We start from the raw sequence: 143639 nt of genomic DNA, 5'->3' as shown, positions 1-143639 counted from the left end.
GACCCCTATTTTCTTTTCTTTTCTTTTTTTAAAATTTTTTATTTTATTTATTTTGTTTTTTGAGATGGAGTTTCTTTCTTGTTGCCCAGGCTGGAGTGCAATGGCGCGATCTTGGCTCACCGCAACCTCTGCCTCCAGGGTTCAAGCGATACTCCTGTCTCAGCCTCCCCTGTAGCTGCGATTACAGGCATGAGCCACCACGCCTGGCTAATTTTATATTTTTAGCAGAGACGGGGTTTCTCCATATTGGTCAGGCTGGTCTTGAATCCCTGACCTCAGGTGATCCACCCACCTCGGCCTCCCAAAGTGCTGGGATTACAGGCGTGAGCCACCACAGCTGGTCTCTTTTTTTTTTTTTTTTTGAGACAGAGTCTTGCTCTGTCACCGAAGCTGGAGTGCAGTGGTGTGATCTCGGCTCACTGCAACCTTCACCTCCTGGGTTCAATTGATTCTCCTGCCTCAGCCTCCCGAGTAGCTAGGATTACAGGCACATGCCACCACACCCAGCTGATTTTTGTATTTTTAGTAGAGACGGGGTTTCACCATTTTGGCCAGGCTTGTTTCAAACTCCTGACCTCAAGTGATCCACCGGCCATGGCCTCCCCAAGTGCTGGGATTACAGGCGTGAACCACCGCACCCAGCCCAGGGCCCCTGTTTTCTTTCACATCTGGTAGGAACCAGATCTTGTGCTTTTGAAGATCTCCACCGTCAGACTGCAATCTCCTGGTTACTAGAGTCCCCACAAATGCTGGTGGCCCCCACATCCACAAAAGGCTCCTCCATTCATAAACACCACATGCTTGCTCCTACCTTTATGCCTGGAATTTCTTTCCCACTTGCCTCTAAGTGTCCAAATTATGATAAATCATGTTCTTCTGGATTTAGCTTAAGTTTTCCTTCTTAAATTTAACGGAATTTGCCCTTTTCACAAGATGGCGCTGAATGCCAAGAAGGAAGCGCCTGTCCCTCCTAAAGCCGAAGCCAAAGTGAAGGCTTTAAAGGCCAAGATGGCAATGTTGAAAGGTGTTCACATCTACACAGAAAAAGAAGACCCACATCCACGTCACCCACCTTCCAGCAGCCTAAGACACTGTGATTCCCGAGGCAGCCCACATATCCTCAGAAGAGCGCCCCCAGGAGAAACAGGCTTGACCACTATGCCATCATCAAGTTTCTGCAGATGATTGAGTCCACCATAAAGAAGATAGAAGACAACACCACACTTGTGTTCACAGTGGATGTTAAAGCCAACAAGCACCAGATCAAACAGGCTGTGAAGAAGGTCTGTGACATTGATGTGGCCAACGTCAACACCCTGATTGGGCCTGATGGAGAGGGGAAGGCATATGTTCAACTGGCTCCTGATTACAACGTTTTGGATGTTGCCAAAAAAATTGGGATCATCTAAACTGAGTCCAGCTGGCTAATTCTAAATATGTATATCTTTTCACCAAAAAAAAAAAAAAAATTTAATGGAATTTAATGATACTCTGCTCTTCCAAAATGTAGTAACAGTAGCAGTCTGCACCAACAATTTGGCTCATCACTTGATGTTTTTTTTTTTTTTCTGAAACAGAGTCTCGCACTGTTGCCCAGGCTGGAGTGCAGTGGCATGATCTCGGCTCACTGCAAACTCTGCCTCCCGGGTTCAAGCGGTTCTCCTGCCTCAGCCTCCCAAGTAGCTGGGACTACAGGCACTCGCCACCATACCCAGCTAATTTTTGTATTTTTAGTAGAGCTGTGGTTTCACAATGTTGTCCAGGATGGTCTCGATCTCTTGACATCGTGATCCGCCTGCCTCGGCCTCCCAAAGTGTTGGGATTACAGGTGTGAGCCACTGGCGCCTGACCCATCACTTGATTTTTTTCCCCTTTTTTTTTTTTTTTCTTTTTTTGAGACAGAGTCTTGCTCTGTTACCCAGGCTGGAGTACAGTGGTGCAATCTTGGCTCACTGGAACTCTGCCTCCCAGGTTCAAGTGATTCTTGTGCCTTAGCCTCCCCAGAAGCTGGGGTCACAGGCAAGCGCCACCACGCCCAGCTAAATTTTTTTGTGTTTTTAGTAGAGATGGGGTTTCACCATGTTGGCCAGGCTGGTCTTGAACTCCTGGCCTCAAGTGATCTGCCTGCCGCAGCGTCCCAAAGTGCTGGGATTACAGGCATAAACCACCGTGCTCAGCCATTTTTTTTTTTTTTTTTTTTCCTGAGACGGGGTTTCCCTCTTTGTTGCCCAGGCTGGAGTGCAATGGCACGATCTTGGCTCACTGCAACCTCCTCCACCTCCTGGGTTCAAGCGATTCTCCTGCCTCATCCTCCCAAGTGGCTTGGTTAGAGGCGCCCACCACAACGCCCAGCTAATTTTTGTATTTTTAGTAGAGACAGGGTTTCACCATGTTGGCCAGGCTGGTCTTGAATTCTTGAACTTGTGATCCCCCAGCCTCTGCTTCCCAAAGTGTGGGGATTACAGGCATGAGCCATCGCGCCCAGCCCTTTTTTTTTTTTTTTTTTTTTTTTTTCTTTTGAGACAGAGTCTCACTCTGTCCTCTGTCATCCAGGCTGGAGTGGCATGATCTTGCCTCACTGCAACCTCCACCTCCCGGATTCAAGCAATTTTCCTGCCTCACCCTCCCGAGTAGCTGGGACTACAGGCCTACACCACCACGCCCAGCTAATTTTTGTATTTTTAGTAGAGATGGAGTTTCACTTTGTTGGCCAGCCTGGTCTCGAACTCATGAGCTCAAGTGATACGCCCACCTCAGCCCCCCAAAGTGCTGGGACTACAGGTGTCAGCCACCTCACCTGGCGGACGCACCCAACCTTTTCCTTACATTTTGGATAATGCCTTATCTCTGGTCCCTAAGTCCTCAACTAAACCATCCCAATAGCCGTTTCTCTTCCCCACACCCCTGACTCCATGCCAAGTTCCTGCCTTAGTCCCTGTATCCCTTGCCCTTCCAGGCCTTCCAGAGGCAGTTACCCTGGCTTTGAACCCCAGCTCACCCTACCTTCATTTCAGTGCTCCCTGATGGCTACCTATTGCTGGTGCCAGGTGCTAAGAGGTTCTGCCCCCAGGCTGGACACCTTCCCGTAGCCTCCTAATAGTGGCCTCTGGGTTCCAACCCTCTCAGACAAATGGAACGTTAGTTACTATATTTCCAAATCCTCCACAACTTAACCAAAGGAATTACATGTATGTTGGGCCATGGCAGCTCATGGCTGTAATCCCAGCACTTTGGGAAACCAACATGGGAGGATCGCTAGAAGCCAAGAGTTCAATGCCAGCCTGGACAACATAGCAGGACCCCATCTCTACAAAAAAATGTTTAAAATTTAGCCAAGTGTGGGCCAGGCATGGTGGCTCATGCCTGTAATCCCAGCACTTTGGGAGGCTGAGGAGGGCAGATCACCAGAGGTCAGGAGAACGAGGCCAGCCTGCCCAACATGGGGAAATCTTGTCTTTTCTAAAAATACAAAAATTGCCTGGGTGTGGTTGTGGGCACCTGTAATCCCAGCTACCCAGTAGCTAAGGCTGAAGAATCACTTGAACCCAGGAGGCAGAGGTTGAAGTGAGTCAAGATCACGCCACTGCTTTCCACCCTGGGCAACAAGAGCGAGACTCTGTTGCAATAAATAAATTAAATTAAATTAAATTAAATTAAATTAAATTAAATTTAGCCAAGTGTGTTGGCTTACACCTGTGGTCCTAGCTACCAAAGAGGCTTAGGCAGGAGGGTCACTTGAGCCCAAGAATTCAAGGCTGCAGTGAGCTATGAGTACACCACTGCACTCCAGCCTGGGTAGAGTGAGATGCTGTCTCAAAAAAAAAAAAAAAAAAAAAAAAGCTATATCCAAGGAGTTTGATGATGGCAACTCAGAGATGGGCATGAGGGGCCTCCATTAAAAGAATGCACAGGCTAGTAGGGAAAACAGTCCAGAAGAGGCAGGGATTTTTTCTGCCTGGAATGTCTGGGTGTTAGGAAGGCCTGATAGAAGAGATGACATTTAACATGGGCCTCAAAGGGTGTGTAGGATTCCCCAGCCTAAAGTTGGAAATGGGAGGAGGGGGCCATGTGGAGACATTCCAGACAAAGGAAACTGCATGAGCAGGAGACATCCAGGACTCGAAAGGTCCCGGCCTCTTCAGAATGGCAAGCCCATTGGCTAAGTCAAAGGCTGAGTTAACTAAATTTTTCCAGTTAAGAAATGTTTTCCCATTTCCACATGACAGAAGAAAACATTTTTTGAAAAAAGGGACAAAGCATGGGCATTTTCTCTTACTGGGGGCAAACCTTATCCTTCGAAAGTAGGTCCTTTTTTATAAATATCCCAAAGTCAATTAGAGAATACTCTGGTGATTCATGTAGGTTACCAAACTGGTTCATACTCTCTTGAATGCGTAAAAAAGTCATGAAATGTTTTTCATGATAAAGTCATGAAACTGATCTTGGCCCATACAGGAATTCAAAAGGTAATTTCAAAAGTTAGTGACCAAGCCAGAAGTATAGGAATTCTCCTAGACTCCTCCCTCTGCCTCTACCTTCACTTTAGATTACTGACCAAGATATGTAATCATTCCCTAGCCATTGGATGACTCCACTGTCCTGGCCACCTCTCTCCTTTCCTTCCCAGGCCGTATCTTAGGTTAACCACTGGTTCTCACCTGGATGAGCCAAAGGTGCAGCCTGTATTTTGGTTGGGTGCAGGGTGGTGGAAACTAGTTTGTCATTTTCTACCTTGATGAAAAATGTTTAATTGTTAATGCTTTCCAAGAGCACATGGAACTGTGAGTTATATTTCAACATATATATGGTATATATATGTATATTTCACCATGTATATATGGTATACACATGTATATTTCACCATGTATATATATGTATATGGGAACCGTGTGTGTGTGTGTGTGTGTGTGTGTGTGTATATATATATATATATATATATATATATATATATACAGTTCCCATATTGGAGAGTTCTAACACATTTCTTTTTTTTTTTTTTTTTTTTTTTGAGATGGAGTCAACCAGGCTGGATCTCGGCTCACTGCAAACTCTGCCTCCTGGGTTCACACCATTCTCCTGCCTCAGCCTCCCAAGTAGCTGGGACTGCAAGCGCCCACCACCATGCCTGGCTAATTTTTTGTATTTTTAGTAGAAACGGGGTTTTTGCCATGTTAGGCAGGATGGTTTCGATCTCCTGACCTCATGATCTGCCTGCCTCGGCCTCCCAAAGTGCTGGGATTACAGGCGTGAGCCACCGCACCTGGCCCGGATAGTTCTAACACATTTCTGAGAGTTACAACAGCTTTTTTTGTTTGATTGGTTTTTGTTTTTGTTTTGTTTCTTTTTGAGACGCAGTCTTGCTCTGTTGCCCAGGCTGGAGTGCAGTGGCGTGATCTCGGCTCACTGCAACCTCTGCCTCCTGGGTGCAAGCGATTCTTCTGCCTCAGCCTCCCAAGTAGCTGGGATAACATGCATGCACCACCACGCCCAGCTAATTTTTGTATTTTTTGTACAGACGGGGTTTCGCCATATTTGCCAGACTGGTCTCAAACTACTGACCTCAGGTGATCCGCCTGCCTTAGCCTCCCAAAGTGCTAGGATTACAGGCGTGAGCCACCCGCACCTATATTGTTGAAAAACAACAGCTTTTCAACTCCCTCTAGCAATCAGTGGGGAAGGTGTGCCTGTTCCCCTTAGGCACCTCCCACGGAGCCTCCCCACATCCATGTTGTACAATGAGCTGCATTAGTCTCATACCTCATCTTCCTCTCTTGTCCTCTAACCCAATCCTCCTTCACTGCTGCCTGAGCGAATATTCCTAGAACCTTTCTATGATTTTTCATCATCTCAGTAGGATAGGCAAGGTTCTTCATGCTTTTGCTCTGGCCTCTCCCCACCAGGCACACTGAATTATGACTCCTCTCTGTGGAACACGCTCTTTCTCACTTCCCTGTGCTGGGAAGCGCCTGAGTCCTTCTGGTGAATTCCAGCTCATCTGTTAAGGATTAGCTCCACTGTCTCCTTCATGCTGCCTTTGTTAATTCCTTCAGGCCCCAAGCACCCCCTTCTCCCTGAACAAGGACACAGGCCCTAGCACACCCCTGCCCTAGAGCACCTGCTACCAGCATTGTCACAGTCTACCCAGGGGTTGCACCCACCGTTCAGTGAGCTCCTGGATGACAAGCCCTAGACTTTTTTATCTTTATGTCCTGGAACAGTGCCTGGAACAAAAAAGACGCTCAACAAACTCTTGTTGAATAAGAAGGAAGAGTTCATGGCCAGGTGCAGTGGCTCACACCTGTAATCCCAGCACTTTGGGAGGGTGAGGCGGGCAGATCACAAGGTCAGGAGTTCAAGACCAGCCTGGCCAACATGGTGAAACCCCGCCTCTACTAAAAAAAAAAAAAAAATTAGGCAGGCATGGTGGCACGACCCTGTAATCCCAGCTACTTGGCAGGCTGAGGCAGGAGAATTGCCTGAACTCAGGAGGTGGAGGTTGCAGTGAGCTGAGATGAAGCCACTGCACTCCAGCCTGGGCAACAGAGCAAGACTCCATCTCAGAAAAAAAAGAAAGAAAGAAAAAAGAAAAGTTCTAAGAATGTTTTAGCAAGAATAGCATCAGAACAATAAGCATACAGCTTCCCAAAGTAATTAAGAATAAAATTAATTATTCTGACAGTATCAACTATGTTTTTGCTCATAGTAAACACACAATAAAATTCAAGAAACTGAAAAAAATGACATTCATGTTGTGTAGGAAAGAAGAAAAAGGAAACGGAAAAAAATTATTCTGATACACATATTTTTAAAAATAGTGTCATATTATATTTACATTGGATATCACAGGGGAAAAGTCATGGGTTAAAAATATAAAGGTTTCAGCCTAGGCACGGTGGCTCACACCTGTAATTCCAGCATTTTGGGAAGCCAAGGTGGGCAGATCATTTGAGATCAGGAGTTCGAGACCAGCCTGGCTGACACAGTGAAACCCCGTCTCTACTAAAAATTAAAAAATTAGCCTGGTGTTGTGGCAGGCACCTGTAATCTCAGCTATTCAGGAGGCTGAGGCAGGAGAATCACTTGAACCCAGAGGACAGAGACTGCAGTGAGCCTACATTATGCCATTGCACTCCAGCCTGGGCAACAGAGCAAGGCTCCATCTCAAAAAAATAAATAAATAAAAGAAAGGAATTGTAACCAATTTACATCGCTTAGTTGACCCATAATGTTATCACTTGATATCAATTTTTAAAAGAAAGCCTGCACTGCCGGGCATGGTGGCTCACACCTGTAATCCCAGCACTTTGGGAGGCTGAGGCAAGTGGATCCCTTGAGATGAGGAGTTTGAGACCAGCCTGGTCAACATGGCGAAACCCCGTCTGTACTAAAAATACAAAATTTGCTGGGTGTGGTGGCACATGACTGTAATCCTAGCTACCCGGGAGACTGAGGCAGGAGAATCACTTGAACCCAGGAGGCGAAGATTGCAATGAGCCAAGATCATGCCATTGCACTCCAGTCTGGGCAACAAGAGCAAAACTCTGTCTCAAAAAAAAAAGAAAGCCTGTACTATAGTCATATTGAAGGCAGGGTAGAGAAGAGTTCTAGGTTTCTTTCTGACCATAATATAAAGTAAATGTAATTAACTAAAGCAATATGAATCAAGAATCCATAAAATAAACATATTATTTAGATAGAGAAAGTGAATACCAGAAAAAAAAGTGAATTAGAAGTAGATACCCCTGAGCAACAGGATCATGTCTAGGGGAGAGAAATGCTGTTTTGTTGCTTTTTAGTACTATTTTATGTTTATAATTGTTTATATGTTAAAAATTTACAGGCAGGCACGGTGGCTCACACCTGCAATCCCAGCCCTTTGGGAGGCTGAGGTAGGCAGATCACGAGGTCAGGAGATCAAGACCATCCTGGCTAACACGGTGAAACCCCATCTGTACTAAAAACACAAAAAATTAGCCAGGCGTGGTGGTGGGTGCCTGTAGTCCCAGCTACTTGGGAGGCTGAGGCAGGAGAATGCTGTGAACCCAGGAGGCGGAACTTGCAGTGAGCCAAGATTGCGCCACTGCACTCCAGCCTGGGCAACAGAGCAGAGCGAGACTGTCTCAAAAAAAAAAAAAAAAAAAAAATTAAGATAGTTGTGATGGGCCGGGCACAGTGGCTCACACCCGTAGTCCCAGCACTTTGGGAGCCAGAGAGGGACAGATCACTTGAAGTCAGGAGTTCAAGACCAGGCTGGCCAACATGGTGAAACACCATCTCTACTAAAAATACAAAAATTAGCCAGGTGTGGTGGCACAGGCCTGTAATCCCAGCTACTCGGGAGGGTGAGGCAGGAGAATTGCTTGAACCTGGGAGGCAGAGGTTGCAGTGAGCCAAGATCGTGCCACTGCATTCCAGTCTGGGCGACAAAGTGAGACTCTGTCTCAAAAAAAAAAAAAAAAAAAAAGGCTGGGCACGTTGGCTCACGCCTGTAATCCCAGCACTTTGGGAGGCCAAGGCAGGCAGATCACTTGAGGCCAGGAGTTTAAGACAGCCTGGCCAACACGGCAAAACTGCATCTCTACTAAAAATACAAAAATTCGCTGGGCATGGTGGTACATGCCTGTAATCCCAGCTACTTGGGAGGCTGAGGCAGGAGAATTGCTTGAACCCAGGAGGTGAAGGTTGCAGTGAGCTGAGATCACGCTACTATACTCCAGCCTGAGCAACACAGTGAGATTCTGTCTCAAAAAAAAAGATAGCTGTGATGATAAAGGGCAGTTTTTTGTATTACCTAAGGATGAAGATAATTATTTTGTCAACCTAAATAACAAAGGCTCTCTCTTTTTTTTTTTTTTTTTTTTTTTTTGAGACGGAGTCTCGCTCTGTTTCCCTGGCTGGAGTGCAGTGGCGCGATCTCGGCTCACTACAAGCTCCGCCTCCCGGGTTCCCGCCATTCTCCTGCCTCAGCTTCCCGAGTAGCTGGGACTACAGGCGCCCGCAACCGCGCCCAGCTAATTTTTTGTATTTTTAGTAGAGACGGGGTTTCACCGTGGTCTCGATCTTCTGACCTTGTGATCCGCCCGCCTTGGCCTCCCAAAGTGCTGGGATTACAGGCGTGAGCCAGCGCGCCCGGCCTCTCTCTCTTTTTTTAATTGAGACAGGTTTTCACTCTGTTGCCCAGGCTGGAATGCAGTGACTTGATTTCAGCTCACTGCAACCTCCACATCCCGGACTCAAATGGCCCTCTCACCTCAGCCTCCGGAGTAGCTGGGACTATAGGTGTGCACCACCACACAACTCCCCACTACTTTTTTGTATTTTTTGTAGAGACGAAGTTTTACCATGTTGCCCAGGCTCATCTTGAACTCCTGAGCTTAAGTAATCAACCCACTTCGGTGTCCAAAAGTGCTGGGATTACAGACATAAGCCACCTCACCCAGCTGCTGAGGCTCTCTAAAAGAAAACATATTTATTTGGGAATACAGCAAGCTTGTCCAACCCGTGGTCCCTGGGCCACATGCAGCCCAAGATGGCTTTGAATGCGGCCCAACACAAATTAGTAAGCTTTCTTAAAAGATTATGAAGTTTGGCTGGATGCAGTGTCTCACGCCTGTAATCCCAGCATTTTGGGAGGCCAAGGCAGGTGGATCACCTGAGGTCAGGAGTTCAAGACCAACCTGGCCAACATGATGAAACCCCATCTCAACTAAAAATACAAAAATTAGCTGGGGCATGGTGGTGGGTACCTGTAATCCCAGCTACTTGGGAGGCTGAGGCAGGAGAATCACTTGAACCTGGGAGGCAGATGTTGCAGTGAGCCAAGATCAGGTGACTGCACTCCAGCCTGGGCAACAGAGAGAAACTGTCTCAAAAACAAAACAAACAAAAACACAAGAACAAGAGACAGGAAAAGCCACTTCGTTTGAGAGTCTTTAAAGTCATTCATGTTAGCTACTTCCATGTCAACACAGAGGAATTACACACCAAGGTGGTCTAAGATGTTAGGAATTCATTTAAACATGAGACTGCTTCTTTTGGATTCTGTAAGTGCTAATGTTGAGAAATTCATGACAACTGCTTAACTGTTGGCATGTTATTTAAGAATGTTCTGGAAGAGCATCATCACATTTTCCCATCAGAGCCTGTGCAAAGAGGAAGCATTAGTGCCACGCCTCCATCACTAAAGGAGAGGCCTTGCTTTTGAAGGTGGGGCCAGAGATTCTGCAAGTAGCTCATAGCATGGCTTAAGGCTCTGCATGAAGACTCAAGTTAGCTGATTTTGACACATATGCAAATGATTATTTGCTAATCAAGCAACAACCGGAGTCAGTAGCTTTTGCAGTCCTTGGGATTGTGAGGACAAGTTGGTCAGGAGACAGGTGGCACTCACTACCCCCATCTTGGATCTGTTGAGAGTTGCAGATCAGTAAAAACTTGGGAGCAACCCCGATGACTCATTTCTGAGTTGTCTCAAGAGTGTGTGCCAGGAACTGGTAGAACAAATGGAATCTTTCAAAGGCACAGCTCTCAAGAAGCTCACAGCCCAGATACGTAAGCATTACATATGATTCCATTACCCCTGCAAGGCAAGCAGCCCACGCCAGCAACAGAGGCCAACCAGCCACAGGCTTCGCTCAGGTAGCTTTGATTTCATCTACAGATCCTGCTTTATTGTAACATGAGCACTGATGAAAAAGTAAAACTTTGGTAGGACTGAGAGAGTTAAAAATCCACCCTGCCCAGGTTAGGATAATAGACACACATAAAAGCATCTACAAAATTAACAAGACAGCATCTCTCCCAATGACACATTACAGCTATAAAGTATTTTCTTCTTTGAATGACCACTGCTCTCTTACTGAAGGCCTTTGTTCTCTGAAATACAGAGTATCAGAAACTTTGCTGTTTGAAATTCTATCAGTAAGAATGAAACATTCCACTCTTGACCAGGTGACTCTAAGTCACCTTAATACAGAGAAGCAGCCTTTATTGACAACCCAAGTCCAAGGCTTCCAAATGGGGATCTGTGGACACAGCATTCCTCATCTAAACTTTGCAGTTTCCAAAGAAACCACACTCTAAGGGCATTTTGCAGTTCAAGCCTGATATTGATTCTTTTAGACAAGCCCTGTTTTGCTTTGAGGTTGTCAAAACACTGCTTCATTTAAATTTTATCTCCACCCTTCACCCAAATCCTACATAAACTGTCCTTTGGGGCCAGGCGTGGTGACTCACACTGTAATCCCAGCACTTTGGGAGGCTGAGGCAGGAGGATCACTTGAGGTCAGGAGTTCCAGACCAGCCTGGACAACATGGTGAAACCCCATCTCTACTAAAAATACAAAAATTAGCAAAGCATAGTGACAGGCGCCTGCTATCCCAGCTACTAGGGAGGCTGAAGCAGGAGAATCACTTGAACCTGGGAAGCAGAGGTTGCAGTGAGCCAAGATCGTGCCACTGCACTCCAGCCTGGACAAGAGCAAAACTCCCTCTCAACACACACACACACACACAAAGAAAAAAAAAAAAAAAAACTGTCCTTTGGTCCTCTGGTGTATAGTCTACTTCATTACAACGGGTTAATAAACCTGACTTTCTCAGATTCCCTGAATGGGGACAGATAGCATCGCAATCTATGAGAACCCTGCTGGTCTCAAAAAGGCTACATAACAATCTGTTTAGTATAGTATTTGGGATATGACTGTACATGTGTGGCAGGGAAAAACATTTAGCAAATTTATGCCTGAGTTTCAGTTTCCTAATATAGTCATTTGTTAGCTTGAAACTTAATTCTGTCCTTGAATTAAAATTATTAAAATGTGCGAATAGCATTTTAAGAGCCTTAAAGTCTGCTTTTAAAAAACAATGGGCCGGGCACGGTGGCTCACGCCTATAATCCCAGCACTCTGGGAGGCCGAGGCGGGCGGATTACCTGAGGTCAAGAGTTTGAGACCAGCCTGACCAACATGGTGAAACCTCGTCTGTACTAAAAGTACAAAAAAATTAGCCGGGTATGGTGGTGGGCGCCTGTAGTCCCAGCTACTCTGGAGGCTGAGGCAGGAGGATGGCGTGAGCCCGGAAGGCAGAGCTTGCAGTGAGCCAAGATTGCACCACTGCACTCCAGCCCAGGTGACAGAGCGAGATTCCGTCTCAAAAAAATATCTATATATATGGGACCAGGCATGGTGCCTCACGCCTGTAATCCCAGCAGTTTGGGAAGCCAAGGTGGGAGGATTGCTTGAGCCCAGGAATTTGAGACCAGCCTGGGCAACATAGTGAAACCTTTTCCCTAGAAAAAAAAATTGTTTTTTACTTAGCAAGGCATGGTGGAGCACAGCTATAGTCCCAGCTGCTTGGGAAGCTGAGGTGGAGGATTGCCTGAGAGTGGGAGGTAGAGGCAGCAGTGAGCCATGACTATACCACTGCACTCCAGCCTGCTCAACAGAGCAAGACCCTGTCTCAAAAATATATATACAGAAAATTTGCATTCAGAGAAAAAAAAATTATCAGAGTTTGGTCAGAGAAAACCTCACAGGGCTGAATTCCCAGCCAATTCGCACTAATCCTGTAAGACTTGGCTCAAACATTCTCTCTTTTTGAAAGCTGTCCCTAATCGTTCTCTTCTATACTCTGGTGGCACCTGGTGTTATATTTGTGGCATGGCACACGCCAACCACAATATTGGGGTTGTTGGTTTACCTGTTTTCCCTGTTCATCTCAGCTCATTGAGAGCCGGGTCCCATCATTGATCTGTACATTGCACCTGGCACACAGGAGGAACCCAACTGATGATGAATAGATGAAACTGTGAATGAAGGGGAGATTGGGAGCAAGAAAACCAGTTGGCAGATGGTTGTAATGTTCCACAAAGGATGAAAATAACCCAGACTTAGTGTTTGACTAGATGAAAAAGTAGATGAGTATGGAACATTATATTTTATTTTATTTTTATTATTTTTTGAGATGGAGTTTTGCTCTTGTTGCCCAGGCTGGAGTGCAATGGCGCAATCTTGGCTCACTGCAACCTCCGCCTACTGGGTTCAAGCAATTCTGCCTCAGCCTCTGAGTAACTGGGATTATAGGCATGTGTCAGCACACCCAGCTAATTTTTTGTATTTAGTAGAGACGGGGTTTCACCATGTTGGTCAGGCTGGTCTCGAACTCCTGACCTTAAGTGATCCACCCACCTCAGCTTCCCAAAGTGCTGGGTTTACAGGTGTTAGCCGCCATACCCTGCCTGTCTCAAACATTTGATATTCTATAGAGATTTCACACGGCGGCATACGTCTCTGAAACCCCTTCATGATGATTATAAACTGTGCCCTCTTTAAAGACATAGAGCTGGCTGGGCGCGGTGGCTCATGCCTGTAATCCCAGCACTTTGGGAGGCCGAGGAGGGCAGATCACGAGGTCAGGAGATGGAGACCATCCTGGCTAACACAGTGAAACCCTATCTCTACTAAAAATACAAAACATTAGCCAGGCATTGTGGCAGTCGCCTGTAGTCCCAGCTATTCCGGAGGCTGAGGCAGGAGAATGGCGTGAACCTGGGAGGTGGAGCTTGCAGTGAGCCAAGATTGCGCCACTGCACTCCAGCCTGGGCGACAGAAGAAGACTCTGTCTTAAAAAAAAAAAAAAAAAAAAAAGACATACAGCCCACAGATCTACTGCTTGATCCCCTTACGTATTAGACTAAAAGAAAATCCTGTCAAGGACTATTTCTGCACCATGGAACTGAAGAATGCCTTTGTTAAATTTCAACCCACTTAAAAAAACAAAACAGGACTGGGCATGATGGCTCACACCTGTAATCCCAGCACTTTGGGAGGCTGAGGCAGGTGGATCACCTGAGGTCAGGAGTTCGAAACCAGCCTGGCCAGCATGGTGAAACCCCATTTCTACTAAAATACAAAATTAGCCAGGGGTGGTGGCGTGGTAATCCCAGATACTTGGGAGGCTGAGGCAAGAGAATTGCTTGAACCTGGGAGGTGGAGGTTGCAGTGAACTGAGATCCCGCCATTGCACTCCAGCCTGGGTGACAAGAGTGAAACTCCATCTCAACAGAAAAAACAACAAAGGCCGGGCACAGTGGCTCATGTCTGTAATCCCAGCACTTTGGGAAGCGAAGGTGGGCGGATCACGAGGTCAGGAGTTCAAGACCAGCCTGGTCAATATGGTGAAACCCCATCTCTACTAAAAATATGAAAATTAGCTGGGTATGGTACACACGCCTGTAATCCCAGCTACTCAGGAGGCTGTGGCAGGAGAATTGCTTAACCGGGACCTGGGAGGCGGAGGTTACAGTGAGCTGAGATCACACCACCGAACTCCAGCCTGGGCTACAGACCGAGACTCTGTCTCAAAACAAAACAAACAAACAAAAAGATAAATTTCAACCCATTTTTAAATGGTCTAATTATATGAGTTTCTGATGGACTTTGAACATAGGACAAATGGAGGACTCCTCATACAGTGAATAAACATCAGCATATCACATTCCCAAGTTAGGGGATAAGTTAAACCCTTTTAGATAAGGTTCACAAGAGTCATTACAACTTTCCATTCAGATAAGCTGGAAGGTTATTGTGGTAGCCAGTCACCAAATGGCCCCAGTGATCCTTGCTTTCTGGAATTCACTTACTAGTTTACAGACCTTCCCACTTGGAATCATGTTTGTACTCTAGGTCCAACAGAATGAGGCAGAAGTAACAGTGTGTTGTTTCCAAGGCTAGATCATAAAAGATACTGCCGTTTGTACCTTGTCTTGGTCTTAGATCATTTACTCCAGGGGAAGCCAGCAGTGAGGACGCTCAGCAGTCCTATGGGTCAATCAGAATCCGAAAAGGCACAATCCTGAATGCCATCATCCTGAATGTTGAAATCCTAAAAGATCAAAATCCTACAAATACAATTCTGGAAAAAATCATTTAAAAGTCTTTAAGGGGGATTTATTTGAGAAATATATAAAAACACAATAGAAGGCTTCATAAACCACTTTACACAATAAAATAGACAACAATAACATTCACTTTTTTGCAAGTATAAACACTCAGATATACTAACAACAGCTGTATGGGCATAACAGTTATGAGCAGACAAGCCATACTCATAAAGAAATAGGTCGAAATGGGAAACATATAAACACACATCACTACAGCTGGTAATTGTGTGCACCCAGCTTTATAACTGCGGTCATCTGAAATACCATGACGAATAATCTAAGTCTTTGATGAGATCAGTCAAAAACTTTGATGGGTCACCACCACATATTCGGTCACCCAAAGAGCCAAGATCTAGAGACTTTTTTTTTTTTTTTTGAGATGGAGTTTCACTCTTGTCGCCCAGGCTGGAGTGGTGCAATGGCGCTATCTTGGCTCACCGCAACCTCTGCCTCCTAGGTTCAAGTAGTTCTTCTGCCTCAGCCTCCTGAGTAGCTGGGATTACAGGCATGTGCCACCATGTCCGGCTAATTTTGTATTTTTAGTAGAGACAAGGTTTCTCCATGTTGTTCAGGCTAGTCTCGAACTCCCGACCTCAGGTGATTAGCCCGCCTCAGCCTCCCAAAGTGCTGGGACTACAGGCATTAGCCACCGCGCCCGGAGATCGGGAGAAATTTTATCACAAATGCAGATGTATGAAAAGAATATCTCACTGGGCTCAGTGGTTCATGCCTGTAATCCCAGCACTTTGGGAGGCCGAGGCAGGCGGATCACCTGAGGTCAGGAGTTCAAGACCAGCCTGGCCAACATGGCAAAACCCTGTCTCTACTAAAAATACAAAAATTAGCTGGGCTTGGTAGCGGGCACCTGTAAATCCCAGCTACTCGGGAGGCTGAGGCAGGAGAATCGCTTGAACCCAGGAGGCAGAGGTTGCAGTGAGCTAAGATCCTGCCATTGTACTCCAGCCAGGGCAACAAGAACGAAATTCTATCTCAAAAAAAAAAAAAAAAAAAAAAAGAGTAATAAGGAGAAGATCTCTTCTTTTTTCTTTTTCTTTTTTTGTTTTTTTGAGACAGAATCTCGCTCTGTCACAACACAGGCTGAAGTGCAGTGGCGCCATCTCGGCTCACAGCAGCCTCCAGCCCAGGCTGGAGTGCAGTGCAGCAGGCTGGTCTTGAACCCCTGACCTCAGGTGATCTGCCCTCCTCGACCTTCCAAAGTACAAGGATTACAGGCGTGAGCCACCACACCTGACTCTCTCTTCCTTTATTGAGGAAGTTTCAAAAGTTTCAATGTTGTCACATACATGTACACTGCTTATGCACACAAAATCAACGTTGTTGCCGGTCTCAGGGGTTCGAAACTAGCCAACATGGTGAAACGCCATTTCTACTAAAAAAAAAACGAAAATTAGCCGGGCATGGTGGCAGGTGCCTGCAATCCCAGCTACTCAGAAGACTGAGGCATGAGAATCGCTTGAACCCAGCAGGCGGAGATTGCAGTGAGCTGAGATTGCACCACTGCACTCCAGCCTTGGCAACAGACTGAGACTCTGTCTTAAAAAAAAAAAAAAAAGTCAACATTGTGATAACACACATTCATACAGTCAAGTTTCTGATGTCCAAGGCAGCAGAAGAAAAATCTGTGCCAACTCTCAAAGAGACCAAATTGTCTTCTGTATTTGTTCTTTCTGGGCCAATTGGATAGTGCCCACCAATATTGAGGGCAGATCTTCCCAACCTAGTGCACTAGGAATCACACAGTAATCTGCTCTGGAAACATCCTGATAGTCACACTCAAAATAGTGCTTTACAGGTTTCGAGGTATTCCTTACCAGTCAAACTGACACCTAAAATTAAGTCTACCCTTGATCAGCTTGCCACCCATATACACCTATTTAAACCATTTTTAATTTCCAAATAAAGACAATAACAAAGCAATAGTTCCACCTAACATCATGTAACTAACATAATGCAACTATCCTATGGACAACTGAAAATCCACTAATTCCTTCTCCAGAATTTAGCTTTTGGGATTTTCATCTTTCGGGATTGTGATTTTCAGGATCTTTGATGTCAGGGATTTTAGACTTTAGGGATTTTGATTTTTTTGGAGTCTCAACATTCAGAATCAAGGCATTCAAGATTCTGTCTTTTGGCTGGTGTGGTGGCTCACACCTGTAATCCCAACACATTGGGAGGGCAAAGCAGGATCTCTTGAGGCCAGGAGTGAGACCGGCCTGGGCAAAACAGTGAGACCCTGTTTCTATCTAATATATGATTATGTCTTTCAGGATTATGATCCAAACCTGCACAGGTGGTCCATATAGCAAGGAACTAAAGCCTCCTGCCAACAGCCATCATGCCAGCAGATCCTCCAGCCCCAGTGAAGCCTTCAGATAACTACAGTCTTAACCAATATTTAAACTGCACCTTGGCCGGGTGTGGTGGCTCACACATGTAATCCCAGCACTTTGGGAGGCAAGGCAGGCGGATCACCTGAGGTCAGGAGGAGACCACCCTGGCTAATGTGGTGAAACCCCCTCTTTACTAAAAATATAAAAATTAGCCAGGTGTGGTGGTACACAGCTTTAATCCCAGCTACTCGGGAAACTGAGGCACAAGAATCACTTGCAACTGGAAGGCAGAGGTTGCAGTGAGCCAAGATGGCACCACTGCACTAGAGCCTGGGTGACAGAGTGAGACTTTGTCTCAAATAAATAAATTAATTAATTAATTAAAAATAAGCTGAGGCCGGGCGCAGTGGCTTACGCCTGTAATCCCAGCACTTTGGGAGGCCGAGGTGGGCAGATCACGAGATCAGGAGATCGAAACTATCCTGGCTAACACAGTGAAACCCTGTCTCTACTAAAAGTACTAAAATAAATTAGCTGGGCGTGGTGGTGGGTGCTTGTAGTCCTAGCTACTCGGGAGGCTGAGGCAGGAGAATTGCGTGAACCCAGGAGGCGGAGCTTGCAGTGAGCTGAGATTGCACCACTGCACTCCAGCCTGGGCAACAGAGTGAGACTCTGTCTCAATATATATATATATATATATCTGTATCTATATCTATATCTATATCTATATATGCTGCAACCTCTTGAGAGACCTCAGGTTAGAACTGCCAAACTAAGCAATTCCTCAAATTCCTGACCCACAGAAATCACAAGATAACATATGTTATTTTTTTAGTCCCCTAAATTTTGGGGATAATTTGTTATGCAGAAAAATATACAAAGGTAAGAGAGCCATTCAAAGGTCAAGATAAAAGGTTGAAACTTTCATTAATATGGTTTCAGATTCCACACTGCATCTAAACTTAAAGAAAGTAATACATGTTAAGATTTCATGTAGTACCAAAGAAGAATATTAACAATTATCTGGCCAGGTGTGGTGGCTCACACCTGTAATCCCAGCAATTTGAGAAGCCAAGGCAGGTGCATCACCTGAGGTCAGGAGTTCAAGACCAACCTGACCAACATGGTGAAACCCTGTCTCTACTAAAAATACAAGAATTAGCCGGATCTGGTGGTGGGCACCTGTAATCCCAGCTACTTGGGAGGCTAAGGCAGGAGAATCACTTGAACCAGGGAAGCAGAGGTTGCAGTGAGCCAAGATGATACCACTTACACTCCAGCCTGGGTGACAGAACAAGACTCCATCTCAAAAACAAGTAAATAAATAAATTAATTTTTTAATTAAATGGGAGTATTAAAGCAAAAAATTCAGAACTAGATAATAAAGTCTCAAAAAATTTCAAAGAAGTTATAGCATACTAATAATGGTCTCTATTCAAAATAATTCAATATCATATCAACTAGAGCCTCGAACTTCTGGGCTCAAGCAATTCTCCTGCCTCAGCCTTCTAAATACCTGGGACTACAGGCACGTGCCATTGCACCTGGCAAAAGATAGATACATTTTTTTTTTTGAGGCAGAGTCTCGCTCTGTCGCCCAGGCTGGAGTTCAGTGGCCGGATCTCGGCTCACTGCAAACTCCGCCTCCCGGGTTTACGCCATTCTCCTGCCTCAGCCTCCCGAGTAGCTGGGACTACAGGCGCCCGCCACCTCGTCCAGCTAGTTTTTTGTATTTTTTAGTAGAGACGGTGTTTCACCGTGTTAGCCAGGATGGTCTTGATCTCCTGACCTTGTGATCCGCCCGCCTCGGCCTCCCAAAGTGCTGGGATTACAGGCTTGAGCCACCGTGCCCGGCCTAAGATAGATACATTTTTAAAGTCCTATATATGTTTAGAAATTGTAAAAGAATGCCAGGCATGGTGACTCACACCTATAATCCCAGCACTTTGGGAGGCCGAAGCGGGAGGATAACGAGGTTGGGAGTTTAAGACCAGCCTGGCCAACATGGTGAAACCCCGTCTCTATTAAAAATTACAAAAAATTAACTGGGCTTTGTGGCAGGTGCCTGTAATCCCAGCTACTTGGGAGGCTGAGGCAGGAGAATCCCTTGAACCCATGAGGCAGAGGTTGCAGTGAGCTGTGTGCCACTGCACTCCAGCCTGGAGGACAGTGCAAGACTCTGTCTCAAAAAAAAAAAAAAAAGGCCGGGCATGGTGGTTCACGCCTATAATCCCAGCACTTTAGGAGACCGAGGTGGGTGGATCACGATGTCAGGGATTGAGACCATCCTGGCTAATATGGTGAAACCCGTCTCTACTAAAAATACAAACAAAATTAGCCGGGCATGGTGACAGGCGCCTGTAATCCCAGCTACTCGCTTGACCTGGGAGGCAGAGGTTGCTGTGAGCCGAGATCACGCCATTGTGCCACTGTACTCCAGTCTGGGCAACACAACAAGACTGTGTCTCAAAAAAAAGAAAAAGAAAAAAAAGAAATTGTAAAAATACTTCTCAATAACTAATAACTTTTAAAATCATAATTGAAAAATAACAATAGTTGAAACTGAACAAAAAGACTACATATACAACTTGTGCGATGCAATGAAAGGAGAGAAAACCTATAGCCCTAAATGTTTACATTAAAAAAGAGAAAGGCTGAAAATGAGCGAAGCATCTACCTTAAGAAGATAGAAAAAGGCCAGTGGCAGTGGCTCATGCCTATAATCCCAGCACTTTGGGAGGCGAAAGTAGGCGGATCACCTGAGGTCAGGAGTTCGAGACCAGCCTGGCCAACATGATGAAACCTCATCTTTACTAAAAATACAAAAATTAGCCGTGCCTGGTGGCGAGCGCCTGTAATCCCAGCTACTTGGGAGGTTGAGGCCAGAGAATCGCTTGAACCCACGAGGCAGAGGTTGCAGTGAGGTGAGATTGTACCACTGCACTCCACCCTGGGCGACAAGAGCAAGACTCTGTCTCAGGAAAAAAAAAAAAAAGAAAGAAGAAGATCGATAAAAAACAACAGAATAAATGCAAGTTGACTAGAATGAAGGAGATGATACAGATAATATTAAAAATTAATGAAATAAGACCGAAATTCCATCAAGGAAAAAAGGAGGAGAAGTAAATATTAGAAATGGAAAAGGAAGGTGCCACTACATATCCAGCAGACATTAAAGATAATGAGAGAAAGGTATGAACAACTTTATTCAATAAATTTGAAAACACAGAAAAAATGAACAAATTCTTTTAAAATCCCGATAAACTGGCTGGGCACGATGGCTCACGCCTGTAATCCCAGCACTTTGGGGGGCTGAGGCAGGTGGATCACTTGAGGTCAGGAGTTCGAGACCAGCCTGGCCAACATGGTGAAACCCCATCTCTACCAAAAAACACAAAAAAATAGCTGGGCATGGTGGCACATGCCTGTGGTCTCAGCTACATAGGAGGCTGAGGCAGGAGAATTGTTTGAACCTGGGAAGCAGAGGTTACAGTGAGCCAAGATGGCACCACTGTACTCCAGCCTGGGTGAAGGAATGAGATTCTGTCTCAAAAAAAAATTGTTAATAAATTAATTACATAAAATCCTGATAAATCATCCTGATAAATGGTCATTTATCAAAATGAATTCAGAAAGAAAGATAAAAATTTTTTTTTGAGACACGCCTCGCTCTGTCACCCAAGCTGGAGTGCAGTGGCCCAATCTCGGCTCAGTGCAATTTCCGCCTCCTGGATTCAAGTGATTCTCCTACTTCAAGCAATTTCCTCTTGCCTTGGCTTCCTGAAGTGCTGGGATTACAGGTGTGAGCCATCATGCCCAGTGTATGCTTGTTTATTTTTATAACCATTTTATTTTTTAAATTTTCTTACAGAGACAGGGTTTCACCATGTTGGTCAGGCTGGTTCTGAACCCCTGACCTCAAGTGATCCACCCACCTCAACCTCCCAAAGTGCTGGGATTACAGGCGTGAGCCACTGTGCCTGGCCATCATATTAAATTTATAACGAACTAGCTTGAATCAATAACAACTGAACTTAGGCTAGGCGCAGTGGCTCATGCCTGTAATACCAGCACTTTGGGAGGCCGAGGCGGATGGATCACCTGAAGTCAGGAGTTCAAGACCAGCCTGACCAATATGGAGAAACTCCATCTCTACTGAAAATACGAAACCAGCTGGGGTGGTGCATGCCTGTAATCCCAGCTACTCGGGAGGCTGAGTCAGGAGAATCGCTTGAACCCGGGAGGGGAGGTTGTGGCAAGCCAAGATTGTACTCCAGCCTGGGCAACAAGAGTGAAACTCTGTCTCAAAAAAAAAAAAAAAAAAAAATCAACTGAGGTTAAATAGCATATAAAACCCTGTTCCTATATAGCTATCTTCCTCTCCTTTATGTTGTGATGATCACAAATTATAACTTTATACACTGCGATTTGCTGCCTCACTTTTTTTTTTTTTTCTGAGATGGAGTCTTGCTCTGTTGCCCAGGCTGGAGTGCAGTGGTGTGATCTCAGCTCACTGCAACCTCCACCTCCCAGGTTCAAGTGATTCTCCTCCCTCAGCCTCCCTGAGTAGCTGGGATTACAGGCACCTGCCACCACGCCCAACTAATTTTTTTTTTTTTTTTGAGATGGAGTCTTGCTCTGTTGCCCAGGCTAGAGTGTAGTGGTTCGATCTCGGCTCACTGCAACCTCCACTTCCCGGGTTCAAGTGATTCTCTGCCTCAACCTCCTGAGCAGCTGGGATTACAGGCACATGCCACCATGCCCAGCTAATTTTTCTATTTTAGTAGAGACAAGGTTTCCCCATGTTGGTCAGGCTGGTCTTGAACTCCTGATCTCAGGTGATCCACCCACCTCAGCCTTCCAAGTATTGGGATTACAGGCATGAGCCATTGCACATGGTCTGTGGTCTGCTCCAGGTGACTTTTTTTTTTTTTTTTTTTTTTTTTGAGGAGTCTCGCTCTGTCACCCTGGCTGGAGTGCAGTGGTACAATCTTGGCTCACTGCACACTCCACCTCCCAAGTGCACACCATTCTCCTACCTCAGCCTCCCGAGTAGCTGGGACTACAGGCACCTGCTACCATGCCCGGCTAATGTTTTGTATTTTTATTAGAGACGGGATTTCACCGTGTTAGCCAGGATGGTCTTGATCTCCTGACCTCGTGATCTGCCTACCTCAGCCTCCCAAAGTGCTGGGATTACAGGCGTGAGCCACCGTGCCCGGCCCAGGTGATTTTTTTATTTGTGTTTGTATTATATAGAGATAGGGTCTCCCTGTTAACCAGGCTGGCCTCAAACTCCTGGGCTCAAGGGATCCTCCTGCCTCAGCCTCCCAAAGTTCTATGATTATAGGCATGAGCCACTGTTCCAGTCCAAAGTGATGTTTATGTGTAAAACCACTGAGAAATTTCCAGTAGAAGTGGGATGAGGGTGCGATGGTGGGGTGGTTGTTGGGCGGGTACCTGGAAAGAAAGTAAGGTTTGTAATGATGGTAATACAGGAGCTCTTTCAAAGTACTATATGGCAAACACAGATTACAAGGAATAGACTGGAAGTGCTATTCTGCAGTGTATCACCTGGCTATAAATGGAAACATTTAAAGAATGCATAAAAAATAAAAATAGGCTGGGCAAGGTGGCTCATGCCTGTAATCCCAGCATTTTGGGAGGCCAAGGCAGGTGAATCACCTGAGGTCAGGAGTTCCAGACCAATATGGCCAACATGGTGAAACCCCATCTCCACTAAAAATACGAAATAAGCTCAGCGGGGTGGTGCATGCCTGTAATCTCAGCTACTTGAGAGGCTGAGGCAGGAGAATCACTTGAACCCAGGAGGTGGAGGTTGCAGTGAGCTGAGATCACGCCTTTGCACTCCAGCCTGGGCCACAAGAGCAAAACTCTATCTCAAAAAATATAAATAAATAAATAAATAAATAAATAGAGGCCAAGTGCTGTCCCGCCTGTAATCTCAGCACTTTGGGAGGCCGAGGCAGGTGGATCACTTGGGGCCAGGAGTTCAAGACCAGCCTGGCCAACATGGTGAAACCCCATCTCTACTAAAAATACAAAAATTAGCCAGGTGTCCCAGCTACCCAGGAGGTGGAGGTTGCAGTGAGCTGAGAGCTGAGATCACACCACTGCATTCCAGCCTGGGTGACAGATGGAGACTTTGTCTCAAAAAAAAAAAAAAAAAAAAAAAAAAAAAAAAAAAAAAAGGGCCAGGTACAGTGTCTCACACCTTTAATCCCAGCACTTTGGGAGGCCGAAGCAGGTGGATCACGAGATCAGGAGATCGAGACTATCCTGGCTAACATGGTGAAACCCCGCCTCTCCTAAAAATATAAAAAATTAGCCGGACGTGGTGGCACGTGCCTGTAGTACCAGTTATTTGGGAGGATGAGGCAGGATAATCACTTGAACCTGGGAGGCGGAGGTTGCAGTGAGCCGAGATCGCGCCACTGCACTCCAGCCTGGGTGAAAGAGCGAGACTCTGTCTAGAATAAAAAAAGAAAGAAAGAAACAGCCCAAATCATATCATTCTTTCATTTCTAAGAGAGGGCCTCAATCTGTTACCCAGGCTAGAATGCAGTGGCATGATCAAAGCTCAATTCAGCCTTCGTCTCCCAAGTTCAAATGATCCTCCCACCTCAGCCTCCCAAGTAGCTGAGACCAGAGGCAGACATCACCACGTTTAGCTGATCTTTAATTTTTTTTTTTAGAGACAGGGTCTTGCCATGTTGCCCAGGCTGGTCTTGAACTCCTGGGCTCGAGCGATCCTCCCTCCTCAGCCTCCCAAAGTGCTGGACTTATAGTCATGAGCCACTGCATTCAGCCATATCATTTTTTTAAAGACTGAAAATAAAATACACAGATGCCTACAATGCAATTTCCCCTCAAGCTGCCACTGATGGTTTTTATAGTAATACCTAAAAAAATTATACCTTAGTTGTTTGCAACAGAAGTAATAAATAGTAGGCACAAGAGGTGGCAGCAGAATTTTCTCTCTTTTTTTTTTTTTTTGAGACGGAGTCTTCGTCTGTTACCCACGTGGGAGTGGAGTGGCACAATCTCGGCTCACTGTAACCTCCGCCTCCCAGGTTCAAGTGATCGTCCTGCCTCAGTCTCCTAAGTAGCTGGGATTACTGGCGCCCACCACCAGACCTGGATAATTTTTGTATATTTAGTAGAAATGGGGTTTCACCATGTTAGCCAGGCTGCCCTGGAACTCCTGACCTCAAGTGATCAGCCCACCTAGGTCGCCCAAAGTGCTGGGATTACAGTGGTGAGCCACAGTGCCCGGCCAGAATGTTTAAGTCTAGTTAGGAGGGGAGGTAGCTTTCCCTCACCATAAATTTATATTTTAAAATGTGCATTCATTAAGTTTAGAGTACTGGTAAGTGTACTCTTTTTTCAGAGAAGGACCTTTATTTCTTAAAGCATCTGACAGTACCTACTCCATGCAATTGTTTCTTTGTTGTTTGTTTTGAGACAAAGTCTTACTCTGTCACCCAGGCTGGAGTACAGTGGCATGATCTCAGCTCACTGCAACCTCTGGCTGACAGGTTCAAGCAAGAGTTCTCCTGCCTCAGCCTCCTGAGTAGCTGGAATTATAGGTGCGTACCACCATACCCAGTTGATTTTTCTATTTTTAGTAGAGACCAACAGGGTTTCACCGTGTTGGCCAGGCTGGTCTCAAACTCCTAAACTCCTGAACTCCTGATCCACCCCCTTGACCTCCCAAAGTGCTGGGATTACAGGCAGGAGCCATGGCTAGTGGCCTACTCCACACAATTGTAACAGTTACTAAATACTGTCATTCCATCCTGTGGGGTGGGGGTGAATAAAGATACATCTTAGCAAAAACAATACAGACAATTCAGGAAAGAGTTTCCAGTTTAATTACATCAAAGCTACATCGAAAGTAAAAATAATACTCAGAAACAAAGATTGCTTATAATTCCAGAACATTTTAATTCTAAAGAGCCTTAATAAAAAGCCCCCCGTTTCCAAATGTTCATCAAAAACAGAATGAATCAGTCCCATCAATAAGGGGGAAAATCAAAGGAAAAAAAAAAAGGAGAGGGTGAGAGATGTAAGAGATGAATGAAGGCTGACAACTATTCTTCTTTATAAAGAGAAACACTGCTTTCTCAGTGTCACATATGAACAGGCAGGAGGAAAGTAACTGTCCATATTTGCCTTATATACAGTATTGGGTAATTAAATGCCAGTTGGGCTGTTTAGGAATGGCTTGCTAAAACATTGAAAAAATGAAAGACTTCATCCTTGTCATAGACTGCCACTTCAGTGGAACATTCAGTGCACATGACTGGGTGATAGATTTCTTCCACATCTGTCTCTGCCTTCTCGGCAGCATCTTCCTGGTTAGACCTCATCTTCTTATGGCCTCGCCTTTTCTTCCTGTTCTCTGAGGCTTTATATCTTAGAACCTCCTCTTTGTTAACAGAACAATTCATCACAAACATTGCTCTATATTGAGTTTTGTACGATTCATGCCTAAGAGAAAAATGAAATGGAGAATTGAGGTTTATGTTCTATGTTAATAGTTTATCCATTTAGATAAAATTTGAGAACACCAAAAACTTACTGAAATACCAACCAAAGACATAGGAACAAAGAAGCAAGTTTAAAGAAATTTTAAACAGTTGTTTTAAGAATAATTAGGCCGGGCGCGGTGGCTCAAGCCTGTAATCCCAGCATTTTGGGAGGCCGAGACGGGCGGATCACAAGGTCAGGAGATCGAGACCATCCTGGCTAACACGGTGAAACCCCGTCTCTACTAAAAAATACAAAAAACTAGACGGGCGAGGTGGCGGGCGCCTGTAGTCCCAGTTACTCAGGAGGCTGAGGCAGGAGAGTGGCGTAAACCCAGGAGGCGGAGCTTGCAGTGAGCTGAGATCTGGCCACTGCACTCCAGCCTGGGCAACAGAGTGAGACTCCATCTCAAAAAAAAAAAAAAAAAAAAAAAAGGGCCGGGCGCGGTGGCTCAAGCCTGTAATCCCAGCACTTTGGGAGGCCGAGGCGGGCAGATCACAAGGTCAGGAGATCGAGACCATCCTGGCTAACATGGTGAAACCCCGTCTCTACTAAAAAATATAAAAAACTAGCCGGGTGAGGTGGCGGGCGCCTGTAGTCCTAGCTACTCGGGAGGCTGAGGCAGGAGAATGGCGTAAACCCGGGAGGTGGAGCTTGCAGTGAGCTGAGATCTGGCCACTGCACTCCAGCCTGGGCGACAGAGCGAGACTCCATCTCAAAAAAAAAAAAAAAAAAAAAAAAAAGAATAATTAAAACTTGTGAACACAGCTCACTGCAGCCTTGAACTCTTAGCCTCAAGTGATCTTCCTGCCTCAGCCTCCCTAGTAGCTGGTATTACAGGCACAAGCCACTGCACCAGGCAGAAGAAACATTTTAGTATATAACAGTATAAAGAAGAAACGTGTCTCTTTCCTTCTGCTTTTTGAAAATAACTTTCGGCCGGGCGCGGTGGCTCAAGCCTGTAATCCCAGCACTTTGGGAGGCCGAGACGGGCGGATCACGAGGTCAGGAGATCGAGACCATCCTGGCTAACACGGTGAAACCCCGTCTCTACCAAAAAAAAATACAAAAAACTAGCCGGGCGAGATGGCAGGCGCCTGTAGTCCCAGCTACTCGGGAGGCTGAGGCAGGAGAATGGCGTAAACCCGGGAGGCGGAGGTTGCAGTGAGCTGAGATCCGGCCACTGCACTCCAGCCTGGGCGACAGAGCGAGACTCCGTCTCAAAAAAAAAAAAAAAAAAAAAAAAAAGAAAATAACTTTCATCTCAGGGGAAAAAAAATTATTTGCTCTTTAAACTTAGAAAAAAGTTGTTGGAAACATGCCAGGTAATGTGCAATAATCTTTGCCTACTGTCTTTTCACATTGTGGCCTGAGACTCTGCCCTCTTCTCATTTTAGATGGTGCCATTGTGGTCAACATTTTAGTAAAAGCTACAGGTTTAAAAGCTTAAGGAGCTTCTGACTTTATAATGTCTACTCTTAGCTATTATATATTTGATCAGTGTAATGTAGGGGTCCCCAAAGCCCAGGCCACAGACCAGTACCAGCCTGTGGCCTGTTAGGAACTGGGCAGCACAGCAGGAGGTGAGCAGCGGGCAAGCAAGCATTGCCAACTGAGCTCTGCCTCCTGTCAGATCAGCGGCAGCACTGCATTCTTTTAAGTGTGAACCCCATCGTGAACTGCGCATGCAAGGGATCTAGGTTGCGTGCTCCTTATGAGAATCTAACTAATGCTTGATGATCCAAGGTAGAACAATTTCATCCAGAAACCATCCCCCGACTTTGTTCACCTCATATATGTAATATTTTCCTACTTATTTTCCCGCTTAGTAAGTTTTTTTTTTCCCCCTTAGACCTCATGCAACAAAAATATCTACCTGGCTAAAAACAGTGAGCTCAAACTGTGCACTCACTAGTTCCAAATATTAACCTTCACCTTCACTACCATCATAACCACCAGGAAGTAAGAGTGTGCAAGTGGGCACTTCTCAGGGAAAAATAATCTAACCTTTCAAAAAATATCTTCAAACATAAATAGTTCTAGTTTCCTGTGTAACTGTAACTGCTTGCATGACTATATCTGTCTCAGATCTCTAAGAATCCCTTATCACGTTAATATATATTTTTCCCTTTCTCTGTATCCCTTGTGCATCAGAACAAATCATTTTTTCTAAACTTTTTTTCTTTTTTTTTTTGAGACAAGGTCTCACTCTCTTGCCCAGAGCAAGAGTGCTGCAGTGCAGTGGCACAATCATGACTTACTGCAGACTCTGCCTCACGGGGTCAAGTGATCCTCCCACTCCAGCTTCTCAATTAGCTAAGACTACAGGCATACACCACCATGCGTGGCTAATTTTTTTCTTTTTGGTGGCGGGGGGGGCCTCCCTATGTTGCCCAAGCTGGTCTTGAACTCCTGGCCTCAAGTGATCCTCCTACCTCAGCCTCCCAAAGTGCTGGGATTACAGGTGTGAGCCACCATGCCCAACCTAAACTGTTTTCTTAAAGAACACTCACCGGTGAAGGCCGGGTGCAGTGGCTCACGCCTGTAATCCTAGCACTTTGGGAGGCCGAGCGGGCGGATCACGAGGTCAGGAATTCAAGACCAGCCTGACCAACATGGTGAAACCCCGTCGCTACTAAAAATACAAAAAGTAGCCAGGCATGATGTCACATGCCTGTAATCCCAGCTACTCAGGAGGCTGAGGCAGGAGAATCGTTTGAACCTGGGAGGTGGAGGTTGCAGTGAGCCGAGATTGCACCATGGCACTCCAGCCTGGGTGACAGAATGAGACTCTATCTCAAAAAAAAAAAGAACACTCTTAGGAGTCTTAAATCATTTCCCCAAACTTTAAATAAAATTTTCATTAAAAAAAAAAATTACTCCATTGTATTAGAACCTTGCATTAATAGGGAACATAATTTTCACCAGGGCCAATTAGATCATGAAGAAACTTTTGAATATAGGAACCCCGTGTTATGGTTTAATTGGAAGAGAGGCAACTTAAGTACAAAGACCTCATCTCATAAACATAGTCTTTGTTAACTTCTATACAAAATGCTTAAGGCTCATATGTACAGTAAAAAATTGTTACAAATCATCATAAACCTCAAGCCAGGTAATAAGAATAAACTACAAGTGGTTACTCATTAGTTCCTAGAACAAATCGACCACCCGTATCATTATTTATTTTCAGTTAACTTGATTCAGAAGATATACTAAGACAGCCACTTATAAGGCTACTAACAGAAGAAAAAATCATGCCTATAATCCCAGCACTTTGGGAGGCCGAGGTGGACAGATAGCTTGAGACCAGGAGTTTGAAACCAGCCTGGCCAATATGGTAAAACCCCATCTCTACTAAAAATACAAAAATTAACAGAGTATGGTAGCGCACGCCTGTAGTCCCAGCTACCTGAGAAGCTGAGGCATGAGAATCGCTTGAACCTGGGCGACGGAGGTTGCAGTGAGCGGAGACGGTGCCACTGTACTCCAGCCTGGGTGACAGAGTGAGACCCTGTCTCAAAAAAAGAAAAAAAAAGGAACCCCTAATTTACAGGCCAATTGGATAAAAGGCATGGGTAACCTAGGGACCTCCTACTTGCAATGTCATGTGAAGTGGTGGGGGCAGTCTTAATAAGACTGATCTCAACCTGTGGGTTCTGCACTAACTCCAGGTAGTGTCAGAATTATATTGTAGGACACTCCATGTCCACAGAAAATTGAAAATTGCTTGATATGGGGGGGGGGCAGCTCCACACATTTGGTGTCAGAAGTGCTGTATGAGTTGAGATATAGTTTGTCTTTTAAGGTATTACATCATTGCACAACACATATGCAGTTTCACCGAATCCTTATTAGCACTGGCAAGTGCTTTATTAGAAAAGCTACTTTTTAAATAAAAATTTTTATCGATATATCATAGATGCACATATTTTCAGGGGGTACATGTGATAATTTAACATATTCATATAATTTGTAAAGATCAAATCAGTATAATTGAGAGATCCATCACCTTAAATATTTATTTATTTATTTATTTATTATTTTTTAAGACAGAGTCTCACTCTTACCCAGACTGGGGTGCAATGTTGTGATCTTAGCTCACTGCAACCTCCACCTCTCAGGTTCAAGCGATTCTCCTGCCTCAGCCTCCTGAGTAGCTGGGATTACAGGCACGTGCTACTATGCCCAGTTAATTTTTGTATTTTTAGTAGAGACATGGTTTCATCATGTTGGCCAGGCTGGTGTTGAACTCCTGACCTCAGGTAATCCACCTGCCTCAGCCTCCCAAAGTGCTGGGATTACAGGCATGAGCCATCATGCCCAGCCAATATTTATCTTTTCTTTATGCCAGAAACATTTGAATTATCCTCTTTAGCTATTGTGAAATATACAATAATTTTTTCTACAATAGATTATTTTAAACTATAATTCATCCTGCTGATCAATGGGCACTTAGGTAGATATTTTGGCTATTTTAACTAGTGCTACAATAAACATGAGAGTATAGATATTGCTTTGATATATTGATTTCCTTTCTTTTGGATATATACCCAGTAGCAGAATTGCTGGATCATATGGCAGTTCTATTTTTAGTTTTTTGAGGAACTTCCATACAGTTTTCCATAGCGGCTATACTGATCTACATTCCCACCAACAGTGTTCAAGGGTTCCCCTTTCTCTGCATCCTCACCAGCATCCCATATTCCCTGTCTTTTTTATAAAAGCCATTCTAAACAGAGTGAGATAGCTCATTGTGATTTTGATTTCCATTTCCATGATGTCCATTTCCATCTATGATTAGTAATGTTGAACATTTTTTCATATACTTATTGGCCATGTCTATGTCTTCTTTTGAGAAATGTGTATTCCAATATTTTGCTCAATTTTTTTTTTTTTTTTTTTAAGTTTCAGTAAAATTGGTATTAACTCTTTAAGCCATCAGGTACTGGGCTTTTTTTTTTTTTTTTTTTTTTTTTGATAAAGGGCTTTTTACTATGGCTTGATCTCATTACTCATTATTGGTTTGTTGAGTTTTTCTATTTCTTCTTGGTTCAATCTTGGTAGGCTGTATATGTTCAGGAATTTATTCACTTCTAGGTTTTCTAATTTGTTGGCATATAATTGTTTGTAGTGGTGTCTAATGATTCTTTGTATTTCTTTTTTTTTTGAGACAGAGTCTCGCTCTGTCGCCCAGGCTGGAGTGCAGTGGTGCGATCTCGGCTCACTGCAAGCTCCGCCTCCCAGGTTCGCACCATTCTCCTGCCTCAGTCTCCCAAATAGCTGAGACTATAGGCGCCCACCACCATGCCTGGCTAATTTTTTTGTATTTTTATTAGAGATGGGGTTTCACCGTGTTAGCCAGGATGGTCTCAATCTCTTGACCTCGTGATCCGCCCACCTTGGCCTCCCAAAGTGCTGGGATTACAGGCATGTGCCACCACACCTGGCCAATTGTATTTCTTTTTTTTTTTAGATGGAGTTTCACTCTTGTCCAAGCTGGTGTGCAATGGTGTGATCTCAGCTCACCACAACCTCTGCCCCCCAGGTTCAAGTGATTCTCCTGCCTCAGCCTCCCAAGTAACTGGGATTACAGGAATGCACCACCATGCCTGGCTAATTTTGTGTTTTTTAGTAGAGACAGGATTTCACTATGTTGGTCAGTTTGGTCTCGAACTCCTGACCTCAGGTAACCTGTCCACCTTGGCCTCCCAAAGTGCTGGGATTACAGGCATGAGCCACCACGCCTAGCCTGATTCCTTGTATTTCTGTGGTCTCAGTTGTTATGCCTTCTTTTCTGTTTCTAATTTATTTGGGCCTTCTCTCTTTTTTCTTAGTCTAAGAGGTTTGCCAATTGTATCTTTTAAATTTGTCAACTTTTAATTTCATTAATCTTCTGGCTTGTTTGTTTGGGTTTCCTGGGGTCTCAATTTCATTCGTTCTTGCCTTGATCTTTATTATTTCTTTCCTTTTATTTATTGAGATGGAGTCTCGCTCTGTTGCCCAGGCTGGAGTGCAATGGTGCGATCTTGGCTCACTGCAACCTCTGCCTCCTGGGTTCAAGCGATTCTCCTGCCTCAGCCTGCTGAGTAGCTGGGATTACAGGTGCACGCCACCACACCCGGCTCATTTTTGTATTTTTAGTAGAGATGAAGTTTCACCAGGTTGGTCAGGCTGGTCTCAAACTCCTGACCTCGTGATCCACCTGCTTTAGCCTCCCAAAGTGCTGGGATTACAAGCATGAGCCACCATGCCTGGCCCAGTTCTTTCTTTTCTCTATTTTTTTCTTTTTTTTTTTTTGAGACAGGGTCTCACTCTGTCACTCACGCTGGAGTGAAGTGGCATGATCTTGGCTCACTGTGACCTCCACCTCCTTGGTTCAAGCAATTCTCCTGCCTCAGCCTCCCCAGTAGCTGGGATTACAGGCACGTGCCACCACGCCCAGCTAATTTTTGTATTTTTAGTAGAGACAGAGCTTCACCATGTTGGCCAGGCTGGTCTTGAACTCCTGACCTCAGGTGATCCGCCCGCCCCTGTCTCCCAAAGTGCTAGGATTACAGGCGTGAGCCACCATGCCCAGCCCTTTATTTCTGAGACAGAGTCTCACTCTGTCTGCCAGGCTGGAATGCAGTGGTGCAATCTCAGCTCACCGCAACCTGTGCCTCTCAGGTTCAAACAATTCTCGTGCCACAGCCTCCCAAATAGCTGGGATTATAGGCAAATCCCACCACGCTCAGCTAATTTTTTAATATTTTTAGTACAGAGGGGTTTCACTATGTTGGCCAGGCTTGTCTCAAACTCCTGGCCTCAAGTGATGCACTCCGGCCTCCCAAAGCGTTTGGATTACAGGCATGAGCCACCACACCCAGCCTGGCATTTTTTTTTTTTTCATTTCACTCCCTTCTGATCTGTAGGGTTTCCATTGAGAAGTCTGTTGCCAGATGAACTGTAGCTATTTTATGTTATTTGCTTCATTTCTCTTGCTCCTTTCAAGATCCTCTGTTTGTCCATAACCTTTGGACAGTTTTATTGTTTTATTGTTATATGCCTGGGGGTGGTTTTATTTGGGTCAAATGTGTTTGGTGTTCTCTGGCCATAAATATCTTCTTCTCAAGTTTTGGAACATTTTCTGCTATTATTATCATAATTATTATTTTTGAGACCAAGTTTTGCTCTTGTTGCCCAGGCTGTAGTGCAATGGTGTGATCTCAGCTCACTGCAACCTCCGACTCCTGGGTTCAAGTGATTCTCCTGCCTCAGCCTCCCAAGTAGCTTGGATTACAGGCATGCATCACCCCACCCAGCTAATTTGTTTACATTTTTAGTAGAGACAGGGTTTTACCATGTTGGCCAGGCTGGTCTTGAACTGCTGACCTCAGGTGATCCACCTACCTCCGCTTCCCAGAGTGCTGGGATTACAAGTGTCAGCCACCATCCCCAGCTACTGCTATTATTTTTTTGAATAAGCTTTCTACCCCTTGCTTTTGCTCTACTCCCTCTTGAGTACCAATTCTTAGATTTAATCTTTTGAGGTAATATTTTATATCTTGTAGGAGATCTTCATTCCTTTTCTTTCTCCTCTGATTGTGCATTTTCAAACAGTGTATCTTTAAGCTCACTGATTCTTTCTTTTGTTGATCCTTTCTGCTGTTGAGAGCCTCTAATGAATTTTTTAGTTCAGCAAATGTATTTCTCACAGTTCCCAGATTTCTTTTTTTCTTCTTGAGATGGAGTCTCGCTCCATCGCCCAGGCTGGAGTGCAGTGGCATGATCTCAGCTCACTGCAATCTCTGCCTCCCGGGTTCAAGCGATTCTCCTGCCTCAGTCTCCCAAGTAGCTGGGATGATAGGCGCTTGCCACCATGCCCGGCTAATTTTTTTTATTTTTAGCAGAGAGGGGGTTTCATCGTGTTAGCCAGAATGGTCTCGATCTTCTGACCTCGTGATTGGCCCGCCTTGGTCTCCCAAAGTGCTGGGATTACAGGCGTGAGCCCCTGCGCCCGTCCGAGTTCCCAGATTTCTGCTGTATTTTATTTTGTTCTTCTTTTAGAGACAGAGTCTGACTCTGCCACCCATTCTGGAATACAGTGGTACAATGATGACTCACTGCAGCCTCAACTTCCTGGGCTCAAGTGATCTTCCCACCTTAGCCTCCAAAGTAGCTGGGTCTGTAAGCGTATGCCAACACACCAACTAAGTTTTTTCATTTTCTGTAGAGACAGAGTCTTACTATGTTGCCCAGACTGGTCTCAAACTCCTGGCCTCAAGCCATCCTCCCACCTTGGCCTCCCAAAGTACTGGGATTACAGATATGAGCCACTGTGCCCATAATTTTTTTTTAAAATTATTTCGATCTCTTTGTTAAATTTCTCTGATAAATTTCTGAATTGTCTGGGCTGTCTTGGAGAATTTTCTTAAAACTGCTATTTTGAATTCTTGGTCAGAGAGTTCACATATCATAGTATTGTTGGGGTCAGTCACTGATTCCTTGTTTTATCCATTTGAAAAGGTATGGTTCCATTTGCTACTGTGTCTTGTGGATGCAAATGTATGTCTTTGTATTGAAGGATTAGTATTTATTCCAGTCTTCTCTGCTTGGCTTTTTTTGGTTATTAGTTATGTTTACCTAGAGATACTTTGTAATTTGCAATTTGCATGTTGATATTCTTTCTTCTTTCTTCCCACTATGTCACTGCTTCCTTTTTGGCACTAGATGGCACTTTAAGCCACAGTTCTAGTAAACACTGAGAGTGCTGCCTGTTCCAAATGAAGCCGTGGGTGGGTCCCAAAGAGGATAGGGATATCCCAGTAGGATGGGAATGCTGGCTAAGGGTTCACACTTGGGACCTGGCTTTTTCTCTGCCTATCCTTCTTTGTCTCTGGCTATCCTCAGTGATATTTTTTCCTTCAGCCACTCAGTGCTTCCTATGGGTTGAGGCAGGAACAAATCTCTTACCAGAGAACTCAAAAAGGTAAAGCAGCTGGTTGTACACTTCAATCTCACTTTTTCTAATGTAAAAATCATGAGCTCAGGGGAATTTTTCTGCTCACTTGGTGCCAGGCAGATTGTGGAGAAGGATAAGCAGATATGGAAGAACAATTCTCTTACTGTCTGCTTTAAGTTTTTTTTTTTTTTTTTTTTGAGACGGAGTCTCGCTCTGTCGCCCAGGCTGGGGTGCAGTGGCTGGATCTCAGCTCACTGCAAGCTCCGCCTCCCGGGTTCACGCCATTTTCCTGCCTCAGCCTCCCAAGTAGCTGGGACTATAGGCGCCCACCACCTCGCCCGGCTAGTTTTTTGTATTTTTTAGTAGAGACGGGGGTTTCACCGTGTTAGCCAGGATGGTCTCGATCTCCTGACCTCGTGATCCGCCCGCCTCGGCCTCCCAAAGTGCTGGGATTACAGGCTTGAGCCACCGCGCCCGGCCTGCTTTAAGTTTTTTTCACTTCTCCGTGGCCCTAGAAACTATCTCCTCCTTATACTGCGATTTGGGATGCTGGTGGTGATAGCTTCAGTGCTGTATATTTGGTTTTGGTATTCTGCAGGTGGAAGGAAAGCCAGTTTGCTTCTACGCTGCTATTTTGCACTAGAAAAGAATCTTTTTTTTTTTTTTTTTTTTTTTTTTGAGAGATGGGGGTCTCACCTTTGTTTTGTTGCCCAGGCTGGAGTGCAATGGTGGTCATAGCCCACTGCAGTCTTCAATTCCTGAGCTCAAGCCATCCTCTCACCTCAGCCTATCGAGTAGCTGGGTCTACAGGCATACATCACTATACTCAGCTAATTTTTTATATTTTTATTTTTTGTAGAGACGAGGTATCACTATGTTGCCTAGGCTGGTCTCAAACTCCTGGGCTCAAGTGATTGCATCAGCCTCCCATAGTACTGGGAATTACAAGCATGAGTCACTGTGCCCAGCTTTAAAAGTATAAAAGCTACTTTTAATAGAACTATATATAACCAAAATTAATTGTATAAAGACTAATCACACAGCACCAAGAATATAAGTACAGAACCTTATCAGAATTCCTGAGTACCCGTCTATTTCTGGGCTGGGCGCAGTGGCTGACACCTGTAATCCCAACACTTTGGGAGACCAAGGTGGGCAGATCACTTGAAGTCAGGAGTTCGAGACTAACCTGGCCAACACGGTGTGACCCTGTCTCTACTAAAAATACAAAAATAAGGCCGGCTGTGGTAGCTCACACCTAAGTAATCCCAGCACTTTGGGAGGCCAAGGCGGGTGGATCACAAGGTCAGGAGTTCAAGATCAGTCTGGCCAAAATGGTGAAACCCTGTCTGTACTAAAACTACAAAAATTTGCTGGATGTAGTGGCAGGCACCTGTAATCCCAGCTACTTGGGAGGCTGAGGCAGGAGAATCACTTGAACCTGGGTGGCAGAGGTTGCAGTGAGCCAAGATTGCACCACTGCACTCCAGCCTGGGCAACAGAGTGAGACTCCATCTCAAAAAAACAAGACAAAACAAAACAAAACATATATATATATATCTAGATCTAGATCTAGATCTACATATATAGATAGATCTAGATCTAGATATATACACACACAAAAACTAGCCAGGCATGGTGGTGGCCACCTGTAATCCCAGCTACCTGGGAGGCTAAGGCAGGAGACTCGCTTGAACCCACGGGGCAGAGGCTGCAGTGAAGTGAGATTGTGCCACTGCACTCCAGCCTGGGCAACAGAGCGAGACTCTGTCTTCAAAAAAGAAAAGTCTGTTTCTGATTTAAACAAAATGTGTGTATATGTGTCCTTCATCCATTACCTTTGACAATCAAGGCAAAGTGTGGTCATGCAGGCAGGACAATTCAAGACAGCATCACTATTTGGAACAGGCTGTTGTTGACGTGACCTCTGTAGTCCCAAACCATGGTAACTAGAACAGAAGAAGAAAGTGGGGAGAAAAACATATTAAAACCAGATCTTGGTTTCTAGTGTCATTTTCCAATAAAAAGAACCAGTACTCTTCAGAGAAATGGCAAATTCTAGGAATGAGGAAACAAGATGAACCTGGAGCATCTTTTAGTGCCAGAAAAGAAGTTCAAGAAAACAAAAACAAAACAGTGAGGTGGTTATGACAAAGGGAAACAGGAGCCAACTGAACGAGTCACCAATTGCCAAAGCTGAAACAAACTGAGCAACAAAATAAAGCAGTATTGGAATACAACCCAAAGTATAAAATAAATACCCACGAGTCCATGCTAATATAAACACACTGAATAAATAAATGGGGGAAAACAGACAAATCCCCACACAGAATTCTAAATAATCTATAAAGATGCTCTTCCCTCACATTGGTGGAGTATAACTCCCTAGTCCTTAAGTCTGGATTGGACACAATGACTTCCTTCCAAAGAGTACAGTATGGTAAGGTGGGTAAAGACTAACTTTACAGTAGAGAAAGTTAACGCTGGTCAGCAAGGTGATCAAGGTCAACATCAACACACAAAACTCAGGTTGGTAGTATGTACTCTTGATACAATGTGATAAAAACGGCTCTCTACTTCTATGTTCTCACTTATAAAAATCCATAATCCCATCCTAATTATGAGAGAAAACAACAGACAAATTCCAACAGAGGGGCCTCCTACACATACCTGATTAGTGCTCCTCAAAGTAATTAAGGGCACTGAAAACAAGGAAAGTCTAAGAAACTGACATAGTCAAGAAGAGCCTGGGGAGACATGATAACTAAAAGTAATGTACTATCCTACATGGGATCCTCAAACAGAAAAAGAACAGTACATAAAAACTAAGGAAATTTTTTAAAATTATGGACTTTGATTAATAATAATGTATCAAGGCTGGGCGCGGTGGCTCACGCCTGTAATCCCAGCACTTTGGGAGGCCGAGGTGGGTGGATCATGAGGTCAAGAGATTGAGACCATCCTGGCCAACACGGTGAAACCCCTTCTCTACTAAAAATACAAAAATTAACTGGGCGTGGTGGCAGGTGCCTATAATCCCAGCTACTTGGGAGGCTGAGGCAGAGAACTGCTTGAACCCGGGAGGTGGAGGTCACAGTGAGCCGAAATTGTGACGCTGCACTCCAGCCTGGGTGACAGATCGAGACTCCATCCCAAAAAAACAAAAACAAGCATAGAGCCAGGCTGGAATTACACCTGTAATCCCAGGCCATGGTGGGCAGACCACTTGAGCCTATGAATTTGAGACCAGCCTGAGCAACATGGTGAAACCCTGTCTCTATAAGAAAATAAAAAAAATAAAAATAAATAAAAATAAATAAGCATAAACTGGGCATGGTGGCTCACACCTGTAATCTCAGCACTTAAGAGGCCAAGGCAGGAGGGGATTGCTTGAGCCCAGGAGTTTAAGATCAATCACCCTAGGCAATATAGCAAGACCTCGTGTCTATTAAAAATTAAATTAGAAACAAAAAAAACAAACATGCACTCAGGACACTGAGGCAGGGGGATCATTTGAGCCCAGGAGTTCAGGGCTGCATAGAGGTATGATGGCATCACTGCACTATAGTCTGGGCAACAGAGCAAGACCCTGTCTTTAAATTTAAAAAAAGAAGACTGGGTGCAGTGGCTCACACCTGTAATCCCAAAACTTTGGGAGGCCGAGCTGGGCGGATCATCTGAGGTCAGGAGTTCGAGACCAGCCTGACCAACATGGAGAAACCCCATCTCTACTAAAAATACAAAATTACAAAATTAGCCAGGCACAGTGGCACATGCCTGTAATCCCAGCTACTCAGGAGGCTGAGACAGAAGAATCGATTGAACCTGGGAGGAGGAGGTTGCGGTGAGCTGAGATTGCATTTGCACCCCAGCCTGGACAACAAGAGCAAAACTCCATCTCAAAAAAAAAGAAAAATGGCCTGACACAATGGCTCACACATGTAATGCCAGCACAGGAGATGAAGACATCACCTGGGGCCAGGAGTTTAAGATCACGTTGGGCAATATGGCTACACCTCGCCACTAAAAAAAAAATTTTTAATTAGCCAGGCGGTGTGTGCCTATAGTCCCAGCTACTCGGAAGGCTGAGGTGGGAGGAGTGCTTGAACCCGGGAGGCAGTGTGTGCCTACAGTCACAGCTACTCAGGAAGCTGAAGCAGGAGGAGTGCTTGAGCCCAGAAGTTTGAGGATACAGTGAGCTATAACTGCACCACTGCACTCCAGCCCAGGCATCTCTTAAAAAAAGGTGGGGGCGAAGGGTGTGGAAACAACACAAATATCCATCCCTCAGTGAATGAAAGGATAAACAAATTGTGATATAGACATACAATGGGATACTATTCAGTCATAAAAAGTAGAGAAGTACTGACATATGATAAAATGTAGATGAACCTCAAAAGCACTATGCCCAGTGAAAGCAGCCAGATACAAAAGGTCACATACTATGTAATATCCCATTCATATGAAATATCTAAAATAAGCAAATCCACAGAGACAGTGCACATATCAGTGGCTGCCAAGGGGCTGAGGGGAAGGGTAGGGAAACTACCTAACAGTACAGGGTTTCCTTTTAGGATGATGAAAATCATTGAAACCACATAAAAGTGGTGGCTGTACAACACTGTGAATGGTATTAAATGCCACTAAATTGTTCACTTTTAAAGTGGGCAATTTTGTTATGTGAATTTCATCTCAAAAAAATTTTTAACTACTCCTTTCAGAGCAGGGATACCACATAGCAGTGTACCTAGAGTGGCCTCATCTTATTATTATTATTTTTTTTTGAGACAGTCTCACTCAGTCAACCAGGCTGGAGTACAGTGGTACAATATCAGCTCACTGCAACCTCCACCTCCTGGGATCAAGAGATTCTTGTGCCTCCAGAGTAACTGTGATTACAGGCACATGCCACCATGCCCAGGTAATTTTTGTATTTTTAGTAGAGACAGGGTTTTGCCATGTTGGCCAGGCTGGTCTTGAACTCCTGACTTCAAGTGATGCACCCGCCTTGGCCTCCCAAAGTGCTAGGATTAGAGGCTTGAGCCATCATGCCCAGCCTCATCTCAATTTTTAAAAATCAAATTTGTAAGTAGTTAAAAAAAACAATTTGCTAAATCCACTCTTCATCCACAAAAGCTTTTTATTATTTGAAACAGGGTCTCACTCTGTCGTCCAGTCCAGAGTGGAGTGGCGTGATCTCGGCTCACTGCAACCTCCACCTCCCAGGGTCGAGCGATTCTCCCGCCTCAGCCTCCTGAGTAGCTGGAATTACAGGTGTGTGCCACCATGGCCCCACTAATTTTTGTATTTTTAGTAGAGACAGGATTTCACCATGTTCACCAGGCTGGTCTCAAACTCCCGACCTCAGGTGATCCACCTGCCTCAGCCTCCCAAAGTGGCTGGGATTACAGGCATGAGCCACTACCCTGGCTCATCCACATAAACTCTTAATCTCAAAGTAATTTAAAACGGCATCTGATAAAAAAAGGTCAGTTTTTCTTGAAGGAAAGATTGACTAACACAGCCTGAATTCAACGAGTTTTTTAAAAAAATAAACAATTGTCAGGTCAGGTGCTGGGGCTCACGCCTGTAATCCCAGCACTTTGGGAAGCCGAGGTGGGTCAATTACGAGGTCAGGGGTTTGAGACCAGCTTGGCCAACATGGTGAAACCCTGTCTCTACTAAAAATACAATAAATTAGCTAGGCGTGGTGGCAGGCGCCTGTAATCCCAACTACTTGGGAGGCTGAGGCAGGAAAATCTCTTGAACCCGGGAGGCGGAGGTTGCAGTGAGCCGAGATCGCGCCACCACACTCCAGCCCAGGTGACAGTGCAAGACTCCGTCTCAAAATAAAATAAAATTAAATTAAATTAAATTAAATTAAAAATTAAAAATTAAAAAAAACAACTGTCTCACTAAAATTTGCTGGTTATTTTCAAAATAAACTATTGAGCAGTTTTTTCCTCAAATTTTTTTGTTTGTATGTATGTGTTTGTGTAAACATATACACATATATTCAAAATGTGAATGTAGTAAAAATCATCTTTCAATCATTTTTTTCTAAAGATTCTAAACATTAACTTTAAGTTCTTACCCTCTTCTCTGTGCATCAACCCAGGCCTGATCTCTGTTATCTTTTTCAGGATCATACAGTAATTCGTCATTTGTTGGAATCTTGTGTTGTTTCTTCTTTTTTTTCTTGGTCACCTGTACTAATTTTGAAAATGTTAGGATATGGCTAAGAATCACGTGTCAAGTTCACACTTCTTTAAATGAAGAGTCTCATTTCCCAAGCTACACATTTATTTATATTTTCCCTAAAAAGTTTAAAAAGGGACAGGCGCAGTGGCTCACACCTGTAATCCTAGCACTTTGGGAGGCCAAGGTGGGTAGATCACCTGACGTCATGAGTTCAAGACCAGCCTGGACAACATGGCAAAACCCCGTCTCTGCTAAAAGTACAAAATTAGGGCCAGGTGCAGTGGCTCACGCCTGTAATCCCAGCACTTTGGGACACCAAGGCGGGCAGATCACCTGAGGTCAGGAGTCTGAGACCACCCTGGCCAACATGGTGAAACCTGTCTCTACTAAAAAAACAAAAATTAGCTGGGTATGGTAGCGGGCACCTGTAATCCCAGCTACTTGGAGGCCTGAAGCAGAAAAATTGCTTGAACCCAGGAGGCAGAGGTTGCAGTGAGCCGAGATCATGCCACTGCACTTCAGCCTGGGTGACGAGAGCCAGACTCCGTCTCAACGAAAAAGAAAAATATATATATATATATAAAATTAGCCAAGCGTGGTGGCAGGCACCTATAATCCCAGCTACTTGGGAGGCTGATACAGGAGAATCACTTGAACCTGGGTAGTGGGGCAGAGGTTGCAGTGAGCTGAAATCATGCCACTTCACTCCAACCTCTGTAAAAGAGCGAAAACTCCGTCTCCAAAAAAAAAAAAACAAGTTAAAAAAGGCCAGAGGCCAGGCACAGTGCCTCACGCCTGTAATCCCAGTACTATGGGAGGCCAAGGGGGGAAGATCAACTGAGGTCGGGAGTTCGAGACCAGCCTCACCAACATGAAGAAACCCTGTCTCTACTAAAACTACAAAATTAGCCAAGCATGGTGGGGCATGCCTGTAATCCCAGCTACTCAGGAGGCTGAGGCAGGAGAATCACTTGAACCCAGGAGGTAGAGGGTGCGGTGAGCCGAGATTGTGCCATTGCATTCCAGCCTGGGCAACAAAAGCGAAACTCCGTCTCAAAAAAAAAAAAGTTAAAAAAAACCCTTCATCTAAACAAGTGCTTGTCCAGGTGGGGTGCGGTAGTTCACACCTATAATTCTAGAGCTTTGAGGGGCTGAGACAAGAGGATCACTTGAGGCCAGGAGTTCAAAACCAGCCTGGCCAGCATAACGAGACCCCATCTCTACACAAATAAAAATTAAAAATTAGCCAGGCACACCTGTAGTCCTAGCTACTAGGGAAGCTGAGCTGGGAGGATGGCTTCAGCCTAGGAGTCTGAGGATGTAGTAAGCTATAATTGCACCAATGCACTGCTGGAGCCTGGGTGACAGAGTGAGACTTATCTCTAAAAAAGTAAAAAATTCAACAAAAATGTAAAAAATAAAGTTCTTCTCCAACTAACAAAGCATTAAAACGACAAAGGAGACAAAAATTGTTTATTTACCCAAAACTGGTATCTCAAAGACTAAGTTCAAACAATGAGAATTCAGAAACTCAAAAGAGCCACTCAAAACAAGCCAAGAATAGAAATTATTTTTGATGTATGAATTCTCCATGCATTCTCATATATAAAATGCTACTAAAATTAGAACAAAAATATTTCAAAAGTGAATTGAAAAAAAAAAAAAACAGTATGAGGTCAGACACAGTGGCTCACATCTGTAATCCCAGCATTTTGGGAGGATCGCTTGAAGCCAGAAATTCGACACCAGCCTAAGTAACAAAGCAAGACCCCATCTCTACAAAAAAAAAAAAAAAAAAACTATGGCCATCTACACACACTAGACTTTTTGAATGTATTCTAGCAGGCAGGGAGTGGTGGCTCATGCCTGTAATCCCAGCACTTTGGGAGGCCAAAGTGGGCAGACAACCTGAGATCAGGAGTTTCAAACCACCATGGCCAACATGGCAAAACCCTGTCTCTTCTAAAAATACAAAAAGTAACCAGGTATAGTAGCGTGTGCCTGTAGTCCCAACTACCAGGGAGGCTGAGGCACCAGAATCACTTGAACCCAGGAGGCAGAGGCTATAGTGAGACTGTGTCACCGCACTCCAGCCTGGGTGACAGAGTGGGACGCTGCCTAAAAAATAAATAAACAAGGCTGGGCACGGTTGGCTCCCGCCTATAATCCCAGCACTTTGGGAGGCCGAGGTGGGCAGATCACATGGTCAGGAGATCGAGACCATTCTGGCTAACATGGTGAAACCCCGTGTCTACTAAATATACAAAAAATTAGCCGGTCGTGGCGGTGGGCGCCTGTAGTCCCAGCTACACAGGAGGCTGAGGCAGGAGAATGGCATGAACCCGGGAGGAGGAGCTTGCAGTGAGCTGAGATCACACCACTGCACTTCAGCCTGGGTGACAAAGCGAGACTCAATCTCAAAATAAATAAATAAATAAATAAACACGTACATTCTAGCAGGTCAATATTTAAGTAATAATGCATAAAAGTATAATATTGTTGTTTACCACAGAAATTTGTTACTTGAATATTTCAGTGTAATTACTGAAATAATTAGTTTTAGCTCTTGTTATGTTCAACTTTGCTTAAATTTTATAAAAATTCAATTTTGAAGAACACAGAGGCTGATTAAAAAGCAATGCATTAAGCAAAATTCTGCAAGAGGAGGCCGGGCACGGTGGCTCACACCAGTAATTCCAGCACTTTGGGAGGCTGAAGCAGATGGATCACCTGAGGTCAGGAGTTCGAGACCAGCCTGGTTAACATGGTGAAATCCCGTTTCTCCTAAAAATACAAAAAATTAGCCGGGCGTGGTGGCAGGAGCCTGTAATCCCAGCTACTCGGGAGGCTGAGGCAGGAAAATTGCTTGAATCTGAGAGGCAGAGGTTGCAGTGAACCAAGGTGGCGCCATTGCACTCCAGCTTGGGCAACAAGACCAAAACTCCATCTCAAAAAAAAAAAAAAAAGTTGGGAGTCCGAGGCGGGTGGATCACGAGGTCAGGAGATCCAGGCCATCCTGGCTAACACGGTGAAACCCCATCTCTAATAAAAGTACAAAAAATTAGCCGGGAGTGGTGGCAGGTGCCTGTAGTCCCAGCTACTCAGGAGGCTGAGGCAGGAGAATGGCGTGAACCCTGGAGGCAGAGCTTGCAGTGAGCCGAGACAGTGCCACTGCACTCCAGCCTGGGCGACAGTGCAAGACTCCGTGTAAAAAAAAAAAAAAAAGTCTGCAGGAGGATGAAAACATAGAAACTATTTGCAGGCATGAAAACAAATACTGCTGCTACAGGAAACCTAAAGGAAGAGGGGGCAAGAGCCCTGAGGAGGGGAGGTATTGAGTTGAGATACACTTTCTCTTACTTCCTAGGTACACCCAAGCAGCACCACTGTTGGTGCCATGTCCTCACATGCTTGCATCTCCAGCCTTTTTTTTTTTTTTTTGAGATGGAGTCTTGCTCTGTTGCCCAGGCTGGAGTGCAGTGGTGCACTCTCAGCTCACTGCAACCTCTACCTCCCTGGTTCAAGCAATTCCTGTCTCATCCTCCCAAGTAGCCAGGATTACAGGTGCATGCCACCAAGCCTGGCTAATTTTTTTGTATTTTTAGTAGAGATGGGGTTTCACCATGTTGACCAGACTGGTCTCAAACTCCTGACCTCAGGCAATCTGCCCACATCTGCCTCCCAAAGTGCTGGGATTACAAGCATTAAGCCACCGTGCCCGGCCCCCAGCTTTTCTTATTAATCAATCCTGCTTTTGTTTTCACATAAACGGCATCCAATTTACTTTTTTTTTTTTTTCGAGACAGTCTCACTCTGTTGCCCAAGCTGGAGTGCAGTGATGCAATCTCGGCTCACTGCAACCTCTGCCTCCTGGGTCCAAGTGATTCTCTTGCCTCAGCCTCCCAAGTAGCAAGGACTATAGGTGTGCACCACCATGCCCGGCTTATTTTTGTATTTTTAGTACAGACAGGGTTTTGCCAACTTGGCCAGGCTGGTCTTAAACACCCGACCTCAGGTGATCTGCCTGCATCAGCCTCCCAAAGTGTTGCGATTACAGGCATGAACCACCATGCCCAGCTGTAATTTCTTAAAAGACCAAACTCAGAGGGAAATCCTAACATCCAATAATTGTTAGGTAAACCCTTTTTTATAAAATATAACTGCTAAACCTGGTAAATAGGCTACTTACCTGCTTTGTCTTCATCCTCAGAATCAGAATCAAAATATATATCATCGTAGTACCTTGTCGGAGCTGTGGCAACTTTTCCATTTCCTGAGGAAGATCCTATTCAAACCAGAAGCAAAGTTTACAGACTAAATCATACATAATTCACAAGGTGAAAAACTCCATATATTCTTCCATCACCTCAAAGCAATTATCAACTCATTCACAATCTCATTTGATGGTGAAATATTTTCACATCAGTGACTTACTCGATGTCTATGCCCTATACAGTTACAGAGAACTGGCCCTCCTTAAAATGTTCCAAACCTTGAGAAAATTCTTCTCTCTCCCTTCCCACAAATCTCATTAAATAAAATAGCCATATTTTCAGATTACCAGCACACATATCTCTACCTTTCAGTCATGCAATATACTATGCAGAACATAGAACAAACATTTTGTTCTAAGAAACATTAGCAGAAAAAGGGTAAAAACCCTACAGGAAGTCAGGAGGAATGAGTCAAGGACACATTCTTCTCCTCAGTTGTGCCCAGGGCCATGACATTACCTATACTTACATCATCATATGCCCATATCCCTAATTCCTTAGTTAGCATCAGGTTAGCTTTTATTATATTTTTACATGCTTTCAGATCTTTCCAGCTAATACATAGTATATCAACATGGAAATCAATGCTGAAGAGTCCTTCCTTTTTTTTTTTTTTTTTGTTGAGACTGAGTCTCACTCTGTTGCCCAGGCTGGAGTAAAATAGCACGATCTTGGCTCACTGCAACCTCTGCCACCCGGTTTCAAGTGATTCCCCTGCCTCACCCTTCTGAGTAGCTGGGATTATAGGCACCTGCCATCACGCCTGGCTAATTTTTTGTATTTATAGTAGAGACGAGGTTTCACCATGTTGGCCAGGCTGGGCTTGAGCTCCTTACCTCATGATCCACCCAACTCGGCTTCCCAAAGTGCTGGGATTACAGGCGTGAGCCACTGCGCCCAGTCGAAGAGTTCTACTTTCACAAACCAGTTTTCAGGTCAGGTAAATTTTATATAAAGACCAAGTATCAAAATGAAGTATGTTTCATTACTCACTAAAATGAAACAGGAATCTGTGATGATACATAATTAAATCTGACACATTTTAGTGCCATCTAACCCTAAAAATACTTCTGTAAGTTTGTGTGTCTTTTAACTCTAGGGTAAAAACTGCAAAATAAAATTATGCAAGTAAACAGTATTAACTAATCTCTTTCCAAGAGCACAAGACAGTCATCAAAGAAAACTCCAGGCCAGGCACAGTAGCTTACACCTGTAATCCCAGCACTCTGGCAGGCCAGTGCAGGAAGACCACTTGAGCCAAGAGTTTAAGACCAGCCTGGGCAACATAGTGAGACCCTGTCTTACAATTTTTTTTTTTTTTTTTTGAGATGGAGTCTAGCTCTGTCGCCCAGGCTGGAGAGCAATGGCACGATCTCAGCTCACTGCAACATCTGCCTCCTGGGTTCAAACGATTCTCCTGCCTCAGCCTCCTGAGTAGCTGGGATTACAGGTGCGCACCACCACACCCGGCTAATTTTTGTATTTTTAGTAGAGGTGGGTTTCACTGTGTTGGCCAGGATGGTCTCGAACTCCTGACCTCGTGATTCACCGGCCTCGGTCTCCCAAAGTGCCGGGATTACAAGCGTGAGCCACCAAGCCCGGCCTCTTTTTTTTTTTTTTTTTTTTCTTGAGATGGAGTCTCACTCCGTCACCCTCCTTGGAGTGCAGTGCCACAATCTTGGCTCACTGCAACCTTCGCCTTCCGGGTTTAAGCCATTCTCCTGCCTTGGCCTCCCGAGTAGCTGGGACTACAGGTGCGTGCCACCACACCCAACTAATTTTTGTATTTTTAGTAGAGACAGGGTTTCGCCATGTTGGCCAGACTCATCTCGAATTCCTGACTTCAGGTGATCCACCCGCCTCGGCCTCCCAAAGTGCTGGGATTACAGGTGTGAGCAACTGTACCTGGTCGCTACAAATTTTTTTTTTTTTTGGGCGGAGTCTCCCTATTTCCCAGGTTTGAGTGCAGTGGCGCTATTTTGGCTCACTGCAAGCTCTGCCTCCTGGGTTCACGCCATTCTTCTGCCTCAGCCTCCCAAATAGCTGGGACTACAGGCAGTCGCCATCATGCCCGGCTAAGTTTTTGTATTTTTAGTAGAGACGGGGTTTCACCGTATTAGCCAGGATGGTCTCGATCTCCCTACCTCGTGATCCGCCCACCTTGGCCTCCCAGAGTGCTGGGATTAAAGGCGTGAGCCACGGTGCCCGGTCTTTTTTTTTTTTTAGATGGAGTCTTGCTCTGTCACCCAGGCTGGAGTGCAGTGGCATGATCTCGGCTCCCTGCAAGCTCCATCTCCTGGGTTCATGCGATTCTCCTGCCTCAGCCTCCTGAGTAGCTGAGACTACAGGCGCCTGCCACCACGCCCCGCTAATTTTTTGTATTTTTAGTAGAGACGGGGTTTCACTGTGTTAGCCAGGACGGTCTCCATCTCCTGACCTTGTGATCCGCCCGCCTCGGCCTCCCAAAGTGCTGGGATTACAGGTGTGAGCCACCGTGCCCCTGCCAAATTTTTTTTTTTATTAGCTGGGCACAGTGGTACATGCCTGTAATCTCAGTTATTCAAGAAGCGGAGGTGGGAGGATCATTTGAGCCCAGAGTTTTAGGCTACAGTGAGCTATGATTGATATGCCAGTACACTCCAGCCTGGGTGACAGAATGAGACATTGAACCTAAAATAATAAATAAATCAATAACTTTTTTAAATGAGAAAAAGAAGACTCTAGCTCAGACTGCCAAATACATTTACTCCTTCATTCAATAAATATTTATTGAGCACCTATTGAAAGTGCTGGGGACACAGAAGGGCACAAATAAGGTTCCTGCCCTTATAGAGCTTACAAAAATATATATAAAATTGAACCAAAAGTTTACCAGTTCCCAGAGAGGATAACTTGTCCTCCATTGTTTTCATGGTAGAATTTAATTCAGCTTCCATTTCCTTTTCAAATTCATCTTCACTAGATGATTCACTTTCTCCAGTAAGACATTCTCTGATGAGTTTTCGTTTCTGGTCAGGAGTTCCATGTAAAAGCACATCCACTTCATCCTCAGAGCTAGTATACATTTAAATCAAAAAGAATATGAACATTTAAAAATTAAAATAATTTAAAACTCCCAGCATCTCACTGTCCAACAACAATTTTAAGTATTACATGGTTGCATTTGATATACTTATATATTACATATAGCTATTCTCACTTAATAGGCCAGTTCTGCATATTTCCAATCTTTTTTTTTTTTTTTTTGGAGATGGCATCTCACTCTGTCACCCAAGCTGGAGTGCAGTTGCATGATCTCAGTTCACTGCAACCTCCACCTCCCCGGTTCAAGCAATCCTCCCACCTCAGCTTCCCCAGTAGCTGGAACTACAGACACATGCCACCATTCCCAGTCTTTTTTTTTTTTTAATTTTTGTAGAAATAGGGTTTCACCATGTTGCCCAGGCTGGTTTTTTTTTTTTTTTTTTTTTTTTTTTGAGATAGAGTCTCACTCTTGTCATCCACACTGTAGTACAGTGGCATGATTTCTGCTCACTGCAACCTCCGCCTCCTGGGTTCAAGCAATTCTCCTGCCTCAGGATTCAGAATCCATCTCAAAAAATACATAGATAGATATATAAATAGATAGATATCCTGGTTGTGATATTGCACTATAGTTTTGTAGTATGTTAACACTGGAGGAAACTGGAGAAGGCGTACACAGGGTCTCTCTGTATTATTATTATTATTATTATTATTTTTCTGAGATGGGGGTCGCACTGTGTTGCCCAGGCTGGAGTGCAATGGTGCCATCTTGGCTCACTGAAACCTCTGCCTCCCAGGCTCAAGCCAACCAACTGCCTCACCCTCCCACCCTCACCACAGATATGCACCACCATACCCAGCTAATTTTTTGTAATTTTGGTAGAGACATGATTTCATCATGTTGCTCAGGCTGATCTTGAACTCTTGAGTTCGAGTGATTCTCCTGCCTTGGCCTCCCAAAGTGCTGGGATTACAGGTGTGAGCCACTGCACCAGACCTGTATTATTTCTTATAACTGAATGTGAGTCTACAAAAACTTCAAAATAAAATGTTTAATTTTAAAAAACTGAATCACAAAGCGAGAGTTATTTTTTCTACAAATTTTCTTCAATTCTTTTGATTATTTCAACCAAAGTCTCAGTTTTCAGCACTACTGGGAAAGGCAATAATACATCATGGACCCTGGATATGCAAGTTAAGTATGCCAAGAATGCAAGGTACTGACCACTGTTCACTCCAGCCATTTCTCAGGATTGTGTTTGCAGCAAACAACCTTGAGGAATGAGATAATGTCTCCTTCCAGGACAAAGAGCAGGTGTATTTACTGTCTGCCATGAAAGAGGTGGATTCTCCAAGCTCAAGTATTCTTTAGCCACGATGCCAACCCACTGAATGTGCAGCATTCTTCTAGGACTGTCAGCACAATACCTGTAGGGTTGACAAGCAAGAGCAAGCCACACAAACATGATGCTCATGCTGCTTGCTGTGCTATGTGTGGTCTTATCTTTGACCCAGGAATCTCATGTCTTCGGTCAGCTACTGTGAAACAGTACCAGGCTACAATGTATTAGCTTATGAATAGTGTAAAATTAAATCCTGACAGATACCTCTCTAACACTAATCTCCCTTTTTAAAATAATAACCATTTGGCTCAGAGCCTTCAACAGGCAATATTGTCTGATAACACTGTTACGTTTTTATAATATTTATCTTTACAGTTACCTTACCAGTGGCAACTGTCACAGGATTATAAAGCTTCCTTAAAGAAATGATACAACAGGCCGGGCTCAGTGGCCCATCCTTGTAATCCTAGCACTTTGGGAGCCTGAGGTGGGTGGATCGCCTAAGGTTCGAGACCAGCCTAGCCAACATGGTGAAACTCCGTCTCTACTAAAAATACAAAAAATAAGCCGGGCGTGGTAGCTCGTGCCTGTAATCCTAGCTACCCAGGAGGCTGAGACAGGAGAATTGCTGGAACCCAGGAGGTGGAGACTACAGTGAACCAAGATCATGCCACTGCACTCCAGCCTGGCTGACAGAGTGAGACTCTGTCTCAAAATAAATAAATAAATAAATAAATAAGACATGTATATATCTCCTTTCACAGACAGGACCCATTAACTGAAACTCTTTTTCACAGGGAATCCTGGTGTCCATCCTCACTCCCCACAAAAGAAATCTTAACAGCAGTCTGATTTCCCATGCATCCAATGTCTCCCCATGACAATATGAGGAAACATTGTTCTTTTGAAATTTTTTTTCTTTTTTTAAGAAATGAGGTCTCACTACGTTGGGCCACCACACCTAGCCAACGTTGTTAATGAAAGCACAGCTTTACAGAAAGCTTCTTTGGACAGAATGAATGTTTTAAAGTTTAAGAATAGGATTTGCTGACAGCTTAAGAAATAACTAAATTTGTATGGAAATCTCTTGGCAAAATAGCTTCAAGTTTCCCTGGTAGAATAAAGACCACCCTTCTGGAAATACCACGAACCTTCTTCTGTGACTATCTCAGGTCAATATTTTCTACAATGCACTGCCAAGATATACCTACTTTATCTTATTATCCTTATTATACTATAAGCCTCTGGAAGACAAGGACCTTATGATTTCCCACCGTTGCTCAGAGCAAGCATAAAACAGTCCCCGTTAAGAAAAAAAAAGGCTATTCAGCATTCCCTTATTTCTGTTTATGGCAGTTTAGTCTTCAAGATGGACACTTCACATTAAGTCCTGTGAGCCTCACAACAAACGTAGTGTGTTACGCTGTGTTATATAGGTTATACAACTATACGTTATTATAGTTCAATTTACAGGTGAGTAATCGAGGATAAGTGACTTGCCTTCCGTCACTCTGCTACTAAGCTGTAGAGGTAGGTTTCGATCTCATTGCTTTTGAAGATTTACACGCGGTCCCCCGTGATTCCGGAATATCCCTCTTCCTATAGGCGACATCGGCCCCGCCTCCCCCGGGGCTGCGTGACCCCATCAGGAAAGCCCTCTGGCCTCGCACAAGTGACAGTGAGGCACGACAGGCTCCCGAGCCGCTAGGGTCTGCATAGGCTCGGCAGGCGCAACGAGTGAGGCGACCAAAGCCAGGCCTCGACCCAAATCCTCAGGGGCCAGGGTGGGGCAGGGGCCCACCTGCTCAAAGCCGGATCCTCGTCGCTAGGCTCTTCAACCGCGTAGGGGTCGTAATCATCCGGAAGCCGGTTCATGGTGGCCTGCAGCGGCCTACACCATCCACAAGCGATTTGCAGCGTCTCTGTTTACACTGCAGGTCCAGTCCCTAAAGCTCCCCTGACGCCACTTCCGTCTGAACTTCGGAGTCCCCCTTGCGCGCCCGCGCAGACAGACCACAGCTGGGGGGGGGGGGGGGGGGGCCAGGTAGAAGGCGGGGAAGGGGCGGAGCAGGAGCGAAAAGGGGCGGGGACGGGGGCGGGTCTTGATCCCACCATTTTTTTCCGCGGCTTCTGCTTACAGGAAACTAGCAGCTACCTTGCCACCAAAAATAATGATGGGCACTCTCGTAAGTGGTAGTCTCTGAGGTGAACATGCTACATGCAGTGTCTTATCACCTACGAAGCAGGAATCTAGACGCTGAGGGACACACGGCCCGAAATCCAATAGGTCCTCAGACACCAGCACCCGCATCTCGCCAACCTCGCCTCTAACCCTTATGCCTTCCACACCGTGAGGCTCTCAACCGCTCCTTCACACTGTTCACTCCTCAGTCTGACTTCGGCCTCTACAATCTACCGAAAACTTATATTTTCTCGTCATCTTCCCAGTTCCCACTTTTGCTCAGCCCTCAACTGATCCCACTCGATGCTTGAGAGACCAGGCAGATGACAGCCACTTGATGTCCATCGGGAGACGGTTTCCAACCCTGTTTCTGAACGAGGAACTCGGGTTCCTGCCTCCTACCGAGACACCGTAGCACTCTCTAAAATGTGGAGTAGCTGTAATAAATCTACTCCTATAATAATGCTTTACAGCGCAGGTCTTAGTTTTTCTTTTTTCTCGTTTCTTTTGAAATGGCATCTCGAACCAAGTCCACCAATCCCTTTACAAAAGAATGAACTGCTCCTCTGTGTGTACTTCATAGAAGGTGGAATCGGACAGAGGCAGGTTAGCGACAGTTATTCCTGAAATACAGGAGCAAAGTACAGTCTGTTGTGGTTTCCCGGATTCCTCGCCTAGCTCAGCCAGTTAAGCATGAGACATATGCCATTGAGCCACTTAGTAGTTATGCGAGTGGATAGATTGGTATGTAGAGGGAAAGGGGTGTGCTGCTGTAAAGAACAACGCTTGTTTGTCTGTGGGGAAAGAAAAGTAGAATACTTGAGATGAAAGTTGGCATACAAATAGGATACTACCGCCAGTAGTTATATTACAAACACTGTCGGCCTTTCTAATGTGAATGAACTTTACTGTCATTCCTAGTTTAAAGTTAGGTTGCGTGGTTGGATTTTTCCACTATCTTTTTCTAATTTTTCTACCATTTGGAGACCATAGGGATTTGGGCCTGTCACCCCTTGGATGGGTTCCTAGTTTGTTTACATTTTCCTGAACCCTCCTGAGTGCCCATTCTTGGTCTAGTCCCTGGTCGTGATGATTCCACACTTCCTCGGCAGCATGTTCTCTTGCCTCATTCATGAGCTGATCAGTGTTTCGTCTCTTTAACTGACATGTTCCCCAGTGCTGTTTGAACTGTTGATTTTCCGTTGCTGGCTGAGTGCGTTTTGTCCTTCACATAACCTTCACTGGTAAAAATAAGCCCATGTGATGTCCACCAGTGGATGAATGCAGGACCAAGAGCCCTAGCTTCTGGATCCAGGTCTAGCCCCTTCATCTGCGGCTCTGTGGCCCAGGGCAGGTTTGCTTGACCTCTGCCTCAGTTTTCTACTCTAAGGGACATATTGACCTACCTCACAGGGGTGTTGTGAGGATTAATAAATGTTGGTACTGTGCTTTGGAAATGTGAAAACGCTGTGTAAATGTTAAGAAATACTAAGTATAGGGCCAAAAGCTATACAGTGTTTCACTTTAACCATTTGCTATTCTGTACCAAGGTGATCTTTTCTGGGGAAGGAAGTAGAGTGGAAGGTGCATCCCTCGGCCCCTGGTTTACATTGTTAGAGTGCTTATTGTGGGAATGCACTCTAAAAAGTGGGCGTAGAATGAAAGCAGCAGTCCAGTGGTCCTGCCTTTTCTGCAGTTTCACTTTTCTTCAAGTTACAGCAGTTACCTGAAATCTGAAAACATTAAATGAAAAACTGCAGAAACGATTTATGTTTTAAATTTTATGCTGTTCTGAGCAGCGTGATGAAATCTGTTGCCGTCCTACCTGGAACGTTGAGTCACGCCTCTGCCCAGTGTGTCCATGCTGTATACACTGTCCACCCATCAACCACTAAGTAGCTGTGTTGGTTGTCAACATAACAGATCACAAGAAGATTGAGGTTGGGTGCGGTGGCTTACCCCTGTAATCCCAGTACTTTGGGGGTCCAAAGTGGGAAGATTGCTTGAGCCCAGGAGTTCAAGACCAGCCTGGGCAACTAGGCGAGATCCTATCACTAAGAAAAATTTTAAAACAACTTTGGCTGCCAGCAGTGGCTCAGGCCTATAATCCCAGCACTTTGGGAGGCCAAGGGGGGCGGATCACGAGGTCGGGAGATCAAGACCATCCTGGGTAACACGGTGAAACCCCGTCTCTACTAAAAATAACAAAAAATTAGCCGGGTTTGGAGGCGGGCGCCTGTAGTCCCAGTTACTCGGCAGGCTGAGGCGGGAGAATCACTTGAACCCGGGAGGCGGAGGTTGCAGTGAGCTGAGATTGTGCCACCGCACTCCAGCCTGGTGACAGAGCGAGACTCCGTCTCAAAAGTGTGTGTGTGAGTGTGTGTGTATTACATTAGAAGAAAAGCAAACAAGTCTAGAGAGTTGGTGGTGGTCCTAGGACTTGTAACAGGACACGTAAACTGGAGCTGAGGCTGCCACTGTGGGGTGACCTTTGGGGATTCCATGCGCTGATGCCCAGCAAGCAAAGAGAAGCAAGAGTTTGGAGCAAACAGAGAGAAGCAGGGAGGCTTTCCGTGACCCCCTTGTCTAACATGTTAAGCCCTCAACCCCAGCCTTTTCTCTCCATGCCCTCTTCTCTAACCCGTGGTCCACGTTTTTCCCCCTTCTGCTTCATATTACTTGTCTGCTCACTGTCCGTCTCCCCGTTCCATTTCTCTATTGCTTCCCGAAAAGACCACCCTCAAAACATAAAGGCTTTGCAACAACAATGATCATGCATTTCTATCCCAAGTCCGCAGTTTTGATGTTCTGCTCCCTGATACCTAGGGTCTCGGCTGGGGAATGAAACTGTTTCCATGCATTTCTCTCCACAAAGCCTCGGGCTTCCTCACGACACGGCAGCCTGTGTAGTCAGCCTTCTTCCATGGCGGCGCAAACCTCCAAGACGATTCCCGGAGACCCAGATGCCTCTGGAGCTGTAAGGATGCCTCCCACCCAGCCTCGGGAGCCCCTGGACATCGCTTCTGCCAAATGCCGTTGTGGAAGGTAGTCACTATGGCCAAACCAGATCCAAGGAGAGGGGAATTGGGCTCTACTTCTCAATGGGAGAAGTAGTAAAGAAGAAAGTTCTCAGGTGACTGTCCAAAAAAACCGGCCGGGCGCGGTCGCTCTGGGAGGCCGAAGCAAGCGGATCACCTGAGGTCAGGAGTTCAAGACCGGCCTGGTCTACTAAAATAAAAAAACTAGCCGGGCATGATGGCGGGTGCCTGTAATCCCAGCTACTCGGGAGGCTGAGACGGGAGAATCGCTGGAACCCGGGGAGATCGCGCCACTGCACTCCAGCCTGGACAACAAGAGCGAAACTCCGTCTCAAAAATAACAACAACAACAACAACAACAACAACAATAAAATAATAATAACCGTGTATTTACAGATTTTCCCAAGTGTTTAAAAACGGTTTGTTGTCCAGCGTTATACACTTAACTCGACCAGTGCACGCACGGTTTGCATAGTGGACAACTTTGTCCTTTGTCCTGACTTTTTTTCCTTCAAAGTAAGAGGCTTGATTCTCCCCCGACTCCACCCGGCCCCCCCTCCTTTAGGTTCTCCTAGGTTTCGTCGCCGCGTATGTTAGTTACAGTCATTTCCGACAGGCCTACCAGGGAAGATGCTCAAGGAAAACGATGTTCTGTCAAGCTGCTTGGGGAAATCTTAGTGCTTAATGTTTAACCGCGGGGGGGAGGAGGGGAACCTCATAATAGTTATGTCCTGTGGGGAAGACTTCTGTTGGGCTGGCGAGAAGAGAAGGGGCCGAAACGTGCTTTTTGCTGAGAGGAAGGTGAGCCCAAACCCGAGCCCTGCCCGGCCCAGACGCTAGGTCCCTCGGGGACTGGGCGGTGCGGCCGCAAGCTCTTTCTCTCTCTCTCCCTCTTTCTCTCTCTCTCTCTCCCTCCCTCTCTCTCTCTCTCTCTCCCGCCCCCTTCTTCTCGCTCTCTCCCTCTCGCCGTCTTCTTCTCTCTCTCTTTCTCTGTCACTGTCTCTCTCTCTCCCCCCACTTCTTCTCTCTCTTTCTCTCTGTGTCTGTCTCTCTCTCTCTCTCGTCCTCTCAGGTCTCCCTTTCAGGTCCCAGACTCCCGGCCGCGTCCCCACTTGCGCCCACCCAGTCCCGGAGACACCCAGGCCTGTCCCTCAGTAGGTCCCCGGGCAGGCAGCTGGAGAGACCGGAGCGCCGGGGACGTCCCCCCAGCGAGGGCGTGGCGTATGCAGATGAGCACGGCGCGCGGAGGCTGCCGGTCACGCTCGGTCTGGGACCCCACGTCCCGCGCGGATTTCCGAGTGCTGCCGGTGTGATTTTCCCTAGCGGCGAGGGGGAGCGAGGGGGCTGGAGAGGGTGAGGCGGCTGGGGCCGCATGAGAGAAGTGACCGTGTGTTAGAGTGTAGTGGGCGCGAGGGTGTGAGAGAAAGCGGGAGTGACAACTCACACTTACCTGCCAGAGGAAATACCATGATCATGAAGGTGGTTTTCCCAGGGTGAGGCTTATTCGTTGCACGCGGGATGTGTTGATCCCTGCGATTTCCCTAAATGTGGCACACTCGACTGCATGGTTTAGTGGTAGTGGGAGACTGAGTTCGCGCTTTCTCCTGGTGTTCGAGAGGTTAACAAACATGCCCAGCCAGGTTGGTTCCCTAGGTTGGCGAACTGCGCAGTTACGCTGCGTTAGCCTGCAAAATGTTGCTGCGCTGAAGCTTTTCTTCTCTTTATATGGGTGTAAGAGCTCCCGTCTTTTTTTCTTCGCCCGCCCGGGGAAGAGCCTTTGGCACCGGTTTGCCTGGAAACGTTACGATCTCCTGCTTTTCCAGGCCAAAGCCGCGTTTTTCCTGCAAGTTTGGGGTGTGTAGAGAAAAAAGCCAGAACAGCTTTCTCGGGCGTGGACTAGGCCCCTGGGGAAAATATCCCAGGATCTGTTAACCGCTAGCAGAAACGACAGAGTATGTATGGGCAATTAATCCTGGTACAGGCAAGCCGGATAGGCTCAGAGGTTTAGGAAGAACCCGTCAGGGTTGAGTTCCCCGCGTCCCCACCTACGGGGAGATCGAGTCCGCGGGAGCTGCTGATCTCACCCAGGCAGGTGCTGGGCTTGTTGGCAGCAGGATCTTCTGGAAGGACTAGAACTGACTCATCCCACTCCCAAAGAGAAGCAGGCGTGTCATGCATGACAGTGAAGGCCGGACTACAAGGCCCTCAAGAACAGTTTGGGTCCTCGCTAACGGCCTTGAGAGACCACGCAAGACTGGTCAGAACAGCCATGTAGAAAGGCTTTTCATGGGCCGGGCGCGGTGACTCGCCTCTAAACCCAGCACTTTGAGAGGCCGAGACGAGCGGATCACTTTGAGGCCAGGAGTTGGAGACCAACCTGGGCAACATGGTGAAAATACAAAAAATTAGCCGGGCGTCGTGGCTCGTGCCTGTAATTCCAGCTGCTCGAGAGGCCGAGGCATGAGAATTGCTTAAACCCGGGAGGCGGAGGTTGCACTGAGCCGAGATGGCGCCACTGCACTCCAGCCTGGGCGACAGAGCAAGACTCCGTCAAAAAAAAAAAAAAAAAAAAAAAAAGGAGGGAGGGAGGGAAGGAGGCTTTTCATGAATGCTTTTAAGGTCTCCTGACAGCCTCTGTACATGTCCCCAGGAGGAAACAAGACACTCTGATGTTCAGGGCCACCATCCTGACATGGACCTTTCCTCCAATTATAATGTTGCCATTTTGCTATCTTAAGACCCTTATGCCCAAGCCTTCTCAGACCTCAGCACCCCTGGGATATGTGTAATAGAAGGGTAAATACAGGCTAGGCGCCGTGGCTCATGTCTGTAATCCCAGCACTTTGGGAGGCCCAGGTGGGCGGATCACCTGAGGTCAGGAGCTCGAGACCAGCTTGACCAACATGGCAAAATCCTGTCTCTACTAAAAACACAAAAATTAGCGGGGCAAGGTGGCGGGCGCCTGTAGTCCCAGCTACTCGGGAGGCTGAGGCAGGAGAATCGCTTGAACCCGGGAGTCAGAGAGGTTGCAGTGAGCCGAGATCATGCCACTTGTACCACTCCAGCCAGCCCGGGCCACAGAGCCAGACTCCGTCTCAAAAAAGAAAAAAAAATCCAGGCAGCTTTCTAGTCACCTGTGGATGGAGCAGTCAACAAAATAGGCAAGAATCGCTGACCTGGAGCTTACATTCCAAGTGGGTGAAGTTAGACAGAAAACTCAGAAAACTAAAACATACAGCATGTTCGATCAGTGCTTCTTAAACTTCGCCGCGGACATTCTGAATGCACATTCTGACTCAGTAGATGTTGCGAAGGTGGAGCCTAAGAGTCTGCACTCTTTTTTTTTTTTTTTTTTTTTTTTTTTTTTTTTTTTTTGAGACGGAGTCTTGCTCTGTTGCCCAGGCTGGAGTGTAATGGCGCGATCACGGCTCACTGTAACCTCCGCCTCCCGGGTTCAAGCGGTTCTCCTGTCTCAGCCTCCCGAGTAGCTGGGATTACAGGCATGCGCCACCACGCCCAGCTAATTTTGTATTTTTAGTAGAGACGGGGTTTCTCCATGTTGATCAGGCTGATCTCGAACTCCTGATTTCAGGTGATCCACCCGCCTCGGCCTCCCAAAGTGCTGGGATGACAGGCGTGAGCCACAGCGCCCGGCCAAGTCTGCATTCTTAAGTGAGTCACTCCAAGGTGCCAGGTGATGCTGAAGCTGCTGGTCGAGGGCCACACTACTACTAAGCAGCAAGGTACTAAGTACTACAGAGAGGAGACGGGGAGGAAGAAAGAGGCCGGGCGCGGTGGCTCACGCCTGTCATCCCAGCACTTTGGGAGGCCGAAGCGGGGTGATCACGAGGTCAGGAAATCAAGACCATCCTGGCCGACATGGTAAAACCCCGTCTCTACTAAACACAACAAAAATTAGCCGGGCGTGGCGGCTCGCCTGTCTTTCCCGCTACTCGGGAGGCTGAGCCAGAAGTTGCTTGAACTCGGGAGGCGGAGGCTGCAGGGAGCCGAGATCGCACCACTGCACTCCTGCCTGAGCGACGGAACGACAAATTGAGACTTCGTCTCAAAGAAAAAACAAAGAAATGAGGTGTTCTGAGAAGAACTCTGCCGTAAGTCAGTTCTACCACGGCCCGACAAAGAAATTAGGTTCCTAGAAGAACTCTGTCGTAAACCACCTTCTCCACCAGCCGCAACCGGGAAAACGGAGACCACAGCCGCTTCTCTACAAGACTCGAAAAAACAAGAAATCAGCTAAATATCTCATTAAAAAACAACCAATGACCTAAAGAAAGGGCGAACACAGTCCCCCACTACCACAAATTACGCAGTCGAGTCGCCCCCCATTTGCGGAAATCGCAGAAATCACCACACACTGAGCGTACGGTATGAAACCTCCTCCCTGGGAAAACCACCTTCGTGACCATGATACTTTCCCCGCCAATTAAAAGCTGGTTTGGTTTTTGTGTCCACTCACTCCTATATGCCCGCCACACTCTAGAAACGGTCACTTCCCTCGCGCGACCTCAGCCCCCGCTCCCCTTCAAGATCCCCTCGTTCACCCTCGTCGCTCCGGAAAACCACCGCGAAATCACTCCCGATGTCGTGGCGTGGGACGTGAGGTCCCAGGCCGGGCGGGACCGGCAGGCTCCGCGTGCGCTGTATATTTGCATATGCCACGCCCCCACTGCCGCGGGACGCCCCCGGTGCTCCAGTCTCTCCTCCTGGTTGACGCGAGACCTGCTGAGGTGGGGCACGCTCGGGTGCTGGGAGCGCGCGGATGGACACGCGGCCGCGGGTCTGGGACCTCAAAGGGAGACCCGAGAGGACCAGAGAGAGAACGCGGCCACACTGCCTGGCCTCGGAGTGACCCAGCGCCGGGTCAGAGTAGGGCTCGAGTTTGGGCTCAGCTTTGGAAAAATGAGGACCGAGAGACATCTACTCTGACGTTTCAAGTTAAAATGAATATTATTTTGTAGTTTGAAGTTCAAAGTTGGACTGAGTCGTTTGATATCCTGTCTTTACTGTTGGAAAATCAGTCCCTTGGGCTAGTCAGGCCTCGAGTGGTGTCTAGTATGTTTACATTTTCGTTGATGCTGTTCTTGGGGTCTTGGGCAGGGTTCGCTCGACCTCTATCTAGGTTTCCCTAGGTATGGCGCATTGACCGTGTTGTACAGTGAGGAAAGTAAAGTGAAAAAGGGTATGTGTAGTATGCCATCCTGTGTCTATTTCTTCTTGCAAAAAAAGTGTGTTTTTCTTCTTGCGAAAAGAAATACAAGCCTGATAAACCAGAACTGATGAAATTATTTACCAGGCCGACTGACGGGGAACAGAGTGGAAGGAGAGAGAGAGTGACCCTTTTCCGAGTATACCTTTTTTTCCTTTTCCCTTCTGACGGAGTTTCGCTCTTTGTTGCCCAGGCTGGAGTGCAATGGTGCCATCTCGGCTCACCGCAACCTCCGCCTCCCGGGTTCAAGCGATTCTCCTATTTTAGCCTCCCGAGTAGCTGGGATTACAGGCACCCGCCACCAGGCCCGACTAATTTTGTATTTTTAGTAGAGACGGGGTTTCTCCATGTTGGTCAGGCTGGTCTCGACCTCAGGTAATCTGCCCCCGCCTCGGCCCCCCAAAGTGCTGAGATTATAGGCGTGAGCCACCACTCCCAGCCTACCCTACCACTTTTTGCCTAACTTGAGTTTGGATAGTCAGTAAGAGAGCAGAGACAAAGGTGGACTAAGACCTGGGCAGAATTTTGATCTGCTCCTGGATCTATGCCAGTAAATTCTGAGACAGCCTGGACAAACTGCTGAGGAAATCAATGGTAGACTCTGGGACTTCTGGATACAGAACTGCAATGTTTCTTTTCTTTTTTTTCTTTTTTTTTTTTCTTTTCTTTTTTTAAGTAGACAGGAAGTCTCCATATGTTGCCCAGACTGGTCTCAAACTCCTGGGCTCAAGTGACCCTCCCGCCTTGGCTTCCCAAAGGGATGGGATTGAAGGTGTGAGCCACCGCGTCCGGCCGACAATTCCGTTTATAGCCCCAAGAAATGTCACCCCTTTACATAGGTAGGCAGATGCAAGCCCTAAAATACATGTTGTCAAGAATTTGTCCTCAAGAAAGAAACTTAGCACCATTTGCTACACACAGTTCATCCTCAGTTCAACTGGTAATTGGAGCGGTCAGCTGTGTTATTAACTGCCTTTAGCCAAAGGGAAAATAAAGCCTCTGTTAACCTCCATGACAAGTAGGTAGTGATAACTTGAAGCCAGCCACCTAGGCTAAATTCCCAGAGATAGAGGCCGGGTGCAGTGGCTCACGCCTGTAATCCCAGCACTATGGGAGGCCGAGGAGGGCGGATTACCTGAGGTCAAGAGTTTGAGACCAGCCTGGCCAACATGGTGAAACCTCGTCTGTACTAAAAATACAAAATTAGCCGGACGTGGTGGCACGCGCCTGTAACCCCAGCTACTTGGGAGACTGAGGCAGGAGAATCGCTCGAACCCGGGAGGCGGAGGTTGCAGTGAGCCAAGATCATGACACTGCACTCTAGCCCGGGCGATAGAGCAAGACTCTGTCTCAAAAAAAGAAAGAAAGAAAGAAAAAAGACCAGTAAATAAATATCCATCAACCAGTCAAGTACATTCCCAGAGATAGAAAGGAGATGGGGGACACTATCTTCCTTGATATTTACCTTTTGAGTTGGTGGCTTCAAGGCCCTCAAGGGTAAACCTTCGTAGGTTGTAAAACTGGCAAGAGGCTTATTTAGCTGTTAATATGACTCACGTAGGCCAGGCATGGTGGCTGACACCCGTAATTTCAGCATTTGGGGGGCCGAGGCGGAAGGATCGCTTGGGCCCAGGAGTTGGAGGCTAGCCTGGGCAACATAGGAAGACACCGTCTCTATCAAAACAAAACAAAACAAAATTAAAATTAGCCAGTTAGCCTTGTGTGGTAACGCACACCTGTGGTTCCAGCGAGGAGGAAGGCTGAGGCTGGAGGACCGCCTGAACCCAGGAGTTCGAGGCTGCAGAGTAAGCCAGGATAAGGCCACTGCTTCCCAGCCTGGGTGACAGAGAGAGACCCTGTCTCAAAAAGCAGAGACTCACGCCTCAAAGGAAGGGGAAATGTCTCTTTTCGTTATGGCACCAGGGGCACATGTTTTTGTTTTTTGTTTTTTCTTTTTTGAGGCAGGCTCTTGTCACTCGGGTGGGAGTGCAGTGGCACCATCACTGCTCACTGCTGCCTCCTCCTGCCTTTTGTTTTGGTTTGGTTTGGTTTAATTTAGAGACGAGGTCTCTCGCTGTGTTGCCCAGGCTGGTCTCCAACTCCTGGGCTCAAGAAGTGATCCTCTCGCCTCGGCCTCCCAAAGTGCTGGGATTAACAGGCATAAGCCACCGTGCCTGGCCAACATTTTTCTTTCCTTCTTCCAGTTTTCATTTACTTTTTTTTTTTCTTTTTTGAGACGGAGTCTGGCTCTGTGGCCCGGGCTGGCTGGAGTGGTACAAGTGGCATGATCTCGGCTCACTGCAACCTCTCTGACTCCCGGGTTCAAGCGATTCTCCTGCCTCAGCCTCCCGAGTAGCTGGGACTACAGGCGCCCGCCACCTTGCCCCGCTAATTTTTGTGTTTTTAGTAGAGACAGGATTTTGCCATGTTGGTCAAGCTGGTCTCGAGCTCCTGACCTCAGGTGATCCGCCCACCTGGGCCTCCCAAAGTGCTGGGATTACAGACATGAGCCACGGCGCCTAGCCTGTATTTACCCTTCTATTACACATATCCCAGGGGTGCTGAGGTCTGAGAAGGCTTGGGCATAAGGGTCTTAAGATAGCAAAATGGCAACATTATAATTGGAGGAAAGGTCCATGTCAGGATGGTGGCCCTGAACATCAGAGTGTCTTGTTTCCTCCTGGGGACATGTACAGAGGCTGTCAGGAGACCTTAAAAGCATTCATGAAAAGCCTCCTTCCCTCCCTCCCTCCTTTTTTTTTTTTTTTTTTTTTTTTTTTTGACGGAGTCTTGCTCTGTCGCCCAGGCTGGAGTGCAGTGGCGCCATCTCGGCTCAGTGCAACCTCCGCCTCCCGGGTTTAAGCAATTCTCATGCCTCGGCCTCTCGAGCAGCTGGAATTACAGGCACGAGCCACGACGCCCGGCTAATTTTTTGTATTTTCACCATGTTGCCCAGGTTGGTCTCCAACTCCTGGCCTCAAAGTGATCCGCTCGTCTCGGCCTCTCAAAGTGCTGGGTTTAGAGGCGAGTCACCGCGCCCGGCCCATGAAAAGCCTTTCTACATGGCTGTTCTGACCAGTCTTGCGTGGTCTCTCAAGGCCGTTAGCGAGGACCCAAACTGTTCTTGAGGGCCTTGTAGTCCGGCCTTCACTGTCATGCATGACACGCCTGCTTCTCTTTGGGAGTGGGATGAGTCAGTTCTAGTCCTTCCAGAAGATCCTGCTGCCAACAAGCCCAGCACCTGCCTGGGTGAGATCAGCAGCTCCCGCGGACTCGATCTCCCCGTAGGTGGGGACGCGGGGAACTCAACCCTGACGGGTTCTTCCTAAACCTCTGAGCCTATCCGGCTTGCCTGTACCAGGATTAATTGCCCATACATACTCTGTCGTTTCTGCTAGCGGTTAACAGATCCTGGGATATTTTCCCCAGGGGCCTAGTCCACGCCCGAGAAAGCTGTTCTGGCTTTTTTCTCTACACACCCCAAACTTGCAGGAAAAACGCGGCTTTGGCCTGGAAAAGCAGGAGATCGTAACGTTTCCAGGCAAACCGGTGCCAAAGGCTCTTCCCCGGGCGGGCGAAGAAAAAAAGACGGGAGCTCTTACACCCATATAAAGAGAAGAAAAGCTTCAGCGCAGCAACATTTTGCAGGCTAACGCAGCGTAACTGCGCAGTTCGCCAACCTAGGGAACCAACCTGGCTGGGCATGTTTGTTAACCTCTCGAACACCAGGAGAAAGCGCGAACTCAGTCTCCCACTACCACTAAACCATGCAGTCGAGTGTGCCACATTTAGGGAAATCGCAGGGATCAACACATCCCGCGTGCAACGAATAAGCCTCACCCTGGGAAAACCACCTTCATGATCATGGTATTTTCTCTGGCAGGTAAGTGTGAGTTGTCACTCCCGCTTTCTCTCACACCCTCGCGCCCACTACACTCTAACACACGGTCACTTCTCTCATGCGGCCCCAGCCGCCTCACCCTCTCCAGCCCCCTCGCTCCCCCTCGCCGCTAGGGAAAATCACACCGGCAGCACTCGGAAATCCGCGCGGGACGTGGGGTCCCAGACCGAGCGTGACCGGCAGCCTCCGCGCGCCGTGCTCATCTGCATACGCCACGCCCTCGCTGGGGGGACGTCCCCGGCGCTCCGGTCTCTCCAGCTGCCTGCCCGGGGACCTACTGAGGGACAGGCCTGGGTGTCTCCGGGACTGGGTGGGCGCAAGTGGGGACGCGGCCGGGAGTCTGGGACCTGAAAGGGAGACCTGAGAGGACGAGAGAGAGAGAGAGACAGACACAGAGAGAAAGAGAGAGAAGAAGTGGGGGGAGAGAGAGAGACAGTGACAGAGAAAGAGAGAGAGAAGAAGACGGCGAGAGGGAGAGAGCGAGAAGAAGGGGGCGGGAGAGAGAGAGAGAGAGAGGGAGGGAGAGAGAGAGAGAGAAAGAGGGAGAGAGAGAGAAAGAGCTTGCGGCCGCACCGCCCAGTCCCCGAGGGACCTAGCGTCTGGGCCGGGCAGGGCTCGGGTTTGGGCTCACCTTCCTCTCAGCAAAAAGCACGTTTCGGCCCCTTCTCTTCTCGCCAGCCCAACAGAAGTCTTCCCCACAGGACATAACTATTATGAGGTTCCCCTCCTCCCCCCCGCGGTTAAACATTAAGCACTAAGATTTCCCCAAGCAGCTTGACAGAACATCGTTTTCCTTGAGCATCTTCCCTGGTAGGCCTGTCGGAAATGACTGTAACTAACATACGCGGCGACGAAACCTAGGAGAACCTAAAGGAGGGGGGGCCGGGTGGAGTCGGGGGAGAATCAAGCCTCTTACTTTGAAGGAAAAAAAGTCAGGACAAAGGACAAAGTTGTCCACTATGCAAACCGTGCGTGCACTGGTCGAGTTAAGTGTATAACGCTGGACAACAAACCGTTTTTAAACACTTGGGAAAATCTGTAAATACACGGTTATTATTATTTTATTGTTGTTGTTGTTGTTGTTGTTGTTGTTATTTTTGAGACGGAGTTTCGCTCTTGTTGTCCAGGCTGGAGTGCAGTGGCGCGATCTCCCCGGGTTCCAGCGATTCTCCCGTCTCAGCCTCCCGAGTAGCTGGGATTACAGGCACCCGCCATCATGCCCGGCTAGTTTTTTTATTTTAGTAGACCAGGCCGGTCTTGAACTCCTGACCTCAGGTGATCCGCTTGCTTCGGCCTCCCAGAGCGACCGCGCCCGGCCGGTTTTTTTGGACAGTCACCTGAGAACTTTCTTCTTTACTACTTCTCCCATTGAGAAGTAGAGCCCAATTCCCCTCTCCTTGGATCTGGTTTGGCCATAGTGACTACCTTCCACAACGGCATTTGGCAGAAGCGATGTCCAGGGGCTCCCGAGGCTGGGTGGGAGGCATCCTTACAGCTCCAGAGGCATCTGGGTCTCCGGGAATCGTCTTGGAGGTTTGCGCCGCCATGGAAGAAGGCTGACTACACAGGCTGCCGTGTCGTGAGGAAGCCCGAGGCTTTGTGGAGAGAAATGCATGGAAACAGTTTCATTCCCCAGCCGAGACCCTAGGTATCAGGGAGCAGAACATCAAAACTGCGGACTTGGGATAGAAATGCATGATCATTGTTGTTGCAAAGCCTTTATGTTTTGAGGGTGGTCTTTTCGGGAAGCAATAGAGAAATGGAACGGGGAGACGGACAGTGAGCAGACAAGTAATATGAAGCAGAAGGGGGAAAAACGTGGACCACGGGTTAGAGAAGAGGGCATGGAGAGAAAAGGCTGGGGTTGAGGGCTTAACATGTTAGACAAGGGGGTCACGGAAAGCCTCCCTGCTTCTCTCTGTTTGCTCCAAACTCTTGCTTCTCTTTGCTTGCTGGGCATCAGCGCATGGAATCCCCAAAGGTCACCCCACAGTGGCAGCCTCAGCTCCAGTTTACGTGTCCTGTTACAAGTCCTAGGACCACCACCAACTCTCTAGACTTGTTTGCTTTTCTTCTAATGTAATACACACACACTCACACACACACTTTTGAGACGGAGTCTCGCTCTGTCACCAGGCTGGAGTGCGGTGGCACAATCTCAGCTCACTGCAACCTCCGCCTCCCGGGTTCAAGTGATTCTCCCGCCTCAGCCTGCCGAGTAACTGGGACTACAGGCGCCCGCCTCCAAACCCGGCTAATTTTTTGTTATTTTTAGTAGAGACGGGGTTTCACCGTGTTACCCAGGATGGTCTTGATCTCCCGACCTCGTGATCCGCCCCCCTTGGCCTCCCAAAGTGCTGGGATTATAGGCCTGAGCCACTGCTGGCAGCCAAAGTTGTTTTAAAATTTTTCTTAGTGATAGGATCTCGCCTAGTTGCCCAGGCTGGTCTTGAACTCCTGGGCTCAAGCAATCTTCCCACTTTGGACCCCCAAAGTACTGGGATTACAGGGGTAAGCCACCGCACCCAACCTCAATCTTCTTGTGATCTGTTATGTTGACAACCAACACAGCTACTTAGTGGTTGATGGGTGGACAGTGTATACAGCATGGACACACTGGGCAGAGGCGTGACTCAACGTTCCAGGTAGGACGGCAACAGATTTCATCACGCTGCTCAGAACAGCATAAAATTTAAAACATAAATCGTTTCTGCAGTTTTTCATTTAATGTTTTCAGATTTCAGGTAACTGCTGTAACTTGAAGAAAAGTGAAACTGCAGAAAAGGCAGGACCACTGGACTGCTGCTTTCATTCTACGCCCACTTTTTAGAGTGCATTCCCACAATAAGCACTCTAACAATGTAAACCAGGGGCCGAGGGATGCACCTTCCACTCTACTTCCTTCCCCAGAAAAGATCACCTTGGTACAGAATAGCAAATGGTTAAAGTGAAACACTGTATAGCTTTTGGCCCTATACTTAGTATTTCTTAACATTTACACAGCGTTTTCACATTTCCAAAGCACAGTACCAACATTTATTAATCCTCACAACACCCCTGTGAGGTAGGTCAATATGTCCCTTAGAGTAGAAAACTGAGGCAGAGGTCAAGCAAACCTGCCCTGGGCCACAGAGCCGCAGATGAAGGGGCTAGACCTGGATCCAGAAGCTAGGGCTCTTGGTCCTGCATTCATCCACTGGTGGACATCACATGGGCTTATTTTTACCAGTGAAGGTTATGTGAAGGACAAAACGCACTCAGCCAGCAACGGAAAATCAACAGTTCAAACAGCACTGGGGAACATGTCAGTTAAAGAGACGAAACACTGATCAGCTCATGAATGAGGCAAGAGAACATGCTGCCGAGGAAGTGTGGAATCATCACGACCAGGGACTAGACCAAGAATGGGCACTCAGGAGGGTTCAGGAAAATGTAAACAAACTAGGAACCCATCCAAGGGGTGACAGGCCCAAATCCCTATGGTCTCCAAATGGTAGAAAAATTAGAAAAAGATAGTGGAAAAATCCAACCACGCAACCTAACTTTAAACTAGGAATGACAGTAAAGTTCATTCACATTAGAAAGGCCGACAGTGTTTGTAATATAACTACTGGCGGTAGTATCCTATTTGTATGCCAACTTTCTTTTTTTTTTTTTTTTTTTGAGGCCGAGTCTCGCTCTGTCGCTGGGACTGGAGTGCAGTGGCCAGATCTCAGCTCACTGCAAGCTCCGCCTCCCGGGTTTACGTCATTCTCCTGCCTCAGCCTCCTGAGTAGCTGGGACTACAGGCGCCCGCCACCTCGCCCGGCTAGTTTTTGTATTTTTAGTAGAGACGGGGTTTCACCGTGTTAGCCAGGATGGTCTCGATCTCCTGACCTCGTGATCCGCCTGTCTCGGCCTCCCAAAGTGCTGGGATTACAGGCTTGAGCCACCGCGCCCGGCCTTGTATGCCAACTTTCATCTCAAATATTCTACTTTTCTTTCCCCACAGACAAACAAGCGTTGTTCTTTACAGCAGCACACCCCTTTCCCTCTACATACCAATCTATCCACTCGCATAACTACTAAGTGGCTCAATGGCATATGTCTCATGCTTAACTGGCTGAGCTAGGCGTGGAATCCGGGAAACCACAACAGACTGTACTTTGCTCCTGTATTTCAGGAATAACTGTCGCTAACCTGCCTCTGTCCGATTCCACCTTCTATGAAGTACACACAGAGGAGCAGTTCATTCTTTTGTAAAGGGATTGGTGGACTTGGTTCGAGATGCCATTTCAAAAGAAACGAGAAAAAAGAAAAACTAAGACCTGCGCTGTAAAGCATTATTATAGGAGTAGATTTATTACAGCTACTCCACATTTTCCAGAGTGATACAATTACCACAGAGTTAAAAACTATCACTGTTATCGCTGTTTATTTTACAATAATTGGTTTAGTCTACAAGTTTAAGGCAAACATACTAATGCATTTGCTTTTCTTCAGAAATCATACTTATAAAGATTACATAAAATCTTTCCCAAAACTTCTAAGAAATATTCAGTAATTAAAAATAAGTCTGATTAAGATGCTTTACCAGGATACATGAATGAGCTAAGATGGTATATAATGCTTTTTAAAAACAAAATAAAAAAAAATTCAAAAAAGGCAATCTTTATCTTGTTTGAACAATGCATTCTGAAAAGGTTAAACTTCAGAAATTATTTAAAGGTAAATAAGATTGGCAGCCATAAGGAATACTATTTATAAAATAAACAGAGTTATAGAGGCTACTTTAAAGAAGAATGAACTTTGGACTTCTGAGTATGACGAGTGCACGATGATGGACCACTGTTGTGGGGAACACAGTGCAGCATCACAGCACACAGACTGGCATCGCCTGGGTGTGCGCGGCTCAATGTTTCTCAGAAAAAGAGGAGTAGATGCACTTTTTCAGCTGTTTTCTGTTGGTTTCCAGTAAGCATAAATGCTTAACATCATTAAGAAAACAAAAATAAAATTTGAAGGAAGGCAGCCCTTTTTAACAGGAAGGCAGAGTGTGGCTTATGTGTCTCCATTTAACACTGCCAGGCAGTTCTGCAGCAACTGTAGGTTACCCTAAAAAAGGAATAAAAAATAAATTATAAATTTTAGTCCAAACAATCTAGAAGACTCCTACTGAAAATACACTGTTAGAAACCACATAAAATGTAGTGTTAGAAGTCATATGACTTTACTGATACATTAGAAATTTAAAAACAGCCATTCATTATATACACATAAAGGGTTAAACACATAAAATTACATAATTTGTTTCACATACAATAATACTTTCTACATACCAGATTCTTCAGTAAATTTCTTTTTTTCTTTTTTTTTCTGAGATGGAGTATCACTCTGTTGCCCAGGCTGGAGTGCAATGGCACCATCTCAGCTCACTGCAACCTCTGCCTCCCGGGTTCAAGTAATTCTGCCTCAGCCTCCCCAGTAGCTGGGATTACAGGCGTCTGCCACTATGCGCAGCTAATTTTTGTATTTTTAGTAGAGACAGAGTTTTGCCATGTTGGCCAGGCTGGTTTTGAACTCCTGATCTCAGGTGATCCACCTGCCTCAGCCTCCCAAAGTGCTGGGATTACAGCCATGAGCCACCACGCCAGCCTTTCTTTGTTTTGATATGGAGTCTTGCTCTGTCACCCAGACTAGAGTGCAGTGGCATGATCTCGGCTCACTGCAACCTCTGCCTCCTGGGTTCAAGCGATCGTCCTGCCTCAGCCTCTTGAGTAGCTGAGATTACAGGCGTGTGCCACTACACTGGCTAATTTTTTGTATTTTTTAGTAGAGACAGGGTTACGCTATGTTGGCCAGGTTGGTCTTGAACTCCTGACCTCAGGTGATCTGCCCGCCTTGGCCTCCCAAAGTGCTGGCATTACAGGGGTGAGCCACGGCACCCAGCCTTCACTGTAGGATGTTTAACAGCATCCTTGGCCCACCATATACTGGTAGTAACCATAGAACACCCAGTTGTGATAACCACAAATGTCTTCAGCTATTGCAAAATGTCCTCTGGGGGGCAGAATCACCTCTGATTGAGTACTACTGTTAATAGAACAGTTATCAGAAATCTAAATACAGAGAACTCAGGTCAGAAAGAATTTGAAAAAGTATAGAATCTGGCCAGGCGCGGTGGTTCATGCCTGCAATTCCAACACTTTTGGAGGCCGCGGTAGGCGGATCACCTGAGTTCAGCAGTTTGAGACCAGCCTGGCCAACATGGTGAAACCCTATCTCTACTAAAATTAGCCGGGCGTGGTGGTGTGCACCTGTGTCCCAGCTACTTGGGACGCTGAGGGAGGAGAATTGCTTGAACCCAGGAGGCACAGGTTGCAGTGAGCCGAGATCACGCCACTGCACTCCAGTCTGGGGCAACAGGAGCAAAATTCCGTATCAAATAATAAAAAAAAAAAGTGCAGAATCTGGAAACTGGACACTGACATCAATCTATAGCAGGACTCAGCAAACTTTTTGTGTAAAAGGTTAAATAATAAGTATTTTAGACTGTTTCAATAACTCCAGTATGCTACTACGTAAAAGCAGCCACAAAGCATAAATGAATGAGCTTGGCTGCGTTCCAATAAAATTTTATTTATAGATACTTAAATCTGAATTTCATAATTAATACATGTCATGACATATTATTCTTTTTTTTTTTTTTGAGACGGAGTCTCTTTCTGTTGCCCAGGCTGGAGTCCAGTGGCGCGATCTCGGCTCACTGCAAGCTCCGCCTCCCGGGTTCACGCCATTCTCCTGCCTCAGCCTCCCGAGTAGCTGGGACTAGAGGTGCCTGCCACCGCGCCCGGCTAATTTTTTTGTATTTTTAGTAGAGACGGGGTTTCACTGTGTTAGTCAGGATGGTCTCGATCTCCTGATCTTGTGATCCGCCCGCCTCGGCCTCCCAAAGTGCTGGGATTACAGGCGTGAGCCACGGCGCCTGGCCGACATATTATTCTACCTTAAAAACAAAAACCAGGCCGGGTGTGGTGGCTCAAGCCTATAATCCCAGCACCCTGAGAGGCCGAGACGGGCGGATCACGAGGTCAGGAGATCGAGACCATCCTGACTAACACAGTGAAACCCCGTCTCTACTAAAAATACAAAAAATTAGCCAGGTGTGGTGGCGGGCGCCTGTAGTCCCAGCTACTCGGGAGGCTGAGGCAGGAGAATGGCGTGAACCCGGGAGGCGGAGCTTTCAGTGAGCCGAGATCGCGCCACTGCACTCCAGCCTGGGCAACAGAGTGAGATTCCGTCTCAAAAAAATAAAAAAAAAAAAAAACCAAAAAAATCCCAACCATTTAAAAATGGGAACACCATTCCTGGCTCACAGACTTTACAGAAGAAGATGGGCTGTAGTTTGCCAACCCTTGATGTATAGCAAAACTTCTGGTAGTTCATAACTTTTTATTTTTATTTTTGGACACAGAATCTCACTCTGCTGCCCAGGCTGGAGTGCAGTGGCATGATCTCGGCTCACGGCAACTTCCGCCTCTCGGGTTCAAGTGGTCATCTCGCCTCAGCCTCCGGAGAAGCTGGGATTACAGGCATGCACCACCATGCCCAGCTGATTTTTGTATTTTTAGTAGAGAAGGGGTTTCACCATCTTGGTTAGTGGTCTCGAACTCCTGACCTAAAATGCTGGGATTACAGGCGTAAGCCACTGTGCCCGGCCTCTCTTTAAAAAAAAAGAAAACCGGCCGGGCGCGGTGGCTCAAGCCTGTAATCCCAGCACTTTGGGAGGCCGAGACGGGCGGATCACGAGGTCAGGAGATCGAGACCATCCTGGCTAACACAGTGAAACCCCGTCTCTACTAAAAATACAAAAAAAAACTTAGCCGGGCGAGGTGGCGGGCGCCTGTAGTCCCAGCTACTCCGGAGGCTGAGGCAGGAGAATGGCGTAAAACCCAGGAGGCGGGGCTTGCAGTGAGCTGAGATCCGGCCACTGCACTCCAGCCCCTGCGACAGAGCAAGACTCCGTCTCAAAAAAAAAATAAAAAATAAAAAAAATAAAAAAATAAAAAAAAAGAAAAACAATGAATATCAGAAACCAGCTCAGGCTCCGTAAGAGTAATAATGCCAAACTTATCAAAACATGTTGACAGGGTTATTAGACTAAGAAATCAGAAAACAAAAATAGCAAATGTTAAATAAAATTTTTTTTTGGCAACCAGGCTGAAGTGCAGTGGTGCAATCTTGGCTCACTGCAGCCTCCACCTCCTGGGTTTAAGCAATTCTGCCTCAGCTCCCGAGTAGCTGGGATTACAGGCGCCTGCCACCACGCCCAGCTAATTTTTATATTTTTAGTAGAGATAAGGTTTCACCATGCTGGCCAGGCTGATCTTGAACACCTGACCTCAGATGATCCACCCGTCTTGGTCTCCCAAAGTGTTGGGATTACAGGTGTGAGCCACCGCACCCGGCCTAATTTTTAAATGTTTTTATTAAGAAAGACTTTTAAAAAAACAACTAGTCAAAAAATGATACTGGTTTCCATATTAGGTGTTAGATTCTTTCAGAGCTGACCATTGGAGACGATACAGATATTATTCTTACTTTGATTAAATAATCTTTAAAATCCCTCTCAATTCTAAGATTCTCTAGTCTTAAAATTACTCTAAGGTTTGGGCCAAACTTCATTTATTAACTACAAGAAGAGGCTTAATTCAAAGTAAACAACTAATGTAAAAAAGACCAGAGGGTCAGGCATGGTTGCATACACCTGTAATCCCAGCTACTCGGGAGGCTGACGCAGGAGAATCGCTTGAACCCGGGAAGCAGAGGTTGCAGTGAGCTGAGATCGTGCCACTGCACTCTAGCCTGGGCAAGAGCGCGAGACTCTGTCTCAAAAAAACAAAACAAAACAAAAAACCCAGACCAACTGTTTTGAAGCAGTGAAATAACCTCGGAAAATGAAATTCCAATTCAGGAATAGCTGTCACAGTATCCCTATGAGAATTAAGATTAAAGAATTATCAATGTCATAACTGATTCATTTCTAAATTAAAAGTAACTTAAATTATTACATCTTTATTACAACACTACCTTTGCATGCTTCAGTTCTAACTCTGCCAGTTCCACTAAATTTTTTCTGAATGCAGCAACTCTTCTTGTCTTAAAATCTATAAGTTCTGTGAACAAGAAATTAGGATTATTTAATTTACATAATAGTCATAAAGCATACCTTGTGATTGAAAGTTAACATAACAGTACCTTGTTTTGCAGACTCAGAGATTTTTTCAAATTTCTGACAACATAATTGTTGGGAAGTTTCGGCCTGCAGAACATCTTTATTTTTTGCTCTTGCTTTATCCAGTGCTTTATTAGCATTTTCATAATCCACTAGTGACCTAGACCTTCGATACAGGAGATCCTATAAAACAGAATGCTTCACAATAGTATATATATTGCATGTTTCCAGTAGTCACACCCAGCCACCACTGTCACCACCACCACAACCATCAGAGCTAACACACAGTGAATATACTACATGCTAGTTACTCCAGTTTTTTTTTTTTGAGGTGGAGTTTTGCTCTTGTGGCCCAGGCTGGAGTGCAATGGCATGATCTTGGCTCACTGCAACCTCTGAAGTTATTCTAAATTTTTTTTTTTTTTTTTTTTGAGACGGAGTCTTGCTCTGTCACCAGGCTGGAGTGCAGAGGCACGATCTCAGCTCACTGTAACCTCCACCTCGCGGATTCAAGCAATTCTCCTGCCTCAGTTTCCCGAGTAGCTGGGACTACAGGCGTGCACCACCACGCCTGGCTAATTTTTGTATTTTTAGTAAAGACGGGGTTTCACCATGTTGGCCAGGATGGTCTCCATCTCTTGACCTTGTGATCCACTCGCCTCCACCTCCCAAAGTTATTCTAATTTTTAAATATTTTTGTAGAGATGGGGCCTCACTATGTTGTCCAGGCAGGTCTCAAACTCCTGGCCTCAAAGCGATCCTCCTATTTCAGCCTGCTAAAGTGTATTACAGGCGTGAGTCACTGCACTCAGCTCGTTTTTTAAGTAACAGCTTGAATTACACAGTCCATGTACCACATAACTCACAATTTAAAATATGAAATTCAATGGTTTTTAGCAAGCTCACAGAATTGAGGATCACCATAATCGATTTCAGAACACTTTCATCACCCAAAAAGAAACCCCATGCCCATCAACAGCCACTTGCCATTTTCCCATGTGTGCCCATATCCCTAGACAACCGCCAATTTGCTGCATCTACAGATTTGCCTATTCTGGACATGTCCCTTTTTTTTTTTTTTTTTTTTTTTTTTGAGATGGAATCTCACTCTGTTGCCTAGGCTGGAGTGTGGTAGTGTGAACTTGGCTCACTACAACCTCTGCCTCCTGGGTTTAAGCGATTCTCCTGCTGCAGCCTTCTGAGTAGCTGGGACTACAGGCGTGTGCCACAATGCCTGGCTAATTTTTGAATTTTTAGTAGAAATGGGGGTTCACCTATTCTGGATATTTCATAAAAATGGAATCATGTGAGTTTTTTGTGCCTGGCTTCTGCCACTTAGCAAGTTTCAAGTTCATCTATGTTGTAGCACAAATCAGTATTTCACTCCTTTCTACTGCTTAATAGTATTTCACATATGGCTGTATCACATTAATTCATTCATCAGTTGATAGGCATTTGGTTTATTACCACTATTTGGACATAATTAATAACGCTGCTGTGAACATTTACATACAAGTGTTTATATGGACATGGCTTCATTTCTCACTATTAAGGAATGAAATTGCTGAGTAATATGGTAACTCTACATCAAACCTTTGAGAAACTGCCATATGGTTTTCCATAGTGGCTGCACATTTTACATTCCTACCAACACCATATGACAGTTCCAATTTCCTCAGTCATATCCTTGTCAACACTTATTATCTGTTTTTTGGTTTTGGAGAAGGAGTTTCGCTGTCGTTGCCCAGGCTGGAGTGCAATGGCGCAATCTCAGCGCACCGCAACCTCTGCCTCCTGGGTTCAAGCGATTCTCCTGCCTCAGCCTCCAGAGTACCTGGGATTAGAGGCACGCGCCACCATGCCTGGCTGATTTTGTATCTTCAGTAGAGATGGGGTTTCTCTGTGGTCAGGCTGGTCTCAAACTCCCGACCTCAGGTAATCTGCCTGCCTCTGCCTCCCAAAGTGCTGGGATTACAGGTGTGAGCCACTGTGCCTGGCTTTACCTGTTTTTTTTTTTTTTTTCTTTTTTAAATGAAGGCCACTTTGTGGGTATAAAGTGATATCTCGTATTTTTTTTTTCCTGACACGGAGTCGTGCTTTGTCACCCAGGCTGGAGTGCAGTGGCGCGATCTTGGCTCACAGCAACCTCTGCTTCCCAGGTTCAAGCAATTCTCCACCTCAGCCTCCTGAGTAGCTGGGATTACAGGTGCCTGTCACTATGCTTGGCTAATTTTTATATTTTTAGTAGAGATGGGGTTTCACCATGTTGGCCAGGCTGGTCTCAAACTCCTGACTTCAAGTGATCCACCTGCCTTGGTCTCCCAAAGTGTTGGGATTATAGGTGTGAGCCACCACGCCAGGCCTATCTCATACTGCCGATTTGCATTTCCCTGACAGCTTGTGAGTATCTTTTGATGGTTTAATGGCCATTTGTGTATCTTCTTTGGAGAAAACTTTAAGTCCTTTGCCCATTTTTAAATTGGGTTATTTCTCTTTTTATTTATTTTTATTTATTTATTTATTTTTGACAAAGTCTTGCTCTGTCACCCAGGCTGGAGTGCAGTGACGTGATCTCGGCTCACTGTAACCTCCACTTTCCGGTTCAAGCAATTCTCTGCCTCAGCCTCCCGAGTAGCTGGGATTATAGGCGCCCGCCACCATGTCTGGCTAATTTTTTTGTATTTTTAGTAGAGATGGGGTTTCACCATGTTGGCCAGGCTGGTCTTGAACTCTCAACTCCGCGATCCACCTGCCTCAGCCTTCAAAAGTGCTGGGATTATGGGCGTGAGCCACCGCACCTGGCCTTCTTCTTTTTTTTTTTTTTTTTTTTTTTGAGATGGAGTCTTGCTCTGTCGCCCAGGCTGGAGTGCAGTAGCATGATCTTGGCTCACTGCAAGTTCCGCCTCCCAGGTTCACGCCATTCTCCTGCCTCAGCCTCCTGTGTAGCTGGGACTACAGGCACCCACCATGATGCCCAGCTAATTTTTTTGTATTTTAGTAGAGACAGAGTTTCACCGTGTTAGCCAGGATGGTCTCAATCTCCTGACCTCGTGATCCGCCCGCCTCGGCCTCCCAAAGTGCTAGGATTACAGGCGTGAGCCACCGCGCCCGGCCCTTTCCTTCTTTTCAATAGAGATAGGATCATGCTATGTTGCCAGGCTGGTCTTGAATTCCTAGCCTCCAGCAATCCTCCTGCCTTGGCCTCCCAAAGTGTTGGGATAACAGGGGTGAGCCACCATGCCCAGACCTGCTTTCATTTCTCTTGGGTGAATACCTAGAAGTGAACTGACTGGATCACTGCATAGTATATTTCGCCTTTTAAGAAACTATGGCCGGGCGCGGTGGCTCACGCCTGTAATCCCAGCACTTTGGGAGGCCGAGGCGGGCGGATCACGAGGTCAGGAGATCCAGACCATCCTGGCTAACACGGTGAAACCCCGTCTCTACTAAAAATACAAAAAATTAGCCGGGCGTGGTGGTGCGTGCCTGTATTCCCAGCTACTCGGAGGCTGAGGCAGGAGAATGGCGTGAACCCAGGAGGCGGAGCTTGCAGTGAGCCGAGATGGTGCCACTGCACTCCAGCCTGGGCGACAAAGCGAGACTCCATCTCAAAAAAACAAACAAACAAACAAACAAACAAAAACTATGGAAGTTTCCCAAGAAGGTGCACCACATTCCTATTAACAGTATATGATGGTTTAAATTGCTATGTATCTTTGCCAGAATTTTTCTCCTTTTATCCATTCTAATTAAGGTGTATAGTGATACCTTGTTGTACTTTTAATTCTGACAACTAAATTTTAATCATTTCTTAAAGTTACTAAGAAATTGTTATCTATTAACGACCACATTTGGCTGTGAACAGGGGCTCACACCTATAATCCTGACACCTTGGGAGGCTGAAGCGGGAGGGTAACTTGAGCCCAGGAGTTTGCAACATAGTGAGACACTTGTCTCTGCAAAAAATTAAAACAAAAAACAACCATGTTTGATAATTTAAAGTCTTCAAAAGTGAATATTTTAGCACTGCCCATCCAATGTAAATAGTTTATAAGATATAATTTGATATGAACAGTGTACTTATAAGTACCTAAGAATTCAAAGTTAAAGGGTTATAGATAATTTAATAAAAATGATCAGCATCAGTGATCAGGTCAATTCACAAATTAACACTGAATTTCGGTTATCTGATCCACTAAGTTTTCAGTGCTTTTCAGTTATTCGTGTTAACTTTTTCTTTTCTGAGATGGAGTCTCGCTCTGTCGCCCAGGTTGAAGTGCCGTGGCACGATCTCCGCTCATTGCAAGCTCCACCTCCCGGGTTCATGCCATTTTCCTGCCTCAGCATCCCGAGTAGTTGGGACTACAGGTGCCCACTACCACACCCGGCTCATTTTTTGTATTTTTTAGTAGAGATGGGGTTTCACTGTGTTAGCCAGGATGGTCTCGATCTCCTGACTTCATGATCCGCCCACCTCAGCCTCCCAAAGTGCTGGGATTACAGGTGTGAGTCATCGTGCCCGGCCTTGTGTTAACTTTTTTTTTTTTTTTTTGAGACGGAGTCTTGCTCTGTTGCCCGGGCTGGAGTGCTGTGGCTGGATCTCAGCTCACTGCAAGCTCCGCCTCCTGGGTTTATGCCATTCTCCTGCCTCAGCCTCTCGAGTAGCTGGGACTACAGGCGCCCGCCACCTCTCCCGGCTAGTTTTTTGTATTTTTTAGTAGAGACGGGGTTTCACCATGTTAGCCAGGATGGTCTCGAGCTCCTGACCTCGTGATCCGCCCGTCTCGGCCTCCCAAAGTGCTGGGATTACACGCTTGAGCCACCGCGCCCGGCTGGCCGGATGTGGTGGCTCATGCCTGTAATCCCAGGACTTTGGGAGGCTGAGGCAGATGGATCACTTGAGGTCAAGAGTTCAAGACCAGCTTGGCCAACATGGTGTTAACTTTTTTTTAAAGACAAGGTCTTACTCTGTTGTTCAGGCAAGAGTATACAGTGACAATCACGGCTCACTGCAGTTTTGAACTCCTGGGCTCAAGCAATCCTCCTGTGTCAACCTCCCCTGGGACTATAGGAACATACCACCATGGCCTAGCTAATTTTTAAAACGTTTTGTAGACACAGAATGTCATTTTGTTGCCTAGGCTGGTCTTGAACTCTTGGCCTCATGTGATTTTCCCACACTGGCCTCCCAAAGTGTTGGGATCACAGGCATAAGTCACAGTGCCCAGTCAAAAAAATTTTTTTGAGGCCAGGCGGGATGGTTCACGCCTGTAATCCCAGCATGTTGGGAGGCTGAGGCTGGTGGATCACTTGAGGTAAGGAGGTCGAGACCACCTTGGCCAACGTGGTGAAACCCCGTATCTACTAAAAACACAAAAATTATCCGGGTATGGTGGCGAGTGCCTGTAGCCCCAGTTACTCAGGAGGAGGAGGCAGGAGAATGGCTTGGACCCAGGAGGCAGAGGTTGCCATAACCCAACATCACGCCACTGCACTCCAGCCTGGGCAACAGGGCGACACTCTGTCTTTAAAATAAATAAATAAATAATAATAATAATAATAATAATAATAATAATAATAATAATAATTTTTGGTTAGTGTTTTAGTCTTGCACAGTTTTTTCTTTTTAATTAATTTTTTTTGAGATGGAGTCTCACTGTGTTGCCCAGGCTGGAATGGAATGGCACGGTCTCGGCTCACTGCTATCTCCCCCTCCTGGCTTCAAACGATTCTCCTGCCTCAGCCTCTGGAGTAGCTGTGATTACAGGCGCCTGCCACCATGCCTGGCTAATATTTGTGTTTTTAGTAGAGACGGGGTTTCACCATGTTGGCCAGGCTGGTCTCAAACTGCTGACCTCGTGATCCATCCGCCTCGGCCTCCCAAAGTGCTGGGATTACAGGGTGTGAGCCACTGCGTCCTGCTGCCCACGGCTTTTAAAGGGAAACATGAATTGCCTTATAAAAAAACATGTTTTTGTTTTATGGCGCTCTCACTCTCAATGGAGGACTTGCATAGACCAAATAAGAAATCCTTTTGCAGCTGGGTGTGGTAGCTCATGCCTGTACTCCCAGCACTTTGGGAGGCCAGGTGAGGGGATCACGGGGTCAGGAATTCAAGACCAGCCTGGCCAATATGGTGAAACTCCATCTCTACTAAAAATACAAAAGTTAGCCGGGCGCGGTGGCGGGCGCCTGTAATCCCAGCTACTTTGGAAGGCTGAGGCAGGAGAATCACTTGAACCCAGGAGGCGGAGGTTGCAGTGAGCTGCATCACGCCACTGCACTCCAGCTTGGGTGACAGAGCTAGAGTCCACCTCAAAAGAAAAAAGAAATCCTTTCGCAATATGTGGCTCATGCCCATAATTCCAGCACTTTGGGAGGCCAAGGCAAGCAGATCACCTGAGGTCAGGAGTTCGAGACCAGCCTGGCCAACATAGGGAAATGCTGCCTCTACTAAAAATACGAAAACTAGCTGGGCGTGGTGGCACATGCCTGTAATCCCAGCTACTCAGGAGGCTGAGGCAGGAAAACCGCTTGAACTCAGAAAGCAGAGGTTATATAATTGGGTGACAGAGTGAGACTCCATCTCAAAAAAAAAAAAAAAAAAAAAAAAGAAAGAAATCCTTTAGCAATACAACTGTTATTTGATCATTTTACTTTTGTTTTCCAAGATATTTTACCTGAAGAAATACACCCAATTCATTTGTTTTTAAAGACAGAGTTGGGGTTTTGCAATGTTGGTCAGGCTGGTCTTGAACTCCTGACCCCAGGTGATCCACTTGCCTCAGCCTCCCAAAGTGCTCGGATTACAGGTGTGAGCCACTGCACCCGGCCAGGTCTTGCTTTTTTTCTTTTTCTTTGTTTTTATTATTTATTATTATTTTTTGAGACAGAGTTTCACTCTTGTTGCCCAGGCTGCAGTGCAATAGCGCAATCTCTGCTCACTGCAACCTCCACTTCCTGCATTCAAGCAATTCTTTCTCAGCCTCCCGAGTAGCTGGGACTACAGGTGCCCACCACCATGCCCGGGTAATTTTTGCACTTTTAGTAGACATGGGGTTTCACCATGTTGGTCAGGGTGGTCTCGAACTCCTGACCTCAGGTGATCCATCCGCCTCACCCTCCAAAAGTGCTGAGATTAGAGGCATGAGCCACCACCCCCAGCCTCTTTTTTTTTTGAGATGGAGTTTTGCTCTTGTCACCCAGTCTGCAGTTCAACGGCACGCAATCTCGGCTCACTGTAATCTCTGCCTCCCAGGTTCAAGTGATTCTCCTACCTCAGCCTCCCAAGTAGCTGGGATTACAGGCACCCACCACCATGCCCAGTTAATTTTTTGTACTTTCAGTAGAGACAGGGTTTCATCATGTTAGCCAGGCTGGTCTTGAACTCCTGACCTCAGGTGATCCTCTGACCTTGGCCTCCCCAAGTGTTGGGATTACAGGCGTGAGCCACCACACCTGACCACAAATTCATTTTTTTAAAGTTCTAGATTATATCAGAAATATAATAAAGACGAGAATCTTATGTGAGGTTTCCCACATGAAATATGTATAATTATATACATATATACAATTTCTAAAAGGAGAAATAATATTCATATTTGAAAATATAATTTAAAATCACATAAAGGAGATAAATCATCATTAACTATCTGAAGTCTAACAAACTCTCAAGAAATGGCTTTTTGTAAAATGGCTCATTTAAAAAAAGATTAAAATTACCTTAGCAGCTTGAGATTCCCTTAAGTAATATTTTAAAAGATCAGAAAGTTTGAGGTCTTCATCAGCAGACACTCGTGCTTCTATTTTCTGGAAAGGAAAAAATTAAATATTTAATCAACAACTACATTCTGCTCTCAGTGGTTTCCTTCTTAATTACAACTATTGTTACAGTTTAAAAAAACTGAAGTTTTAACTATAGTATCCATTCCTATTTATCTAGCTTTCCTTCCCTTTTTGTTTCTACTAGCCTGCTACTTTTCTTTGCAACTCTCACATAAAATGAACAGAAAAAAGATCAGATCAAATGAGACTCCTGAGTTTATGGAAGGACTTTTTTTTTTTTTTTTTTTTTGAGACGGAGTCTAACTCTGTCACCCAGGCTGGAATGCAGTGGTGCAATCTCGGCTCAGTGCAACCTCTGCTTCCCAGGTTCAAGCAATTCTCCTGCCTCAGCCTCTGGAATAGCTGGAAATACAGGCATGCACCACCATGCCCAGCTAATTTTTCTATTTTTAGTAGAGGCATGGTTTCACCATGTTGGCCAGGCTGGTCTCAAACTCCTGACCTCAAGTGATCCTCCTGCCTCAGCCTTCCAAAGTGCTGGGATTACAGGTGTCAATCACCACGCCCAGTCAGACTCTATAGTGAGTTTCAATATCATCTTTTACCTTCATTAATATTTTCTCAGGCCAGGCACGGTGGCTCATGCCTATAATCCTGGCACTTTTGGGAGGCCGCGTAGGCGGATCATGAGGTCAGGAGTTTGAGACCAGCCTGACCAACATGGAGAAACCCCGTCTCTACTAAAAATACAAAAATTAGCCGGGCATGGTGGTGTGTCCCTGTAATCCCAGCTACTCAGAAGGCCGAGGTTGCAGTGAGCCAAGATTGAGCCACTGCACTCCAGCCTGGATGATGAAGCAAGACTCAGTCTCAAAAGAAAAAAAAAAAAAAAACTTTCTAGGTATTTCTTTCTTTTTCAGACGGAGTCTCGCTGTTGCCAGGCTGGAGTATAGTGGCATGATCTCAGCTCCCTACAACCTCCGCCTCCTGGGTTCAAGAGATTCTCCTGCCTCAGCCTCCCTAGTAGCTGGGATTACAGGTGCATGTCACCACACTCGGCTAATTTTTTTGTATTTTTTTTAGTAGAGATAGGGTTTTGTCTTGTTGGTCAGGCTGGTCTCGAACTCCTGACCTCAGGTGATCTGCCCACCTCAGCCTCCCAAACTGCTGGGATTACAGGTGTGAGCCACTGTGCCAAGCTGCTATTCATTTCAATTGTAATTGATATGCACACACAATTTTAAAGGAATGAAGACTTGCAATGGTAGACTAGTTAATTCAATCTAATCCTCCTGCTGAGGACAACCAGAAATATAGTCAAAGCATTAGTAAAATGTGCCTGAAGACACTGTAGAGTAATAAACAGAAGTGGTATGTTCAAGGTGAGATTGAAGGGGAAGTAGCCAGGTCAGACTAAAAAGATAGCTCTTCAGTATGACTGGACAGAGGATTAAAAAAAATGTATTGACCAAATGCAATATATGGGACCCTGTTTGTATCCTGATCAAAAAAACTGTACTATAATAAAAAGCCATTTATGAGACAATTGGGAAAATGTACCTACTGGATAACTGATGACATTAACGGGGAATCATTAGTAACAGTATTGACTATATTAAAAATAATTCTTATACTAAAAAAAGAGACAGGTGTGCATGAAGGACACAAAACAGAATGAAGACGAACTTTTTGGAATGTAAGAACTTTAAGCAATGTAGAAAATGTTAACATTGGCCAGGTGCAGTGGCTCACATCTGTAATCCCAGCACTATGGGAGGACAAGGCAGGTGGATCATTTGAGGTCAGGAGTTCGAGACCAGTCTGGCCAACATGGTGAAAACCCCCATCTCTACTAAAAACACAAAACACAAAAATTAGCTAGGAATGGCAGCACACGCCTATAATCCCAGGTACTTGGGAGGCTGAGGCATGAGAATCACTTGAGCCCAGGAGGCGAAAGTTGCAGTGAGTCAAGATCGTGCCACTGCGCTCCAGCTTGGGCGACAGAGCAAGACTCTGTCTCAAAACAAACAAACAAAAAACAAAAGGGAAAATGTTAATATTCAGAAACCTGGCTGATGCATTACAGGAATTCTTGTACTATTTTCTGCAACTTTTCCATAAGTCTGAAATTATCGTCAAAATAAAAAGTTAAAGTAAGGCCGGCACCTTAATAAGGCTCATGCCTGTAATCTTACCATTTTGGAAGGCTGAGGCGGGTGGAACATTTGAGGTCAGGAGCTCGAGGCCAGCCTGGCCAACATGGTGATACCCATCTCTACTAAAAGTACAAAAATTAGTCGGGTGTAGTGATGTATGCCTGTAATCTCAGTTTGGGAGGCTGAGGCAGGAGAATACTTGAACCCAGGAGACAGAGGTTGCAGTGAGTCGAGATTACGCCACTGCATTCCAGCCTAGATGACAGAGTGAGACTGTCTCAAAAAAGAATAAAAAAAAAAAGTTAAGGGGCCAGGTGCGGTGGCTCACGCCTGTAATCCCAGCACTTTGGGAGGCCAAGGTGGGGGGATCACAAGGTCAAGAGATCAAGACCGCCCTGGCCAACAGGGTGAAACCCCATCTCTATTAAAAATACAAAAATTAGCTGGGCGCGGAGGCGTGCACCTGTAGTCCCAGCTACTCGGGAGGCTGAGGCAGGAGAATTGCTTGAACTTGGGAGGCGGAGGTTGCAGTAAGCCAAGATTGCACCACTGCACTCTAGCCTGGCGACAGAGTGAGACTTCATCTCAAAAAAAAAAAAAAAAAAAAAAAGTTAAACTAAAACAACTATACACCTACCAGAATGGCAAAAATTATAAAGGTAGAAAACACTCAGTTTTAACAAGCTTGTAGAATAACCTAAATGCTCATACTTATTCTTGTGGGCATGCAAATTGGTACAATCATTATGGGAAAGTTTTGCAGTTTCTGCAAAAGCTTTTTCACATGGTTATCCTATGATCCATCAATTCCCTTCCTAGTTATATATATCCAACAGAATTGTATACTTGTGTTCAGAAGATATACAAGAATAATCTTAGCAGTATTGTTATAAAGAAACCCAAACGAGAAACTATCCAAATGCCTATCAACAGAACAGATAAACAAATTAATAAAATACTATACAGCAAGAAGAATAAAGGAACCAGGCTAGGTAGCTCATGCCTATAATCCCAATGCTTTGAAGGGTGAGGCAGGAATATCAATAGAGGCCAGGAGTTCAAGACCAGCCTGGGCAATGTAGTGAGATTCCCGCTCTACAAAAATTAGCCAGGTATGGTAACACACATCTGTAGTCCTAACTACTTGGGAGGCCGAGGCAGGAGGATGCTTGACCTCAAGAGTTTGAGGCTGCAATGAGTTATCATCATGTAAGTGCACTCCCACCTGGGCAACAGAGTGAGACCCCGTCTCTAAAACAAAAAGAATAAAGGAACTACGTCTATGTGCAACAACATGGTTTAATCCTATGAATGAATATAATGTTGAGTACATTAAACACACATGAAAGAATATAAGCCAGGCACAGAGGCTCATACCTGTAATTCCAGCACTCTGGGAGGCTGAGGCAGGATGACTGCCTGAGGCCAGGAGTTTGAGACCAGCCTGGGCAACATAGCAAGACCCTGTCTCTACCAAAGGAAAAAAAAAAAGAAAAAAGAAAAAGAATACATGTTGCACAAGCATTTGTATTATGTATAAAACTAAAAAAGGGGCCGGGTCGGGCACAGTGGCTCATGCCTGTAATTCTAGCACTTTCGGAGGCCAGGGCAGGCAGATCACTTGACATCAGGACTTTGAGACCAGCCTGGCCAACATGGCGAAACCCCTCTCTACTAAAAATACAAAAATTAGCCTGGTGTGGTGGTGCATGCCTGTAATCTCAGCTACTCCGGAGGCAGGAGAATCACTTGAACCTGGGAGGCGGAGGTTGCAATGAGCCGAGATCGTGCCACTGCACTCCAGCCTCCAGCCTGGTTTTGATCTCAAAACAAACAAACAAAAAACAAAACAAAAAACCTGAATCTGTACTGGCAGTGCCTTGAGAGGCAGCTGAGGAGATGAGGAGGAGGCCAGGCATCTGAGTTGCTGGTAATTTTCTATTTATTTTCTTTCTTTCTTTGATACAGGGTCTCTGTCACCCAGGCTGGAGTACACTGGCACAATCACAGCTCACTACAACCTTGACCTCCTGGGCTCAACAATCTTCCTACCTTAGCCTCCCAAATAGTTAGGACTACAGTTGTGCGCCATCATGACTGGCTAATTTTTGGTAACTTTTGTAGAGAGGGAGCCTCGCTACATTGCCCAAGCTAGTTGAACTCCTGGCCTCTACTGATCCTCCCACCTCATCCTTCAATGTATGGGATGATAGGCGTGGGCCACGTGGCCTGGTTCCTTTATTCTTATTGGTATGTAGTATTTAATTAATTTGTCTGTTCCAGGAGGTATTCTTTTTTTTTTAGAGATAGGGTCTCACTCTGTCGCCCAGGATAGAATGCAGTTGCACGATCATACACCTCACTGCAGCCTCAAACTCCTGAGCTCAAGCATCCTCCTGCCTCAGCCTCCCAAGTAGGACTACAGGTTTGCACCACCACACCTGGCTAATTTGTAAACATTTTGTAGAGATGGCGTCTTGCTGTGTTTTCCCACGCTGATCTCAAATTCCTGGGCTCAAGAGATCCTCCTGCCTCAGCCTCCCAAAGTGCTGGGATTACAAGCATTAAATCACTGCACCCAGAAGAATATGAACTTTTATACAAATACCTAAAGGCCATAACAAAAAATGGAATTTCCTGAAAAACTCCCAATGGAATCCAAATCTGAATCTGTTTCATCATCCTTCTGAAGTATACTCATCTTCTTCAATAAACAGAACCATAGCAAGTTAAATATTACCATATGCAGATATTTAAATAGCCAAAAGGTTAATAGTGATTACTTTTTTTTTTCTTGAGACGGAGTCTTGCTCTGTTGCCAGGCTAGAGTGCAGTGGTGCGATCTTGGCTCACTGCAATGTCAGCCTCCCAGGTTCAAGCGATTCTCATGCCTCAGCCTCCCGATTACCTGGGACTATAGGCATGTGTCACCACGTCCAGCTAATTTTTGAATTTTTAGTAGAGACAGGGTTTCACCGTGTTGGCCAGGATGGTCTGGTTTCTTGACCTCGTGATCTGCCCACCTCGGCCTCCCAAACTGTTGGGATTATAGGCATGAGCCACTGTGCCCGGCCAATAATGATTACTCTTTTAAAAAAATTTTATGAATTGTGGTAAAAAAAACCTTTAACATGAGCTCTCTGGGCACAATATTATGCAGTGTATCTCTATAATTTAGTACTTACTCTTGTTTTATCGAACAGTTCTGAAACTTTGAGAAAAAACCTGTAAAGGAAAATATTTTCATCATATGCTACATTCAAAGTAATTTTCCATTTCAAATGTATGAGAATATGCTCCCAAACCATATTAGTAACACCTTGTCTCATTGCAATTATATCCAATAGCCCTATTAACTGCAGACTTCATTTAGCTTCACAAAAATCTCCCTGTATTTCTACCAATAAAAGAGATTACTTGAAATCTGTTTAAAGATAGACTATCTGTTCATTTATTTATTTATTTTTTTGAGATGGAGTTTCACGCTTGTTGCCCAGACTGGAGTGCAATGGCTCAATCTCAGCTCACCGCAACCTCCGTCTCCTGGCTGCAAGCAATTCTCTGGCCTCAGCCTCCTGAGTAGCTGGGACTACAGGTGCCCGTCACCACGCCCAGCTAATTTTTGTCTTTTTGGTAGAGACGGAGTTTCACCATGTTGGCCAGGATGGTCTTGATCTCTTGATCTTGTGATCCGACCACCTCAGCCTCCCAAAGTTCTGGGATTACAGGTGTGAGCCACTGGGCCCAGGCCTGGTCTTTTCTTTTTTTTTTTTTTGAGACAGAGTCTGGCTCTGTTGCACAGGCCAGAGCGCAGTGGTGCAATCTCAGCTCACTGCAACCTCTGCCTCCTGGGTTCAAGTGATTCTCCTGCCTCGGCCTCCTGAGTAGCTGAGATTACAGGCAACTGCCCCCATGCCTGGCTAATTTTTGTATTTTTTAGTAGAGACGAGTTTTCACCTGGTTAAAAATTAGCCAGGTATGGTGGTGCACACCTGTAATCCCAGCTATTCAGGAGGCAAAGAGGATGGCTTGAGTCCAGGCTCGTTTTGGACTCGTGATCTCAAGTGATCTGCCCGCCTTGGCCTCCCAAACTGCTAAGATTACAGGTGTGAGCCAGAGCGCCAGGCTCCATTTCAAGATGACAGTCTAAGCCATACATTAAAGGTGCTGTTGTTGTTGTTGTTGTTATTGAGACTGAGTCTCGCTTTCTCGCCCCAGCTGTAGTGCAGTAGTGCCATTTCAGTTCACTGCAACCTGTACCTCCTGGGTTCAAACGATTCTCCTACCTCAGCCTCCTAAGTAGCTGGGATTACAGGCACCCACTACACCTGGCTAATTCTTGTAGTTTTAGTAGAGATGGGGTTTTGCCATGTTGGCCAGGCTGGTCTCGAACTCCTGGCCTCAAGTGATCTGTCCACCTTGGCCTCCCAAAGTGCTGGGATTACAGGCGTGAGTCACTGTGCTTGGCCAACAAAATTTATCTAGATTCATTTTCGCAAACAGGCTGAGTCAAGCAGCTCACTTGAGGCCAGGAGTTTGAGACTAGTCTGGGCAACACAGTGAAACCCTGTCTCTACTAAAAATACAAAAAATTAGTGGGGCACAGTGTCACAATCCTGTAATTGAACTACCCTTTAATACTGTGGTGCTTGGTCAGGTGCAGTGGCTCATGCCTGTAATCTCAGCAGTTTGGGAGGCCGAGGTGGGCAGATCACGAGGTCAGGAGATCGAGACCATCCTGGCTAACGTGGTGAAATCCTGTCTCTATTAAAAATACAAAACAAAATTAGCCAGGTGGCGTGGTGGCACAGGCCTGTAGTCCCAGCTACTCGGGAGGCTGAGGCAGGAGAATGGTGTGAACCTGGGAGGCGGAGCTTGCAGTAAGCCGAGATTGCGTCACTGCACTCCAGCCTAGGCAAGAGAGTGAGACTCCATCTCAACAACAAAAAAAGTCTGGTGCTGGGATATTTTTTAGTTGGTATCAGCATTTGACAGATAAACTAGTTAAAAGTGAAAATAAATTCTTAAGTAGAAATTGGTTATTCAGTTTTTTCTTTTCTTTCTTTCTTTTTTTTTTGAGATGGGCTATTGTTCTGTCACCCAGTTCTGGCGCAAACCTGTGGTCCCAGCTACCCAGGAGGCTGAAGCAAGAGGATCGCTTGAGCACAGGAGTTCAAAGCTGCAGTGCTCTACGACTGCACCTGCGAATAGCTACTGCATGCCAACCTGGGCCACACAGGAAGACCTGCTCTCAAAAAAAAAGGGCACAGTACAGTTTCAAGTATTCTGTAAAATATATAATTAAAATGACATTATAAATCAATTAGGGCAAATACTGCTCAAAGCAAAAACAATTTGAACTTTGCTTTCATTCAAGAGAACTTGCTTTGACAGATTTACATTAGAGAACAGATGGCAAAGTTGACTTTTTCCCTTCTTCCTGATAAGAATTAACTCTTTGCGAAGGTGGCTTTTTCTTTTTTCTTTTTAAGACGGAGTTCCTCTCATTACCCAGGCTGGAGTACAATGGTGCAATCTCCGCTCACTGCAACCTCTGCCTCCCAGGTTCAAGCGATTTTCCTGTCTCAGCCTCCGGAGTAGCTGGGATTACAGGCATGCGCCACCATGCCTGGCTGATTTTGTGTGGTCAGGATGGTCTTGAACTCCCGACCTCAGGTGATCCGCCTGCCTTGGCCTCCCAAAGTGCTGGGATTACAGGTGTGAGCCACTGTGCCTGGCCGATGGCATGTTAATTAGTGTAAGCTATCATACCGTGCTTTGCCGAAAAGCTTGACTTTTAAATATCTGAGACAGAATATACTAGAGAAAAGGTCAAGGATGTGGTTTAGAGAAAGGCATAGACTATGAAAATAGTTTTCCTGCTTAAAAATGTGTAAATGTGTTTAATTTTTAGTTTTTTTCGAGTCCAAGTCTTGCTGTCGCCCAGGCTGGGGTGCAGTGGTGTGATCTCGGTTCACTACCATCTCTGCCTCCCAGGTTCAAGTGATTCTCACGCCTCAGCCTCCCAAGTAGCAGAGATTACAGGTGTGTGCCACCCACATCTGACTAATCTTTGTGTTTTTAGAGATCGTGCCACTGCTCTCCAGCCTGGGTGACAGAGTAAGACACTGTCTTGCAGGGGAGGGGCGGGAAGCGGAATCACTTTGACCTCCAAAGAAATACATACACACATATACATACATACATATATGTTCTAATTTCCAAATAGCAGTTCTTATTTATAAGCTTTATCAAAACCTAAAAACACTAATATAAATTCTGTTCTTCCACTCCCTTACACACACATCAACCCATTTTCATAAATAAAACACAGGGGAGGAAGAAAAAAATATATATATAGAGAGAGTAAAGTCGATTTTTATTTCTCAGATTTAAAAAATAGGACAGAAAGGGAGGAGAAAAAATATCAACCCAAGTTTTTGTTTGTTTGTTTTGAGACGGAGTTTTGCTCTTGTTGCCCAGGCTGGAGTGTAATGGTGCGATCTCAGCTCACCACCACCTCCGCCTCCTGGGTTTAAGCAATTCACCTGCCTCGGCCTCCCAAGTAGGTGGGATTACAGACACCCACCACCACATTTGGCTAATTTTGTATTTTTAGTAGAGACAGGATTTCTCCATGTTGGTCAGGCTGGTCTCAAACTCCTGACATGAGGTGTTCTGCCCGCCTCGGCCTCCCAAAGTGCTGAGATTACTGGCATGAGCCACCTGCCCAGCCCTCAACCCAAGTTTTTAAAGGAGGCCCTTATTATCAATGTGTTTTGACAAAAATATTCCAAAAGTTTTGCATTGTAAGTACTGTTGGCTGCGAGAAGTGGCTCACACCTGTAATCCCAGCACTTTGGGAGCTGAGTTGGACAGGCCACTTGAGGTCAAGGGCTTGAGACCAGCCGGGCCAATACAGTGAAACCCCGTCTCTACTAAAAATAGAAAAATTAGCCAGGCATGGTGGCAGGCACCTGTAATCCCAGCTACTTTGGAGGCTGAAGTGGGAGAACTGCTTGAACGTGGAAAGAGGATGTTGCAGAGGGCCATGATCATGCCACCTCACTCCAGCCTGGGCGACAGAGTAAGACCCTGTTTCAAAACTAAAACTAAAACAAAAACCAAAAGTATTGTGTATCCAGACTGCCAACAGAAAATTTTCTCTGCTTTATTTATATTTCATATATATATATACACACACACACTTTTTTTTTTTTTTTGAAACAGTCTTGCTCTGTCACCCAGGCTGGAGTACAGTGGCATAATCTTGGCTCACTGCAACCTCCGCCTCCCGGGTTCAAGAGATTCTTGTGCCTCAGTCTCCTGAGTAGCTAGCTGGGATTAGAGGCACACATCACTCACACCTGGGTAATTTTTACATTTTTTGGTAGAGATCGGGTTTAGCAATGTTGGCCAGGCTGGTCTCAAACTCCTGACAGGTTTTCCAACTCCCAAAGTGCGGGGATTACAGGCATGAGCCACTGTGACTAGCTATATTTCATGTTTTATTTATTTATTTTTTTCTGAGATGGAGTCTTGCTCTGTTGCCTAGGCTGGAGTGCAAAGGTACGATCTCAGCTCACTGTAACCTCCGCCTCCCAGGTTCAAGCAATTCTCCCGCTTCAGCCTCCTGAGTAGCCGGGATCACAGGTGTGCATCACCATACCTGGCTAATTTTTGTATTTTTAGTAGAGACGGGGTTTCACCACGTTGGTCAGGCTGGTCTTGAACTCCTGACCTCTTGATCCGCCCATGTTTGCCTCCCAAAGTGCTGGGATTACAAGCGTGAGCCACCGTGCCTGGCCTATTTCATGTTTTTAATTAGAATACTTACTTGCATATATCTGTAGAATCCTGAGTTCCTAAAGCATATAATGAAGAACCAATTCTATTGTAATCATCTGCAGCACCTATGGAGAAAGTTTTAAGAATTTAGTATACCTATTCCTTGATTTAAAAATACTTACTGAGTACTCACCTGTCAAACAATGTGTAATATGAGACACACTAGTAAAGAAAATAACACAAACAACAGGCATGGTGGCTTATGCCAATAATCCCAACACTTTGGGAGGCTGGGGCAGGCAGATCACCTGAAGTCAGGAGTTTTGAGACCAGCCTGGCCAACATGGTGAAACCCCATCTCTACCAAAAATTAAAAAATCAGCCAGGTGTCGTGGTGCATGCTTGTAATCCCAGCTACTCAGAAGGCTGAGGCAGGAGAACCACCTGAACCCACGACGCAGAGGTTGCAGTGAGCCAAGATCACGCCACTGCACTCCAGCCTGGGCAATGGAGCAAGACTCTACCTCAAACAAAAAAACAAACTGGAGGCTAGGTGCAGTGGCTCAGGCCTGTAATCCCAGCACTTTGCGAGGCAAAGGCAGGTGGATCACGAGGTCAGGGGATCGAGACCATCCTGGCTAACATGGTGAAACCCCAGCTCTACTAAAAATACAAAATATTAGCTGGCTGTGGTGGCAGGCGCCTGTAGTCCCAGCTACTTGAGAGGCTGAGGCAGGAGAACGGTGTGAACCCGAGAGGCAGAGCTTGCAGTGAGCCGAGATCACGCCACTGCACTCTAGCCTGGGCAACAGAGCGAGACTCCGTCTCAAAAAACAAACAAACAAAAAACAAACAATCAAAAAAAACAAAGTGGAAAGCAAGAAGTATAACTTTCTTCATTAATAGACGTGACATGATCATCTACATAGAGAATACTAAGGAATCTACAAAATAGTTACTAGAACTAATAAGTGAGTTTATTTAGCAAGATTGCAGAATATAAGATCAATACTGAAAAAATACGCTGTGTTTCTATGTATCAGCAAAGAACAATTTGAAATTGAAATTTTAAAAAACATAACATGGCCTGGTGCGGTGGCTCACGCCTGTAATCCCAGCACTTTGGGAGGCTGAGGCGGGCAGATCATGAGGTCAGGAGATTGAGACCATCCTGGCTAACACAGTGAAACCCCGTCTCTACTTGAAATACAAAAAAATTAGCCAAGTGTGGTAGCGGGTGCCTGTAGTCCCAGCTACTCGGGAGGCTGAGGCAGGAGAATGGCATGAACCCGGGAGGCAGAGCTTGCAGTGAGCCGAGATCGCACCACTGCACTCCAGCATGGGCGATACAGCTAGACTCTGTCTCAAAACAAACAAACAAAAAAACAAAAAAACCCACCACCACCACCAACAAAAAATAACATTTATTTATTTGGAGACACGGTCTCACTCTGTTGCTCAGGCATGAGTGCCGTGGTGTGATCATGGCTCACTGCAGTCTCAAGCTCCTGGGCTCAAGTGATTCTCCCACCTCAGCCTCCCGAGTAGCTGGGACACAGGAGCATGCCACCACGGTTGGCTAATTGTTTTTTTTTTTTGGCAGGGGAGCGATAAGGCCTGACTCTGTCGTCCAGGCTGGAGTGCAGTGGTAGGGTCTTGGCTCACTGCAACCTCCACCACCCGAGTTCAAGCAATTCTCATGCCTCAGCCTCTCGAGTAGCTGGGACTACAGGGGCACGCCACTATGCCCAGCTAATTTTTGTATTTTTAGCAGAGATGGGGTTTTTTTTTGAGACGGAGTCTTGCTCTGTTACCCAGGCTGGAGTGCAGTGGCTCAATCTCGGCTCACGGCAAGCTCTGCCTCCTGGGTTCACACCATTCTCCTGCCTCAGCCTCCCGAGTATCTGGGACTACAGGTGCCTGTCACCACGCCTGGCTAAATTTTTGTATTTTTAGTAGAGACAGGGTTTCACCATGTTAGCCAGGATGGTTTCGATTTCCTGAACTCATGATCTGCCTGCCTTGGCCTCCCAAAGTGCTGAAATTACAGGTGTGAGCCACTGCGCCCAGCCAGAGATGGGGTTTCATCATGTGGGCTAGGCTGGTCTCGAACTCCTGACTTAAGGTGATTCGCTTGCCTCAGCCTCCCAAAGTGCTGGAATTACAGGCATAAGCCAACACGCCTGGCCTATTTTTTGCAAAGACTGGGTTTCACCATGTTGCCCAGGCTGGTCTCAAGCGATCCAAACACCTCAGCCTCCTAAAGTGCTGAAATTACAGGTCTGAGTCACTGTCTTCAGCTTAATAAAACACAACATTTATGATAGCATCAAAAACCAAATAATCAAGAACCAATCTGACTAAAGATGTATAAGATCTATACAATGAAAACTACAAAACACTGCTGAGATAAATTAACAAAGACCCAACTCAGTGGAAATATGCTATATTAATGTACCAGAAGGATCAATATTGTTAAGATGTCAATTCTCTTCAAATTAATCTATAGAATCTACACAATCCCAGCCAAAATCCCAACAGCCACTTGTGTAGAAAAAGAAAGCTGATTCTAAAATTTATATGAAAATATAAAGATTCTAGGGTTGAGGGCGGTGGGTTCATACCTGTAACCACTCCCTCCTTTGGGAGGCCGAGGTGGGTGGATCACTTGAAGTCAAGGGTTCGAGACCAGCCTGGCCAACATGGCAAAACTCTGTCTCTACTAAAAATGCAAAAATTAACCAGGTGTGGTGGTGTGCATCTGTAGTCCCAGCTGCTCGGGGGGCTGAGGCACGAGGATTGCCTGAACCTGTGAGGCGGAGGTTGCAGTGAGCCAAGATCACGCCACTGCACTCCAGCCTCCAGTCTTGGTGACAGAGTGAGATTCTGTCTCAAAAAAAGGAAAAAGTATAAAGATGCTAGGGCTGGTGGCTCACGCCTGTAATCCCAGCACTTTGGGAGGCCAAGGTGGGCAGATCACCTGAGGTCAGGAGTTTGAGACCAGCCTGGCCAACATGGTGAAACCCCCTCTCTACTGAAAATACAAAAATTAGCCAGGCTTGGTGGCAGGTACCTGTAATCCCAGCTACTCATGAGGCTGAGGCAGGAGAATTGCTTGAACCCAGCAGGTGCAGGTTGCAGTGAGCCGAGATCATGCCACTCACTCCAGCCTGGGCAACAGAGTGAGACTGTGTCTCACAAAAACAAAAACAAAAAGCAAAGCAAAACAAAACAAAACAAAGAAAACATAAAGATTCTAAGAGGGGTCAAAAACAACTTTGATGAAGAATAAAGTTGAGCACAGTGGTTCACACCTGTAATCCCAGCACTTTGGGAGGCTGAGTTGGGCAATCACTTCAAACCTGGAGTTCAAGACCAGCCTGGGCAACATGGCAAAACCCCATCTCTAATAAAAATACAAAAATTAGCCAGGCGTGGTAGTGCACACCTGTAATCCCAGCTACTGGGGAGGTCGAGGCATGAGAATCACTTGAACCCAGGAGACAGGGGTGGCAGTGAGCTGAGACTGTGCCACTGCACTCCATCCTGGATGACAGAGTGAGACTCCGTCTAGGGAGAAAAAAAAAAAAGGAGTTTGGTGGTTCATGCCTGTAATTCCAGCCCTTTGGGAGGCCAAGGTGAGAGGACTGCTTGAGTCCAGGAGTTTAAGACCAACCTGAGCAACGTAGCAAGACCCTGTCTCTACCACCTCAACAACAACAACAAAAATTAGCCAGGCATGGTGGCGCATGCCTGTGGTCCCAGTTACTCGGTAGGCTGAAGTGGAAGGATCGATTGAGGCTGCAGTGAGCCATGTTTGCACCAATACATGGATCCTGGGTGACGGAGCAAGACCCTGTCTCAAAAATAAACAAAATACAAAAAACAAAAAGCTGGGGCTGGGCACGGTGGCTCACGCCTGTAATGCCAGCACTTTGGGAGGCTGAGACGGGCAGAATACGAGGTCAGGAGATCGAGACCATCCTGGATAACATGCTGAAACCCTGTCTCTATTAAAAATACAAAAAATTAGCCAGGTGTGGTGGTGGGAGCCTGTAGTCCCAGCTACTTGGGAAGGCTGAGGCAGGAGAATGGCGTGAACCCGGAAGGTGGAGTTTGCAGTGAGCCGAGATTGCGCCACTGCACTCCAGTAGCCTGGGTGACAGAGCAAGACTTCGTCTCAAAAAAAAAAAAAAAAGAAAGAGTAAAGCTGAAGGAAGGACACAAGAAAAAGAAAAGATGCTGAACCTCAACAGTCATTAGGACAATACAAATCTAAAGCACACTGAGTTACCACCACTGACCTACTTGAATAAAGTTAAAAAAGACTTCAAATTCCACTGGGAAAAATAAAAAGACTGACTATCTTTGTTGGCAAAGATGTGGAGCAACTGGAACTCTCATGCCCTGCTCTTGGAAATGCAAAATGGTACAATCACTGTGGAAAAAAAATGTGGTAGTTTCTTAAAAAGTTAAATATTCATTTACCACATGACTCAGGCATTCTACTTCTAGGTATTACCCAAGAGAAAGAAAGCATGTCCACATTAAGAGTTATATACAAATGGCTCACATAAATTGTATCTGTAACAGCCAAAGCTAGAAACAAATAATTTTTGTATATCCATTCAATGGAACACTACTTAGCAACAAAAAGAAATGAACTATCGATGTACACAACAGCTTCGATGAATCTCAAAACAGTTTTTTGAGTTTCAAAGCTAAACAATAAAGAATACATACTGTATGATTCAATTTACATAAAATACTAGAAAACACAAACTAATCTATAGTGACAAAAAGCAGACCAGTGGCTATCTGGGAATAGGGCGGGAGGGAGAGATTTCAAAGGGCCACAAGAAACCTTTGGGGTGATGTGTGTGATCATTATTTTGATTGTGGTAAGGATTTCACACACGTCAAAACTTACCAAACTGTACATTTTGACTACTGCAGCTTACTGATATCAACTACACTCAACACAGCTGTTAAAAAAAAAACCTCGCCGGGCGTGGTGGCTCAAGCCTGTAATCCCAGCACTTTGGGAGGCGGATCTCGAGGTCAGGAGTTCGAGACTATCCTGGCTAACACGGTGAAACCCCGTCTCTACTAAAAAATACAGAAAGCTAGCTGGGCGAGGTGGCTGGCGCCTGTAGTCCCAGCTACTCGGGAGGCTGAGGCAGGAGAATGGCGTAAACCCGGGAGGCGGAGCTTGCAGTGAGCTGAGATCCGGCCACTGCAGTCCAGCCGGGCGACAGAGCGAGACTCCGTCTCAAAAAAAAAAAAAAAAACCTCATTTGTCTATTTTGCACTTTGAGTGGTTCTTTTGTAGCATTATGTACTTGGCCGTTTAGAAAACATTGGTCCAATGAATTATGCAGATGTTCTAAGTGGTGACACACTTAAATGTACAATTTTTAAAAAATCACATTCACTAGTAACATTATCAATCTCTATATAGGTCTTCAATTGGCCCATCTAGCTGGGCACAGTGGCTGGCGCCTGTAATCTCAGTTACTTAGGAGGCCGAGGCAGGAGTATTGCCTGAACCTGGGTGGCAGAGGTTGCAGTGAGCCGAGATCGCACCATTGCACTCCAGTCTGGGCAACAGAGACTCTGTCTCAAAAAAAAAAAAAAAAAAATTGCAAGTGCATGGCAGGAAAGAATATAGAGACTACTAGTCCAGTATCTACTGGGAAGTAAGCTCATGGTGAGAGATATAAAGTTTTCCAAAATTCTAATTATCACTTGAAGCTTGACTTTTCATTGGCAACAAATACTATCTTTGTTTTCCTTGAAATAACTGATTTTTTTTTTTTGGTCAGGTTCCTCTAATTTAAACAATTACTTGATTTTTGAGAAAACATTTGCCAAATATTCATAAACATAGTTTGTCTATCAGTCATTCTTTAAAGTAAAAGTAGTGTTCTATGAAAAAATTAGCTAGTTCAATCACAACTCAATCACTAAAATGCTTTCCTACAGAACCATCATACTTGAGTATGTAGCCAAAGTGCTTTATGCATACCTCCTATTTCATCACTCAGAATATTTTAAAATGTATACTCAAGGGTAGAGATTACATTCAATTTTTACTGTTTCATTAAGGGCATTCTTAAGTGAAAGTCACATTTTTAAAAAACTGCAAGTGGCTGGGTGCAGTGGCTCACACCTGTAATCCCAGCACTTTGGGAGGCCAAGGCGAGTAGATCATGAAGTCAGGAGTTCAAGACCATCCTGGCCAAGACGGTGAAATGGTGAAACTCCATCTCTACCAAAAATACAAAAATTAACCGGGCGCGGTGGGAGGCGCCTGTAATCCCAGCTACTTGGGAGACTGAGGCAGGAGAATTGCTTGAACCTGGGAGGCAGAGGTTGTTGCAGTGAGCTAAGATCGCACCACTGCACTCCAGCCTAGGCGATAGAGACTCCGTCTCAAAAAAAAAAAAAAAAAAGCAAGTGCATGGCAGGAAAGAATATAGAGACTACTAGTCCAGTTTGTTGCCACTGCCTCGATTTGCATGTAATTATGCAGCAGCAGCTTTATCCATCATTGGTGTAAATGTCAACATGGTGAAAAAGGCAAAAACTATCACAGTATCATTATAAAAATAGTTGTTGTTTTGTTGTTGTTGTCTAGACAGTCTCACTCTGTCACCCAGACTGGAGTGTGGTGGTACGACTGACCACAGCTCACTGCAGCCTCGACCTCCCAGGCCCAAGGCATCCTCCCACCTTAGCTTTCCTAGTAGCTGGGACCACAGCCATGGGCCACCACGTCTGGCTAATTTTATTTTTTGTATTAGGCTGGTGCAATACAAACAGGGTCTTACTCTGTTGCTCAGGCTGGTCTTGAATTCCTGAGCTCAAGTGAAGTGATCTTCCCGCTTCAGCCTCCGAAAGTGTTGTGATTACAGGCATGAGCCACTGTGCCCAGCTGAAAACAGTTTTGACCTCACAGGCTCACTATAAAAGAGCCATGGAGCCTAGACTCCAACAGACCACAGTTTGAGAACTACTGCTCTATATTAAGACTTTTTCAAACTATAATATGAACTTTATAATTATTCCATTAAAAGATATAAGCTTTAACCACAGAAAAATCTTACTTTTGTGGGATCTTGTCATTCTATCAGATTTAGCAGATGCATCCTTAACTCGGTTATGATATTCCAAAAGAAATGTTCGTTCATGCTCAAAGAAATCATCTACATCCTACAAGACCAAAAGAAAATATAAACTTTTTTCACTTATTTGCTTTAGTTTAATATGTAAATAACTTTATAAATACAAAAGATTATCAGTAAAATAGCACAGCTATCCTCTAATAGTCAGATGTTACTGTACTAATTTCACCAACAAGACTTTAATAGACATGTATTTCTATCTATCAAGTAAGAAATCTTCTATGATTTTGTAACTGAAGGCTTAGTGCTCCCCAAATAGGTCCAAGTTCACATGCTGTACTCTTTTTTTTTTTTTTGAGATGGAGTCTCACTCTGTCGCCTAGGCTGGAGTGCCGTGGCATGATCTTGGTTCACTGCAACCTCTGCCTGCCGGGTTCAAGTGATTCTCCTGCCTCGGCGTACCAATAGCTGGGACTACAGGTGCACACCACTACACCCAGCTATTTTTGGTTTTTTTTTTAGGCGGAGTCTCGCTCTGTCACCAGGCTGGAGTGCAGTGGCGCGATCTCGGCTCACTGCAACCTCCGCCTCCTGGGTTCAAGCGATTCTCCTGCCTCAGCCTCCTGAGTAGCTAAGACTACGGGCGCACACCACCACGCCCAGTTAATTTTTTTTTTGTATTTTTAGTAGAGACAGGGTTTCACCATGTTGGTCACACTGGTCTCGAACACCTGACCTCGTGATCCACCCGCCTTGGCCTCCCAAAGTGCTGGAATTAGATGTAAGCCACCACGCCCAGCCTAATTTTTGTATTTTTCAGTAGAGACAGAGTTTCGCCATGTTGGCCAGACTGGTCTCAAGTTTCTGACCTCAAGTGATCCGCCCGCCTAGGCCTCCCAAAGTGCTATAGTGCTGGGATTACAGGCATGAGCCACCGCACTTGGCCTCACATGGTGTACTTATTTGTGATCTGCCTCTACAATTTTGCCTCTTCAGTAAACATACTATTGCCAGCGTAAGTGATCAATTGTTTTTAAGGAAAAAGAAAACAATTCTGGTGGACAGAAGTGAAAATCTATTTTTCTTGGCCTGTTACGTATTCTACTGGCCATTCCTGAAGGCTGCCTAGCCTTAGTCATTAAAGCCCTTTCTGACTGCACTGAGGAACCTGGCCAAACTATCTGAGAGCAATAATACGATTAACCACTGTCTTCAATCTTTTTTTTTTTGAAACAAAGCTAGCTATACATTAAAAATAAAAATTATTATTATTATCTTCAGACAGAGTCTTGCTTTGTAATCCAGGCTGGACTACAGTGGTGCAAACATGGCTCACTGCAGCCTCAACCTCCCTGGTTCAAGCAATCCTCCTGACTTAGCATCCCAAGTAGCTGGGACTACAGGTGCATGCCACGACGCCAAAATAATTTTTGTATTTTTTGTAGAGACAGGGTTTTGTCATGTTGCCCAGGCTGGTCTTAAACTCCTGAGTTAAAGTGATCCACCTGCCTCAGCCTCCCAAAGTGTTAGGATTACAGGAGTGAGCCACTGCACCTGGCACAAAAACAAAATTAATAGTATTTTACCCCCTTGTACATTACCAATAATTAAGTGAAAAAGCATCAGCTGACAGGATATAATTGGAGACCAGTATCAACAGAACACAAGCAGCAAGAGTCAGTACTGACAAAATGTCATTGAAAGCTGTAATTCAGCTGGATACAGTGGCTCACACCTGTAATCCCAGCACTTTGGGGAGGCCGAGGTGGGCAGATCACTTGAGCCCAGGAGTTAGTTCAGCCTGGGCAACATGGACAAACTGTCTCCACAAAAAATACAAAAATTAGCTGGGTGCGGTGGCATGCACCTATAGTTCCAGCTACTTGGGAGGCTGAAGTGGGAGGATCATCTGAGCCTGGGAGGCAGAGGTTGCAGTGAGCTGAGACTGGGGCTGCACAGCAGCCTAAGGCAACAGAGCAAGACCCTGTCTCAAAACACAAAATAAAATAAAAAATAAATATTAAAATAAAATTCATAATTCATATGTAACAGTTCTCTCTTTCTCTTTCGCCCAGGCTAGAGTGCAATGGCACAATCTTGGCAAACTGCAACCTCTGCCTCCAGGGTTCAGGCGATTCTCCTGCCTCAGAAGCCTCCCGAGTAGCTGGGATTACAGGCATGAGCCACCATGCCTGGCTAATTTTGTATTTTTCGTAGAGACAGGGTTTCTCCATGTTGGCCAGGCTGGTCTCAAACTCCCAACCTCAGGTGATCCGCCCGCCTTGGCCTCCCAAAGTGCTAGGATTACAGGCGTGAGCCACCGCGCCAGGCCAGTTTTCTTAATTATAAAAATGTGGATAACACTGGCAGGGTTGTTGTGAAGATTACACAAGAAAATGTGGGCTACCAATCAACACAGTATAAGTGTTCAAAAATGTTATTACTCTATTAATAAAATGATCAAAATTATAATCAACATAGTGGTTTACATTTAATGGCTAAGAAAAATGGTTGATATTAATGCATAAGCAGCATCAAAGGGAAGTAAGCTGAGTCCTTATTGGAAAGCAGCCACAGCACATGCACTGTCAAGTATCCACTGACTTGTCTCTGAAAAATCAGAGTATAAATCAAATAGTACTCTACACACCGATTTTATTATGTCTATAAAAACAGGCGATGATGACAAAGCAGCATTCTTTTTTTCCTAGTATTTGCTTAATAATAGAAACATTGTTCTCATATTGTAACGGTAAGAATCTTCAGATAAATCAACTCTTGTACCATTTTTAGAACATCATTAAGAAAAATACAGGTGTTTTCGGCCGGGCGCAGTGGCTCACGCCTATAATCCCAGCACTTTGGGAGGCCAAGGCAGGCAGATCACGAGGTGAGGAGATCGAGACCATCCTGGCCAACACAGTGAAACCCTGTCTCTACTAAAAATACAAAAAAATTAGCTGGGCATGGTGGCGGGCGCCTGCAGTCCCAGCTACACGGGAGGCTGAGGCAGGGGAATGGCGTGAACCTGGGAGGCGGAATGTGCAGTGAGCCGAGACCATGCCACTGCACTACAGCCTGGGCGAGAGAGCAAGACTCCGTCTCAAAAAAAAAAAAAAAAAAAAAAAAAAGGGCCGGGCGCGGTGGCTCAAGCCTGTAATCCCAGCACTTTGGGAGGCCGAGACGGGCAGATCACGAGGTCAGGAGATGGAGATCATCCTGGCTAACAAGGTAAAACCCCATCTCTACTAAAAAAAATACTAAAAACTAGCCGGGCAAGGTGGCGGGCGCCTGTAGTCGCAGCTACTCAGGAGGCTGAGGCAGGAGAATGGCGTAAACCCAGGAGGCGGAGCTTGCAGTGAGCCGAGATCGTGCCACTGCACTCGAGCCTGGGCGACAGAGCGAGACTCCGTCTCAAAAAAAAAAAAAAAAAAAAAGAGCCGGGCGCGGTGGCTCAAGCCTGTAATCCCAGCACTTTGGGCGGCCGAGACAGGCGGATCACGAGGCCAGGAGATCGAGACCATCCTGGCTAACACGGTGAAACCCCGTCTCTACTAAAAATACAAAAAACTAGCCGGGAGAGGTGGCGGGCGCCTGTAGTCCCAGTACTCCGGAGGCTGAGGCAGGAGAATGGTGTAAACCCGGCCGGGAGGCGGAGCTTGCAGTGAGCTGAGATCCCGCCACTGCACTCCAGCCCGGGCGACAGAGTCAGACTCCATCTCAAAAAAAAAAAAAGAAAGAAAAAAAAGTAGGTGTTTTCCACACATATTATCTCAATCTTTTTATTAAGTCAGTAAGGTGGGTAGTATTATTAACCCCATTTTGAAAATGGAAAATCTGCCAGGGCGCAGTGGTTCACACCTGTAACATCCCAGCACTTTGGGAGGCTGAGGCAGGCAGATCAGGAGGTCAAGACTTTGAGACCAGCCTGGCCAACATGGTGAAACCCCGTTTCCACTAAAAATACAAAAATTAGCCGGGCATGGTGGCGGGTGCCTGTAATTCCAGCTACTCAGGAGGCTGAGGCAGGAGAATTGCTTGAACCTGGGAGGCAGAGGTTGCAGTGAGCTGAGATTATGCCACTGCACTCCAGCCTGGGCGACAGAGCAAGACTCTATCTTGGGGAAAAAAAAGAAAAAAGAGAGAAAATGGAAAAACCGAGATCCAGAAAAATAAAATAAAGTAACTTTTCCCAAGGACATGTAGCTTGAAGCAACACCAAAACTCCAACTGAGATCTTTTTTTTTTTGTTTTTTTTGGGGGGACAGGGTGTCTCACTCTGTCGCCCAGGCTAGAGTGCAGTGGTGAAATCTCAGCTCACTGCAACCTCCGCCTCCTAGGTTCCTCAGCCTCCCGAGACCTCCAGGCTGGTCTTGAACTCCTGATCTCAAATGATCCACCCACCTTGGCCTCCCAAAGTGCTGGGATTACAGGCGTGGGCCACCGTGCTCGGCCTCAACAGAGATCTTCTAACTCCAAAGCTGAACTTAGGTCTGTCCCTAACATTTCCAAGGCTAAACGTTAAATGTAAAAACAGAGGCAGCACCTCTTGGTACGCTCTGCAGCTCTGTCTGTCCTGCATCTAGGAGGACTTCATGTGCATGTGGGTGGACATTCCAAATTGCACACTGTCCCTCCCCTCCACCCACCTGCCCCATGATCACCCCTTAACCACTCATGGAATATACATGAATGGCACGAACTCAGAGACGTTGCCCATGTAGGAACTGCAAGGCTTGGGATTTGGGAAGGGAAATAGGGGATTCTAGAAACCTGTATCCTGGTTTGATGTGAAGGGAAGGGGTGTGGGCTGCAGTTGGGCAAATTCCCTTAGCTTAAGACTTCTCATCCACTGTAGAAGGGAACGCTCTAAGGAGAGGAATCCAGGTCAAGGGGATTCCTCCTGTTCCTAGGACTAAAGATTCTAACCATACAAATGTCTTTTACTCTAATTCTGCACATTTGAAATCTCAATCTATCTCCCTTTTAAAAGAAGTCTCAATACCACAGTTAATCAAGTAAAATCTTACCTTTACTCCTGAAACGATTACTCCGTCTGCTGATTTAACCATGTTTTTAAAGAAATCTTCAAGTTTCTCTTTTTTATTTTTTCCTCGCACACTCAACTGAAAGGTAATTTAACATTTTTTAAGGTTACAAAAGTAGTGCCTCCTTTTTCTTTGATATTTAAATGGCAATCTCAAAAGGATCCTAGTTTTTAATCTTAATATATAAGTGGCAATTTCATCATGTACATCAATGATTTTCAAATTTTAGGGCATAAAAAGGAGTTTGGTAATAATACAGATATTCAGGACTCACTCTCAAAGATTCAGGTTCAGTTGGTCAATAAGAAGGCCTAGATATTTCACATTTTATGAGCATATCTGATAATTCTGTTGCAAGCAGCCCTCTCACCGTATTTTGTCAAACACTGCTTTATAAAATTTTAATACACAATTAAAATTTTGGCTCGAGAATTCCTTTAAACATGTAAAATTTATTGGGGCACAATATACTACTGTACGATTCCTCAATAAGTCTGAATACATATCCTATACATTTGGAACTCTGCACTCATCCAAGTGTCTCTTGTCTGGCTTTTGGGGTCAGCAATTTATAGCACAGGGGACACAAAAAAGATGACTTTGAACAACATGAATGGTTATCCAAGGGCAAAACCAACAAGCAGCAGCTAACTCTTTGACTCCTAGCACTTGTTGCATCAGGGTGCTCCATAAAGGAGCAACCCATCTAATTCCCGTGAACTTCCATTGCTTCAATGCCCACCTTTATGTAAATGACTCATAACTGTTTATCACTACCTGCTATGGTCTGAATGTATGTGTCCCCCTAAAATTCATATGCTGAAAAAAAATTTTTTTGAGACACTGTCTCCCTCTGTCATCTAGGCTGAAGTACAGTGGCGTGATCTAGGCTCACTGCAACCTCTGCCTCCTGGGTTCAAGCTATTCTCCTGCCTCAGCCTCCCGAGGAGCTGGGACCAGAGGCATGTACCATCATGCTCGACTATTTTTAGTAGAAACAGGATTTCACTGTGTTGGCCAGAGTGGTCCTGAACTCCTGACCTCAGGTGATCCAAACACCTCGGCCTCCCAAAGTGCTGGGATTACAGGCATGCATCACCACGACTGGCCGGTATCTTGAAGCTTAACTCCCAAGATAATAATAATTAAGAAGAGGTGGGCCTGAGCCAGGTGCAGTGGCTCGTGCCTGGAGTCCCAGCTACTTGGGAGGCTGAGGTGGGAGGATCATTTGATGCCAGGAGTTTGAGGCTGCAATGTGCTATAACTGCACCTGTGAATAGCCATTACATTTCAGCCTGGGCAATACAGCAAGACTCCATCTCTTAAAAATAGGTGGGGCTTTTGAGAAGTGATTAGGTCATGAGGGTGGAGGCTTCATAAATGGGATTAGTCCTTATAAAAGAGGCTGAGGGAATGTTATCCTCTTGCCCCTTCCTTATGCCACGTGAGAACACAACAAAAAGGTGCCAACTATGAAGCACAAGCGCCCTCACCAGACACGCAATCTGCCAGCACCCTGATCTTGGACTTCCCATTCTCCAAAACTGTAAATGATAAATTCTGTTGTTTATAAATTAGCCAGTCTAAGGTATTTTGCTATAGCAGCCAAACAGACTAGAATACTACCCATATGCTCATTCCTTAACCTTACATGTTATATCCAATTGCCCACATAATTTCCTTACATGGAGACTGTGACTGTAACCTCACATCAGATGACTCTAACACAGTCCTCATTATAATTTAATCTCTGGGCTGGGCGCAGTGGCTCATGCCTGTAATCCCAGCCCTTTGAGAGGCCAAGGCCGGTGGATCACCTGAGGTCAGGAGTTTGAAACTAGCCTTGACCAACATGGTGAAACCCCATCTCTACTAAAAATACTAAAATTAGCTGGGCGTCGTGGTATCTGCTTATAATCCCAGCTACTAGGGAGACTGAGGCAAGAGAATCTTTTGAACCCAGGAGGCAGAGGTTGCCATGAGCTGAGATCGCACCATTGCATTCCAGCCTGGGCAACAAGAGCGAAACTCCATCTCAACAACAACAACAAAAAATTAGCCAGGCATGGTGAAACGTGCCTGTAATCCCAGCTACTCGGGAGGCTGAGGCTGGAGAATCACTTGAACCTGGGAGGCAGAGGTTGTACTGAGCTGAGATCGCACCACCACACTCCAGCCTGGGCAACAGAGCAAGACTCCATCTCAAAAACAAAGAAAAAAAGAAAAAAAAAAATCTAAACTCCAAAATTTCTATCTTCCCTCTTTGAATTGTGGCCCCTTCATCCGAACAGTCTGACTCCAACATGTTCCTTAAAATTCCATACTTCTCATTTAAATCTTGAAATTTCTACAACTTCTTCCTTTTCCTCACAGCTCAAATTCTACCAGCAAATGACTGAAAACTGTCCCTTTCCACTCCTATTCTCCTAGTAAAGTCTTCATCATCTCTTTCCTAGACTGATCTATTAGTTAATAATTCTCATCTTATTCCAATCCATTCTATTGCCTGGGACAGCTTTCCCAAATCAAATTTTGAGCATCTCATCCTTACTCACAAACTTTAGCTTCTTTTCTCTTTTTTCTCTTTTGAGACAGAACCTCTCTGTCACCCATGCTGTTGCACAATCTCAGCTCACTGCCACCTCCACCTCCCATATACAAGTGATTCTCATGTCTCAGCCTCCCAAGTAGCTGGGATTACAGGCAAGCGCCACCATGCCCAGCTAATGTTTGTGTTTTTAGTAGAGATGGGGGTTTCACCATGTTGCCCAGGCTGGTCTTGAACTCCTGGCCTCAAGTGAATGCCTTGCCTCAGCCTGCCAAAGTGTTGGGATTACAGGAATGAGCCACCACACCTGGCTTTTTTCTTTCTTCTTTTCTTTCTTTAAACAGACAGGGTCATACTATGTTGCCCAGGCTGGTCTCGAACTCCTCAGCTCAAGCACTCCTCCTGCCTCGGCCTCCTAAAGTACTGGGATTAAAGGTGTGACTTACCACACCCAGCCCAAATTCTTTGATCTTGAGGTTAACCTGTAAGTACATGAGCACTATGCTACATTTATTTTCTGCGAAAATTATTAATTAATCTTGCCATCCAAACATAGGTTCCAAGATTTGTATCAGTCATTCAGTAAAAAATTTGTTGCCAGCACTATGAACGAAGAAATCTTTAAAGCGCAACCACCCTGGCCTGGTGCAGTGGCTCACACCTGCAATCCCCGCACTTTGGGAGGCCGATGCAGGTGGGTCACCTGAGGTCAGGAGTTCGAGACCAGCCTGATCAACAGGGCAAAACCCTGTCTCTACTAAAAAACAAATTTAGTTGGGTATGGTGGCTACTCGGGAGAGGCAGAGGAATCGCTTGAACCTGGGAGGCGGAGGTTGTAGTGAGCCGAGATCGTGCCACTGCACTCCAGCCTGGGCGACAGAGAGAGATTCCATCTCAAAAAAAAAAAAAAAAGTTTTTAGTAGGCAGGGAAAGGAAAAGTAACAACCGATCAGCACCAATGGTCAGTTAAACAGATTCAGAGTCAATGATTTACCCAAATCTGGAATTCTTTAGCTCAATCACCTCCTCGGAATTCTCTACAAGGCTTCAGAAGACTCCAAACTCAAATTTAAGAACATTAGTCAATGTGATAACCCTATTTCTTTTGTTTTTGTTTTTTTGAGACGGAGTCTCACTTTGTCACTCAGGCTGGAAAGCAGTGGTGCAACCTTGGCTTACTGCAAACTCCGCCTCCCAGATTCAAGCAATTCTTCTACCTCAGCCTCCCGAGTAGCTGGGACGACAGGCATGTAGCCACCAACCCCAGGTAATTTTTGTATTTTAAGTAGAGACGGGGTTTCACCATATTGGCCAGGCTGGTCTCAACCTCCTGACCTCGTGATCCACCTGCCTCAGCCTCCCAAAGTGCTGGAATTATAGGCTGAGCCACCGTGCCTCGCCCCTACTTCTCAAGAGATTTGCAATTAAGGATTACAAAAAAAAAAACCAGTGTCCCTTGAAGTAACATGATTATTTATTTATTTATTTATTTTGAGAAGGAGTCTCTCTCTGTTGCCCAGGCTGGAATGCAATGGCGTGATCTCGGCTCACTGCAAGCTCTGCCTCCTGGGTTCACACCATTCTCCTGCCTCAGCCTCCTGAGTAGCTGGGACTACAGACGCCCGCCACCACGCCTGGCTAATTTTTTTTGTATTTTTAGTAGAGACGGGGTTTCACCATGTTAGCCAGGATGGTCTCGATCTGCTGACCTTGTGATCCACCTGCCTCAGCCTCCCAAAGTGCTGGGATTACAGGCATCACTGTGCCCAGCCAGTAACACGATTTTTTTATTTTTTATTGTTAGTTTTTGAGATAGGAATTTCACTTTTGTCCCCCAGGCTGCAGTGCAAGGCACGATCTCGGCTCTCTGCAACCTCTGCCTCCCGGGTTCAAATGATTCTCCTGTCTTAGCCTCCCGAGTAGCTGGTACAGGCACCCACCACCATGCCCAGATAATTTTTGTATTTTTAGTAGAGATGGGGTTTCATCATGTTGGCCAGGCTGGTCTCGAACTCCTGACCTCAGGTGATCTGCCTGGGTCGGCCTCCCAAAGTGCTGGGATTACAGGCATGAGACACCATGCCTGGCTAGTAACATGCGTAACTATCATTCTGTCAATTAATCTACTCAAGTTCTACTGAAATAACTGCATTACTACTGAAAAAGTGTCACTTAACTTGAAAAATACAAACAGGCCAGGCGCGGCTCACGCCTATAATCCCAGCACTTTGGGAGCCTGAGGCGGGTGGATCACCTGAGGTGAGGAGTTCGAGACCAGCCTGGCCAACATGGTGAAACTCCGTCTCTACTAAAAATACAAAAATTAGGCTGGGCGCAGTGGCTTACACCTATAATCCCAGCACTTTGGGAGGCTGAGGTGGGTGAATCACCTGAGGTCGGGAGCTTGAGACCAGCCTGACCAACATGGAGAAACCCCGTCTCTACTAAAAATACAAAAATCATCTTGGCATGGTGGTGCATTCCTGTAATCCCAGCTACTTGGGAGTCTGAGTCAGAAGAATCGCTTGAACCCAGGAGGCAGAAGCTGTGGTAAGCCGAGACTGCACCATTGCGTTCCAGCCTGGGAAACATGAGCAAAATTCCATCTCAAAAAAAAAAAAAAAAAAAATTAGCTGGGACTACAGGCACGTAGTCTTGGGAAGCTGAGGCACGAGATTCACTTGAACCTGGGAGGAGGATGTCGCAGTGAGCAGAGATTGCGCCACAGCACTTCAGCCCGGATGACAGAGCAAGACTCTGTCTCAAAAAAAAAAAAAAAAAGAGAAAAATACAAACATTCTAAAAAAGGGCCTTGAGCCTTTTCTAACTACTCTTGCCTTTTCCAATGACTCTTTAAAAACAAAACTTGGGCCAGGCGCGGTGGCTCACGCCTGTAATCCCAGAACTTTGGGAGGCCAAGGCGGGCGGATCACAAGGTCAGGAGATCGAGACCATCCTGACTAACACGGTGAAATCCCATCTCTACTAAAAAATAGAAAAAATTAGCCGGGCGTGGTGGTGGGCGCCTGTACTCCCAGCTACTAGGGAGGCTGAGACAGGAGAATGGTGTGAACCTGGGAGGTGGAGCTTTCAATGAGTCAAGATCATGCCACTGCACTCTAGCCTGGGAAACAGAGCGAGACTCCATCTCAAAAAAAAAAAAAAGAAAACTTGACCACCAATCAATTTGATACTCACATCTTGATTATATTCCAAGAAGACATGGAAATTTAAATCTTTTCTCAAAATAGGATGTGCTGCCACACGACACAGGAACACTTCATGCATCGCAACTGTCTTCTTGAATATTGCCAAATATTCACTAGAAACAATACAGATAATTAAAGGTAAAAAACTCCATTAACTAAAAGGTCACCTGCAACAATTTTTTTCAGAAAATATTCTTTGGATTATTCCAAATGCAAAATTAGAGATACAAAGATATAATTCAGGTAAACAAGGGTTTTAGTTGAACTGTTAATGAAATACATAAAACCCAGCTTTGAAAAAGATTTCATGCCAGTTAATAATATTTATATCTGATTGTTAATATTTTTAAGTTTTACAAATTTTTCTTACTACGAGAGTTGATGTTAAAGTTAACTATAGGGCTGCTTGTTCTCAGCTCTAGATAAAGTATGCTACAAATTATTTGATAGAATCTTAATGATTCAATATCCAATTACTGCTTTTAAACAACTTAGTACAAAAAAAAATTAAAACCCAAAAACCTCAGTGAGCATATTTTCAACGTTAATAATTATTTTCATCTAATTACCCAAACACACAAGAAACACACTACGAAGAAACTGATTTTTTTGCCATTACACCAATGAAATGTGTTTAAAATATTTTAATACCAGCAGTGAATCTCAGAGACCACAAAGTAATACATGTCAGTTTGGGGGGAAAAAAAAATTCAAGGAAAAGGCCTGATATTCTTGCTTCACAACTACGTGCAAGAAGGATAAGTTTTACATACCAGCAAACCAGCAGGACCAATGTTGGGAGAAGTTTGATCTCTGTGAGGGTAGTCATTCAGTGAAGACAAAAAAGAAGGATGCAGAGGATGGAGGTAGCAGTAGAATAAACCCAAGGTTCTCTGTTATCCAACCCCTAACCAGACCACAAAAGAACCATGATCAGGGCCACTGGAAAATCACAGATTCTTCTATATTAATGTGCTCTGCTCATTTCCAGTTTTCAATCTTACAAACTTTGAATATATATCTGTCTGCTATCAGACCACTGCTTGCATCCAAGACCTGCTTTGCTGATTTATTTTTTCAAGAGTTTAGCATCCTGAGGAGGAGTCTAGTGGCAGTGTCAATATATAACTGATAACTGAAACTAGTGGAAGAAGAAGAGAGGAAATGTATGAAAGGGAGAAATGACCCAAAAAAGTGACAGAGGTGATAACTAAGGAAAATTATTTCCTTGTACAACTCTCAAAATAGAGAAACATATCCAGCAAATCCAAAATTACTCCAAATGTTTAATAAAAGGGGAAAGATTCTGTATGTTTAGTAAATACACTAAAAATGAAATATAGGCTGAGCATCTGAAAATATACCCCAAAATCTGAAATCCAAAATACTTCAAAATCTGAAAAGTTTTAAACAAAGACATGACGCTCAAAGGAAATATTCATCAGAACATTTCAGATTTCAGATTAGGGATGCTCAACCAGTAAATATAAAGGAAACAGTCCAAAAAAAAAAAACCAAAAATTAAAATCCAAAATGTACTCCCAGGCATTCTGTGTAAGTGATACTCAGCCTGTACATAATTTCCCTTTCTTCCTTTCTCTGCCTGTGGCTTCTGCCCAAAGGGAAAAGAATATAGAAGCAAAGTAACTAGAGAATAGTTAAAAACTGTTTTTCATGAAATGACTGTATTAGTTTCATATATACTAGAAATGTATTAGATTCTTGAAAAAATTGTGATAATTCGCATTGCATATACATGCATTTTTAAGAAAACAGAATATATGTAGTTGCTCAGTACATTCTCTTTTGAGAATTATGGCAATATGTCCACATTGAAAAAAGAGAACTAGGTTGGTAGTGACTAAGGCTTTGCAAATAGAAAAAAAACAAAACAATGTCTATTCTGCTTTAAAAAGTCATGTTCTCTATTTCTTTTTCCCCTAAGTCCAAAAAGAGACTGGACCTTTTACTTTTTTAAAATAAGCTTTTGGATCTTCCATTTTCAACTTTCAGGGTCTATTTCAAATATGAATTTAAATAATTTTACAGTGGAGACAATTATTCTATAATTTTCCTGTAGGCTCTGATCATGATCATTAATACTGGTTGTATGACTTAAACCTGCATCTTCCAGAAAGGGTCTCCATGGTGAAACAATTAAAATGATGGGATATCAGAAAACACCAAAAAAGGCAAGCACAATTAACAAAGGCAACAACAACCCAAAAAAAAAAAAAAAAATCACATACGCTTCCAGTTCCTGTTTCATCTTTGTGAATTCCTCCTTCGTCATCGACCCTTCTCCTTCACCAAGCTTCTGTAGTTTTTCCCTTGAAGCATCAAAGTCAGGTCTTGGTGGTGCTGGTGGAATCTGTAACAGGACCAAATCACTAATTTTAAGGAAATTTTCATTTCTTGAAGCACTGTACTACCGCCACCATAAAAGACTGCGTCTGGGAAAGCTAAGGGTATCCAGACTGAGCTGAACACCAGGAACACCCAAATTCAGACTGGAGAACTTGACTAGTTGTAGAAATTAAGAGTTTTGACCAAGCGCAATGGCTCATGCCTGTAATCCCAGCACTTTGGGAGGCTGAGGCAAGTGGATCATGAGGTCAAGAGATTGAGACCATCCTGGCCAACATGGTGAAACTCTGTCTCTACTAAAAATACAAAAATTAGCTGGGTGTGGTGGCGCACGCCTGTAGTCCCAGCTACTTGGGAGGCTGAGGCAGGAGAATTGCTTGAACCAGGGATGCAGAGGTTGCAGTGAGCTGAGATGGTGCTACTGTGCTCCAGCCTGGCAACAAAGTGAGACTCCGTCTCAAAAAACAAACAAAAAAAAGAGTTCTGAAGTCCTGTACACTAAAGAAGAAATACAGCATAGATACAACTACTTTCTGCTATCAGAACAGCAATTCTAAATAAATTCCAATCTGCAGACTCCTACAGCAACCTGGAATCCTCAAATTCATGTGTGTACTAAGCTCTGACCACAGACTGAATACGTGTAACAAATACGCATATCGCTTTCCAAAAGTATATAAATGGTATGATTAAACAAAAATGTATATATATATTTTTTTGAGATGGAGTCTCGCTCTGTCACCCAGTCTGGAGTGCAGTGGTACAATCTTGGCTTACTGCAAGCTCTGCCTCCCGGGTTCACGCCATTCTCCTGCCTCAGCCTCCCAAGTAGCTGGGAGTACAAGCTCCGGCCACCATGCCCGGCTAATTTCTTTTTGTATTTTTAGTAGAGATGGGGTTTCACCATGTTAGCCAGGATGGTCTCGGATCTCCTGACCTCATGATCTGCCTGTCTCGGCCTCCCAAAGTGCTGGGATTACAGGCGTGAGCCACCACGCCCGGCCAACAAAAATGCATTTTAAAAATTAATGAACTCCTAATAGCTTTATGCTATTGTGTTTTTTAAAATTAACACTAATTAAAAATTTTTAAATTAATGAATACATTACAATGCAGCAGGGATGTTAAAACAGGTCCTGGATAGGAGGAGTGTACCAGAAAGAAAGAACTGGTTTTTTTTTTTTTTTTTTTGAGACGCAGTCTGGCTCTGTCGCCCAGGCTGGAGTGCGGTGGCCGGGTCTCAGCTCACTGCAAGCTCCGCCTCCCAGGTTCACGCCATTCTCCTGCCTCCGCCTCCCAAGTAGCTGGGACTACAGGCGCCCGCCTCGTCGCCCGGCTAGTTTTTTGTATTCTTTAGTAGAGACGGGGTTTCACCGTATTAGCCAGGATGGTCTCGATCTCCTGACCTTGTGATCGCCCGTCTCGGCCTCCCAAAGTGCTGGGATTACAGGCTTGAGCCACCGCGCCCGGCCAAGAAAGAACTGTTTTAAAAATAAAAGGGCCGGGCTCGATCAGGAGATCGAGACCATACTGGCTAACATGGTGAAACCCCGTCTCTACTAAAAAAAAAAAAAAAAAAAGTACAAAAAAACTAGCCGGGCGAGGTGGCAGGCGCCTGTAGTCCCAGCTACTTGGGAGGCTGAGGCAGGAGAATGGAGTGAACCCGGCAGGCAGAGCTTGCAGTGAGCTGAGATCCGGCCACTGCACTCCAGCCTGGGGGACAGAGCGAGACTCCGTCTCAAAAAAAAAAGAACAAGACACAGATTAATGACTAACTTCACTCTATTCATCCACAGTCAGGGAGTAAGTAAGCACTTACCTTAAATAAAAATATAAGACCTAGAAGAGATATATCATTCAAGAGAAAGATGTAAGGAAAAGAAACTGTCTTAGGAGGAAGGGCCCATAAATATGAACTGTTGGCTGGGCATGGCGGGGCCTCATGCCTGTAATCCTAACACTTTGGGATGCCAAGGAATATCACTTGAGGCCAGCCTAAGCAAAGAGTGAGACCCCTTCTCTATAAAAAAAATTCGAAAATTAGCTGGGTGTAGACACCTGTAGTCTTAGCTACCGAGAAGGCTGAGGCAGGAGGATCACCTGAGCCTAGGAGTTGGAGGCTGCATTCAGCTATGCTTAGCACTATACCCCAGCCTAGGTTGACAGAGCAAGACCTTGTCTCAAAAAAAAAAAAAAAAAAAAGAAAACGAAAACAAATTACTGAAAAGGAGTGGAAGCTACAAGGATGGAGATGAAATCAGGTCACGATGATTTAAAAAAAAAAAAATTTTAGAAATCCAGGCTGGGCGCGGTGGCTCAAGCCTGTAATCCCAGCACTTTGGGAGGTCCAGACGGGCGGATCACTAGGTGAGGAGATCGAGACCATCCTGGCTAACACGGTGAAACCCTGTCTCTACTAAAAAATACAAAAAAAAAAAAAAAACTAGCCGGGTGAAGTGGCGGGCGCCTGTAGTCCCAGCTACTCGGGAGGCTGAGGCAGGAGAATGGCGTAAACCCGGGAGGCGGAGCTTGCAGTGAGCTGAGATCCGGCCACTACACTCCAGCCTGGGCGACAGAGCCAGACTCCGTCTCAAAAAAAAAAAAAGAAATCTGAATGCGGTTAACAGCTGAGACCACAATAACCATCTATTCTTTACTATAACATCTGGTACATATTTATTTAATTATTATCAAATTTTTTTTTTGGTAGAGACAGGGTTTCAATATGTTGCCCAGGCTGGTCCTGAGCTACTGCGCTAGAGCAATCTGCCTATCTTGGCCTACCAAACTGCTGGGATAAACAGGCGTGAGAAAACATGACTGGCCACATCTGGTACATATTAAGATTAGATAACCTGAGGCTGGGTGTGGCGGCTCATGCCTATAATCCCAGCATTTTGTGAGACGAGGTGGGAGGATCACCTGAGGTCAGAAGTTCAAGACCAGCCTGGCCAACATGACAAAATCCTGTCTCTGACAAAAATACAAAAATTAGCTGGGCCTGGTGGCAGGCGCCCATAATCCCAGTGACTCGGGAGGCTGAGGCATGAGAATCGCTTAAACCGGGGAGTCGGAGGTTGCAATGAGCCAAAACCGCACCACTGCACTCCAGCCTGGGTGACAGAGGAAGACCATGTCTCCAAAAAAAAAAAAAAAAAAAAAAGTAGATAACTTTTTTTTTTTTTTTGGAGCCGGAGGTTTGCTTTGTCGCCCAGGCTGGAGTAGCTGGGATTATAAGCGCACAACACTACACCCAGCTAATTTTTGTATTTTTGGTAGAGACGGGGTTTCGCCATGTTGGCCAGGCTGGTCTTAAACTCCTGGCCTCAGGTGATTCACCCACCTCAGGCTCCTAAAGTGCTGGGATTACAAGCGTGAGCCACCGTGCCTTGTTGCCCAGCCTGGAGTGCAATGGCGTGATCTTGGCTCACCGCAACCACCACCTCCTGAGTTCAAGTGATTCTCCTGCCTCGGTCTCCTGAGTAGCTGGGATTACAGGCATGTGCCACCACGCCTGGCTAATTTTGTATTTTTAGTAGAGATGGGGGTTTCTCCATGTTGGTCAGGCTGGTCTCAAACTCCCAACCTCAGGTGATCTGCCTGCCTTGGCCTCCCAAAGTGCTGGGATTACAGGCGTGAGCCACCATGGCCAGCCGAGACTTCCAACTCTTAAATATCTGTCCAACTATGGTTTTTTCTTTCTTTCTTTTTTTTTTTTTTGAGACGGCGGCTCGCTCTGTCACATAGGCTGGAGTGCAGTGTTGGGATCTTGACTCACTGCACCCTCTGCCTCCCAGGTTCAAGTAATTCTGCCTCAGCCTCCCCATTATCTGGGATTACAGGCACCTGCCACAATGCCCAGCTAATTTTTAAAAATATTTTTAGTAGAGACGAGGTTTCACCATCTTGGCCAGGCTGGTCTTGAACTCCCGACCTTGTGATCCACCCACCTCAGCCTCCCAAAGTGCTAGGATTACAGACATGAGCCACCACGCCCAGCCCCAACCATGGTTTTAAAACCAGTATGGTTTGTAACATATCCTTAGTCCCTAGGACAAGCCCATTTCAATTCTAACAAACGGTAAGAAATTAAGTTTAAATGAGGGAATGTAACATAGCCCACATCCCCTAAGAAAACATTTCAGGATAAAGGTGGTAACCAAACATGTTTCATAACTGACAATTTTAAAAAAACATATCAGGCTGGGTGTGACGGCTCATACCTGTAATCCCAGAACTTTGGGAGGCCGAGGCAGGAAGAATCACCTGAGGTCAGGAGTTGGAGACCAGCCTGGCCAACATGGTGAAATCCTGTCTCTACTAAAAATACAAAAAAAAAATTAGCGGGGCATGGTGGCGGGTGCCTGTAATCCAAGCTACTTGGGAGACTGAGGCAGGGGAATCGCCTGAATCCAGGAGGCAGAGGTTGCAGTGAACAAAGATCACGCCATTGTACTCCAGCCTGAGCAACACGAGTGAGACTCTGTCTCTAAAAAACATAACAGAGCCAGGCACGGTGGCTCACGCCTGTAATCTCAGCACTTGGGGAGGCCGAGGTGGGCGAATCATCTGAGGTCAGGAGTTCAAGACCAGCCTGGCCAACATGGTGAAACCCTGTCTCTACTAAAAATACAAAAATTAGCTGGGTGTGTTGGTGCGTGATTGTAATCCCAGCTACTTGGGAGGCTGAGGCAGGAGAATTGCTTGAACCCGGGAGGCAGAGGCTGCAGTGAGCCAAGACTGAGTCACTACACTCCAGCCTGGGCAACAGAGTGAGACTCCATCTCAAAAACAAACAAAAAAACAGTTCACAAAAAATGCCAAACAATATTCCAAAACATAATAAAGTACCTAAAATCTCCTAGAAAATGGAATTAAAATGGAGTCTCAATACTTACGATATAACCTGCATAGTCTTCATTTTCAACAAAGGAATCATGAAGCCAGATAAATTCCTCATGTTGCCGAACAACTGAAAACTCGTTTTGTTTAAAATTTGGCAGTGAACTCTGTAAAGATAGAGATTTTCTTGAATAAAAATCAAATTTACACTAAAAAGTTTTTTGAAACTGCATCTTGCTCTGCCACCAGGCTGGAGTGCAGTGGAACAATCTCGGCTCACTGCAGCCTCAACCTCCCAGGCTCAAGCAATCCTCCCACCTCAGTCTCCAGAGTAGCTGGGACTACAGGTACGAACCACCATACCTAGCTAATTTTATTTTTTGTAAAGATGAGGTCTCACTAAGATGCCCAGGCTGGTCTTGAACTCTTGGACTCAAGCGATCATCCTGCCTCGGCCTCCCAAAGTGCTGGGATTATAGGTACAAGCCACTGTGTCTGGCCTTAAAAACTTTTTAATAAATATTTTTTATCATTTAAAAAAATTCATCTTATTTCAAGACTATCAATGCCCTTTAAAGTCTATCATAAAACCTGAGATATCTGGACAAAATTATCTTCGGATTGTTGGGAAAGTAAGTTGACAGACTCTTACTATATTGTACTGCTATAGTTACTTAAAAGTTACGTTACTAAAGTATATCAAACTCACCTATTCAAACAAAGGAAAGAAATCTGCAATCTGAAAATGCACTCAAGAACTGAAATCTAATAACAATAATAATTTGTGCCTGGCCACATTGGCTCATGCCTGTAATCCTAGCACTTTGGGAGGCCAAGGTGGGTGAATCACCTGAGGTCAGGAGTTCGAGACCACCTTGACCAATATGGTGAAACCCCATCTCTACTAAAAATACAAAAATTAGCCAGGTTGCCGGGCGCGGTGGCTCAAGCCTGTAATCCCAGCACTTTGGGAGGCCGAGGCGGGCGGATCACGAGGTCAGGAGATCGAGACCATCCTGGCTAACACGGTGAAACCCCATCTCTACTAAAAAAAATACAAAAAAAAAACTAGCCGGGCGAGGTGGCGGGCGCCTGTAGTCCCAGCTACTCGGGAGGCTGAGGCAGGAGAATGGCGTAAACCCGGGAGGCAGAGTTTGCAGTGAGCTGAGATCTGGCCACTGCACTCCAGCCTGGGTGACAGAGCGAGACTCCTTCTCAAAAAAAAAAAAAAAAAAAAAAAAAAAATTAGCCAGGCATGGTGGCTTGTGACTGTAGTCCCAGCTACTTGGGAGGCTGAGACAGCAGAATTGCTTGAACCCAGGAGGCAGAGGTTGCAGTGAGTGAGCCAGGATCACACCACTGCACTCCAGCCTGGACGAAAGAGACTCCATCTCAAAAAAAATAGTAATAATAATCATTTGTAAGACAGTAATTTGACAGAAAGAACAATGAAATTGAAAGTAACAAGAATGGGGGCCGGGTGCGGTGGCTCAAGCCTGTAATCCCAGCACTTTGGGAGACCGAGACGGGCGGATCACAAGGTCAGGAGATCGAGACCATCCTGGCTAACCCAGTGAAACCCCGTCTCTACTAAAAAATACAAAAAACTAGCCGGGCGAGGTGGAGGGCGCCTGTAGTCCCAGCTACTCGGGAGGCTGAGGCAGGAGAATGGCGTAAACCCGGGAGACGGAGCTTGCAGTGAGCTGAGATCTGGCCACTGCACTCCAGCCTGGGTGGCAGAGCAAGACTCCGTCTCAAAAAAAAAAAAAAAAGAAAGTAACAAGAATGATAAAAGATACTAATAAAAATTTGGAAAAAAATTAAATTTGCCCTCTGTCTAGGTTCTGATTCTCAGAATATTAATCTTAAAAAAGTATATTTTCCTACACCTATTTTTGTTAAAATAGTCTCTTTCCAATTATGTTTAAAATCCGGCCGGGCGCGGTGGCTCAAGCCTGTAATCCCAGCACTTTGGGAGGCCGAGACGGGCGGATCATGAGGTCAGGAGATCGAGACCATCCTGGCTAATACGGTGAAACCCCGTCTCTACTAAAAAATACAAAAAACTAGCCGGGCGACGAGGCGGGCGCCTGTAGTCCCAGCTACTCGGGAGGCTGAGACAGGAGAATGGCGTGAACCCGGGAGGCGGAGCTTGCAGTGAGCTGAGAGCCGGCCACTGCACTCCAGCCTGGGTGGCAGAGCAAGACTCCGTTTCAAAAAATAAAAAAATAAAAAAATAAAAATAAAATCCAAGTACCGGTCAACATATCACATATGTAGTATAACAAATGGCTAAAATAATAGAAAGTACAAAATCACATTTACCTTTGTGTGAACAGTGAATTTTACTTTATCCCGCTCACTAAGAGCATCAGAAATGTCCACCTGCAGTGCAGCATCACTTTGAAGATCTACATTTATTGCTTTAAGCTGGAAGAAGAAAACCAGTATCTTAATGAAAATCATGTGCTTTTATGTAATTTTTTTCTCAGACAAGACAATGCAAAAACAAAACAAAAATAACAAAAGATTAAGTCTAAAGAGGTACTCATGTCCATATAACATACATATTATATACATTTTGAAGCAGCTGCTTTGGGCAACGCTATTACCTTAATACTGTAGTATTCAGTTCTAGAATTTTCATTTTACAGTATTCAACTATATTTTGCTTTACTTAAGTCACCAAGCTAATCGTGATTAATTACAGTTTAGTTACAGTTTAATTCAAAAAGAAAACTCTTTTCAGTCAGATGTGATGGCTCACGTCTGTAATCCCAGCACTTTAGGAGGCTGAGGCAGGAGGACTGACTGAGCCCAGGAATTCAAGACCACCCCGGGAAACATAACAAGACCCTGTCTCTACAAAAATTGAAAAAAAGAAAGAAAGAAAGAAAATAGCCAAATATGGTGGCACACACCTGTAGTCTCACTACACGGGAGGCTGAGGCAGGAGATGTGAGCAGTAATCATGCCACTGCACTTCAGCCTGGATAACAGAGCAAAACCGTCTCAAAAAACAAAAAACAAAACAAAACAAAACAAACAAAAAAAAACACCTGTCTCAAAAAAAAACCAAAAAACCTATTTTCCAAGAAAGTGGTCCATCTAAGTTCAAGCACTCTAAAATTAAGGAATGTGTCTGTCTTGAAGCACAAGAAAAATAATAAAAAGACTATCAAGCAACAAGTTTAACTCCCGCCTCTTTGTATTCAGGAATATACAATGAAACTATCAAATATAATTAAATACATTAATGTGAAGTGCTAAGAAAAATACTTACAGTAAGTACTCAATAAGTAACTCCATAAGCTACATTTGAAGAAATGAATATATTCCCTATTTAGTGCTTCCACTTTCTCATCTATAAGAAGACTCTTCTTATTTAAAATTTTTTTTTTTTTTTTTTTTTTTTTTTTTTTTTTTTTTTTTTTGAGACGGAGTCTTGCTCTGCCTCCCAGGCTGGAGTGCAGTGGCCAGCTCTCAGCTCACTGCAAGCTCCGCCTCCCGGGTTCACGCCATTCTCCTGTCTCAGCCTCCCGAGTAGCTGGGACTACAGGCGCCCGCCTCGTCGCCCGGCTAGTTTTTTGTATTTTTTAGTAGAGACGGGGTTTCACCGTATTAGCCAGGATGGTCTCGATCTCCTGACCTCGTGATCCGCCCGTCTCGGCCTCCCAAAGTGCTGGGATTACAGGCTTGAGCCACCGCGCCCGGCAAAATTTTTAAACTTCATGTTTTTCTTACTCTTTAAACAATAAATACTGTAACTTGTTTGGGTAATTTTGAGACTTAGGAAAGACTCAAAACACTAAAAGATAAGTCTTAGCCAGCTGCAAAGACATGAAATAGACTGTTTCAAAGACAGTACTCTAGCTGTAAAACCTAGGACTTAGAGAATCTCACCTGGTCATTGGTATCTCAAATTTTAATTATATGGTAAATGAAAAAAAATGCTGAATGCAAACGCAAAATTGTTTACTCAATGATTTCAAATATATATATGTGTATATATACATTTTATTTTTTGTTTTTGAGACAGGGTCTCACTCTGTTACCCAGATTGGAGTGCAGTGGTGATCTCTGTTCACTACAACCTCTCCCTCCCAGGTTCAAGTGATTCTCCCACCTCAGCCTCCTGAGAAGCTGGGATTATAGGCGTGCACCCCCACATCCAGCTATTTTTTGTAGTTTCTGGTAGAGACGGGGTTTTGCCATGTTGACCAGGCTGGTCTTGAACTCCTGACCTCAAGTGATCCGCCCACCTTGCTATTCAAATTGCTTGAGCTCAGGAATCTGAGACTAGCCTGGCCAACACAGAAAAGCCTCATCTCTACAAAAAAATACAAAAATTAGCCTGGCACATGTTGTACACCTGTAGTCCCAGCTACTTGGGAGGCTGAGGTGTGGGGAATGGCTTGAGCCCAAGAAGGAGGTTGCAGTGAGCTGAGATCACACCACTGCACTCCAGCCTGGGCAACAGAGCCAAACCCTGTCTCAAAAAAAAAAAAAAAAAAAAGCGGAGGGGGGGCGCCAGGTGCAGTGGCTCATACCTATAATCCCAGCACTTTGGGAGGCTGAGGCAGGTGTATCATGAGGTCAAGAGATTGAGACCATCCTGGCCAACATGGTGAAACCCCATCTCTACTAAAAATACCAAAATTAGCTGGACATGGTGGCGTGCGCCTGTAGTCCCAGCTACTTGGGGGGCGGAGGTTGCACAAAGTGGAGATCACGCCACTGCACTCCAGCCTGGTGACAGAGTAAGACTCCGTCTCAAAAAAAAAAAAAAAAAAAAAAAAAAAAAATGTTTCCCTGTTTCCTTTTTCTTCTTTTTTTTTTTTTGGAGACAGAGTCTCGCTCTGTCGCCCAGGCTGGAGTGCAGTGGTGCAATCTTGGCTCACTGCAAGCTCCACCTCCCAGGTTCACAACATTCTTCTGCCTCAGTCTCCCGAGTAGCTGGGACTACAGGTGCCTGCCACCACGCCTGGCTCATTTTTCGTATTTTTTTAAGTAGAGACAGGGTTTCATCGTGTTAGCCAGGATGGTCTTGATCTTCTGACCTCGTGATCCACCCACCTCGGCCTCCCAAAGTGCTGGGATTACAGGCGTGAGCCACTGCGCCTGGCCTCCTTTTTTACTTTAATCACCTTCAGGCCTTTTCTTTCTGTTTTTTGTTTCAAATAGAGACAGGGTCTCGCTATGTCACCCAGGCTGGTCTTGAACTCCTGAGCTCAGGTAACCCTTTCACCTTGGCCTCCCCAAGTGCTGGGATTACAGGTGTGAGCCACTGAGCCAGGCCAGGCCACTTTTAAGATGTTTATTGTGGTAGCTCCCTAGGAGGTATCTACATCCAAATTCCTGGGAGCTGTAAACGTTACCTTGTATGTCAATAAAGGACTAGGACTTTGCAGATGTCATTCAATTATGGATTTTGAGATGGAGATTTTGAGATTATCCTGGATTATCTAGGTAGGCCTTAAAGGTAATCAATCACATGTTATTTTTTGAGATGGAGTCTCATTTTGTTCCCCCAGGTTGGAGTGCAGGGTTTTGCCATGTTGCCTAGATTGGTCTTGAGCTCCTGAGCTCAAGTGATCCAATCGCCTCAGCCTCCCAAAGTGTTAAGATTACAGGTGTGAGCTGCCACACACAGCCAGATTCTGTTTTTTTTTTTTTGAGATGGAGTCTCACTCTGTCGCCCAGGCTGGAGTGCAGTGGTGCCATCTTGGCTCACTGCAACTTCCACATCCCACGTTCAAGCAGTTTGCTGCCTCAGCCTCCCAAGTAGCTGGGATTACAGGCGCCTGCCACCAGGCCCAGCTAATTTTTGTATTTTTAGTAAGAGGCGGAGTTTCACCATCTTGGCCACGTTGGTCTTGAACTCCTGACCTCGTGATCCACCTGCCTCAGCCTCCCAGAGTGCTGGTATTGCAGCAGCACCTGGTCTCTAAAAAAAAAAAAAAAACCCAAAAACAGTTAACAAAAACAAAAATTAGCCAAGGGTGGGATTACAGGTGTGAGATTTAGTGTTCATTACATAAAATGTACACAAATCGTCTAGGCAGATTTTCTTCTCAGTTTAGCAAAAAGTCAATCATTTAGAGGGTTTTATTAAGGACAGGAGTCAAGCAAACAACTTGTGCTTCATAAAAATTTAAAAAATTTTATGCGTTTCATAAAAATTTAATTGGCTGGGTGCGGTGGCTCAAGCCTGTCATCCCAGCACTTTGGGAGGCCGAAGCAGGAGGATCGCAAGGTTAGGAATTTGAGACCGGCCTGGCCAACATGGTGAAACCTTGTTTCTACTAAAAATACAAAAAAGAAAAAAAAAATTAGCCAGGTGTGGTGGTGAGCGCCTATAATCCCAGCTACTCAGGAGGCTGAGGCAGGAGAATTGCTTGAATCTGGGAGGCAGAGGTTGCAGTGAGCTGAGATCGCACCACTGCACTCCAGCCTGGTCGAGAGAGCACGATGTCTCAGGTAAAAAGAAATTTAATACCTCCCGAGTAGCTAGGACTACAGGCATGTACAACCAGGCCCAGCTAACTTTTTGTATTTTTAGTAGAGATGGGGTTTTGCCATGTTAGCCAGGCTGGTCTTCAACTCCTGACCTCAGGTGATCCACCTGCCTCAGCCTCCCAAAGTGCTGGGATTACAGGAGTGAGCCACAATGCCGAGCCAGCATGTTATCTATATACAAAAGGCAGAGACCAGGTGCTAAGATCGCACCACTGCACTCCAGCCTGGTGGAGAGAGCACGACGTCTCAGGTAAAAAAAAAAATTTAGGTAAAAAAAAAAATTTAATCAACTTTCTGCAACTAGTGAGTTCAGTTGGAAGAAATTTCTAATTAGATTACATTCAATGGCTTAATCTTTTTCTGGGACAATAAACATTGGACTGTCTTCTGTCAGAGGCTGACTAGGTTAAACATTTGTGTCACTGGTCAAGAGAAAGATTATGACAAAAAAATAAGGATTAAGTAACATAAATGTAGTATCATTAGAAGAACAATTTAAAGACCTTGACCTGTTGTTCCATATATAATTACTTACTAAAAGGCTAGGCACGGTAGCTTATGCCTGTAATCCCAGTACATTGGGAGGCCAAGGCAGAATGACCACTTGTGGCCAGGAGTTCGAGACCAGCATGGGCAACACAGTGTGACCTTGTCTGCACAAAAAATTTTTACATTAGCTGGGTGTAATGGTGCACATCTGTGGTCCCAGCTACTCAGGAGGCTGAGGCTGCAGTGGGCTGTGATTGTCCCACTGCACTCCAGCCTGGGTGACGGAGTGAGACGCTATCTCAAAAAAAAAAAAAAAAAAAAAAAAGACTTGGGCCGGGCACAGTAGCTCACACCTGTAATCCCAGCACTTTGGGAGGCCAAGGCGGGTAGATCCCGAGGTCAGGAGATCAAGACCATCCTGGCTAAAGCAGTGAAACCCCGTCTCTACTAAAAATGCAAAAAATGAGCCAGGCGTAGTGGCAGGCACCTATAGTCCCAGGAACCTGGGAGGCTGAAGCAAGAGAATAGCTTGAACCCAGGAGGCAGAGCTTGTAGTGAGCCGAGATTGAGCCACTGCACTCCAGCCTGGGGGACAGAGCAAGACTCTTGTCTCAAAAAAAATAAGACTTAGGAAGACATTCACTACTAGTTATTATACTGACTAGTGTACTATGAAGTATCTAGCTTAGAACATCCCTAAAAAGTCAGTTGTTCATATTTTGACAGAAAAAAAAATGTAGAGAGATGGATGAGTGGATGGGATGGGGCAAAGAGGAAGGAAGAAAAGAAAAATAACTTTGACTCTTACAATAGTATCCAAACTGATCTTACTTCAGCCCTTGCCCCTCATAAATTTAATGATATTCTAGTATCATTAAACTAGAAATCATTTCTCTGCTCAAAATCTAAGAAGTTTCCGCTTGAAGAAAAGCTGAATACCTTACAGTGGCCTACCAGGCACTATAAAATCTCCATCTGATATCATTTAATTTACCACTCCTCTGGCTCACTATAGTCCTGCCATATAGCCTCCTTTTTTGGGGGGGGATGGAGTCTTGCTGTGTCACCAAGACTGGAGTACAGTGGTACGACATTGGCTCACTGCAACCTCTGCCTCTCTGGTTCAAATGATTTTCCTGCCTCAGCCTCCCTAGTAGCTGGAATTACAGACATGCGCCACCACGCCCAGCTAATTTTTGTATTTTTAGTAGAGACAAGGTTTCACCATGTTGGCCAGGCTGGTCTCGAACTCCCAACCTCAGGTGATCCACCCGCCTTGACCTCTCAAGTGCTGGGATTACAAGCATGAGGCACTGCACCCGGCCCTCCTTGTTTTTTGAACACACAAACATGCTGCCGTCTCAGGGAGTCTTTGCACCTGCTGGTTCCCTCTGCCTGGAACACTCTGCTCCCCAGATATCTATCTGCACAGCTCACTTTCTTCAAGTCCTTAAGTCTTCCTCAGGAAGGCATTTCCTAGGCACCCTATGTAAAAGTGTGGCTCAAACCATCCTCCCTTCCAGCCCAAAAATCCTTACTCCTCCCTCATTTTTCTTCGTAATGCTTATTCAAAACCTAATATACTTTACTTTTTAAAAATGTATTTTCAGGCCGGGCGCGGTGGCTCAAGCCTGTAATCCCAGCACTTTGGGAGGCCGAGACGGGCGGATCATGAGGTCAGGAGATCGAGACCATCCTGGCTAATACGGTGAAACCCCGTCTCTACTAAAAAATACAAAAAACTAGCCGGGCGACGAGGCGGGCGCCTGTAGTCCCAGCTACTCGGGAGGCTGAGACAGGAGAATGGCGTGAACCCGGGAGGCGGAGCTTGCAGTGAGCTGAGAGCTGGCCACTGCACTCCAGCCTGGGTGGCAGAGCAAGACTCCGTCTCAAAAAAAAATAAAAATAAAAAAAAAATAAAAATGTATTTTCATGACTGTAATTCAGCTCCATGAAGACATAGGTTTTTATCTATTTTGTTCATTGCTATATTCCCAATGGAAGTTCTCAACAAATATTTGTGGAATGTAAAGGAGGGAAGAGGAAAGAAAGGTGGAACCACAACTGGGATGCAAAACTACTTTCAGGTAATTACAGTACAATCAATTAAAAACTCCATGATAGAAGTGAATTTGATTGGCCGGGTGCAGTGGCTCATGCCTGTAATTCCAACACTTTGGGAGGCCAAGGTGGGCGGATCACGAAGTTAGGAGTCCGAGACCAGCCTGGCCAACATGGTGAAACCCCATCTCTACTAAAAATACAAAAATTAGCTGGGTGCAGTGGTGCATGCCTATAGTCCCTGCTACTCAGGAGGCTGAGGCAGAAGGATCACTTGAACCCAGGAGGTGGAGGTTGCAGTCAGCTGATATCACGCCACTGTACTCCAGCCTCGGTGACAGAACACAACTCTGTCTCAAAAATATATAGATAGATAGAATAAATATAAACACTTGACTCTCTAGGCAATATAGTAATATGCGGTTATTTAATAAACTTTTTTTTTTCAGCACTTATACGCAAACAACTGTTCCAGGTATTGCGGAAGATTTAAAGTGAGCAAAAAGCCCTGCCTTCAAGAAATCTATTTGCAATGAGAAAGACAATCAACCTATGTAATATAAAATTAACTGCTTCCTGCTTTCTCCCCACCACTTTCACCACATATACAATGTAACCTCATCAACACCTCCAGTCCTGTGAGCTTTCCATTTATTTCCAGTCTGTCAGCACTCCCTCTGCTTCACTCCTTTTCCAATCCACTCCACAAATGCCATTCCAATACCTTTCCTGCTGGTCCCTTCAACTTTCACTGTTCTTTTACCATACCTGGCTTACAAATTCCCATACTCAGCATCTACTTATCTTTTATTTATTTATTTTTTTATAGAGACGAGGTCTCACTATGCTGCCCAAGCTAGATTTGAACTCCTGGGCTCAAGCGATCCTCCCACCTTAGCCTCCCAAATGCTGGGATTACAGGCATGAGCCACCTGGCCTCAAGATCAATATAATCTTCAACTTTTACATTTGGGCTGCTGAGTATGGCTACAGAAAAGTCACCATTGTTTGTACTGTTCCATTTCAAATTAACGGTCTCCAAATTGCAAACACTCTTTTAAAACTACTCAGCAGTCCAGTCCTGTGCAACTTCGCTCAGCTCCTCTTTTGATTCCCTGCAGCAACAATTCCAACTTTTACTACCACATTACACCCCACCCTCAACAAGTGAACTTGCCTCCTCCAGCCCAGAGAAATAAATGCCAGCAGCTGTTTATTCTCTCAGGCCCACCAACAAACCTTTTTACAAATAAATTTTGCCTCACAGCTGGTCATTGTGGCACACGCCTGTAGTCCCAGCTACTTGGGAAGCTGAGGTGGGAGGATCACTTGAGGCCCAGGAGGTCAAGGCTGCAGTGAGCTGTGATGGTGTCACTGCATGCCAGCCTAAACAACAGAGCAAGACCATGTCGAAAAACAAAAACAAAACCAAAATTCTTTACATGAGTACCTAATTTCCAAACCAATGATATTTTTCAGTCTGCTTGGCCTCTCTGCAGTATTCTGCGTTGGTATCATTCTGACCACTCCTTTCTTAAAACTATCTCAACTTTTAAAAAATCATTATTTTTAAAACTGGAGATGGGGCCGGGCATGGTGGCTTACGCCTATAATCTTAGCACTTTGGGAGGCTGAGGCAGGAGGATCACTTGAGGCCAGGAGTTTGAGACCAGCCTGGCAACAAGGTGAAACCCTGTGTCTACTAAAAATACAAAAATTATCTGGGCATGGTGGTACATGCCTGTAATCCCAGCTACTCAGGAGGCTGAGACACAAGAAACTGCTTGAATCCAGAAGGCAGAAGTTGCAGTGAGTCAAGATGGTGCCACTGTACTCTAACCTGGGTGATAAAAGTGGGACTCTCCCTCAAAAAAAAAAAAAAAAAAATTGGTGATGGGCATCTCACTCGGTCGCCCAGACTGGAGTACAGTGGTACAATCTTAGCACACTACAGCCTTGAACTCCTGTGATCAAGCAATCTTCCCTCCTCAGCTTCCCAAGTAGCTAGCTAGGACCAAATGCATGTGTGACCACACCCTGCTAATTTTTTTTGTAGAGACAGGATCTTTCTGCATACCCCAGACTGGTTTCAAACTCCTGTGCTCAAGTGATCCTCTTGCCTCAGCCTCTCAGAGTGCTGGGATTACAGGCATGAGCCACTAAGCCAGCTTTTCTCAACTTTTTTTTTTTTTTTTTTTTTTTTGAGACGGAGTCTCGCTCTGTCGCCCAGGCTGGAGTGCAGTGGCCGGATCTCAGCTCACTGCAAGCTCTGCCTCCCGGGTTTACGCCATTCTCCTGCCTCAGCCTCCGAGTAGCTGGGACTACAGGCGCCCGCCACCTCGCCCGGCTAGTTTTTTGTATTTTTCAGTAGAGACGGGGTTTCACCGTATTAGCCAGGATGGTCTCGATCTCCTGACCACGATCGTGATCCGCCCGTCTCGGCCTCCCAAAGTGCTGGGATTACAGGCTTGAGCCACCGCGCCCGGCCTTCTCTCAACTTTTGAAGTCTCCTCTGATTCGCCTCCTACCCCTCTCAGCCCCATTAAGCAATCATCTTTGCTCTAGTCCTTAAATGCTGGTTTCCCTTGGGTGCTATCTAATGTTGGAAATATCAGCCATTCTCAACTAATAATTCCTAAGTAATTACATCTCCAATTCAGACCTTTTATTCTAAGTTCCCAATTTAATTTCAAGTTACCAACTAGACATAGCCACCTGGATGTATTTGCTTATTAAACAACTCACTGCCCTCAATGTATCAAGCACTGTCCTACATGTTAAGCAGACAGCAGTGAAGAGACACAATCCTCAACCTTACAGATCTTACATTCTAGTTTGGCAGGGGCAGGTTAGATGCCTCACAGGCACTTTAAATCCAACATACCTGGAACTAGACTTATGACCTAACCTCTAATCCTGGTCTTCCTTCCTATTTTCTCCTTCTCCCTTGCCCAGCCCATGTATACTTATTCAGTCACTACGTCCTGTCAATTCTATCTCCTAAACATCTCTTTACTACATTCCTTCCTTCATCCCTCTTCCACTGCCTTAGTTCTTCTTTTGTCATTTCTCATCTGGACTGTTGCATTAGCCTGTTACCTGGTTTCTTTGCTTTCTGAAAGGAAGCATCAATCTATCCTCTATATTAGAATAATCTACAATGATATTTTCACCTGGAAATGTCTTTCCTTTTTTTTTTTTTGAGATGGAGTTTTGCTCCTGTCGCCCAGGCTGGAGTGTAGTGGCGTGATCTTGGCTCCCTGCTGCCTCTGCCTCCTGGGTTCAAGCGATTCTCCTACCTCAGTTTCCCTAGTAGCTGGGATTACAGGCACCCACCACCACACCTGGCTAATTTTTTTTTGTATTTTTAGTATAGATGGGGTTTCGTCATGTTGGCCAGGCTGGTGTCAAACTCCTTACCTCAGGTGATCTGCCCACCTCGGCCTCCCAAAGTGCTGGGATTACAGGCATGAGCCACTGCACCCGGCCTGGGCATGTCTTTCCTAGCTTAAAATTCCTCGGCACTTCCCAATGCCTGGAGTCTTTCACTATGCACTTTATACTCTGTCCATACTAGCCTCATGTACCTTTGCAACCTCTGCTCCAGTAAGAACAGGTGCTCTAGGAGGAACCAAATTACCAACACATGCCGTCCTCCCTGTTGGAAAGCAGACCAATAGCACAGTGGTTAAAAGCCAGGCCCTAGAGCTAGACTGCCTATTTGACCACAGCTCCTACTGGCTGTATGACTTTGGGCAAGTTATTTAATGTCTCTGCAACTCAGTTTTCCTTTCCCAAATAGGAACAATAGTAGGTGTATTTCACAGGGATTTGAGAATTGAGTTAATATATGGAAAGTCCCTGACATACAGTGAATGCTATGTAAGTGTGTAACTATCATTATGTCTTTACTACTACCCTTTCCCCTAAAGTTGAACACTTTACTTTGTACTCCCATACACTTTATTTCAAGGGATTATAACTCTAGCTCCTTCACTACACTGTGATGGTCTCAGGGCAGGAACTTTGTCTTACTCACCTTTTTAATCCTCAGCCAACATAATATATAGCACATTTTTATGTGAAATAACTATCAATAAATGTGGAATGTGTTTAAGCTAAAAAGTGTGCAGGTGCAAAACAAAATGCAAGCATCTGGGCCAAATTCCAGTTGAATTTCAAGTGAAAGAAAAGGTGAGGGGAAAATAAAACACTGAAATGCATGCATAAAACAGACAGTCAAGCGTAGAGGTGCTTGGGCAATGGGGAATAGACTAGAATATGGGGGAAGGGATATTGAGAAATGAAGCCAGTCAGAAAAGGTTATGAACAGAGTTTAATGTTAGCCTAAGGAGTTTGGACCTTTCCCCCAAAAAATTGAGGTCCAAGGAAGTCCTTTTCACTAATGGTGCCATATGGTTTAATCATTTGAGTAATATAAGTAATTTGAAGACTGAATTGGAAAGTAGAAAGACTAAAGACAGAGACTAAGGATAGGTACTGCTACAGTCTAAGTAAGAAGTAGCAAGGAGTTTAAATGGGACCATGCACATGAAAGATGGGGTAAACAACATTTCCAAGGTGAAATTAACTGGCTGCAATGACTGCTCTGATATAAAATAAAGGATATGACTCAGAGGTTTCTTGCCAGCATAACTGGAAAGTGATGCTATTAACGAAGATAAGAAATACAGAGGTAGGAACAAGGCTAGGAGTACAGGAGAATGAGTAGTTACTCTACCTAAAGTAATTCTTGAAAACAATAAACATATTATTTAGAATTGAAATCAAGTGCAAAGAGAATCATGCCATCACTCTGGCACGCACTGTTCTTATTTAACAAGCACATCAGAAAAAAATGTGTCCAATTCAAAGGGCTCATTTGTTTACCAAATAATATGTTACTGTCCTTTATTTGGGGGAGAAAAACCTATTATATAGAGGTAGGGCTAAAGAGATGAAAATGTGGCCAATATTTTTCAACACTATGTATTCTTGAAGCCTGTTTTTTAAATTTCTCACAAAACAGTATTTTCCTTTTTTTTTTTTTTTTTTTTTTGAGACAGTTTCGCTCTTGTTGCCCAAGCTGGAGTACAATGGCAAGGTCTTGGCTCACTGCAACCTCTGCCTCCTGGATTCAAGTGATTCTCCTGTCTCAGCCTCCCAAGTAGCTGGAATTACAGGCACCAGCCATCATGCCCGGCTAATTTTTGTATTTTTAGTAGAGATGGGGTTTCACCATGTTGGCCAGGCAGGTCTTTAACTCCTGACCTCAGGTGATCTGCCCATCTCCGCCTCCCAAAGTGCTGGGATTACAAGCATAAGACACTGTGCCTGGCCAAAACAAGGTTTTCTTAGGGCACTGAGATTCTGTTCTAATCGAAACATCATGATGAAAATGTGTGGCTACTTAAAGATTTATTTAAAAACACTGACTTTAATTTTGTTTACCTGTAGCCAGACGTGGTGGCTCACGCCTGTAATCCCAGCACTTTGGGAGGCCAAGGCGGGTGGATCATGAGGTCAAGAGATCGAGACCATCCTGGCCAACATGGTGAAACCTCGTCTCTACTAAAAATACAAAAATTAGCTGGGTGTGGTGGCGAGTGCCTATAGTACCAGCTACTCAGGAGTCTGAGGCAGAACAGTTTGAACCTGGGAGGCGGAGGTTGCAGTGAGTCAAGGTCGCATCACTGCACTCCAGCCTAGCAACAGAGCAAGACTCCGTCTAGAGAAAACAAAAAGGGCCAGCGTGGTGGCTCACACCTGTAATCCCAGCACTTTGGGAGGCCGAGGCAGACAGATCACGAGGTCAGGAGATCGAGGCCATCCTGGCTAACATGGTGAAACCCTGTCTCTACTAAAAATACAAAAAATTAGCAGGACGTGGTGGCGGGTGCCTGTAGTCCCAGCTACTCAGGAGGCTGAGGCAGGAGAATGACATGAACCCAGGAGGCAGACGTTGCAGTGAGCCAAGATCGCACCACTGCACTCCAGCTGGGACGACAGAGCAAGACTCCATCTCAGAAAAAAAAAAAAAAAAATTTGCTTACTTACTGCTTTACATGAAATGCTAGTTATTATTTTTGAATGTGCTGCCCCCTTTGCAACTCATATCAAGATGTACTTCATGCTTTTTCTCTATCAAGACGCCCTTTTCTTTTTGAGACAGAGTCTCGCACTGTTGCCCAGGCGGGAGTGCAATGGCATGCTCTCGGCTCACTGCAATCTCCACCTCCTGGGTTCCAATGATTCTCCTGCCTCAGCTTCCCAAGTAGCTGGGATTACAGCTACCCGCCACCACACCCGGCTAATTTTTTGTATTTTTAGCAGGGACAGAGCTTCACCATGTTGGTCAGGCTGACCTCGTGATCCACCCGCCTCCGTCTTCCAAAGTGCTGGGATTACAGGCGTGAGCCACTGTGACCTGCCAAGACTCCCTTTCTTAAAAGGCTCAACAAGATGATCTAAACTAAAAATGCAATGCCTAAAAGTTCTAATTATGGCAATCTATTTCTATCAGACCAAACACAATGTAAGGAAATTTAAACAGGCCAGATATTTCTGTTTCTAAAATGAGGAAATAGCAGGATAACTTTGTGCAGCAGTAATCAAATTTCAGTCACAAACAGAAACTCTCCTTGGGCACTTGTTAAATAAGCAGTTATCGTCCGGGCGCGGTGGCTCATGCCTGTAGTCCCAGCACTTTGGGAGGCCGAGGAGGGCAGATCACCTGAGGTCAAGAGTTCGAGACCAGCCTGGCCAACATGGTGAAACCCTGTCTCTATTAAAAAAAACAAAAAAATTAGCCAGGTGTGGTGGTGGGCGCCTATAATCTCAGCAGGCAGGAGACTCGCCTGCACCTGGGAGGTGGAGGATGCAGTGAGCCAAGATTGTGCCATTGCACTACAGCCTGGGCGACAGGAGTGAAACTCCCTCTTTAAAAAAAAAAAAAAAAGTTATCAGCTGGGCACAGTGGCTTACACCTATACTCCCAGCACTCTGATAGGCCGAGGCAGGTGGATCACCTGAGGTCAGGAGTTCAAGACATGCCTGACCAATATGGTGAAAACCCTGTCTCTACTAAAAATACAAAAATTAGCTGGGTGTGGTAGCATGCACCTGTAGTCCCAGCTACTCAGGAGACTGAGACAGGAGAACTAGTTGAACCTGAAGGCAGACGCTGCAGTGAGCTGAGATCATGCCACTGCACTCCAGCCTGGGTGACAGAGCGAGACCCTGTCTCAAAAAAATTAAAACAAACAAACAAACAAAAAAATGCAGTTATCTGTCCTTATGTAGAGATGGGGCTGAAAAGATCAAAGTGTGACCAACAGTTTTCAATACTGTGTATTCCCTACCCTAGGAGATGCTGATTCAGTGAGGAGGTGACACCCAGAAACTTTCATTTTGATTTCCAAACGGCCCAGGTAATTCTAAGGCAAGTATTTCAAGGCCACTTTGAGAAACCTGTGCAGTGGCTCTGATATCAGAAATGTGGTTTAAAGTCCAGCTCAGGCCGGGCGCGGTGGCTCAAGCCTGTAATCCCAGCACTTCGGGAGGCCGAGACGGGCGGATCACGAGGTCAGGAGATCGAGACCACCCTGGCTAACCCAGTGAAACCCCGTCTCTACTAAAAAATACAAAAAACTAGCCGGGCGAGGTGGTGGACGCCTGTAGTCCCAGCTACTCAGGAGGCTGAGGCAGGAGAATGGCGTAAACCCGGGAGGCGGAGCTTGCAGTGAGCTGAGATCTGGCCACTGCACTCCAGCCTGGGTGACAGAGCGAGACTCCATCTCAAAAAAAATAAAAAATAAAAAATAAAGTCCAGCTCTCTCACTCATTGCTGTGTGACCTCAGACTACTAACTTAGTTTCTCTGAAGTTCAGATTTCTCATTAGAAAAAGGGGGATACTAAAGGCTACAGAGGGATGATGAGATATAATGAAATATAATGAAACAATGATTATGCTGTGCCCACCTATAATTATATAATTATTATGATTCACTCAGTTCCATGGGACAAAAATAAGGAAGAACTGGGCAAGTGTACATATCCATCCTGATGTTCCAAAAGCGTTCTAATTCATGTTTTTTTTCCATTTCCATATTAAAATTTTCATCTACAGGATTCTATAAGAACATCTCAGTCAGGCGTCCTCTTTTGTTTTCCTCTCCCTTTAATTTTGTAATACACGAAAAAGTTTCTGGGGCCAGGTGCGGTGGCTCACGCCAGTAATCCCAGCACTTTGGGAGGCCGAGCAAGCAGATCACGAGGTCAAAAGATCGAGACCATCCTAGCTAACACAGTGAAACCCCCGCCTCTACTAAAAAAAAAAAAAAGAAAAGCACAAAAAATTAGCCGGGCATGGTCACGGACTCCTGTAGTCCCAGCTACTCAGGAGGCTGAGGCAGGAGAATGGTGTGAACTTGGGAGGCAGAGCTTGCAGTGAGCTGAGACGGTGACACTGCACTCCAGCCCGGGCAACAGAGCAAGACTCTGTCTCAAAAAAAAAAAAAAAAAAAGAAAGAAAAAGAAAAAGTTTCTGGACAAATTACTTAAGTGCTTCCAGATCCATGAGCAAATCTTCCTGAAGGCATAAAGCCATGAACACAAATATTCACTAAAAGATACTTTTCACATCATCGACATACTCAAAAATTAGTATTTTTATTTTTACTGAACATTATTAGTAAGACCCTTCAAGAAAGCAAATTCTGTATGCTTGTGCTAGTAGACCCCAAAAATAGGACACAAAGTTATCTAAATATAAAGGTCATATGCTTTATATTTAGAAAAATCAGTTTAATTGTGCTCTAATCAACTCCTCTCACTTCATTAAGTAACTCTGCTAGTGTCCCCTATTTTAAAATCCAAAATACAATTTAAAAAATTTTTTTAGAGACAGGATCTCACTCTGTCACCCAGGCCCTCTCAAGCCATAGCTCACTGTTCTTAAGCTCTCAATCTCTCAAATAGCTAGGACTATAGGCATACACCACCAAGCTTGCCTAAGTTCAAAAAAAAAATTGTTTTTTCTTTCTTTTTTTTTTGAGATGGAGTTTTGCTCTTGTTGCCCAGGCTGGAGTGCAATGGCGCAATCTCGGCTCACTGCAACCTCTACCTCCCAGGTTCAAGTGATTCTCCTGCCTCAGCCTCCGGAGTAACTGGAATTACAGGCATGCACCACCATGCCCAGCTAATTTTTGTATTTTTAGTAGAGATGGGGTTTCACCATGTTGGTCAGGCTGGTCTCAAACTCCTGACCTCAGGTGATTCACTCGCTTTGGCCTTCCAAAGTGCTGGGATTACAGGCTGAGCCACCATACCCGGTCTTAAAAATTTTCAGTAGAGTTGGGGTGTTGCTATGTTGCTCAGGCTGATCTTGAATTCCTGCCTCAAACAATCCTCTTGCCTTGGCCTCCCAAAATGCTGGCATTACAGGTGTGAGCCATTGTGCCTGGCCGAAACTAAAAATCTTAGAAACAACTAGTAATTCTATATGATGCTTTTGCTTTAACCTGAAATTCTAAATAATGTCTTTGTTTACACTGAGAAATTAATTTATAAAGTATGCAGCACCTTCTCCATCTTTCTTACTATTTAAAAGCTCGGCTGGGCACAGTGACTCATGCCTATAATCCCAGCACTTTGGAAGGCAGAGGCAAGAGGCCCACTTAAGCCCAGGAGTTTGACACTGGCCTGGGCAACATGGTGAGACCCTGTCTCTATAAAAACAAACGAACAGGCCGGGTGCGGTGGCTCACGCCTCTAATCCCAGCACTTTGGGAGGCTGAGGGGGGCGGATCACGAAGTCAGGGGATAGAGACCATCCTGGCTAACACGGTGAAACCCCGTCTCTACTAAAAATACAAAAAAATTAGCCGGGCCTGGTGGCGGGCGCCTGTAGTCCCAGCTACACTCGGTAGGCAGAGGCAGGAGAATGGCGTGAACCCGGGAGGCGGAGCTTGCAGTGAGGCAAGATAGTGCCACTGCACTCCAGTCTGGGTGACAGAGCAAGACTCCGTCTCAAAAAACAAACAACAAACAACCTAGCTAGGCATGGTGGCCCATGCCAGTAGTCCCAGCTACTTGGGAGGCTGAGGTGGGAGGATCACTTAAACCCAGGAGGTAAAGGCTGCAGTGAGCTATAACCATGCCACTGCACTCCAGCCTGGGCAACAAAGGGAGATACTGTCTCATAAAACCAAATAAGTAAATAAAAGCTTTATAAAAGTCATCAGTTCATACTACCTCATCTGTTACTACAAACAGCAATAACAACCCACAATATTTTATCACCTACCAAATATGCACTAACAGATGTCTCTTTCACATGAAGATGGCTAAGAAAAAGCAAAAGGGAAAACTGAAGTGCAGGCTGTGAAATGTGAAGGAACCATGGAACCTTGCTGAATGGTTAATTATCATATATCAACATTTTCCAAGTGCTCACCTGTACAAGGGACTATAAAGATAACCACCCTTCAGCCAAGAAAAAAGGGAGTGGAGAGTGGGGTGGAAGAGAGGAATCAGAGACCGGAAGGCTCTTTCTGAAGTAGAATGCAACTAACCTCAGAACACCAAGGGTAGAATGGAGGTTATCAAAGGCCTGGCGGGGTGTGTATGTGGGGGGTGGGGGGGTGGAGCGTAGATGTTGGTCAAAGGGTACAGACTTGAAATTTGCTTAGATCTCAAATGTTCTCACAAAAAAAAACTGGCAACTAGGTGAGGCAATGGATATGTTAGGTTGATTGTGGTACTCATTTCACAATGTATTCGTGTATTAAAATATAATGTATATCTTAAGTATACAGAATTATCAATAGTATTTTTCAATATACCTCAAAGAAGCTAAGGAAGAATAAAACACCAAGGAAATCCTGCCAAAGACAGGATTTGCTGGATATTAGAAAAAGTAAAGATACCGTGGGCTACCCGCACTTTGCATAATCTAGTAGGGCACTGGACAGGAGTTGATTCGGCTACTGTAAAAATCTTTGCAAAATGGTAATGTAGACTACACCTGTACTATTTGAGAGACAGAGAGAAGGGTGGGCGGGAGCAAGTTCGAGATGCCAACACTGGGTGAAAATTGAGGGTGCCGCCAGAAGGTCCGAGAATGGGTTTTCATGGCCCAAAAGTGGCGAGGGAGGGTGGGGGCGTTCCAGCTCCCGCCTCCACTTCCACTTCCCCACCTGCACCCCGCCCTGGGTGGGAGTGGAGGTCCACCAGAAGGCCCGAACCAGCGGCGGGGGACAAGAAAGCGGCCGTGGGTCCCCGGGAATCGGAACCAAGCGGCCCCCAGGGAGGAAGGGCTGCAGGAGGGTGGGGCGCGGTGCAGCGAGGAAACCGAAAGGACTACGGAGAGGGAGTGCGGCGCGGCTGGGGACCCCTCCCCGTACCACACCCGTGGACCCAGAATGGGGAGGGAGGGTGGCAGGGTTCCGCAAGCGAAACGGAGGCAGAACTTACTCCGCGGTCCTCTTCTGAGAGGAAGTCCGGGCCGTCGTCCAGGCCTTCCTGCGGGGTCGGCGGGCCCGACGCGCCGGAGAAAAGGATGGGATGGGGGAGACACAAAGGGAGACATTAGTGCCAGGCTGGCGCGGTCCCCGCGCCCGCCCCGCGCCCGCCGCCCCCACCGCGCTCCCGGGGCTCGGCGCCGCGGAGAACACCCACCATCATGGCTGCTCCAAGGCTAGGGCCAGCGCAGGCGCGCATCCCCCTGCTGCCCGAGGGAGCCGGCGGCCGCGAGCGGAGCGGGGCGGGGCGGGGCGAGGCGGAGGCGGAGGGGCGGGACCTAAGGGCGGTCCCGCCCCGTCCCCGGCGCTGAAAGCTGGAGTCCGTGAGCAAGGAAGGATAACAGGGCCTTCCGCCCAAGGTCAAGGCACCGAAGTCGGGAGATCCTGAAGACCCATACCTCATGGCTGGAAGCACCTCGCTGCTGACTGGCTCTGACCAGGGAAGGGCCGAAGGCCACGCAGGGATCTCTCCAGTTCCCCTGCCGCGAGGGCTCCAGCGAAAAAACGAAGCAGGCGCCCTCCGGAAGCCACAATACATCGTCTAGTCTTTGTATTATGCCACACGATAATTAATCACAATAATATTTTGCCTATGGAAGTTGCTGGAAACAAGGACCTTCACAGAGTCAGTAATCAGGAACTACAATCAAGCTTTTACTGCTGGCGAGGTAATAACTACCTCAAGAGTTTGGGGCACTAATGGTTGCGAACTACAAAATTGAGCTGTTTTCATTACCAAGAATATTCCTTTCCTTTGTTGGAAGAAATTTCCCCACAGCTACTCTAACTGTCCAGGTGGTTAGCATCACACGGGATCCACAGGCATTTCAAATAACAGGAGAAAATCATCCTTAATCCTAGAATCCACACGTTCCTGAGCTTGCATTCAGTTAAGGAAAGGCATCTTCAGATGTTCAGACCGGAAACCCTTAACCCATTGAAATCCGTACTCTAGGGGCCGGGTGCTGTGGCCCACGTCTGTAATCCCAGCACTTTCGGAGGCCAAGGTGGGCGGATCACCTGAGGTCAGAAGTTCGAGATCATCTTGGCCAACATGGTGAAACCCCGTCTCTACTAAAAATACAAAAATTAGCCAGGTGTGGTGGCGTGCGCCTGTAATCCCAGCTACTCGGAAGGCTGAGGCAGGAGAATCGCTTGAACCCGGGGGGCAGAGGTTGCAGTGAGCTGAGATTGTACCACTGCACTCCAGCCTGGGCAACAGAGCAAGACTCTGTCTCAAAAAAGAGAAAAAGAAATCCTTACTCTCCTTTACTCCTCATATCCAACCAAATCCTATGGCTTCTACAATTGATTGTCTTCCATACCTCTTTAATTAGTCAAATTTTTCCAATTCTCACAGCAATTACCATCAACTCTTGTCTAGACCTTTGCAATACTCTCCTGACTCTACTATTTTCCATCACTCTCTCCTATTTTACACACTGCTGCGAGTGTTCCTCCTAAAACACAGATATTGATGATTATACTATTATCTTGTTCAGTAATCTTTACAAGCCCCCACGATTCAGTTCCTCAGCCTACGATTTCAAGCCTTCTACATTTGAATCCCTCTCTACTCTGCGAGGCCCTCCATCCTATTTTATTGAAGTGAAGCTCTCAAAACAATATTAAACTTAACTGATATTTTGGCTGGGCGCAGTGGCTCACACCTGTAATCCCAGCACTTTGGGAGGCCAAGGGTTGGGGGGGGGGGGGTGGATCACCTGAGGTCAAGAGTTCAAGACCAGCCTGGCCAACATGGTGAGACCTCATCTCTATTAAAAATACAAAAATTAAGGCTGGGCGCGGTGGCTCAAGCCTGTAATCCCAGCACTTTGGGAGGCTGAGACGGGCGGATCACAAGGTCAGGAGATGGAGACCATCCTGGCTAACACAGTGAAACCCCGTCTCTACTAAAAATACAAAAAACTAGCCGGGCGAGGTGGTGGGCGCCTGTAGTCCCAGCTACTCCGGAGGCTGAGGCAGGAGAATGGCGTAAACCCGGGAGGCGGAGCTTGCAGTGAGCTGAGATCGGCCACTGCACTCCAGCTCGGGCGACAGAGCAAGACTCCGTCTCAGAAAAACAAACAAACAAACAAACAAAAAAACACAAAACAAAAATTAGCTGGGTGAGGTGGTGCGTGCTTGTAATCCCAGCTACTAGGGAGGCCAAGGCAGGAGAATTGCTTGAACTCGGAAGGCGGGGATTTCAGCGAGCCGAGATCATGCCACCACACTCCAGACTGGGTGACAGAGTGAGACTGAGTCTCAAAAAGAAAATAAATAAAAATTTAAAATTAGAAAACCACTTAACTGATATTTTCGTAAGAACTTCTAGCTTTCATTTTGTGTGTAAGGAGAACTGAAGTATAGAGAGATTAAGTTACTGCTCCAACAAAAGTTACTCTACAAAATGGGGGGTGAAAGGGACTTTATTTTTTGTCTTTTGTTTCTTGTTTCCTACTGCATTGCGGTGACTACTAAAGTGGTCTTTTTCACTGGGAGTCATGAGGCATCATGTGGCGTCATTGTAGTGTGATGAAGTGTCAGGAGGAATGTTCCAGTAATTTGCTACTGATTAAAAGTGCCACTATTTCCTATTGGTTTGTTTTTAGATTAAAGGTAATGTCTGTAAAGCTCTTCCTAGGTGGAGAGAAAGAAGGGGAGCTACAATAAATTAGAGGGATTTATATACAACTGATAGGAAGGCCAAGTGCATCCTTGTGGATAAAGGTTGAGAAGTGCCACAGAGAACCACCTGAAATGCCTCCTATCATTAACCAAGAGTTTTAAATTTCAACATTTAAATAAAGTCCAGCCTGGGAATGGTGACTCACCCCTGTAATCCTAGCACACTGGGAGGCTGAGGTGGGAGGATTGCTTGAGCCTGGGTGTTGAAGACCTGCCTGGGCAAATGGCAAAACCCTATCTCTACAAAAAATACAAAAACTAGCCGGGCATGATGGCACACACCTATGGTTCCTGCTACTTGGGAGGCTGAGGTGAGAGGATCACTTGAGCCCAGGGAGGCTGAGGCTGCAGTGAACCATATCAAACCACTGCACTCCAGCCTGGGCAATAGAGTGAGAGCCTATCTAAAAAAAAAGAAAAAAAAAAGTAAACAAAGTTCAGAAACACTGTAATTCCCAAATGCCAAAACTTTAAAATCATTAGTTATGAAAAAAAGAGGTATGATCTAAAGTACAAGTAACTCAACTAAAATTATCAACAAAGGCATGGTAATTACTGCAGCTATAATTCATAGCTGAAAACTCACATGAGTACAGAACCCAACCTTGAAACAATAAACTTGATAATTAATACCAGAGCTTTCCTTTCTGAGCAAAGGTCTCCAGCTATATTTTGTGAATGATAAAAAGGAATTGTCAGTAACTGATTCTAACAACTGTCAAAAGGCCAAGTTATAGAAAGTAAGGAATTTCGGAAGAAACGAAGTTAAGGAAAGTTTACATGACAGATTTTTCTGCTACTGATAAAATAAAGAAGACATTAAAGCTGAACCACTCTTCTAATATTTGTAAGCAAATAATCAATTTTTCATTTTGTTTTGATAGATACCTATGAAATTATCTACTTCTATACAAATGTAATGAACTAATTATGCTGAGTTGCTGTCTGATTACTAATAGATTTAGCTACACTAAAGTAAAATGTTATGATGGTGAATAGTTAATAGTGTTCTTCAAAAACAGATGTATTAGAAAATTTTAGAGCAGAGTAAAATTTTAGAGAATGAATGTTATTTTTAAATTTTAAAAATAAAAAATAGTTTTTGCTTTAAACATTTTTGTCAAACAAAAATCAAGTTTTTTCTAGAAAACAATTTTAATATAAAATGACAATTATTTAATTATAGAAGAAAAATGTTTAATTCCTTTCCTTTTATCATGTTCTGATCAAAGAAGTTTTCACCAAAACGTGTTTTTGCCAATTTCTCACTTCCTCAAATTCTAGAAAATCCCTTTTTGTTTTGGATAACCTGTGGATCCTAGTTTTTTCCTCCTACTCCACAGGAGTTATGCTACAACAAAATTCTCTATAGGAAGATTGCTGAACTCTGTTATTTCCAAGATGTACTGTATCAATCAGGATGCCTTTAGCTGCAAGTAACAGATAACACCAATTCAAATAAACTTGAACAGTAAGGAAATTTATTATTTTACCACCACCACAACAACAACAAAAATCAAGAAACTAGCTGTTTCTGGGCATAGTACAACCCGTGGGTAATGGTGTCATCAAGGACCCAGATTTCTTCCGACTCTCCATTCTGCCACCTTTAGTTAACAACCTCATTCCAAGGCTGCTTCTCTTCATGATCCAAGATGACTTCAGTATTTCTAGGTTTTACACCTTGATGTAACAACATCCACAAGCAGAAAAAACAAAAAAACAAACAAAAAAAACCCTGCCCAGGCTGGGCGCCGTGGTTCATGCCTGTAATCCCAGCACTTTGGGAGGCCAAGGTGGGTGGATCACGAAGTCAGGAGTTCAAGACCAGCCTGGGCAACATGGTGAAATCCTGTCTCTACTAAAAATTAGCTGAGCATGGTGGTACGTGCCTGTAATCTCAGCTACTCGAGAGGCTGAGGCAGGAGAATGGCTTGAACTCGGGAGCTGGAGGTTTTGGTGAGCCGAGACCGCGCCACTGCACTCCAGCCTGGGTGATAGAGTGAGAGAGACTCTGTCTCAAAAAAAAAAAAAAAAACCAAAAAAAAAACCCCCAAGAAACCTGCCCAGAAGCGACCCCTCTCCGTCTCATATACTTTTCATATTTCATGGACTAGAAACGGGTCACATCCTTACTCTTAAACAATCCCTGGCAAGGGGACTGATATAATCATGATTGGCTTAGAGTCTAAGACTTCGCCCAATCAAGATTTACCCCTATGGCTGCACGCAGTGGCTCACGCCTGTAATCCTAGCTGCTTGGGAGGCCGAGGCAGGAGGATCACTTGAACCCAGGAGTTCGAGATCAGCCTGGGCTACAAAGTGAAACCATGTCTCTGCAAAAAATTAGCTGAGCATAATGGTGTGTGCCTGTAGTACCACACTCAGGAGCCTGAGGTGGGAGGATCACCTGAGCCCAGGAGGTTGAGGCTGCAGTGAGCCTCGATCGCACCACTGCACTCCAGCCTGGGTGACAGAGTGAGACCTTGTAATAGATTTAGCTACGTGAAAGTAAAATCTTATGATTGCAAATAGTTAATAGGGTGTTTTAATAGTCTTTTAAATGAGTTTTAAGTGTTTTTACTTAATAGTGTTTTAAATTTTTATTTATTTCAAAATAAATGTGTTTTAAGTGTTTTACTTGTGTTTTAAATTTTTGTTATTGATTTATTTCAAAATAAATACAAAGTAATAATAAAAATTTTTAAATAAAAAAATTGGTTGGGTGTGGTGGCTCACACCTGTAATCCCAGCACTTTGGGAGGCCAAGGCAGGCAGATTACCTGAGTTCAGTAGTTCACGACCAGCCTGGGCAACACAGTGAAACTCCGTCTCTACTAATAATACAAAAAATTAGCCGGGCGTGGTGGCATGCACCTTTAGCCCCAGGTACTCGAGAGGCTGAGGCAGGAGAATTTCTTGAACCCGGGAGGCAGAGGTTACAGTAAGCCAAGATTGCACCACTGTACTCCAACCTGGATGACAGAGCAAGACTTCGTCTCAAAAAAAGAAAGAAAAAATTAACCAGGAGCAGTGATGTGTCCCTGTAGTCCCAGTTACTCAAGATGATGAGGCAGGAGGATCCTTTGAGCTCATGAGTTTGAGATTATAGTGAGCTATGATCCTGCCACTGCACTCCAGCCTGGGTGACAGAGTGAATGAAACCTGTCGCTTAAAAAAAAAAAAAAAAGATTTACCTCCGGGCCTGCGACTGGCGTTAGCCTCCCCAAACCAAAAGAAGAATGTGAGCACCTGGATAAAACTGGAGTTGTGGGAAAGGAAAGGAGGGGAAAGGAATGTGAGGTAGAAATCCAACAGTGTCTCTTATAAATACCAAAGAACCATTTTGGAGGCCAAAAAGAGGTCATGGTACAATAGCAATCAAAAAAGACATATTGGCTAGACACGGTGGCTCATGCCTGTAATCCCAGCACTTTGGGAGACCGAGGTGGGTGGATCAAGAGGTCAAGAGATGGAAACCATCCTGGCCAACATGGTGAAACGCTGTCTCTACTAAAAATACAAAACTTAGCTGGGCATGGTGGCGCACACCTGCAGTCCCAGCTACTCGGGAGGCTGAGGCAGGAGAATCACTGGAACCCAGGAGGCAGAGGTTGCAGTGAGCCAAGATTGTGCCATTGCACTCCAGCCTGGTGACAAAGTGAGACTCCCTCCCCCACACAAAAGAAAAGACGTATTATCTGACACTGTCTAAATTTATTAGATGCAATAAGTCTGATAAAATGAATAATTCATAATCCACTAGTTGGAGAAAATCACTTTTCATGTTTTGGCAAATATCTTCTTAAATGGTTCCCGTGCCTATGCCTCAGATAGTATTTTTCTGGCATAATCAAGATCAACATATATATTACTAAGTATATTTCTATTCTTCAGCATGAGTTTTGTTTTGTTTTGTTTTGAGACAGAGTCTGGCTCTGTTGCTCAGACTGGAGTGTACTGGCTCAATCTCAGCTCACTGCAAGCTCTGCCTCCCGGGTTCAAGTGATTCTCCTGCTTCAGCCTCCCAAGTAGCTGGGACTACAGGCGCCCGCCACCAGGCCCGGCTAATTTTCTGCATTTTTAGTAGAGACAAGGTTTCACCGTGTTGGCCAGGATGGTCTCGATCTCCTGACCTCATGATCCGCCCACCTAGCCTCCCAAAGTGTTGGGATTACAGGCGTGAGCCACCGCGCCCGGCCAGCATGAGTGTTTGTTTGTTTGTTTGTTTTTGAGATGGAGTCTTGCTCTGTCGCCCAGGCTCGAGTGCAATGGCAGAATCCCGGC

At 45.4% G+C, this 143639-nt stretch overlaps 2 protein-coding genes and 3 non-coding genes across 7 annotated transcripts; 1 reads left to right on the top strand and 4 right to left on the bottom strand.

Annotated features, from left to right (window-relative positions):
• Window positions 1-25167: 25167 nt before the first annotated feature.
• EAPP (E2F associated phosphoprotein) lies at window positions 25168-51637 on the bottom strand. 2 transcript variants are annotated; one of them, XM_010372260.2, is made up of 6 exons: window positions 51436-51637; window positions 48140-48321; window positions 45183-45278; window positions 40887-41004; window positions 36631-36741; window positions 25168-25809 (listed from the first exon to the last, which is right to left on the bottom strand). In XM_010372260.2, the coding sequence occupies exons 1-6, from the start codon at window positions 51507-51509 to the stop codon at window positions 25533-25535; spliced, it is 858 nt and encodes a 285-aa protein (XP_010370562.1). In that variant the 5' UTR covers window positions 51510-51637; the 3' UTR covers window positions 25168-25532. The 2 variants fall into 2 exon arrangements, with proteins under 2 accessions (XP_010370562.1, XP_030787271.1); XM_030931411.1 differs by lacking the exons at window positions 25168-25809; window positions 40887-41004 and having other exon boundaries at window positions 36674-36741.
• A 4659-nt stretch (window positions 51638-56296) lies between these two features.
• LOC115897917 lies at window positions 56297-56461 on the top strand. The gene has a single exon (XR_004057691.1). It is a non-coding gene; the product is annotated as a U1 spliceosomal RNA (small nuclear RNA).
• Window positions 56462-59139: 2678 nt separating this feature from the next.
• Window positions 59140-59306, bottom strand: LOC115897961. The gene has a single exon (XR_004057734.1). It is a non-coding gene; the product is annotated as a U1 spliceosomal RNA (small nuclear RNA).
• Window positions 59307-63807: 4501 nt separating this feature from the next.
• LOC115897928 lies at window positions 63808-63972 on the bottom strand. Its single transcript, XR_004057702.1, has one exon. It is a non-coding gene; the product is annotated as a U1 spliceosomal RNA (small nuclear RNA).
• Window positions 63973-68295: 4323 nt separating this feature from the next.
• On the bottom strand, window positions 68296-136904 carry SNX6 (sorting nexin 6). Of its 2 annotated transcripts, XM_010366591.2 has the most exons (14): window positions 136819-136904; window positions 136615-136662; window positions 118395-118499; window positions 116126-116236; window positions 111110-111231; window positions 108850-108973; window positions 103086-103181; window positions 98038-98143; window positions 90978-91053; window positions 86326-86365; window positions 80919-81005; window positions 73220-73379; window positions 73052-73137; window positions 68296-69076 (listed from the first exon to the last, which is right to left on the bottom strand). In XM_010366591.2, the coding sequence occupies exons 1-14, from the start codon at window positions 136858-136860 to the stop codon at window positions 69023-69025; spliced, it is 1257 nt and encodes a 418-aa protein (XP_010364893.1). In that variant the 5' UTR covers window positions 136861-136904; the 3' UTR covers window positions 68296-69022. The 2 variants fall into 2 exon arrangements, with proteins under 2 accessions (XP_010364893.1, XP_010364899.1); XM_010366597.2 differs by lacking the exon at window positions 116126-116236.
• Window positions 136905-143639: the final 6735 nt, after the last annotated feature.

Source organism: Rhinopithecus roxellana, chromosome 5 (assembly GCF_007565055.1).
Source record: "Rhinopithecus roxellana isolate Shanxi Qingling chromosome 5, ASM756505v1, whole genome shotgun sequence".
NCBI lineage: Eukaryota > Metazoa > Chordata > Mammalia > Primates > Cercopithecidae > Rhinopithecus > Rhinopithecus roxellana.
The sequence above is the reverse complement of the archived record's forward strand: the minus strand, read 5'-3'. Positions and strand labels throughout refer to the sequence as shown.

Excerpts from the sequence above, each read along its gene's own strand:
- EAPP (XM_010372260.2), bottom strand. The coding sequence starts at position 51,509 with ATGAACCGGCTTCCGGATGATTACGACCCCTACGCGGTTGAAGAGCCT. Across the intron at positions 48,322-51,435 it reads GAGGATCCGGCTTTGAGCAG|CTCTGAGGATGAAGTGGATG; the intron begins GTGGGCCCCTGC and ends AATGTATACTAG. Across the intron at positions 41,005-45,182 it reads TGAGGATGAAGACAAAGCAG|TACAGGTGACCAAGAAAAAA; the intron begins GTAAGTAGCCTA and ends TTTCAAAATTAG.
- SNX6 (XM_010366591.2), bottom strand. The coding sequence starts at position 136,860 with ATGCGCGCCTGCGCTGGCCCTAGCCTTGGAGCAGCCATGATG. Across the intron at positions 118,500-136,614 it reads TCTCAGAAGAGGACCGCGGA|CTTAAAGCAATAAATGTAGA; the intron begins GTAAGTTCTGCC and ends TTCTTCTTCCAG. Across the intron at positions 98,144-103,085 it reads TAATCGTTTCAGGAGTAAAG|GATGTAGATGATTTCTTTGA; the intron begins GTAAGATTTTAC and ends TTGGTCTTGTAG.